The 143339-nt window shown below is 38.3% G+C and overlaps 7 protein-coding genes and 4 long non-coding RNA genes across 17 annotated transcripts in view; 4 read left to right on the top strand and 7 right to left on the bottom strand.

Annotated features, from left to right (window-relative positions):
- Positions 1-2461: 2461 nt before the first annotated feature.
- LOC121736385 lies at positions 2462-32211 on the top strand. Of its 6 annotated transcripts, none has more exons than XR_006037003.1 (7): positions 2462-2627; positions 4715-4871; positions 10432-10543; positions 11036-11170; positions 11966-12179; positions 13611-14096; positions 32183-32211. XR_006037003.1 is itself a non-coding variant. In XM_042127557.1 (6 exons), exons 1-6 carry the CDS (start codon positions 2465-2467, stop codon positions 31410-31412), a joined length of 936 nt encoding a protein of 311 aa, XP_041983491.1. In that variant the 5' UTR covers positions 2462-2464; the 3' UTR covers positions 31413-31515. The 6 variants fall into 6 exon arrangements, 4 of the variants coding, with proteins under 4 accessions (XP_041983491.1, XP_041983490.1, XP_041983489.1 ...); XR_006037002.1 differs by lacking the exon at positions 32183-32211 and adding an exon at positions 31423-31446; XM_042127557.1 differs by lacking the exons at positions 11036-11170; positions 11966-12179; positions 13611-14096; positions 32183-32211 and adding exons at positions 29574-29708; positions 30932-31145; positions 31258-31515.
- Positions 32212-34768: 2557 nt separating this feature from the next.
- On the bottom strand, positions 34769-52622 carry LOC121736383. The gene is made up of 6 exons (XM_042127550.1): positions 52357-52622; positions 43968-44124; positions 39838-39952; positions 37232-37369; positions 36531-36744; positions 34769-34988 (listed from the first exon to the last, which is right to left on the bottom strand). The coding sequence occupies exons 1-6, from the start codon at positions 52517-52519 to the stop codon at positions 34837-34839; spliced, it is 939 nt and encodes a 312-aa protein (XP_041983484.1). The 5' UTR covers positions 52520-52622; the 3' UTR covers positions 34769-34836.
- A 6129-nt stretch (positions 52623-58751) lies between these two features.
- Positions 58752-62863, bottom strand: LOC121736721. The gene is made up of 6 exons (XM_042128105.1): positions 62707-62863; positions 61044-61200; positions 60629-60740; positions 59967-60101; positions 59440-59653; positions 58752-58906 (listed from the first exon to the last, which is right to left on the bottom strand). The coding sequence occupies exons 1-6, from the start codon at positions 62861-62863 to the stop codon at positions 58752-58754; spliced, it is 930 nt and encodes a 309-aa protein (XP_041984039.1).
- Positions 62864-67154: 4291 nt separating this feature from the next.
- Positions 67155-79775, bottom strand: LOC121736387. Its single transcript, XM_042127558.1, has 6 exons — positions 79605-79775; positions 73073-73229; positions 72034-72151; positions 69044-69178; positions 67996-68209; positions 67155-67326 (listed from the first exon to the last, which is right to left on the bottom strand). The coding sequence occupies exons 1-6, from the start codon at positions 79765-79767 to the stop codon at positions 67181-67183; spliced, it is 933 nt and encodes a 310-aa protein (XP_041983492.1). The 5' UTR covers positions 79768-79775; the 3' UTR covers positions 67155-67180.
- Positions 77063-95948, top strand: LOC121736396. The gene is made up of 3 exons (XR_006037007.1): positions 77063-77073; positions 88989-88994; positions 95873-95948. It is a non-coding gene; the product is annotated as an uncharacterized LOC121736396 (long non-coding RNA).
- On the bottom strand, positions 89524-103790 carry LOC121736397. The gene is made up of 3 exons (XR_006037008.1): positions 103776-103790; positions 95297-95303; positions 89524-89700 (listed from the first exon to the last, which is right to left on the bottom strand). It is a non-coding gene; the product is annotated as an uncharacterized LOC121736397 (long non-coding RNA).
- On the bottom strand, positions 89721-97255 carry LOC121736388 (alpha-tocopherol transfer protein-like). Of its 2 annotated transcripts, XM_042127560.1 has the most exons (8): positions 97242-97255; positions 94559-94762; positions 93664-93820; positions 92344-92458; positions 91571-91705; positions 90732-90945; positions 90156-90330; positions 89721-89835 (listed from the first exon to the last, which is right to left on the bottom strand). In XM_042127560.1, the coding sequence occupies exons 2-7, from the start codon at positions 94719-94721 to the stop codon at positions 90182-90184; spliced, it is 933 nt and encodes a 310-aa protein (XP_041983494.1). In that variant the 5' UTR covers positions 94722-94762; positions 97242-97255; the 3' UTR covers positions 89721-89835; positions 90156-90181. The 2 variants fall into 2 exon arrangements, with proteins under 2 accessions (XP_041983494.1, XP_041983493.1); XM_042127559.1 differs by lacking the exon at positions 97242-97255 and having other exon boundaries at positions 89721-89839; positions 90160-90330; positions 94559-94783.
- On the top strand, positions 101679-104666 carry LOC121736393. The gene is made up of 2 exons (XR_006037004.1): positions 101679-102132; positions 104522-104666. It is a non-coding gene; the product is annotated as an uncharacterized LOC121736393 (long non-coding RNA).
- Positions 104667-107121: 2455 nt separating this feature from the next.
- LOC121736382 lies at positions 107122-136013 on the bottom strand. The gene is made up of 7 exons (XM_042127548.1): positions 135969-136013; positions 124833-125029; positions 120394-120550; positions 110239-110356; positions 109653-109787; positions 108144-108357; positions 107122-107427 (listed from the first exon to the last, which is right to left on the bottom strand). The coding sequence occupies exons 2-7, from the start codon at positions 124993-124995 to the stop codon at positions 107273-107275; spliced, it is 942 nt and encodes a 313-aa protein (XP_041983482.1). The 5' UTR covers positions 124996-125029; positions 135969-136013; the 3' UTR covers positions 107122-107272.
- Positions 114631-117773, top strand: LOC121736394. Its single transcript, XR_006037005.1, has 2 exons — positions 114631-115045; positions 117588-117773. It is a non-coding gene; the product is annotated as an uncharacterized LOC121736394 (long non-coding RNA).
- Positions 136014-141451: 5438 nt separating the features above from the next.
- LOC121736390 (alpha-tocopherol transfer protein-like) overlaps positions 141452-143339 on the bottom strand; it is a 5434-nt gene continuing 3546 nt past the window's right edge. The window contains exons 4-6 of the mRNA XM_042127563.1: positions 142967-143101; positions 142135-142348; positions 141452-141738 (exon numbers count right to left, since the gene is read on the bottom strand). Coding sequence (XP_041983497.1) covers positions 141587-141738; positions 142135-142348; positions 142967-143101 — 501 coding nt within the window. The 3' untranslated portion in view covers positions 141452-141586. The remainder of the gene's footprint in view (positions 141739-142134; positions 142349-142966; positions 143102-143339) is intronic.

The raw sequence follows: 143339 nt of genomic DNA, 5'->3' as shown, positions 1-143339 counted from the left end.
CTGCCTAGACGTTTCGATGAAAACGGTCACCGAAAGTGGTGTAGGCGCAATTACTTCTCCGCCGCTAGACCATTTATAAATTTTCAAGACTAGACGGCACCCGCAACTCCGCTGCGCCAAAATTCGTTTACTGCGCGGGAACCGTACATTTTTAGGGATGCAAAGTATCCTATGTCCTTTCTCGGGACTCAAAGAATTTTTATGGCAAACAGCAAAATCGGTTTAGTGGTTCCGATCGTATTTCTCGCCCTAGCAGACAGACTGACCATGATTATGGATTACTTTGGCCCGAGTTAAATATATGGACTTAGACAGCATGAGGTTTCATAAGACGGCACCACAAGCCACACATCACACGTTATAATCGATTTATTGAAGAGCAAGTTTGATGAGCGTGTTATCTCAAAATATGGACCAGTCGATTAACCGCCTCTTTCGTGCGATTTAACGCCTCTAGATTTTTTTAGGGGCTGCGTGCGACTCCTTATTATTAGCAACACTCCGGTGACGGTAGCGAAACGGCAAAGCCAATAGCCATACATACTGCAGGTAGGTAAGTAGAATTTTTTTAAGTTAGGCCTTGTGGATTCAGAAGCTTGGCTCTACATGAGATCTCATATAATCTTTTTCGCATATTATGTGGTCGTCTCGGCAACATTTTACATGAAATATTTGGTGGGATTATTAAATCCATAACTGGAATTGGATAAATTAATATGCCGCTAGCCAGTGTGAACCAGTACCAGACTCATGGCATTTCTGGTTTTAACAGCTATTCGAATACGAGATAGAACTCATTAAGATTTTATTATGTAATTAAAATTTTTACATATAGTTATTTAGACAGGGTGTAACAACACTAAGTGATAGTACTTTAGGTTTTATGGGTATATAGTAGGTATATACACCAAGTATCAGGCGCGGTCGTAGCCTGAAATTTTGGGGGGGGGGGGGTCACTCAATAGTCACTACACTATTTTTTTACTCGGATGGTTCTGGGTTGCCAGCTGGTCGTACGCAGTGGTGGTTAGGGGATAGATAGAAATTTCCTTTTATTATTTGGCAAGATTTTGAGATTTTTCAATTTGACTTTAGATTTTGGGGGGGGGGGGGGGGGTCATGTCCTCTGTGACCCTTCGGACCGCGCCTGCCAGGTATATATATTCGCTGTAAAAGTAGCAATTCTGAAAGTTCCTTTTTTTCATCTTGGTATGGAAAAATTCATGACGCGGGGGCTTGCCCATACAAATCACAAAAAAAATTAGCTCTTTCAGCGCTGCTACTCTCATAGCGAACGACACATTCACACCCTACAGTATTATCACTTAGTTTTGATCATAAAGTTTATATACCTAGCGGAATAGGGAAACAAAGGCCTGAGCAAGAGAGATGTCACTATCAGTAACACTGCGTGGTAAAAAGAGACGTGTGATATATGACAGCAGCACTCTTTTTTTGACGTCCAGTCGGCACGTGCCGCACGTTGACAATTTAATCTCATAGAATTTATGTTCAATCATGCTTGTGTAAGTGTATACGTACACATATTTTACACACAGATGAAACCAATTTCGGTTTCGTTTGACAGCTCGAGATTGTTGATCTATTCCGCTAGGTAGGTATATTAACTTTATGGTTTTGTACATTATAATGGTAGGTTATTGGAGTATTCTATGTATCCTTATCCCCACTTATCAGTATCTATACTTATATTATAAACGAGGTTTAGCCCGCGGCTTCGCTATTTGAACCCCTTGGGGTTGGAATTTATCAAAATCCTTTCTTAGCGGATGCCTTTTTTTTTAATGAAATAAGGGGGAAAATGAGCAAACGGGTCACCTGATGGAAAGCAACTTCCGTCGCCCATGGACACTCGCAGCATCAGAAGAGCTGCAGGTGCTTTGCCAGCCTTTTAAGAGGGAATAGGGTAATAGGGGAAGGTAGGGATGGAAAGGGAACGCAATAAGGGAGGATAGAGAAGGGAATAGGGTAGGGGATTGGGCCTCCGGTAAACTCACTCACTCGGCGAAACACAGCGCAAGCGCTGTTTCACGCCGGTTTTCTGTGAGGACGTGGTATTTCTCCGGTCGAGCCGGCCCATTCGTGCCGCAGCATGGCTCTCCCACGGATAAAGGTGACCTTGAGCGTATATTTATTTTAGTTTAAAGTTATCAAGATTGTTGGCTACAACTAGTTTATTTGGCATTTGCATAAAAGAGGTTGAATTAATTTACAATCTGTTATAGTACATTCGCTGACTTTTGACGAGATCACACATTCGAATTTTAATCTCCAAAAAAAATTGAAAATAATAATTATATACATCATTGCTACATCGCTGAAATAAAAAAAAAAACAAACGTCAAACATTTAAACTTCAATATTTTCAAAAAAGTTCCACATAAAAATTTGAATTCGAATTTGATTTTTTTGAAATAGTTCCTAAGTACATTTTTTTTTAATAATGGAGTATTTGCCAACGGAGAGCGTGCTGAAGATCCGTTCGTCAGCCATAGAGGCTGTGAGGAAGGAGGTGAACCTGCACAGACCTGGAGAGATGGAGGAAGCAGTCAGGATCCTGGACGAGTGGATACACCAGCAGCCGCATTATATTTATAAGGAAATACGTGAGTTTTTTTAGTAACTTGTTGTTTCCAACTTCATTGCATGAGAAGCGTACCTACATTTTTTTGGGATTCAAATGTACATTATATATATTCCAGGACTCACAGTAGCCTAATAATAAATTTGATCAAATTAAATGAAAATTGTAAACAGAATTGGTTGAGGTTTAATCGAATTTCGAAAAAGGCGCTAATGAAGAATAAGAATTAAGTATTTCATACTTTTTAGATCATATTTTTAAGAATATTGTTTTTACCTTGGAAGTCGGTTTAAATTTGTTACAAAGTAATAATGCTGGAATATCCTCAACAATCCATACATAATATTACAAATGCGAAAGTGTGTCTGTCTGTCCGTCTGTCTGTTACTTCATCACGCCCAAACCAAGAATGAACGGCTCCTGTGCGATAAGGGAATTTTGGCGCAACTGAGTTGTGCGCGTCATCTAGTAAACTTATACTTAACTCTGAGGAGCTGCGAACAGTCCGCGCGGAACTAGTTGGCCGCGCCTTAGGTATGTGAGCGGTGGGACGGAGAGACGGGGGCGCTTGATTTTGACAGTTCTGGCTAGTTTAGACCACGGTTTCTCAAAGTGGGGTACGCGAACCCCTAGGGGTTCGCCATTCGACGGCAGGGAGTTCGCGACAAGATTTATTTATTTATTTATTTATTTATTTATTTATTTATTTATTTAGGACCAAAAACAGTTTTGCATGAATTACAACATTAGGTTTAGACATTAAAAATACACGCTACATACAATAACTAATTACAATTGGTCACAGCATGCAATTACATTAAAAAGTAAACGGTAAACACAAATAGAAATAAAAATAAGATACATAAAAACATCTATAAATATGCTTTTACAATAAAATACAGATTTAAAATTAAGAAAAAATAAAATAATGATACAATTCATTAACTTACAATAATTCATTAAATAAAGTTAAAATTACAATGAAAAGGGTTTAATTCAATTGTAAAATAAATTATAAAACGTTTTTTAAATATAAGTTATGTAAAAATTTAAGTTAAAATGGTTATTAAAATACAGATTTGAAATAAAATAATAAAAAATACAATTCATTGACATACAATTCATTAAAATAATAATAAAGATTTATGTAATGGTGGCTTAATAACTGGCAGGAAAAGATGGCTGGATTCGTAACCCGTTTACGGTCACTAACGAGAGCATAATTTCTAGTTTGAGTATCAAGCAACAAGAGTCATTATTAGAAATGTCCGTAGATGAAACTCTTTAAGCTGATTTCAAAAGGAATGTCTTTGACAGATTTTTGGGCAGCCAGACAGGCAGAGTATTTTGAACTCTCACGCAAAGCGGTGAATATCCTTTTACCCTTTGCTACAACATACCTATGTGAGAGTTTTCGCACAGAAATCGACTTGATACCGAGTCAGAATAAAGGTGAAAATTGTCCAAAATTTCTCCTAGCATTGATTCCATTTCGACAAGAAACAAGCACAGTGCACACCCGTCCCATTAATTTAGAACACATTTCTTTTGAACCTTATTTTCTTCAAAAGTAAATTGGGGGGGGGGGGGATTTAATTAGTTAGCAAGGGGTTCGCTGTCACCTGGAAATTTTAACAGGGGTGGAGCCGAAAGTTTGAGAAACCCGGGTTTAGACAAAACGCACAAGAGATTACAATAGCAAGATGAGTCCGCCGATAAGAAGACAATCTAAGGAAATGACGGTTTTGTTCGCCAGCTCCTCAAGTTCGAACTAAAAATTCGAATTGAAAAGAAAAACAAATTGAGTTCAAGAGATGCGCGTTACTATAATATTATTGTCGAAATGGCCATAAATCATAATACTTTCGTATATACAACAACATTCGTTCGTGTATGCGCCACGCCGGCTTGTCTTGAAACGTACACGTGCGGAATTCCTTCCGTTTCGGAAAAAAACGAACGTGTGCGCCAGTTAATGTATTTTTTACTGATTCTATGCATTTGAATTTCCAAATACGGAAAACTGAGTGTTTGGTGTCTGGTGTCGTCGTGTATACTTACTATAAGCCACTAACCCATTTCCACTCCACCTAAACCGTCCTTTTCCAGCGAAGCCCTACCTGGAGTCCACGATCGTCACCAACAAGGGTTCGGTGGAGAAGTCGAAGGCTATGATCGACAAGCTGTGCACGCTGCGGACCCTCATGCCGGACCAGTTCCAACCGCTGGACGCGGAGAAGGCCCTTAAGGCTGTTAGAGACATCGCGTAAGTATCATAGAGAGCTTAGCAAGAAGAATTAGGGGTTTCTATTTTACTAGATAACTCCCGCGACTCCGTTGCGCCTAAATTCATTTATCGTGCGGGAACCGTACATTTTTCCGGAATAAAAACTATCCTATGTCCTTTCTCGAGACTTAAAGTCCATGAAAATTTTCAGCAAAATCGGTTCAGCTGTTGTGAAGAGATAACAGACAGACAGATAGACAGACACACTTTCATGTTTAGAAAGGGGCTGGTGGCAAATATCGAAAAACCTCATTGACGGCTCTGAGAACGACAGCATGAGAGCACTAGAACTGACATGAACAGACTGTCTTGTCCTGAAATATAATATGGATTTGTAATTCAGTTTTATAACGTTGGAACTACTCTTTATCTTATTGTCTGCCAATTCCATGTGTGCCTGTCGATTCGTACACACGTACCACAACCACGCGACAACCACAACCACAACTATTATACTACTCACACCTACCACATTTTGCAGCGGTTGTCTACCACTTGTGTGATACCGACCACATTGCAACCACAAGCGAAGTAGTGGCCGACCACATCGCAACCACAACGTTGCGTTGATGCAACGACAGTGCGCGCACAACGCCCGCGCTCTTCCCTCTTTCCGTTTTATTGACTTTCGTACGTAACCATATCGCAAATACAGGCGACAACGCAACCACGTCGACATTTTGTCGGTTCCACAACGCAACTACAAAAAGCTGCAGCGACACCATTAACACGTAATTACCAGTATACGTGGGAGAGCCATGCTTCGGCACGAATGGCCCGGCTCGACCGGAGAAATCCACGTTCTCACAGAAAACCGGCGTGAAACAGCGCTTGCGTTGTGTTTCGCCGAGTTTTTTTTTTAAACGGGCTTTGGCCCACCACACATTCCCACCACTGTATCTCCTGTGTCGCCAGGCCGACAGCGGCATTCAACCACGAAAACCCTTTGATATGATCTCAGGGAGCCCGAGGGACATGCTAAAGCTGTCTTGGGACCCGCAACGAAATTAATCAGAAGAAAATAGGAGGAGTAGGAAGAATTCCAGATTCCCTCCCCAATATAAAGCGGGAGACAGCACAAAGTTGCAGTGACCGAAAGTCAAAGAACTGAAGGGGAGAAGCACCACGGGAATTAACGTTAATAATAATAGTGACTACTATGCTAGAGCTAAATTAATTTATTGTGTTAGACTGTTGCCAATAGTAATTGTGACAACAACGCTTGAAGGCACGGAAGTTCCTAGCGCTGTCCACGAGATCACCGTAGTATGCGACACCAGATGTGCAGAGTAGGTTGTTTAGCATTGTAGTTCTTTCGTCCTGCCAGAAACTGCACTCCCAGAGAACATGATGAGCTGTTTGTTCAAACATGTTGCCTTCGGTCGAGCACTCGCATATGGGTGATGCTACCAGATTAAATCCGTAGAGTTTGGCCTTAAAATTTCCATGACCGGTCAGGAATTGAGAAACGCAGTGATCAATATCCATCCAATGTTTGGATAGTCGTTCACGAATATTAGGGAAAAAATTATAAAGATGTCGCCCCTTGGTGGAACAGTCCCAACGCGTCTGCCATTCGGAGATTAGGCTTTGCAAAGAGTTTTCTAAAGGTTCAAACAATCTTGCTATTTTATTTCTATCGCGAGCGCTTAAAAAGAACGGGTTGTCAATGTTTTTGTTATGACAGTACATTGTCGCACGACGCTGAATCTCAAGGTCAACGGGTAAAACTCCGGCTAACACGGGCAAGGCTTCGGTGCTTGTGGTTCTGTAAGCTTTGCACAAGAATATAAGAGCAAGACGTTGGCTTTGTAGCAACTTGTGACGAGCCGCGCCGATAGTTGCTCTGTTGGCCCACAAATGCTACCAAGGTAAGTAGCAGTGTAAATTAATTTTAGGGTTTTGAATGAGAGGCCCCATGTCGACGTAGATATTTTGGTAAAGGAGTAAAAGTTGCGTTTCGCTTTCTCACCGGTTTGAATTATATGTTCTAAAAATGTGAATTTATTTTCTAAGTAAAAACCAAGATAACAGAGTGACTGTTTGCATTCAACGTTAATATTGTCAAGTTTAATGCTAGGGGAAGATATAAGAGAACCTTTTAAAAGAATTTGGTAAGTTTTTTGCGCGGCGAATTTCAGACGATTACGCTTACACCAGTGAGATAATAAATTAAGACTACTGTTGGCTTTAGACTCAATTTCGGAACGCGAGTTTGCTTGAACGATAAGAAACCCGTCATCGGCATAACCAACTAGTATACAAAGCGGTGGAAGTGGAAGACTTAACAAATCGTCGAATCCGATGTTCCATAATTTAGGCGAAATTACCGATCCTTGAGGGCAGCCGCATGTTAAATCTTTGACATGTGTACAATGTCCTAGACGAAGCTTAGTTTGACCGTTAGAAAAGTAAGAATGTATTATAGAATAAATATTGCAGTAACACCCTCGATTTTTTAGTTTTAATAGCACCATCGGCCACCAGGCATGGTCGAAAGCCCCGGAAATATCTAATGAAATAGCGACCACGTATTTAGTTTCCGACAAATTAACTATTCTTCTTACTTCTAACGCCGCGTCCACAGTCGATTTCCCGGCGGTGAAACCGAACTGGTGGCTATGGAATTTAGGGCCACCGGGTAGCAGGCGAGGTACGATGAGACGTTCTAGTAATTTACCTAAGCAAGGCAGTAACGTTATCGGACGGTAAGATTCTGGGTCGTCAGGAAGTTTGTTTCCCGCTTTAGGTATTAATTTTATGCAACCGGAACGCCAAATTTTTGGAAATATACCTTCTGCGATACATCTGTTGTAAACATATAGAAACGATGAATTGGCCGCTAAACACGCTTGCTTTATCATAATATTCGATATTTTATCCTCGTGTTTCGCCGAGTGAGTGAGTTCACCGGAGACCCAATCCCCTACCCTATTCCCTTCCCTACCCTCCCCTATTCCCCTTCCTTGCCATCCCTACACTTCCATATTACCCTACTAGCTGTTGCCCGCGACTTCGTCCGCGTGGACTTCAGTTTATAGCGCGCGATGTCAACAAAATTGGTGTCAAAAGCTATTATAAAAAATACCCTGGTACCCCTTAAATCAAAACAGCTGTGCAGTGTGTACATAATATTTCATTTTTTTTAAATTAAACTTTATATATTATGCCAAATTTTAAAGCTTATTTAGCCCCCCAATTACACAACTTTACCCATAAACTATTTATCATTGATAGGTTTAAGGTTACGTCACCCTATGTAATATAATGTAAAATATATAAGGCTTATTAAATAACGCAAAGAAATAACAATCGAAAAAAAACGAAATTTAAGAGTATGATGTTACCACCTCTTATAGAAAGATGTTGGGCAAGCGTTAGCGCGATGTAAAAGACGCACGGCGCCATCTAGTATGAATTTTTGGAACTAACTTAATTTAAACAAATTTTCGTATTTTCACCCCCTTACAACCCTTTTTTCCAGTAAAAAAGTAGCCTATGTCCTTTCTCAGGCTTTAGACTATCTGTATACAAAATTTCATTACAATCGGTTCGGTAGTTTTGGCGTGAAAGCGAGACAGACAGACAGACAGAGATACTTTCGCATTTATAATATTAGTATAGATTAGTATAGAACGTGTATAACGTGGGAGAGCCATGCTTCGGCACGAACGGGCCGGCTCGACCGGAGAAATACCACGTTCTCACAGAAAACCGGCGTGAAACAGCGCTTGCGCTGTGTTTCGCCGAGTGAGTGAGTTTACCGGAGGCCCAATCCCCTACCCTATTTCCTTCCCTACCCTCCCATATTCCCTTCCCTTCCCATCCCTACCCTCCCCTATTACCTTATTTCCTCTTAAAAGGCCGGCAACGCACCTGCAGCTCTTCTGGTGCTGCGAGTGTCCATGGGCGACGGAAGTTGCTTTCCATCAGGTGACCCGTTTGCTCGTTTGCCCTCTTATTTCATATAAAAAAAAATAACAATCGAAAGAATCGAAAACCCATGTTTAACATGGTACAACCTCTTATAGAAATACGCATGAGCAAGCAATAGCGCGATCTAGGGGACTCTTGGCGCCATCTATTTTGAGTTTTTGGAACTAACTTAATTTGACCAAATTTACGCATTTTCACCCCCTTACAACCCCCTTTTCCAGTTAAAAAGTAGCCTATGTCCTTTCTCAGGCTTTAGACTATCTGTGTACAAAATTTCATTACAATCGGTTCAGTAGTTTTGGCGTGAAAGCGAGACAGACAGACAGACAGACAGAGATACTTTCGCATTTATAATATTAGTATAGATAAGATTCTAACGTATTAAAAACTATAAACAAAAACATACTAACTAATAAGTATGATTAGTTCTATGTTACAATAAAGTAAAAAATAAAACGCCATCTGTTGAATCGTATTAGAACTAAAATGTTCATTCCATCGATATATTTCTGGATTTTTTATAATATTATACATAAAATATGTTTAAGATTTTTGAAATTTTATTTTAACACACATCCAAGACCCAGGAACATTGAAAACTTTTTGTTCCGCCTGCGGGACTCGAACCCAGGACTCCCGGGATGAGCGCTGGCCACGCGCAATGCGAATTCATTTTCATCGAAATTTTCATGGAAATAAGATATTTTCCCACATCAAAATGTAGCCTATGTCCTTTCTCAGACTCTAGAATAACTGTATACAAAATTGCATTGCAATCGGTTCAGTAGTTTTGGCGTGAAAGCAAGACAGACAGACAGACAGACAGACAGAGATACTTTCGCATTTATAATATTAGTATGGAAGTATGGATAAAATATATTTAAGTAAAAAATAAAACGCCATCTGTTGAATCGTATTAGAACTAAAATAAAATAAAACGCCATCTGTTGAATCGTATTAGAACTAAATTGCATCGATATATTTCTGGATTTTTTATAATATTATACATAAAATATATTTAAGATTTTTGAAATATTATTTTAATACACATCCAAGACCCAGGAACATTGAAAACTTGTTCCGCCTGCGGGACTCGAACCCAGGACCCCCGGGATGAGCGCTGGCCTGCGCAATGCGAATAAATTTTCATCGATATTTTCATGGAAATAAGATATTTTCCCACATCAAAATGTAGCCTATGTCCTTTCTCAGACTCTAGAATAACTGTGTACAAAATTTCATTGCAATCGGTTCAGTAGTTTTGGCGTGAAAGCAAGACAGACAGACAGACAGACAGACAGACAGACAGACAGAGATACTTTCGCATTTATAATATTAGTATGGATTCCCTCTTAAAATGCCGGCAACGCACCTTCAGCTCTTCTGATGCTGCGAGTGTCCATGGGCGACGGAACTTGCTTTCAGGCGACCCGTTCGCTCGTTTGCCCCCTTATTTCATAAAAAAAAATACTGCTTGACGGCATTTTGTCGTGACGTGGTGTGGTTGTGGTACGTGTGCGTTGGCCCTTAGACTTAAGTCTATATTTCAATCCGCTGTTCATACATGTTGAAGTTATATTCATAAGATATCTTCACATTCCAGATACATGTGTTTCCTCCCGCAGCAGACGGAGGACTACCACAGGCTGATCGTCATCAAGACCACGGTCTACACCAAGGAGCTCCTGCATCTGTTTTACAAGGCCAGCTACATGGTGAGAACTAATTCCCTTAGCGATGCAGGAATGTTAGGCGAATCGCGGGTACCACTACCGCCACAATACCTTTATCGAGAAGAATGGCATTTGGCAGCGCGTGGCGTAAGAAACATGCACAAGCGAAAAGATGGAAAAATTATTTTAAATAATAAATCATCCAAGTGGATCAGGAGCTGTCATATTTCATGACTGACAATGAGATTATTGATAATGCAAATGGAGTAATTTGGCCTTCTTAGTTTGTAATAAGCTAGTATTTGCAGACAGGCATCATCTCCTACTCCTCCTACCTTTCTTCTGATTAATTTCGTTGCGGGTCCCAAGACATATTTAGCTTGTCCCTCGGGCATCCCTGCGATCATGTCAAAGGGTTTTTTGTGGTTGATTGCCACTGTTGATCCTGGCGCACAGGAGTTACAGACTGTGTGTCACTGCTTCTGCAATGCTTCTGATGTAACTTGTTTCTGACTATTACCATCAACGTTCCAGATAGTGGACTACGTGCGGCTGTACGACTACCACGCGGGCGTTGACGTCATCTACGACCTGACTGACAGCGACGTCAAGGAGGCGCTCTCGGTCATCAACTTCATGGAGTTCAAAGACTGCTATGAGATCATCAATGTGAGTTGAGACTTGAATCAGAGGGCTTTTCAGTCAGTTTCTAGGTAATTGGGACTAAAGGCCACACTCAGATAATAATTATTTAATTTTAACTTTAATAATTGAGAGCGTCCGTGGCCTAATAAGGTGCAGGTTCGATCCCGCGTGGAGGCGTGTACCAATGAGACATTTTCTGATCTCAAGTACATAATACGGACGCTCGTACGGTGAAGGAATACGAGAAAACCAGCACATGGTTGGTTCCAGACGTATTGACCTGTTCTTTCTTCTGGACTAGGTTGACTATGACTATTTGAAATCTTGTCCCAGGCTTTACAGTATTTAATGAGGTTACTTAGCTCTGAAAATACTGTATAAATCATCCATAACGGATTCAGAGGCCTAGTTTAATTATTGGCACGAATCTGGCAACAACTGTATGAAGTTATCTGAACATTCATTATTTTAAAGTCAATCATTAAATCCCTGAATGCGATCATCAGTTAAAATAGAAGTCTTTGAATGCGATACGTTAGAGCTTGGCTCGTGAGGTCGTGGTTTTGATTCAAGGAAGTCAAGTTTATATCGATCAATGTATCGGATGGGCATATAAGAAGTCCGTCCTGCGCTTGATCTCTTGCCAATCATGTCGGTTGTCTATCCCACTGGGTTATGAGAGTATCCAAAGAGGAAGTGCTTCTCAGTTCAAGTCGACCTGAACTCAATAATCTAACTCAAAGTTAAAATGAGTCACATAGGTCTCACTATCTGACTAAAATCATTGTTGACTTAACAATTTTTCTTCCAAACCCACAGCACAGCTACTCGCTACGGGTGAGGCGATACATAGTGATAACCCCATCAAAATGGGTCGAGCCGCTAGTGAACGTGTTCAAGACATTCATGAAGAAGAAGATCGCTGACCGCATAATGGTGCTGAAGGACCACACTGAGCTGTATCAGTTCTACACCAAGGATATACTGCCGAAGGAGTATGGGGGGGATGAGAGATCTCTGAAGGAGTTGCAAGGTTGGTTAAATTGAATTTAAATATAATACGTACACTCCGTGCCCGAGCTACGAGATATTTTACGTGGGAGAGCCATGCTTCGGTACGAATGGGCCGGCTTGACCAGAGAAATACCACGTTTTCAAACGTTCAAAACCGGCGTGAAACAGCGCTTGCGCTGTGTTTTGCCGAGTCAGTGAGTTTACCGGAGGCCCAATCCCCTGCCCTATTCCCTTTTCTACCCTCTCCTATTACCCTATTCCCTCTTAAAAGGCCGGCAACGCACCTGCTGCTCTTCTGATGCTGTGAGTGTCCATGGGCGACGGATGTTGCTTTCCATCAGGTGACCCGTTTGCTCGTTTGCCCCCTCATTTCATTAAAAAAAATATTGAATGCTATGGGCTGTTTACATTCAGCCCGAAAGTGGGAAGGAGAGTGAGAGGGAAAGTGGCAGCGCGACTCGCGAGAATGTGATAATCACTGCGCTGCCACTCATCATGCCGATGCCGCTGCCCGACGCGGCAGTAGAGGGCTGAGTGACGCTCACTCGCGTCGCCGCAGGGCAGTATTGCCGGCAGCTCACTGACCTCCATTATACAAGTACGCTGGACTTATGATACCCTTTGAAATGACAGCTATTTTTTGTGCCTATTTGAAGCGGGATCAGCGCCCCCAATGCGGGCGAAGAGAACTAAATCTGACGTAAATTGCAAATGGCCGCTTAATCGTTATTGGTTGTCACATGGTTGTCATCACTAGTATTAGTTCCAAGTACTCTCACTACTGCTATCAGCGCCAATATGGCGACTTTCAAACGTCATTTTTACGTCAGATTTAGTTCTCTTCCGCATTGGTCACTAATTCCACTTCAAATAGGCACAAAAGCAGGTGGGTATCATAAGTCCAGCGTACTTGTATAATGGAGGTCAGTGCGGCAGCGGGAAAGCAGCGGCAGTGGTAGATTGTATACGGTCCATAAAAATAGGAGTCCGTTCGACGTTCGCCAACGTACCTGTAATATTTTTTAATAGAACGTGTGCAGCATGTTGGATTTTGGTTGGCTTATTTACTGCACTTTTTTTTTTTATGAAATAAGGGGGCAAACGAGTAAACGGGTCACCTGATGGAAAGCAACTTCCGTCGCCCATGGACACTCGCAGCATCAGAAGAGCTGCAGGTGCGTTGCCGGCCCTTTAAGAGGGAATAGGGTAATAGGGGAGGGTAGGGGTGGGAAGGGAAGGGAATTGGGGAGGACAAGGAAGGGAATTGGGCCTCCGGTAAACTCACTCACTCGGCGAAACACAGCGCAAGCGCTGTTTCACGCCGGTTTTCTGTGAGAACGTGGTATTTCTCCGGTCGAGCCGACCCATTCGTGCCAAAGCATGGCTCTCCCACGTATAAAGCATTCTTATCAGTTCTGGTGATACATAAAATGCTATACCAATATTCCAGACGAGCTGTTCGGGCACGCAGCATCACCCAAGCACCGGGAGTTCAGGGAGAAGCTGTTTGAAGCTCGGACGGACGAGACCAAGCGCTCGCCGGACGCGTTCAGCGAGCTATATGCCGGCACTACCGGCACCTTTCGAGCGCTTACCCTGGACTAGGAGTTGGCAGATGTTGGCACATTCCGAGGGCTTAGCCCGGACTAGGAGTTTGCAGATGCTGATGCTGGCACCTTCCGAGCGCTTACTCTAGACTAGGAGTTGGCAGATGCTGGCACCTTCTGAGCGCTTACTCTGGACTAGGAGTTGGCAGATGCTGGCACCTTCTGAGCGCTTACTCTGGACTAGGAGTTGGCAGATGTTGGCACCTTCCGAGCGCTTACTCAGGACCATGGGTTGGCAGATCCTGGCACCTTCCGATCGCTTACCCTGGACTAGGAGTTGGCAGATGCTGGCACCTTCCAAGCGCTTACCCTGGACTAGGAGTTGGGAGGTGCTGAGGTGTTTAAAGGAATATTTTGAAGATGCTGCCATTTTCTGGACACTTACCTCTCTAAGTTTTAAGAAATTAGTCAATATTGGCACTTTAACTGTAGCTGTAAGCTACGTAATAATTATTTAGTAATCTATGATTTAACTGCCGCACCCAGAGAAGTTACGTAATATGATTGGTTAGCTTTAATTTAATAAAAAAATTTACACACACAAACAACATGCATTTTCTGTCAGGCTCTTCATTAAATTAAAATTAAGTTATCATTAAAAGGCCGCAGCAAAAAATAGTGACCGCATCTTGCAGTCGTCGACACCGGCTGCAAGATGCGGTTCCCGCACGGCGATCTGCAGTTTCCATACTAAATTCATTCCGGCATACACGGACCGCTCGAGCAGTTCTTGAGCGGTCGGAGCATACGCTCCACGCGACCGCTCTAGAGCAGTCGCTCCCGACTGCAACTTGTGGTCCGTCTATGGTCAGTCTAAGAGCAGCGAGAAAATAGAGAAATTGACATGCTGATACTTTTCAAGCGACAAGCACTTATATCCTGGACTAAGTTTAGAGTTCGCCTCCGTGGTCTAGTGGTATAGAGCGCGGCTCTTGACTCGGAGGTCGTGGTTTCGATTCCCGCATTGGAGACATGATATTTCCAAGTTTGGTTAGGACAATGCAGGGTGATCTCCTAATTGTCTGACAAGTAAGATAATCCATGCGTCGGATGGCCAGGTCGGGCAATAACTTCTATTTTTGATGTCGGGTCGGTCCTGCGCCTTATCTCTCGCCAGTCGTATCGGTCTTCCGTCCCACTGAGTTATGAGAGTAAAGGAATAGATACTGCTCTTGTGTACTGCGCACACACACGGGCACTATAAATGACAGTGTTAGTTTTTAAGTATATATAAAATATGTATGTTAGTTTTAAGGTATTTATTATATAATTATATGTATGTTAGATTTAAGGTATTTGTTATATGGGCCTCTGATGCCCGAATTAAATGATTTGATTTGATTTGATTTGATTTGAAATTACTTCTGCGTAGCTGGCCTAGTTTTAATGAAATTGGTGTGGGAGCTATTATTATAAGCTTAGAGTTATTTTAGGTTCGTCAAATTTTATAAGCGTGATCTGTGCGAGTTTAAATTACAAATTACAAAAAAAAAAGGAAACTAAATTCCAACAATTTGAGTAGGTTCCATTACAAGAAAAGTATTGTAAATAATATATAAATAAATAATAGTCTATACATTTTTCATGAAATATTTCACGTCATCATCTTATCAGCAAATTGTCAACGTGCGGCACGTGCCGACTGGGCGTCAAAAAAAGAGTGTTGCTGTCATGTATCACACGTCTCTTTTTACCACGCAGTGTTACTGATAGTGACATCTCTCTTGCTCAGACCTTTGTTTCTCTATTCCGCTAGGTATATTAACGTTATGATAAGTATCATATTTTTGACAGGGAGTCAATGACCGCTACCGCCAAGTTACGCCGAGTGAACCTTAGGTTTTACTACTGTCTACTGGTAAATGTTGGTTTGGCTTAGAGCGTGGCTCTTCACTCGGAGGTCGTGGGTTCGATTCCCGCTTTGGAAACATCTTATTTCTAAGTTTGCTTAGGACAGTGCAGGCTGATCACCTGATTGTCTGACAAGTAAGATGATCCATGCGTCGGATGGGCATGTAAAAAGTCGGTCCTGCGCCTGATCTCTCGCCGGTCGTGTCGGTCTTCCGTCCCACTGGGTTATGAGAGTAAAAGGAATAGAGAGTGCTCTTGTGTACTGCGCACACACTTGAACACTATAAAATTACTTCTGCGTAACTGGCCTAGTCACCAAAACCAGTGTCGGAGTTATTATTATATAATATATAGCTAAGAACACTCGTACAAAAAACTAGATCAAAATGGGTAAACGAGCACACTTTTGAATGCTAGGATGCTACATAACACACAAACAGAGAGAAAGAGAGAGAAAGAATGACAGATAGCAGACAGAGACATCAAAATTTTTAACACCTGTCATTTTGTCGGGGATTAAAAAGAGTTTTCGTAGTGCCTTGTAGTAAAAGATTTCAAAGCGCGTGTTGCTTCTTTTATTATGTTCGTACTTTCCTAACCCCTGAACCTAACTTGACTACATACTTAAACCTAGATCTCAAAATCTGTTAGGTCTAGAAAACTGTTTTTTTTACATAAGTAACTTCAGCTCATGAAGATTAAATAGTCAAGACGAAAAAACGATTACTGAAAAAATGTTCAATAGTTTTTTTTTTTTACAAAAAAAACTTGTTTTAGACACATTTTTGCTTAGATCTTCGAAGTTTGCTGTCTTTTCTTTAATATTTTTTAATATCTAAAAAGGCATTGATAAAACCTAAATTTGCTTAAAATACTTTTTTCATAATCATTAAAGTTTGTCTTTTATTCAAGTAAAACTAACTTGGCGATGAATCCGCGTCTTCCTTTTTCACCTGGCATATGTTATTTTGACTCGATTTAATTGATGTATAAAATAACGACGATCAGAAAACTATAAAATTGCAGGCGCAAAGGTTCGGCTAGTACGCTTTCAGTCACACACTTTGCGGCTGCAATTTTATAGTTTTTTGATCGTCGTTTTTTTATACATCAATTTACATCAAATCAAAACGAAACGCCCTAGATATATTCTTTGTCTTTAATTCAGTTCAAAAATTATCTGACAATTCCAAATAATTTGGACATAGTATGGCAATTTCGTTCAAAGAAGAGGTAGCTTTGGGATTTTTTTCTATCGAGTGAAGTTCATGATATTGGTGATGGAATATAAATTCCACTGTGTTAGATCCTTAACTAACACATATATTTTTTCAGAATTTCAATTACTATATTTTTATGTCTCCTGTCACTTTTAAATCTTGAATATCGTCCGTTTTTGGGAATACAGGGCCGCGGAATACACAACCGCGACCCTGCCAGATCAATAGAGGCTTTACCTCAGGTCCTAAAGATTACGTTCATGGGGCGGCGGAAATGAAGTGGCCTACTCTCATAAAAAATATAAATCTATAAGTAAGTACTAATATAATTGTAAAGCGGAAGAGTTTGTTTGTTTATAATTATGAACGCGCCAGGAACCACTGGCCCGATTTGAAAAATTCTTTCGTGTTAGATAGCTCATTTATCGAGGAAGGCTATAGACTATAATATATAATCTATATATTATCACGCTAAGCCTAATAGGAGCGAAGAAACACAGGAAAATATGGAAAAAAACGGGGAAAATTATTTGAAAGGGCTTATCTCGCGAACTACTGGAACAATTATAATTGTCATGTTATTTGGTACAGATAAAAAGTCGACCACGTGAAGGATCATATTGGTTATTTTCTAGTTCGGCAATGCGTAAAGTAATAATAATTAGGTGGTGGAATAGTTCTAAAATATTAAAAATATATAATATATAATAGTATAATTTTTTAACAATAACTTAATTGTTGCATAAAAAAGAGACAGTGAAATCGGTTCAGCTGATCACGAGTTTCGATGAGACTAACAAAAATTTCAATTAATTTTTATTTAAATACATAAAACACTGTCACACCAACATTTTAAAGGCAAAAGTTTGTGATTGCTTTAGTTTGTTTGTTCTAAATATGCAAAAAACTACTGAACTTTTGATTAAATATGGCAGTAACCTACCTACCTACCTACCGACTTTTTATGGCCAAAAAGTATTAAGTGTAAGTATCCTGATGGTACACTGTAATATATTATTATAAAAATCATTAACAACTATATAGGTTATAATTTATAACCTATAACATAGTTGTTTACATGGGCGTACCCAGGTTCTGGGCCAGGAGAGGGGCAAATTACCCAGGTTCTGGTGCCAGGGGAGGGGGGCAAATCAGATTTTTCATAAGCTAGATGTTTATAAAGAATAAAAAATTAATATTTTTTAGTTAAAATATTGTATTGCAAACAAATGGTATAGATAAAAGTACTAGATAATATACTTAGTAGGGACGTCAACATGATCCAGGGGGGGCAGCTGCCCCCCCCCCTGCCCCCCCCCCTCGGTACGCCTATGAACCGTTTATGATTTTCTGACAAGATGGTTCCTAGCACGTAGAGTATAGCAATTTTAATACCACACGTAAGTGCAAAAGTCAATATAATATTGTTAATAAGTAAGTAATATGATTTATTTTACACTATAAATTGATTATATTTTATTTTTATTTATTTATTTAAATCGGGCATCTTGGCCCATATTACTTATATATACTTTATAGACTAACATACTTAACATTTATACTAAAACTAACACTAAGCACTAAACACGTATTGTCTGCGACGTGGGGCGCGACTCCAATCGGATAGAACTCCTCCTTCTCGAAGGTCGGTAGATGATGCGTCGGGACCCTCACCACAAAGGAGCTAAAATTCACTTTGTGGCCGGACTCCAAGCTCTCGACCCTCAAGACGAAGTGGGTCTTGCTCCTGATGTAGTCCACGACCTGCTCGGCCGTCGTGGACCAGTGCAGCCTGGACACATATATTTATGGACGCATCACACCACGTCAGTCTGGCCCCGTGCTAAGTACCTAAAGGACTTGTGTTACAGGTACCAGACAACGGAAATATATTTAATACTTTTATATTATACATATATTTAAGATTTTTATTATATCATACACATATTTATTATACATCCAGACCCGGGAACATTGAAAACTTTTTGTTCCGTCGGCGGGATTCGAACCCGCGACCTCCGGCTTGAGCTACCGACGCGCTCACCACTGAGCCACAGAGGTCGTCAAACATACAGCGGCGTCGCTGGAGTCTCACTAATATTATAAATGCGAAAGTCTTTCTCTCTGTACCTGTTTCTCTGCCTGCTTGACTTAGACAGCTCTTCTGATGCTGCGAGTGTCCATGGGCGATGGAAGTTGCTTTCCATCAGGTGACCCGTTTGCTCGTTTTTATTTCATAAAAAAAAAGAAAGATTCTAATTTCTGGTGTACCTCCAAAAAAATTATTTTTTCTAGATGTAAGTAGGTACCTTATTAAACACAAAAAGTTCGCGAAACACTGGTCTAGTAACATACAAGTCCGCAACGACCTAGACCTTGGTCGATTTCGAGAATTGTTCACCAGACACGAAACATACATACATCATTAAATATAATTCTCGTGTTACAGTGTTTGTTATTCCGAAACGGCTTGACTTATTTTAGTGAAGTTTTCAAATTGTAAGTATACTTAAATCAAATGAAATCAAATACTTAATTAGTTAATTTTTTAACAATTTCTTTTTTAAGTTGCAATTAAGATACCCACAACTGGTTCGGGAATATGGAATGAATATTCATTCTATCTATCGCACTATCTATATAGATATGAGAATAACAATTATTGCAATGTACTAAAATATTAAGACGTGGCTTAGACAAAATTATGCAATGATTTCCCAAAAAAATCTTAATAAAACAAAAAGTTACATCGTTTAAAGATAGGCAACGAAAATGTGAGGCCTATCAGTTAACTGTGATAATAGACCATAGTCATTAGTCTATAATTATTAATAATAATCTTCAATAAAGGCAGGGTTGGTTACAACTTACAGGGTTAAAGTACAATAATCATAATAGTAATAGGTCTACCAGAATCTGATGGCAGATGGCAGATTTTCAAAAGATGTCCTTGATTATTGGATAAATTTATATATTTGCATGTTTTACTCACAGAATCAGCCGCTTTAAGGGAAAAAAGGATCAAAATGTTTTATTCCATAATTATTGCAAATACAGGGGTAATCCCCTGTATTGCTAGAGACAATTAATTTTCTCATTTTTTGCCATCAGATTTTGGTAGACCTATATTATTGCTTACTCAATTTAATATTAATTTTAGTTAAAAGTTATTAACGGGTACAATTGTTGGCTACAACTAGTTTATTTGTATAAAACAGGTTGAATTAATTTACAATCTGTTAGGTACATTCGATAACTGACTTTTGACGAGAGCGCACTTAATCTTCAAAATATAAATCATTGCTTTAATAAAAAAAAAAAAACAAACGTCAACAGTTTTCTAAATTCAAGAAGTTCCACATACAATTTAAATTCGATTTTTTTTAAATAGTTCCATAGATAACAAAGTTTTTTTAATAATGGAGTATTTGCCAACGGAGAGCGTGCTGAAGATCCGTTCGTCAGCCGTAGAGGCTGTGAGGAAGGAGGTGAACCTGCACAGACCTGGAGAGATGGAGGAAGCAGTCAGGATCCTGGATGAGTGGATACACCAGCAGCCGCACTATATTTATAAGGAAATACGTAAGTTTTTTATGAACTTATTGTCTCCAACTTTGTTGTGTGAGAAGCATACATTTTTCGGGATAAAAACAATCCTACATTTTTTTTAATGAAATAAGAGCAAATTGTAGTATGGTGTCATAATATAATAACTGAAAGGAAAAAAATATTCGTGAAATTTAGTTTCTATGATGTATCTTTGTAATTTTTTTCTGTTGTGAATATGATATTATTGTGTTTTCGCTTATTTACGGACCCTCGGAAATATAATGTAGTATAATAATAATAATAATAAAAGCTTTTATTCACTGACCACTTAAATTTTACAGGGTATACTTAACATTAAAAGTACAGTTGTTACTTGTTACATAACTTAATTTGAACTAAAACTTAGACTAATCAGCAACCAATTTGTTGGTTGTTCCTTTGACATATTATATTCTTCCAATCTTCTCTATTACGAGCTAGCCTTCTCCATCCTTTTGGTAGATCGTCCTTCCATTGTTTGATTTGGCGCCCTTTCCGCGTGGTGTGAAGCGTCCATAGATATTATTATTATTATTATCTATTATTATATACCTAGCGGAATAGAGAAACAAAGGCCTGAGCAAGAGAGATGTCACTGTCAGTAACACTGCGTGGTAAAAAGAGACGTGTGATACATGACAGCAGCACTCTTTTTTTGACGTCCAGTTGGCACGTGTCGCTCGTTGACAATTTAATCTCATAGAATTAATGTTCAATTATGCTTGTGTAGGTAAGTGTATACGTACACATATTTTTCACACAGATGAAAACAAATGAAATGAAGTCAAAATAATGTCAAAATTACAGTAATAAATTCAAATATAATTCATATATTCTTGGATACTATAAACTAACTTATTTATTTTTTTAAGTGTCTACATGTTGCCATTAAAGATTACGAGCCAAAAATACCAAAAAAATCACGTTTGTCGCATATGGGATTTTAACTTTCAATATTAACTTTATTTTGTTTTTAGTATTTTTTGTTATAGCAGCACCAGAAATACATAATCTGTGAAAAGTCTAGCTATTGCGGTTCTTGAGATACAGCCTGGAGACAGACAGACGGACTGACAGACATATCAAAGTCTCAGTAATAGGGTCCCATTTTTACCCTTTGGGTACGAAACCCTGAAAAGAAACAATTCGTAGATTATTATCAAGTATAATGTGAATTATCTATACTAATATTATAAATGCGAAAGTATCTCTGTCTGTCTGTCTGTCTGTCTCGCTTTCATGCCAAAACTACTGAACCGATTGTAATGAAATTTTGTACACAGATAGTTTAAAGCCTGAGAAAGGACATAGGCTACTTCTTACTGGAAAAAGGGGTTGTAAGGGGGTGTTTATGCGTAAATTTGTTCAAATTAAGTTAGTTCCAAAAACTGGAACAAATGGCGCCAAGAGTCGCCTAGATCGCGTTATCGCTTGCTCATATGTATTTCTATAAGAGGTGGTATCATGTTGAGTTAATATTTGCGATTCTTTCGATTGTTAAACATGTTATTAAATAACTCATCTACCAACATAGATATCAGAAACAGTCTACCAATAATAAATAGTTTATGGGCATTGGGCAAAGCTAAGGTTGTGTAATGCATTATGCAGCTAAGTTGTGTAACGCTAAATAAGCTTTAAAATTTGGTATAAAAAAGTTTAATTAAGTAAAAAAAAAACATATTATGTGCACACTACACGGCTGTTTTGGGTATTTTGATTTAAGAGGTACCAGGGTTTTAAAAAGCTTTTGACACCAATTTTGTTGACACCGCGCGCTATAAACTGAAGTCCACGCGGACGAAGTCGTGGGCAACAGCTAGTATAGCTATAAATTTAAAAATCATCAATTTTGCTTTAGTCGCCTCCTTAATGCGGTCGTAAGTTAAGTTTTTTTTTACCAACATAAATGACGTACAGACGGAAATAATTACTATATATTATACAAAACATACAATGTAGATTGCGATCTGGCCTTTTCATAAAAATAAAAAAAACTCGTAAGTATATATTTTTTGTCGTCCTCCCCGAAATGCTATTTTCCACCCAATTAGTGTTGAAATAAATTAGAATTTAAACAATTGCGCGCAATAATAAGTATTTTTCCTCATTGTTATAATAATCATTAATCCTATAATATTTGAATTTTAAAACCATATGTCATAATTGGCGTTTGAAAAAATATCTCGATTGAAATATTATGACTGTAAATATTAAGCCATATACCGGAGTTCGGAGAGGTCCACCTGTGCAGGTATCCGCATGTAGACCGGCGCAAAATCGAAAATCAATAAAATTTTCTTTCGAGTAAGAGTAGGTTAACACGGCACAATCCTGCACTTTTTTTGCGGTATACGTCTTAACAATTATATAAGACGACTAGCTGTTGCCCGCGACTTCATCCGCGTTAACATAGTATAATAACAAAGATAGATAGTTTTCTCCTTTTTATTTTTGTGGTTCTTTATACAAAGGGTAAAAACGGAGGGTCCGTTTTTACCCTGTTAAGCAAACGTCAAACGCAAACGTCAATAAACTTTCATGTGTCCAACTCAAGAAATGACGGACTTTCATTGAAATTTTCTACCCCAATTTCACCCCCTTGGTGGTAGAATTACCAGAAACACTTAAATACGTATCCATTCATTTTTAATCAGTAGCACAAAAATAAAGTTTCATGTTTCTAACTCAAGAAATGAGGGACTTTCATTCAAACTTTCAACTCCAATTTCACCCCCTTGGGGGTAAAATTTCTAAAAACGCTTAAATACCTATCCATTCATTTTTAATCAGCAGTCCAAAAATAAACTTTCATGTTTCTAACTTAAGAAATGACGGACGTTTTAAACTTTCAACCCCTATTTCACCCCCTTGGGGGTAGAATTTTCAGAAACGCTTAAACACGTATCCAATCATTTTTAATCAGTAACCCAAACATAAGCCAACAGCTCAGCGGATTGCGCTGATCTCACCAGCAAAATCCAGCTTCGCGTTCCAGCAGCCTCGAGAAGAAAGCGTGACCTACTGCATATTCAACACTATTGTACTAATTATCGCCAAAATTCTTATATGATCAGGGCTAGTAGAATGTTTAATGAAATATCTCGAATAATTGATGTGGATCTATTCTTTACCAATGTAACAACTTTTAAGAAATAATTTAATAATTTGTATTTTAATTGTAACCTGCGCAATTCTATTACTTAATACGTTATTACAATAATTCTTGTTCTGTTTTTCTAATTTTTTTCTAAAATTCTAAATAATTGTGACCATTGTCTATCGCTGCTTTGTTTTTATTAGCATTTTTCTATCTGTGGAAACTTTTAATTGGCCTTCTTGTATTGTATATTTAGATTCTATGTGTATGTTAGCTGTAAGTTTTCCAAAAATCAATAAAATAAAATAAAATTTCATGTTTCTAACTCAAGAAATAACGGAGTTTCATTCAAACTTTCAACCCCAATTTCACCCCCTTGGGGGTAGAATTTCCAAAAACGCTTAAATAAGTATCCATTCATTTTTAATCAGTAGCACAAAAATAAAGTTTCATGTTTCTAACTCAAGAAATGACGGACTTTCATTAAAACTTTCAACCCTTATTTCACCCCCTTCGGGGTAAAATTTTCAAAGTTCCTTCCTTAATGGGTGTCTACTTAATAAAACAAACCTACTCACCAAATTTCGTGGCTGTAACTTTTACAGTTTTTGCTCAGCGATGATGAATCAGTCAGTCAGTCAGTCAGTCAGTCAGGACATGTAATTTTATAAGTATAGATGAATTGTACTGCAACAAATCGACATCGAATCACAATCGAGGTGTGAATGGTTCTAAAGAATTCAAATTTAAATATTTTATTTGCCAGAATATGGTACAAAACGATGTTAATAATATTATATAATAGCGGCTGCGTTTCAGATGACGTTAATTTTGACCAAAACGTTCAAAACGTACCCTTCTGCCGTTCCATTTGGCGACCGGGTCACCGGGGTCGATTTGATCGCGGCTATGACGTCAATCACGACGTCATCATTTTCGCTCAAAACGACCCTTGACGAAGATGGGTCAAAGGAGGCGTCCTAGTTTTTTTTTAATTTTAACGTAACTATATCGCGAAAGCCGTGTTCGGAAAGTTTTCAGGAGAGATTAGAGACAAAGAAACTTTATATTATTTCATTACAAATAATATTTTAATTACTTAAATAAATTAAATAACATTTAATGAAATATTTTGATTGGATAATAAATTGTTTGATAAATTAAATACATTAAATAACATTTTATAAATTCATTTATAACATTTTATAGATTGAATAATTACATTTTATAACTTCTATCTACATAAGCGCCTCTATTTATTCGTTAAGACGTATAGGTACTGCAAAAAACGTACAGGAAACGTGCAGGGTTGTGCCGTGTGAACCTGGCCTAACACCTGCGCAGGCATACGGCCTGTACGAATTACGTACGCACTAAGCCCTGGAAAAAATTTGGCAGGAAGGTTTAATTGCACCCTGTATAATAATTATTATAATATATACTCGTAAACGTGTGTATGCAGCCAGCCTCCGTATGCACAGTATTAACAAAAACACACTACTATATACAATACAAAGTTACTTAAGGACGTGAAGTCGGATGCCGATACAGCTTAAAATTAAGCTAACCCATATCCACCCACTTAAACCCTCCTTTTTAACCGACTAAAAAAAGAGGATGTCAAATCGACCCGTGTGTATGTGTGTAATATTTTCAGTACTGCTTTATTTTAGTTGTCGTTTAGGTTAGTCTATATCAGCGTCTGAACAAATGTGCCAAATTTCAAAAGAGTATAATTTATTGTACTAAGTAGAATTATGTTTTTATGTTTGAATTAGTTCGCATATCTCCGGAACTACAAGTCTTTCTTTTGTCATACTAGGTATTGTTCAACTTAGGGAATACTGTGGAATACTGCAAGTTCCATTAAAATCGGTTCAATAGTTTCTGGAATAGGTAATTTTAAATCTCTATACTTTAAATTACCTATTCCAAAATTCCAAAACCGAGTTCTTTGCACGTAATTATTACTCGGTTTTATCTATTTAAAATATTTTCCAGCGAGGCCCTACCTGGAGTCCACGATCGTGACCAACAAGGGTTCGGTGGAGAAGTCGAAGGCCATGATCGACAAGCTGTGCACGCTGCGGACCCTCATGCCGGACCAGTTCCAACCGATGGACGCGGAGAAGGCCCTGAAGGCTGTTAGAGACATCGCGTAAGTATCATAGAGAGCTTAGCAAGGGCTTTCCTTAATGTCACGAAGAGTACGTAGCTGTTTCCGCTTACGTGTGGGTGATCTAGAGCCTTAAAAAGTTCTTAGGAATTGTTGATTCGAGGTGTTCATTGAACTATGCGAGGCGTCATGATGCATATTTCTAAATGAGCCATTCAGCAAAAAATAAACTACTACTTAACCGTAACTCCGTTGCACGAAAATTCGTTTACCGCGCGGGAACCGTATATTTTAACAGAATAAAAACTGTTCTATGTCCTTTCTCGGGACTCAAAGTATCTCCGTACGAAATTCCAGCTAAATTGTAATTGCCTTTTTTGTTATCTATATTTTAAGCTCAATATAATATTGTTAGCTGTAAGCCACCCAAATAAAATAAATCGGTTCAGCTGTTTGGGCGTGAAGAACCCAAATAAAATAAAATAAAGGGTTTGGGCGTGAAGAGGTAACAGACAGACAGACAGACACACTTTCGCATTTATAGTATGGATAACAAAGACGCGCTTCGAAGACTTTAATGGCGCCATAGAAGATTTTGGCTCTAATTGCGGCCCACTACAAAATTTTAAGATAGCTGTCTGCAGCTGGACTGCTATAATAGTAGTGTAGTGCTGAAGTTCATAATATATCTTCACATTACAGGTACATGTGTTTCCTGCCAAAGCAGACGGAGGACTACTACAGGCTGGTCGTCATCAAGACCACGATCTACACCAAGGAGATCCTGCATCTCTTCTACAAAGCCTGCTACATGGTGAGACCTGAATTTGTAATTGTTTAGAACCTTTTAAATAGTTCATCTCGAACTAGTTCTAAATATTAAAATACGAGTAAAAGATAAATTTATGTGGGAGAGCCATGCTTCGGCACGAATGGGTCGGCTCGACCGGAGAAATACCACGTTCTTACAGAAAACCGGCGTGAAACAGCGCTAGCACTGTGTTTCGCCGAGTGAGTGAGTTTACCGGAGGCCCAATCCCCTATCCTATTCCCTTCCCTACCCTCCCCAATTCCCTTCCCATCCCTACCCTCCCCTATTACCCTATTCCCTCTTAAAAGGCCGGCAACGCACCTGCAGCTCTTCTGATGCTGTGAGTATCCATGGGCGACGGAAGTTGCTTTCCATCAGGTGACCCGTTTGCTCGTTTGCCCCCTTATTTCATAAAAAATAATAATAATGACGTTTTTTCGCCGTGCTGTTGTGCAGTGTGTGGTCTAGCGTTGTCCTGAAGCAGCAGTGGCCTAGAGCGATTGACCAGCCTTGGTTGTTTAGCAGCTATTTCTTCCATCATGGTTTGCAGTTGCTGACAATAGATATCTGCCGTAACCGTTTGGCTAGATTTTAGAAAGCTGTAGTGAACTGCACCGGCACCAGTCCACCAAACACTCACAAGTAACTTTTTCTGAGTCAATTTTCGCTTAGGGCAAGATTTGGCTGATTCTCCAGGGGACAGCCATTGCGACGAACGCTTCCGATTATCGTAAAGGATCCATTTTTCATCACAAGTGTCGGTTGAGCAATGTAACGCAGCAGTCGATGCGTGTTTTCTGTTTGGCATCACTATTGAGTGAAACTTGAAAGGTGGGTACCTCATGAATTGTCATGAGGTACCCACCTTTCAAGTTTTTTTTACCTTCCCAATTTGCTTCAAGTGGATTAAACCAGTTTTATCACTTACACCGAAGCCTGCTGCTAACTCTGAAGTGGTTTGCAATGGACCCGCTTCCACAATAGCCTTTAATTCTTCATTATTAATTTTGGTCTCGGGTCGTCTACGGGGCTTGTTCTGAACCGTGGTTTACCTCACGTCATGCTTTTTTCACATAAACTCAAAATTTATGTGAAAAAAAAAAAAAAATTTTTTTTTCACGAAATTCGGTGAAAACTTACCTTTTTATATAAGAAATATTTACGTTTTCACCTTATTATGAATTTATATCGAAAAAATATCCTAATTTTCAATCGAAAATTCACCCGTCAAAATATCAGTTTTTATAAATTAGAATCTATTAAGTAGTTGAAATCTCTACTTCCGATTCCGATTCAGAAAATTAAAAAAACCGGGCCAAGTGCGAGTTGAACTCGCCCATGAAGGGTTACGCAGCAGCAATAATGTTTATTTCTATGAAATTAACAGGTTTTTGATTTAATTTTATATTTCAGTTGATTTAAATGAATGTTAAATTAAGGTTTACCATTTATGACGTATAAAAAAAACTACTTGCTAGATCTCGTTCAAACCAATTTTCGTTGGTAGTTTTTATAGTAATGTATATCACATATTTTTTTTTAGAATTATCATGATACTTTAAAAGTTAGAGGGGGACACACATTTTACCACTTTGGAAGAGTCTTTCTCGCAAACTATTCAGGTTAGAATAAAATTATATTAGAAACCTCAATATGATTTTTTAAGATCTATCCATAAGTTAACCCCACACGCATAGGTTAAGATGAAAAAAAATTTTTTTTGTTTCAGGTACCTATGGGGACCCCCAAAAATTTTTAATATTTTTTCCATTTTTGTATCAAAATCTTATAACGGTTCACAGACTACACTACTTACCAAGTGTCAATAGTATAGCTTTTATAGTTTCGGAGAAAAGTGGCTGTGACATACGGACGGACGGACAGACAGACATGACGAATCTATAAGGGTTCCGTTTTTTTCCATTTGGCTACGGAACCCTAAAAATAAAAAAAAACTCAAATTAAAAAATTCTTTATTAATCATTATAAACAATAAAATCTATACTTACTTATAAAATAACATGTCCTGACTGACTGACTGATCCATCATCGCTGAGCAAAAACTGTTAAAGTTACAGCCACATTTTATTTATGTAATGCACAAAAACTATTAAACTATGCTTAAAAGAACGAATATTAAGTAAATTGAAAACGATATTTTAGTTTTAATTCTTAGTACAAAAACTTAAATGTTTACATTACAATAATTCTTCATCACCGAAATAAAACTAAGTAGGTACCTTGTACATAATTAATTACAGCAACTAAACATAATATAAATATAAGATAATATCTTTAAACGAGCAATTCTTGTATATATATAATTGGAATCTCGGAATCGGCTTCATGAAATTTAGTAAATAGGGTGTTTCGGGGGCGATAAATCGATCTAGCTAGGAATCATTTTTAGAAAATGTCATTTTATTCCTGTTTCATCGAATACCGAGCAAAGCTCGGTCAAATTGCTAGTATTAATTATATCCTCAACATTTTGTAGGTTTTATCCAAAATTACGTCCACTTAAAAATTGACAAAACGACGACTTGGCTTGAATACAAATGTGCCCCTTTTTGCTTAAACTAAATTAATTCGTCCAACCGCATTGTATTAATAATTATTATGATGACCAAAAATGATTCAATTCTAAGTACGAAAAATAAATGCATTTGGAAACAATAAATTCTAATAATATACTAGCCGCCCCGACACATGTTTTTCTGTCGCGAATATTTTGAACGCAATAAAATAATTATTCTCTTGCCTTTCCTAAAGTGATATTATTTTAACACAAAATTTATTAAATTTATGGATCCAGCATTACCTACAGAATGAATACACTCCAGAATATAAGCAAATTGGACTGAATGAAAATATTTCATGCTAAAACGCTTTTAAAGCTTGTTTTGACCAAAACCTATTATAAGATATAAATAAATGTTTTCTTAATTGGTTAAAAACACTGAGAAGAAGCGGCGTAAGAAACTTATACGAGTAAAAAGATGAGAAAATTGTTTTGTTTTGTAATGTTCTTTTTTTAATGATCAAAAATCACTGCATCTGCTTCTGTTGTTTCCTCATCCTTGATCCTTCTCCCACCGACGAGTGCCATTGACGTTCCAGTTGGTGGACTACGTGCGGCTGTACGACTACCACGCGGGCGTTGACGTCATCTACGACCTGACTGACAGCGACGTCAAGCAGGCGCTCTCGGTCATCAACTTCATGGAGTTCAAGGACTGCTATGAGATCGTCAATGTAAGTTTGCCTTCTGCGTTCGAGCGGTCAGTCACACGAGGAATTTTGGAGCGGTCCTCCTGTGTGAGTATCTAGGCTTGTCGAATAAATATCGATACTCAGAGTATCTTTAATTATAAGGTAATATAAAACAGAGAATGCAAAACTGACCCCTTGAAATGAGCGCTTAACCGCTTGACTGCTCGCTGTCTGATTCCACCCTTAGAGTACCTAAATTTAATAATTCCTTATCTTTTAATTATTGGCACGAATCTGGCAATAATTGTTTAAAGTTATCAGCTCAAAGTTCAATCACCAATCATTCAATCACAAAGGTTAGGTTAGCTCTTACATAGAGTTCGTGGTTTTTATTCAAGTAAGATGATCCATGCGTCGGATAGGCATGTAAGAAGTCCGTCCTGCGCCTGATCTCTCTCCAGCCGTGTCGGTCTTCCGTCCCACTGGGTTATGACTTATGAGAGTATCTTAAGGACGCTATCACAAAAATTATAACAAAAATTAGTAGGTCAGTACGAATATCGATGTTAAGGACATTAAAATAACATTAAATATCAGCGCGCCTTGTACAGTGGCGGTTACGACGCTCGCCGCGTTCTTGATAGGGCGAAAATGTATGAAGAAATCTTTGTTTTTCTTATCTATGGAAATGTTATTTATTTTTATATACATTTAGCTATATATTTAGCTTATATAGCTATTCGTACAGGGGACTAAATAAGCAACAATTTTTTTGTATATTTAATTTACTTAGTTCAGTGTATTTAGCTATAATGGTACCTAATCAAACCCCATTTTTTTATATTTTTCGATTATTGTGATGGTTAAAACGTAATTTATGTGAAAATTTTATATGTGGCTATAAAATTTTTATGATGTAGACGTGGAGATAAATATATTATCTTTTATTTGAAACCAAAATATCCTCGCAGTGTGACTCCTAATTCTTTAAAATGGTACCGGAAAATCCGCTGATATTTGTGAAAAAAATGTGATAGCGTCCTTAAGTGTTTCTCAGTTCAACTCGACCTGAACTCAAAATTCGGACTCAAAGTTAAAATTAGTCACATAGGTGACTAAAACCACTACCTGACTAAAACCACTGTTGGAAAAGGAAGGAAAGGAAGGAAGGAAGAAAGGAAAACCCGACTTATTTTTATATATTAGATTAAACACATCATACTTGAATCACTGTTGACTTAACAATTTTTCTTCCAAACCCACAGCACAGCTACTCGCTACGGGTGAGGCGATACATAGTGATAACCCCATCGAAATGGGTCGAGCCGCTAGTGAACGTGTTCAAGACATTCATGAAAAAGAAGATCGCTGACCGCATAATGGTGCTGAAGGACTACACTGAGCTGCACCAGTTCTACACCAAGGATATCCTGCCGAAGGAGTATGAAGGGGATGAGAAATCTCTGAAGGAGTTGCAAGGTTGGTTAACTTGTTATAATTATTGTTCATAAAGGAATGGATGAAATAAAACCTCTAACCCTTCCTTTTTTACCATAGTCTGGTAACCAAATCTGGTCTGCTAACATTTCAGACGAGCTGTTCGGGCACGCAGCATCGCCCAAGCACCGGGAGTTCAGGGAGAAGCTGTTTGAAGCCCGGACGGACGAGACCAAGCGCTCGCCGGACGCGTTCAACGAGCTATATGCCGGCACCACTGGCACCTTTCGAGCGCTTACCCTGGACTAGGAGTTAGGAGATGCTGGCACGTTCCGAGAGCTTACCCCGGACTAGGTTTAGAGTAGATAGCAGACACTTTCCGAGCACTTGCCCTGCCGGGCTAGCTAGTAGAAATGCGAAAGTATAGACAAACTGTGGAGATAAACTTAAGGTGAAGTTCCGAGATCTTTTTTCGTGCTGAAAAATTCAATTAAAATGCCACTTTATGACAGACTATAGTCCTAAAAATACAAATAATGTATCCTACTCTATGACATATACTATAGTCTGTCATAAAGTGGCATTTAAATTGAATTTTTGTCGGTCGCGATTAGCCGCGGTAAATATCGGAACGGACCTTAAGTTTATGTCCAGAGTTTGTCCATACTTTCGCATTTCTACTAGTGGCCGTGCTAGCCCGGCTGGACTAGGTACAGAGGAGTTGGCAGACACTTTCCGAGCGCTTACTTTGGACTAGGAGTTTGCAAAAGCAAGCATGTATAACTATAGGTACTAGTATCTTCCGACCAGTACTATCTTAGACTAAGGGCCTGTTTCACCACTTCCTGATAAGGCTATCTACCAATTAACTTGACAGATCAAGTATGGAGAATCTGTCAAAAATGTTGTGAATAGCCTATTAGGCACTTTATCAGAAAGTGGTGAAACAGGCCCTAAATGCTATTTGAGAAGTAGCCAGATGCTAGCACCTTTAGAGGACTTACCCTGGACTAGGATAAGAAGAATTGGCAAAAATTTAGAGCGTTTTATTACAGGATTATGTTTAAAAGAATTTGAAGATGCTGGCACTTTCTGAACACTTACCCTGAGTTAAGTTTAATGTTAAGAGACTTTATTTTAGATTCCTGAATAGTAAATCTTTATGAGCGTGATTTGCGCCGTGAGCGAGATTGGAACTTAGGGCCTTATCGCACTGGCGATTAGCGAGCGATTTGAAAGCGACGCGATTGCGTAGCGCACACGCCGCGATGACGCCGCGATTGCGTGGCGTGCACGCAGCTTGCCTTCGGCGTTTTGGACACTCAGCAGCAAAATGGATTCTGACGTCACTCCCTAGACGAGTCTACTATATATAATAATAATCTGTGTAGACGAGTGTACAAAATGGCGTCCACGCCACGCCGCGACGACGCTGCGCTGTCGCGACGTGCACGGTGCGCAATCGCGTCGCTTTCAAATCGCTCGCTAATCGCCAGTGTGATAAGGCACTTAGGTTCCATTATTAGAAAATAATTGTAAATAATAAAAATAATAGAGATAATTTTCGTGAAATATTCTCATCATCATCTCATCAGCAAAATATGGATCACAAATCATGATAACATCATGACGTAGTAACGTGTTATCTGACTAAGGGAGTATAAAGGAGGGTGTCAAAATAAGAAAGTGATGATATTTTAGGGTGTGTATGTGTAAGAGACACATACAGAGTCTATTTAAAGGTATTTTTTGTGATTTGTATGGGCAAGCGCCTCAGCGTCCTGGATTTGCCCATACAAAATTAATAAAAGTAACTCTTTCAGTTCACAGTGAACTCTATACAAAGGGCTCATACACACCCGAAAGTATTGGCACTATGTTTTGTTATACCCTATGTAATAGGTATAAATCGATTATTATTACTGTTTTTGATCAGTTTTTGTATTCACGGAGTGCAGACTGTTTTAAATACTTTATTGTTATTTTATAACTATTTTTATTAAAAATAAATTCTTAGGTAAGTAGGTAACAATAATGTTGGTTATTTTTTATATATTTTTTTCTTTCCCTTATAAAATATCTGTCTATATTATATATTCTGTCTGTCTGTCTGTCTCGCTTTCACGCCAAAACTACCGAACCGATAGTAATGAAATTTTGTATACAGATAGTCTAAAGCCTGAGAAAGGACATAGGCTACTTTTTTACTGGAAAAAAGCGTTGTAAGGGGGTGAAAATGCGTAAATTTGTTCAAATTAAGTTAGTTCCAAAAATGCATAATAGATGGCGCCGTACGTCTCTAACATCGCGCTAACGCTTGCCCAAAAGTCTTTCTATAAGAGGTGGTGTTATCTTACATTCAATTTACGATTTTTTTATTGTTATTTCTTTTATTTCCTTTATTACATTATTTAATTTAATAAATCAGTACTTTATCTATGCAGTGAGCCAGTGACATATCCTTAAACCTATCAATGATAAATAGTTTATGGGTAAAGTTGTGTAATTGCGGGGCTAAATAAGATTAAAAAGTTTGGCATGAAATATGAAGTTTAATTAAAAAAAATTGAAATATTATGTGCACACTGTTTTGATTAAAGGGGTAAGTACCAGGGTTTTTTTATAAAAGCTTTTGACACCAATTTTGTTGACATCGCGCGCTATAAACTGAAGTCCACGCGGACGAAGTCGCGGGCAACGGCTAGTTAATATTTATAATTTATACGCTACCATGTCCTTAATCCTTTTTAAATACAATTGGAAAAGTCAAACCATGGTAAGGACTATTCACTATAGCTTATTCAATGTGTAACATTTTTTATTAGTAAGTGTTAATACCCCTTGTATTACAAGGTCCACATGACCCTAACCTAGGGTTGCCAACCTCAAATAAAAAGAACGGGTTTGATATTGAAATAATCGGCGTGCGAGTCGGACTCGCGCACGAAGGGTTCCGTACCGTTATGGAGGAAAAATAGGCCAAAAATTGTTTTTTCGTAATGAGAGATTCAGGCCCCCCTTAATTTTTTATTTTATTTAAATATTATTATTAATTATTAAAGTAGACATATAACTAAGGCGTTTGTGTAAATTTCAAGTGCCTAGCTGTTGTCATTATTGATTACGAGCAAAAAAACGCCAAAAAATAACGTTTCTTGTATGGGAGCCCCCCTTAAATATTTATTTTATTTTATTTTTAGTATTTGTTATTATAGCAGCAACAGAAATACACAATCTGTGAAAATTTCAGAGGTCTAGCTATAGCGGTTATTGAGTTACAGCCTGGAGACAGACAGACAGACGAACAGACAGGCGGACAGACATCGAAGTCTCAGTAATAGGGTTCCGTACCCAAAGGGTCAAACGGGACCCCGTTTGACCCTTTGGGTACGGAACCCTAAAAACCAGGACAATTTTCTATAAAAACAGGACAAACAGACTTAAAATAGTAAACTTAATACTAAGAGAAAAGAGGTACACTACAATTCAAGTAATAAAAATATGATTTAATGTTTTAAGAAGAGTACAATGGTATTTCAATCAAATATTACGAGCTTAGACTAGTCAGTAGTCAGTACCTACTATTAAAACAAACACTTTAGTGACAATCAAAATACTAAACCGAGGACGCTTCATAAAAACTAAAGGGCGTCTCAGGACAAAAACTAGGACACGCCCTAGGAAAACAGGACGGTTGGCAACCCTAGTCTAACCCAACCGCATCCTGGCATCATCAGTCAATATTAAGGGTCCGGAAGGTGCCGCTGACTCCGTCCACCTCGTTGAGCTGTTTGCTGGGGTCCAGCGCGGGGTCCAGGCGGCAGGCGGACATCAGTCGCATGTGGGCCAGGTGCGACTCCCCAGATATCGCCTTATGTCCAATCACTGGAATGGAATGATGATGATTATTTTTTATAAAATAAGGGGGCAAACGGGTCACCTGATGGAAAGCAACTACCATCGCCCATAGACGCTCGCAGAAGAGCTACAGGTGCGTTGCCGGCCTTTTAAGAGATACGATTCTCTTCTTTAAGAGGAATCCACACCGCCGTTTTTCCATACAAACGTTGTACCCTCTTTACTCCCTGGATAATGCAGGTAGAGTTATGATTTTATCCTGAATATCTATGGCCTATATTATCATGTCCCTATGTTTTCTTTTTTTCATAATTTTATTGAATTAAAAAAGATTTTAAGAACGTCCAAAAACACAAAAAAAATGACCAGATTTTCCTCTGTGTTCAAACACCCAGAAAACAAAACTGGCTAAAATATACAAAAAAATAAAACATAGGAACACAGCTCAAGCCTTCCTTTAATTCTTAATGAAAAAAGTACTTAAATCGGTTAAGTTTTGGAGAAGGAATCAGCGGACAATTTACTGTTCTTTTATTAGAACTTTTGTCGTGTTGTTTCTATCGCGCTCTGCGGTGGGAGACTTGAGATTGGTGAGACAGCAATACATTTTCAAATACCTATTTTCAATTTCTCTCGCCCTTGGTGTATTCTCTTAAGGTTTGTAGGTTTGTCCGGAAATACTGCTGTTCGTTCCAGAGTTTCACAGTACAAAATTAGATGCATCTTTGTGATCGAGAAAATTTTAAGATATCGTGTTTTTGCTAGGTCTGATTCTCGGAAATATAATATAGTATCTATGTCTACAAAATGAAACAATTCGGGGCTTTATTTTCAAGTATAAAAATGAATTATAAAATCGTCAATTTAGGGTTAGTCGCCCCCATAAGATAGTGATAGTACCCTATTAGAGCGAGTGAGAGAAATGCGTAGCTCGATTTTTATTCGGCGGTATCCGCTTTTCTGACATTTCACTAGATTTAGTTTAGTGAAATGACATATCACTAGATTTGTTTAGTAAGAAGACGTAAGAAACAAGAATATTCGGTATCTACCGCGATTTCGTGATATCCCTAGGGATTTCAGGACATCCCTGATATCTTCTTTTCCCTGCGACAGCTGGACGGATTGGGCTAATTTTAGTCTTAAAATATTCGTAGAAGTCCAGGGAAGGTTTTAAAGTGACACGAAGTTCACCGGGACAGCTAGTAATATATATTTATAATTGGAATCTCGGAATTGGCTCCAACGATTTTCATGTAATTTAGTTTATAGGGGGTTTCGGGGGTGATAAATCGATCTAGCTAGGAATTATTTTTTGAAAATGTCTTTTTATTCGTGTTTTGTCGATAATCGATAAACTGAAAAATATGACTCTTCCTGACATCTATTGGCGAATAATAATACTATTTTGTGAGCAACTAATTGCTTTAACGACACAACAACAGCTAAAGCTATTCCAGCAGATGGCATTGTTCAGTAACACGAAGTCAATGAGTGTTTGCTATACCGAGCAAAGCTCGGTCATCCAGGTACAAATATATTATGTAACAAAATATATTTAGAACTCACATTCCAAATCGTCCAAGTTCTTCTCATCACCACCGAAGTCCTGCGGCAGGACGGCTCTGGGGTAGAACTGTAGCAGCTCCTGGGGCTGCTCGTGCACCATGATGCGGTCGAAGATCTTCTTGCTGAAGTGCGACTTGAAGAAGCTCATGATGCCGTGCACCAGCTTGGAGGAGGAGATCATGTGGATGCGCTTGAGACGCATTCCGTAAGCGTTCTGGAACATAAGGAAATTATAATATTGTAGATTGGTGCCGAGAACAGTATCTTTTGAGATAAAAACTGTTCTATAGGAATTACAGTATCTCTTTACTATACTAGTTGTCATGACATTTGAGTTACTCATGCCAAATGTCATCAAAATCCGTTTAGCGAATCGACTCCAACGATTTTCATGAAATTTAGTATATAGGGGGTTTCGGGGGCGATAAATCGATCTAGCTAGGAATCATTTTTAGAAAATGTAATTTTATTCGTGTTTTATCGAATACCGAGCAAAGCTCGGTCAAACAGCTAGTAATTATTATTTTACCAATTTATACAAATTTCAGGCTTTAAAATATCAGAATAGTAGTGAAATTAGTCTAACTGGCGATTGCGCATTAGAGCATACAGGCGTTTGTTACTTCTGAGTTCTGACTTTCTGAGTTCCTATGGCCGCCTATGGGTTATTCTGTAAGAGTATTATACTATAAGAGTTGTACCAGGAAGGTGAGCAAGGCGTTCTTGATGTCGAGCAGCATGGAGATGTCGCGCAGCATGGCGTTGAGGTCCAGCGCGCGGATGTCGAACACCACCACGATGCCGCAGACGTAGTCTCTGCTCTTGATGTAGTCCAGACACTGGAGACAACCATCATATATAATAATAGCTCCCACACCGGTTTCGATAACGGTGGCCGGTTTCATTGAAACTAGGCCAGCTACGCAGGGGTAATTTTATAGTGACCAAGTGTGTGCGCAGTGCACAAGAGCACTCTTTATTCCTTTACTCTCATAATCCAGTATGACGGAAGACACTCGACGGAGATCAGGCGCAGGACCGACTTTTTACATGCCCATCCGACGCATGGATCATCTTGCTTGTCAGACAATCAGGTGATCAGCCTGCATTGTCCTAACCAAACTTGGAAATAACACGTTTCCAACGCGGGAATCGAACCCACGACCTTCGAGTCAAGAGCCGCGCTCTATACCACTAGACCACGAAAGTCTTCAACCGTATAACCTGTAACCGTGACAGTCACACCAGGGGCCATACAATGAAACGGTTTTGAGACTCAAACGAACGAATCGAAATGCCGCGTCCTACGAATAATGAAAACTAAGGAAAAGTAACTCCGTCAAAAAACATGCTCCAACAATACTTGTCAAAAAAGTGTACCTTAGGTACGGTACACATTTACATACATTTGCAATATTTAGATTTTTTTTTTTAATTAAATAAGGGGGCAAACGAGCAAACGGGTCACCTGATGGTAAGCAACTACCGTCGCCCATGGACACTCGCAACATCAGAAGAGCTGCAGGTGCGTTGCCGGCCTTTTAAGAGGGAATACGCTCTTTTCTTGAAGGTTTGCAGGTCGTATCGGTCCGGAAATACTGCTGGTGACAGTTCATTCCAAAGTTTTACAGTGCGCGGCAGAAAGTTACGCGAAAAACGCACTGTGGTAGACTGCCACTCATCAAGGTGATGAGGATGGTATGTTTTTCGCGTGGGACGATAGCGAAAAGTTGCAGGTGGTATGATTCCGAACAATTCCTCAGAGCACTCCCCGTGATACAACAGATAGAGGATGCAGAGTGAAGCTACATCTCGGCGTAATTCCAGGGGGTCCAAGCTGTTTGAAACACTATGGCAGTCAACAATTCGAGCAGCCCTTCGTTGGATACGATCCAGAGGGAGCAGTTGGTATTTTGGCGCCCCTGCCCAGAGATGAGAACAATATTCCATATGAGGCCGAACCTGCGCCTTGTAGAGTTGTAGGCGTTGGTCCGGACTGAAGTACTGTCTCGCTCTGTTAAGAACGCCAAGCTTCTTCGAGGCTAATTTGGCCTTACCCTCAAGATGATATCGGAACTGGACTTCGCTCGATATGTTGACGCCAAGTATCTCAATGCTAGGGGAGATGGTTAAAGATGTGCCCTCGAAACGAGGATAAACGACCATTGATGACTTTTTAGTGGTGAACGCGCAGACTTGTGTCTTGACGGGGTTGAATTGGACTAAGTTACGTCTACCCCATTCAGAGACCTTCTCCAATGAATTCTCCACCTTAGACACAAGTTCGTTTCGACTCTCAGTGACATTTTGCCGAGAAGTATTAGGGGAGCCGGTATATACAGCATCACCTTTACTATCATCCGCATAGCAATGAATGCCGTTGGTTTGTAACATGTCATTGATATGCAGTATGAATAGAGTAGGCGATAGCACACAGCCCTGAGGGACACCAGCATTAACAGACTGAGTTTCCGAGCATTCGCCGTCAACTACGATCTTTATGCTTCTGTCTGCTAAGAAACTAGTGACCCACTTACATAATTTTTCGGGCAGCCCGTATGATGGAAGCTTTGATAGCAGCGCTTTATGCCAAACCCGATCAAAGGCCTTCGCAATGTCCAAACTAACAGCCAATGCCTCTCCCTTCGACTCAATTGCCTGAGCCCAACGATGAGTCAGGTATGCCAAAAGATCACCAGCCGAGCGACCTTTACGGAACCCGTATTGTTTGTCGCTTAGCAATCCCTGGCCGTCCAAGTATCGAAGAAGCTGGCTATTGATAATGGATTCCATTATCTTCGAGAAGAGAGAGGTTATAGCAATTGGTCTGTAGTTGGAAGGATTTGAGCGATCACCTTTTTTGGGGATCGGGTGTACCAAGGCTGTCTTCCAGGAAGCCGGGACACTGCCAGTGGAATAGGAGAGCCGAAAAAGACGCGTCAAGACCGGAGCCAACTCTGGAGCATACTTTTTCAACACAATAGGCGGGATTCCGTCATGTCCACTTGACTTTTGGATATCAAGGGAACAGAGGGCTTTTCGCACTGAGCGCTGATGAAACCGTATATCCGACATGATGCTCGTGCATCGCGGTAGAAGATATTATTAGAGAACGCCCGCAATTCCGTTGCGCCGAAATTCTCTAATCACGCGGAAACCGTACATTTTTCCGGGATAAAAAGTATCCTATGTCTTTTCCTGGGACTCAATGTATCTCCATACCATGGCAAAATCGGTTCGGCGGTTTGGGCGTGAAGATGCAACAGAAAGATAGACAGACGCATTGATAATATATGGATAAACTTACGCTAAAGCTGAATTTTATCAAGGCCTCCAGTCCCTTTCTTGTCAGCCTGCCCTTGTGTTTGGTGACCTGCATTCTGTAGTACTCCGATGTCAATTTAGGAAGCGCGGTCGCACATCTGAAATGTTGTAAAAAAAAATTGTTGTCAAAAAACTCTCTTTGTGTCGCCGGATGCCGACGTCATATTTTGCGCCTAGAACTTGCTGAGATAAAGATGCATGAAACGCCTTCGCAGAAGTGTGGAAAAGGCTTAAGGCAAGGCTGTCCCTGAATTATCAGGTCGATGTCTGTCAGTACGAATATCGACGTTAAGGATATTAAAATAACATTCATATCGTCAAGTTGCGTCAAGTTATCAAATGTGTTTTTTGTATACAAAACACACATTTGACAACTTGACGCTCCGCTTCGCAGTCGCCTAGTCGCGTAGGTTTGCCCTAAGCTTTACGCTATTTGTCATTAATTTCAATATTGTACTGCTTTTATGCAGCGTATTCGTTAGACCACAGTTTTTTAGGGTTCCGTACCCAAAGGGTAAAAACTAAAAACGGGACTCTTTTACTAAGACTGTAACTCAAGATCCGCTATAGCTAGACTTCTGAAATTTTCACAGATTGTGGATTTCTGTTGCCGCTGTAACAACAAATACTTACTTATTAAAAAAATACAAAATAAAATAAATTATATTTATTATCCCATACAACAAACTTGATTTTTTTGGCCTTTTTTAGGGTTCCGTACCCAAAGGGTAAAAACAGGACCCTATTACTGAGACTTCGATGTCTGTCCGTCTGTCCATCTGTCTGAAAGTCTCCAGGCTGTATCTCAGTAACCGCTATAGCTAGACTTCGGAAATTTTCACAGATTGTGTATTTCTGTTGCCACTATAACAACAAATATTAAAAACGCAATAAAATTAATATTTAGGAGGGGCTCCCATACAATAAACGTGTTTTTTTTTTAGGTTTTTTTCGTTCGTAATCAATAATGGTAACAGCTAGGCACTTGAAATTTTCACAAAATCCTTAATTATATTTGTACTTTAATAATTAGTACCTGGATGACCGAGCTTTGCTCGGTATAGCAAACACTCATTGACTTCGTGTTACTTAATAACGCCATCTGCTGGTCGTTAAAACAATTAGTTGCTAACAAAATAGTATTATTATTCGCCAATAGATGTCAGGAAGAGTCATATTTTTCAGTTTATTGATTATCGATAAAACACGAATAAAAAGACATTTTATGAAAATGATTCCTAGCTAGATCAATCTGTCGCCCCCGAAACCCCTATATATACTAAATTTCATGAAAATCGTTGGAGCCGATCCCGAGATTTCAATTATATATATAACGGCGTGCGCGATTAATTTGTCTATTGGCAACATAAGTTTCATTATGTACGGTATGTTATCTGTTGGAGCGGCCAGTACCGGATGGGGTTTTGAGTGACGCTGTCTATCTGACGATGGACATTTTGATAGGTGACAACCCTCATCTGAAAAATGCCCAGATTGTTAAGAATGTCGGGAAGTATGGTGGATGCTCCCGAATCCATCGGCTCCAAATTAGCAATTGATGACTACAGTTGTAGTACAGAAAAACGCAATTTACAGTTACTTACTATTTTACGTTAGTTTATAACCAATGCATTTTAAATAATGGTAATATTACGGTTGAAAGAGATTTGAGAGATGAAAATGTTATGAGAATCTTGGGTACAAAAAGACACTCGAACAAACCTACTCTGTCTATTGGTAAATGCTGCAGATAATTACGTCAGGAAGCTTACAAACAATAATTGTTGTATTTTCTGTAAGCTCTTGAAGTCTTACTCTGGAAAAGATAAACCTGAATTGAAACTGATCCCCAAAGTAAGGATTGGGAATTTTAGTGGCATTAGGCATGCGATATGACAAAGATTACGGTTTTTTGTTATTGTTTATTATCGATTCTTTCACCCTTTATCACACTGTGATATAGTGACGCAGTTAATTAAAATAGAGCTTTTCTATGTTTGAGGCATGCAATCAGAGTTTTGATGTGTGATGTAACCTTAGAACAGGGAAATAAGGAGAAGTGTTATGTAGCGCCGTTTATATGGAAACCTATGTCGCCGACTTCAATTACACTATATTGTCAGAATAGTGTCAACGGTACACGGTCTAGTGATGTCTGGTCTATCTACGGTGTCGATTAATTATTATTACGACGATATCGATGTATTTTGGTAGGTATTTAAATACTATTAAAAGAATGAAAGTGATAAATAATTAATATTACAGAGTCTAACAAAAATAACTTAAAGGCCGAAAGGGGTTGAAATCATCCATGATTACGAAAAACTTTTACTATCGGACCAACTCAATTCGGCAAAATAATCTGTTCTGGCAAAATCGTAACTAGGCAAATAGATAAACATTTATAATATTATATAACCAGATGTTAAGTTGGAAAAAGTCAAATATGTCTGTGAAAACCGCATTCAAATCAGATCAGTAGTTTTCGTGTGATGCTGGAACAAACATACAGACAGACAGATACGAAAAACTAGCCACAGCTTTGGCTTCTATAATAGCGATGTAGTAACATCCCCCGCTTATTATTTTTTGAATATCTTTAAGAAGGAAAAAAAGGGACCCTATTCCTGAGACTTCGATGTCTTATTGTCTGTCTCGGCTGTATATCTCAATAACCGCTACTCTTCTGAAATTTTCACAGATTGTGTATGTCTGATACCGATAAAATAACAGATACTAAAACAAATTAAATTTAATATTTAACAAACGTGATTTTTTTGCTATTTTTTGCTTTACGTTCGTGCCGAATTACAGCTTTGTAGGTAAGTGCTAAAATCTCTGAGAAAAACCGCGGATAGACAGACGGACAGACGGACAGACGGACAGACGGACAGACGGACATACGGACAGACGGACAGACGGACAGACGGACAGACGGACGGACAGACGGACAAACAGACAGTCGGACTGACAGACCGAAACTATTAGGGTTCCTTGTTGACTACGGAACCCTAAAAAAGTAATTACTATTCTTATAATGATTACACTTATTTTAATAATATTTTATTTCAAATGTGATACTATTTATGAATGTATTTTAATAATTATTAGACCCAAGTATTTTGTTTAATGAAAAGGAAAAAAATGTAAAGTTACTTAAAAGTTAAAACTAGTTTGCAATTTAAGTCAAGTAACTGGAATATTAGCATGGCAGTTATTCCGGAAATACTTACTTGTTCCGTATCGCATTTTTTAAAATTTAATCACGATCACTGACAAAAATATTCAACCGTTTCATCCATTTGATTTTACTAAAAAGTAGTAAGTAAGGGCAGTGTGTTAGGGCCGATCTACACCGAAATGGCAGAAGCGAGGCGAGCAGTTTCAGCGTCATGTGATTTTAAACTTTATCTTCATTATTGTAATACATAGTATCGCTTGAGAAATACGGCCGCCCGTGGCCGCTCGTGGCCTCTGGCGGCCGCCGGCGGCGGCGATTTCTCAAGCGATACTATGTATTACAATAATGAAGATAAAGTTAAAATCATAATTATGACACTGAAACAGCTCGCATCGCCTCTGCCATTCCGGTGTGTTTTGAGCCTTACTCTTTTAAACATGCGCTTACACGTGAGCAATAATTGCTCGGCGACACGAATGGACCGATCTGGAACAATTATTAGTGGAGCAATATGGAGCAATTTCAATAAATTGCGGCAATTATTTCGGTGATATTGCTTCTAATTATTGCTCCAGATATTTCGTATCGCTCAATGTCGCACATACGAATTGACGAATATCCGATGGTCTTGGAAATTCTAGGCAATTGTATTGCGCAATATTGCTGCTTGTTGCAAATTGCTTAATGTAGTCGTGACGTCATAGCTTAAAGAATTGACTGGAATTGAGAAATTTTAGTTGCCCGTATAAGCGCACCGCGCGCTGCTACTTTTACATCGAACTCTATACAATAGGCACCCACCAAGTCACACATACGTGTTTCAGGGTGTTAAAGCATTAATATTACACAATAATAATTATTTAAGTTACACTTTTATACATCTTTTCGAACTGCATACAAATTATCTAATTCTTAATTTAGGGTCAGCTTACACTTCGTCCTTGAACGTCTCGTAATAGGTGTAAGGGTCAGCAGCCTCGAAGTAGTCTGGGCGGTCGGTGCGCGCCGCGTACATGTTCTCCAGCACGCGCTTGGCCTTCTCCAGCGAACCCTTGGACATCACTATCGTCATCTCCAGGTAGTGCGGAGCTGGAAATGAAAGGTCGTTAGTATCGTCATCTCCAGGTGGTGAGGGGCTGGAAATGAAAGGTCGTTAGTATCGTCATCTCCAGGTAGTGCGGAGCTGGAAATGAAAGGTCGTTAGTATCGTCATCTCCAGGCTGTGAAGGGCTGGAAATGAAAGGTCGTTAGTATCGTCATCTCCAGGTGGTGAGGGGCTGGAAATAAAAGGTCGTTAGTATCGTCATCTCCAGGTGGTGAGGGGCTGGAATCTCCCTGGTATAGAGGGGCTGGAAATGAAAGGTCGTTAGTGGATGGATGGATGGCAGAAGCAGATACCGGTATCAACACAATATTTTGAGACCAATTATGTTGCTCCATTTCTAGAGGTATATTACTTTTTAAAGTGGGAATTAAATATTAATCGTAGGAGAATCAGAATTACGAATGAATAGTTAAAGATTTAGGCGTGTTGCATACACACGTTTCACGTATTTGATTTTCAAATTCGTTTTCCGTATTCTGACACCCGAATGCATGCGATCAGTATTTTCCTGTTCTGAGGGATCAGTAGAAGATACATTGACGCACACGTACGCTTTTTCCCGAACGGAACGAATACTGCACAGTGCACACGGTATGTTTCGACTTTCGAGTGCAATCCGGTTCGCGAGTGAAGAAAAACGAACGTTTGCACTAGTCTCACGGAATTCTAATTCGAAATTCCACATTAGGAAATCGAATACGGATAAAGTGTGTATGCGGCCTGCCTTCGTTCAGTAGGGTTTATTTGGTCGAAAGTGGCTGAAGCTTAAAAATAATTATAGAAATCTTAAAATAATAATATTAATACTTTTTGGCAAGCGCCTATTAGCGCCTATTAGTAAGAGCTCTCGTTTCGTTTACATAAAAATAGACATGTTAATTTATAATAATCATAAATGTAAATTATAATATGCACGTGAACGTTTCACGCTTGACCGCGTTTTGTAATTATTAATAATAATAATGCAATATTTAAAGGAAGTTAATTTGATATTTATATCGTGGCCTTGCACCGGGTAAACCAGCATTACTCATTTCGTATTTTAAAAATAAACACTTAAGTATACAAATTGAGCTGACGTAGGTATTTATCGAATAAAAAATTCGCGGAAAATGAGCTTTCAAAATCTGTTTACTTTATAATAACCGTCACACACAACCATTGAAATGTTACATGAGCTTTGCATTTATTAGAGGACGCAATTTTATTTTTTGGGATATGTTGGGGGGGTCAATAGAAGCTTAACGTCAAGTTTGTGGGGTCGCCACCCTTGTCCCCCGGCCGCCATCTTGAAAAAAAGGGTCGCAACACTATTTTGACGATATCTCGGAAACTAAATGTCTTATAAAAAAATTACAAAATCAAAATTTCTTGCAAATTGTTTTGCCTACAAATAGGTTTATATTATGAATTTTTACCCTAAATTAAAAATTAAAAAAATTAAAAGCAAAAAATTGGATATTTTATTAAAAGTTTTTTTTTATTGCTCTTTAATTTTGTTTAGTAGTTTAGTCTTTGTTTTTTGTTTGCATCTGCAGAAAATTAGTTTCATGAGATCGGGGGCGATCGGGGATCTTTTTCTGAATAGATCATGTACTATCAGAGAAGTTGATTCCTAGGTCCGGCAAACCCGGCAGACAGATCACAGCTAACATTGAATTGACATAAGCCGACTGACGTAGGTCCGTCAACTGCTTAGGAATCAATTTCCTCGATGGTATAACCTAAGTCGGACGTATTTTTTTAAATATATTAAACAAAGTCAAAGAGTAATAAGAAAACTTATATCATATATAGATTATAACTTTTCAATTTTTAATAAAAAACATAATATTTGTAGTAAAAATAATTTGCGTCTTCTAATCAATGCAATATTCGGTCCTTAAATTGTAACATTTCAATGGACTAGTTATGGTTGAGTCAATGTTAAAATACAGTTTAAAAAAAAAATACCTATCATAAATTTACTTTTTTGTTTCGGAGGAAGGACATGAAAGTAAAACTAAAAGCTAAACCAAATAGCTGCTCAGGCTGTTTGGTTTAAAAAAAACATCTTAGGCAAAACCTATAACAGGGAAATGTTGTAATTCGATAGTCGTACTTCCTAGGTCGTAAAATTGGTCTCTGTATTAATAATCAGGGCGAGGCGAGCGAAGCGATACTGTATCCCACAATTTGAGCACTTTTGTGGCACACTTTACTGAAAAACTATCACGCCTATTGATTTGTGTTTTAACATAGTAATTTTTAGGGCTCCCTAGCCAAATGGCAAAAAACGGAACCCTTATAGATTCGTCATACAGTCTGTCTGTCTGTCCGTCCGTATGTCACAGCCACTTTTCTCCAAAACTATAAGAGCTACATACTATTGAAACTTGGTAAGTAGATGTAGTCTGTGAACCGCATCAAGACTTTGATACAAAAATGGAAAAATAATAAAAAAATTTAGGGATCCCCATCTACTACTGAAACAAAACAAAATCATCAGCTAACGTATACATGTAGGGTATCTATGGATAGGTCTTCAAAAATCACATTGAGGTTTCTAATATGATTTTTTTCTAACCTGAATAGTTTGCGAGAGAGACTCTTTCAAAGTGGTAAAATATGTGCCCCCCCCCCCCCTCTAAAATATTAAGTATTATATAAGTCAAAAAAAATATAATATGATGTACATCTACTACTAGCAACGAAAATTGGTTTGAACGAGGTTTAGCAAGTGGTTTTTTATACGTTATAAATGGCAAACCTTAATTTAACTTTCATTAAATGAACTAAAACATAAATCAAAAACCTTTTGATTTCATAAAAATAAACCTTATTACTGCTGCGGAAGCCTTCATGGGCCAGTCTAACTCGCACTTGGCCGATTTTTATTTATAATATGTTGATGTGTTATCAATATCATCAGTCAGTCAAGGTGTGACGACGCGAGCCCTCACAAAGCTCGGCTTTTAGCTAGTTTGCAATACTCAGCAGTCGTTAATTCTCCCTGTACTATAACTTGTAAGATGTCCATAACTTTGACTTGTTTGGTTGGACCATCGATCAATTTACCGAAATAACCGTGTGTAGCAGTTATAACAGACAGGAAAAAACAAAACCTCAAACATGTCTGACCTTAAGACACCAAAAGTTGCTCTTGCTTTTATATTTTGTTGGCCCCAAAATGTAACTGACCTTAAAGTTTGGGACCAAATTAATCACATAATACGCATTGACGCAAACTTTTAAGGAAAATCATTACTTCCTTAATTTAGGTTAACGTAACGTAAAATGCACGTCTTTTTCTTCTCTTTCTCCGTTTTTAAAAAGAGCAAAAGCAGAATACGTTTTGTGCGGTCCACATCTAGATCAGTAGTGAAGAATGTAGCAGTTTTACAAGGCATGGCGATTGGCGACGTATAATGTTGCTATATCGTGAAGGGCAATTTACGTTATGTTAACGTAAATTTGCACGTCACGTCAACGTACCGTGCCATCTTACCGCACCGTTCCACGTTGACGACGTCGTGATGTGGACAGGCCCTAGCATGAACAGTAAACAAAAAGTTTTCTTTGACGTTTAACAACGTTTCTGTCAATATTCTGATATGACGTGTGCTATCTACAAGTAGGGTTTTGGTCGGATTATTATTAATTACTGTTTGTGCCACTGACCTCCATTATACAAGTACGCTGGACTTATGATACCCTTTGAAATGACAGCTATTTTTTGTGCCTATTTGAAGCGGAATCAGTGCCCCCAATTCGGGGGAAGAGAACTAAATCTGCCTAATAAATGACGTTTGAAAGTCACCATACTGGCGCTGATAGCAGTAGTGGGAGTACTTGGAACTAATACTAGTGATGACAACCAATAACGATTAAGCGGCCATTTGTAATTTACGTCAGATTTAGTTCTCTTTCCCCACGTTGGGGGCGCTGATTCCGCTTCAAATAGGCACAAAAGCAGGTGGTTATCATAAGTCCAGCGTACTTGTATAATGGAGGTCAGTGGTTTGTGCTCATTGAACTATTATAGTTATAATAGTTCAATGTTTTTTTTTAATTATTAAATAAGGGGGCAAACGAGCAAGCGGGTCACCTGATGGTAAGCAACTGCCGTCGCCCATGGACACTCGCAACATCAGAAGAGCTGCAGGTGCGTTGCCGGCCTTTTAAGAGGGAATACGTTCTTTTCTTGAAGGTGTGCAGGTCGTATAGGTCCGGAAATACTGCCGGTGACAGTTCGTTCCAGAGTTTTACAGTGCGCGGCAGAAAGTTACGCGAAAAACGCACTGTGGAAGACTGCCACTCATCAAGGTGATGAGGATGGTATGTTTTTCGCGTGGGACGATGGCGAAAAGTTGCAGGTGGTATGTTTGTGCTAGAAGCGCCCTCTGCTCCGTCCTTTGCGTATTCCCTATTACTAAATATTATGTTTCTATAATTTCTGTCTCCAACGGATCATTGTTGTTGAAAGCTCTAACTTTTTCTGTCACCTTCTGCAATAACTATTATTATCGCCGTATGATTTTTCACAATACGTAGCTAAACTTAGCTAAGGAGTGTGAAATCTATTTTAAGGTAAGATTTTGTGCATAAGTCATGGCTAGAACCCAAAGTGCAGCTCTACGCCTAGATTTAACCAGTTTTATCTAAGTAAGTAAAACGCAAAACTTTTAATTAAATCTAAGTATGAGCTGATTGTTTTAGGATAGAATTAGTTTAGCTGTTTTCAGTTGTCACTCTATCAATAGGGAATATTACGCAAAGGCGTGGGAGAGCCATGCTTCGGCACGAATGGGCCGGCTCGACCGGAGAAATACCACGTTCCCACAGAAAACCGGCGTGAAACAGCGCTTGCGCTGTGTTTCGCCGAGTGAGTGAGTTTACCGGAGGCCCAATCCCCTACCCTATACCCTTCCCTTCCCACCCCTACCCTTCCCTATTACCCTTTTCCCTCTTAAAAGGCCTGCAACGCACCTGCAGCTCTTCTGATGCTGCGAGTGTCCATGGGTGACGGAAGTTGCTTTCCATCAGGTGACCCGTTTGCTCGTTTGCCCCCTTATTTCATAAAAAAGGCGGCAAAGGTTCGAAGAAGAGGGCTCTACTAGCACAGACAGTAAATAATCCTACATGTTGCACGTCACGTCATTTCAGAACATTGACAGAAACGTTAATGTCAAACGTCGAACCAAACTTTTTTTTAGTCTGTACTGGTTTTGCACTCTAGCATGAAAACATTGCAGTAATATATTATACTTTGCTTTTCCTGAAAAAAATCGACGGTTGCGGTTATCATCTAGTAACTAACACGACAATAAAAACATGGCACATCTACAATAATAATTATGTAACCATAATTCATAGAGACTGTAGAAACTTAACTAGTACCTAATTAACTACAATAATAATAATCATACCATAATTCATCGAGACTAGAATACAGTCTAACTTCTGACGTAGATTCATTAGTACGTAATTAGTAGTTATCACTAGTTGACAAGTACTTGTTATATTTTATACAATGTAAAAAAAATCGGTCAAGTGCGAGTCGGAGTCGCGCACGAAGGGTTCCGTACCGTTATAGAGCGAAAGTTGGCAAAAAATTGTGTTTTTTGTATGGGAGCGCCCCTTAATTTTTTAATTAATTATTTAAGTTAGAAATATAATTAAGAATGTAGTGAGTATTTAAAGGGCCTACCTGCTACCATTAATGATTACGAGCAAAAAAAGCCAAAAGAATCACGTTTGTTGTATGGGCGTTTTTTTAATTTTGTTTTTAGTATTTCTTGTTATAGTGGCAACAGAAATACACAATCTGTGAAAATTTTAGAAGTCTAGCTATAGCGGTTCTTGAGTTACAGCCTGGAGACACACAGACAGACAGACGGACAGACATCGAAGTCTCAGTGATAGAGTCCCGTTTTTACCCTTTGGGTCCGGAACCCTAAAATGCCAGGGTAATAGGGAATATTACGCAAAAGGCATATACCTAAAAGTCACAACCAAATCGAGGTCGGAGTAGGGGCGCTAGTAGCATATTCAGTAAATAATCCGACCAAAATCCGACATGTGGCACACGCCATATCAGAATATTGACAGAAACGTTGTCAAACGTCGGACAAAACTTTTTGTTTACTGTCTGTGTTCGTTCTGCCTCTAGCGTGAAAACATTGCAGTAATATCCTTATATATTATAAAATTCTCGTGTCACAATGTTAGGCCGCGTACTCCTCCGAAACGGCTTTACTGATTTTAACCAAATTTTATATGCATATTCAGTGGGTCTGAGAATCGGCTACTGCCTACTGGGTACTTTTTATATTGATAAGTGCATTTGTTGAATAAATAATAGTAAATTATTACAACTCGTGACTGACGGCGACCATTGTTTGTGCGACGGGATAGCGATGGACGTTGCCATGGTAACATACTTATTTAGTCACTTCAATAAAATAATATGGGTGAAATACTTGATTTATATTATGGCAAAGCAACGTTTGCCGGGACAGCTAGTATGATAGGTTATTATATCCTAAGATCCGACCGTAAAATCCTGCATGAATCGTTTTTTTCGATCAAATATATTTTAAAATAATATTTAGAACGTATAGAATGGATTAATGTTGGGTTGCCTTGTTAAAAGTAGCCGCAAGTACCTCTAATTGTGTAAAATGAAAGCCCGTAATACATACTTGCGTGTATTCAATAGAAAAATAAGAACTAAGAAGGAATGACATTGAGGAATGACAGGACACTACGCATAAAAACAAAAACGCCTGTGAAATAAAAATAGCAATCTTGCGCCTTCTCGACGTCCTCAAATTCTGCCAGGCATAATAATTGTAGGCCTGAACATTTGTCTTAAACAAAAGTGATGACAACCCCAGTTTGCGGCTATCGTGCAACTGGCAACCATGGATATTCATGCACAAAATGCATAAAACTTTAATTTTGTATCAAAATTATTTAAAAAATCGATTCTTCAATTTTGATGAAGAACTATGTCTGTTTATGGGCTGGCAACCCTAGGTTGCGGCCGACTTAGAGCTGGCAACCATTTATACCTTATTTTGTCTCCTCATTTTCTTTCAAATGATGTAAAATTTACTGAAAAAATATTCATACAAATTATGCATTTATCTCATGAATGAACATTAAACTTAATTAGAGGTACTTGCGGCTACTTTTGACAAGGCAACCCAACATTAATCCATTCTATACGTTCTAAAGATTATTTTAAAATATATTTGATCGAAAAAAACGATTCATGCAGGATTTTACGGTCGGATCCAATATTTGACTATTTCGACAGTATACTTAGTTAAAAATCAAAGCTGAAATTTGACACAACGCGTCGCTATAACGCTGGCCGCATACGCACGTTTCCCGTATTCGATTTCATAATGTGGAATTACGATTTGGATCGTCTTTTTGCAATTGTTGTATGTGCGGAATTCGTTCCGTTCGTAAAAAAGCGAACGTGTGTATTTTCTACTGATTCAATGCGTTCGGATTTCCGAAGTCGGAAATCGATTTCGGCAAATGTGCGGCCCGCCTTTGTGACATGTGCTTTCGATGCTTTATTACCAAATCTTATTATACATTTTTATTTACAACTTCGGCTCCTAAATTATATCAAGCAGGTTTTGGATCAATAAATAAGTAATCACGAATTTAGGTGCATGAATATTAATTTAAAACAAACTGTACGTCAGCCGATTTAAATAACCACCGGTCGTTAGCTTTAAAACGTGAAATGCACAGAAATATCCATTTCTGTGGTAAAATGGCACTAAAAGCCGGTTTAGAAGCTATGCATAGGCATCTAAATAATTATTATAGTATTTATCCTTGTTTATGCAGGCAATTAAGGACTCTGTATTAGGTGTAAGTTGTAACAAGATAAAGTTATAATACTACTAGTATCCTTTACAACTACAGAGTTTTTTTTTGTGATTTGTACGGACAAAGGCCCAAGCATGATGCATTTGCCCATAAAAAAATAATCTTTCAGCGCTGCTTCGTTACACCCATACACAGTAAAGTATTATTACTTTATTTTGATGCACCCTGTATACATAATATATAGGCCCCGGACTGCTGACAACTAAACTTTGTTTGAATCTTCACTTTGACTTGGGACTTGAAAATATGACCTTTTTGTGCCTTTTACCGAATTTTTGGCAGTCTATTTTTGTCACAATCGGACTTAAAAAGCTACTCACGTATATCCTTCATGATAAAATGTGGCTGCTGGTGCACCCATTCGTCCAGGATCCTGACGGCCTCCTTCATCTCCCCGGGCTTCCCCATGCCGATGTCGTCTCTCACCACCTGCAGGGTGTCTGGAGGTACCTTCAGGTATGGTGTTTCGGGGATGAACTCCATCTTCACAAATGGCTAAACCACAAAAAACTTAAGGTATCGTGGCTTTTCGTTGGCTTACGGAATTTTGTGGTAATTTTTTATAACCTCGTGTGAGCGCGACCGCTCTGCGAGTATGTTAATGTCAAATGATTCAGAAATTATGGCCATATTGAATATTGATACGTATATTTATGCGATAAGTTCGCTGTCCAATGATATTATTCAATTTTTTGTCATTCTTAACCACTTACTCGACTAGACTAGACTAGACTAGACTAGAGGAAATATAAAAATATTGATATTTCCTCTCTATAACAATGATATTTAGGTACGTCGTGTATAAACTATTCAAGGTTCTCTTACAAACCTCCTTTTTTGAAGTCGGTTAAAAATACATTTTTGTTAGAAAAAGCGGCTTTCATAAAAAAAAAAGTAAAAAGTAGCCTATGTGTTAATCTAGGGTATCAACTAACTCTATACCTAATTTTATGGCTTTTCTGATTGCCACAAGGCTCTCTTTTTCGCTATTTGGTCTTTCTGTGATTGCCTCAACGCGTCGTGCACGCTTTCATTGGCCACATCACGAATTTCGCGTTGTGGATCGCGAAGTGAGCTATTTTTTTCACAGAGTGTTTCGGTCTTTGAGCGTTGTTACTTAAGAGGGTACACCAGGAGCTAGAGAAATTAATAAAAAAGTACGTGTAATATCTATAGCTGTCTCCCTTACCTCAAGCCTATACCGCAGAACGCGATAGAGACAACTGCAGAAAATCCAGAAAATCAACGATTCGTTGTCCCCTGATTCCTTCTCCAAAACTTAACCGATTTAAGTACTTTTTTCATTAAAGATTAAAAAAAGGCTTGAGCTGTGTTCCTATGTTTTGCTTTTTTTGTATAATCTATCCAAATCTGTTTTCTGGACGTTTGAACACAGCGGAAAATCTGGCCATTTTTTTGGGTTTTTGAACGTTCATATCTTATTTAATAATTAAGTTATGAAAAAAAAGAAAACATAGGGACATTGTATTAGTGGCCGTAGATATTCAGGAAAAAAATTATAACTCTACTAGCATTATCCAGGGAGGAAACAGGGGACAACGTTTGTATGGAAAAAGTGGCGGTGTGGAATCCTCTTAAGAGGATACACCAGCGGCTAGAGAAATTAAAAAAAAGTACGTGTAATATCTTAGATAGCTGTCTCCCTTACCTCAAGCCTATACCGCAGAACGCGATAGAGACAACTGCAGAAAATCAACGATTCGTTGTCCCCTGATTCCTTCTCCAAAACTTAAACGATTTAAGTACTTTTTTCATTAAAGATTAAAGATAGGCTCGAGCTGTGTTCCTATGTTTTTTTTTAATCTAGCCAAATCTGTTTTCTGGATGTTTGGACAAAGCGGAAAATCTGGCCATTGTTTTTGGTTTTTGAACGTTCATATCATATTTAATAATTAAATTATGAAAAAAAAGAAAACATAGGGACATTGTATTAGTGGCCGTAGATATTCAGGAAAAAAATATAACTCTACTAGCATTATCCAGGGAGGAAACAGGGGACAACGTTTGTATGGAAAAACGGCGGTGTGGACTCCTCTTAATATTTTACACCACAGGCCTTCCTGTGGTGTAAAATATTAAGAGGAGTCCGTGGACACGAGAACTCAGGACATGGCAGCCCATGTCCTGAGTCTTTTCATTATTTTAAGCGCACAAAGTTTTCACTGTTTGAAAATGCTATTTTAGGACTTTAAAAATAGGCATTCATAAATTAAAACAAAAATATAATTAATTTAATCGAGTGAAATTGAAAATTATCTTGGAAAACTGGATATTTTTTTTTATTCAATCGAAAACTAGTACTTACATAAGTAATTATTTGTGGTAAAAAATCATTTATGTTTAAAATACCATAATGATTATTATTATTTGTAAGTTGTTATAATAAATTAATGAGCAGAAAATTATATTTACAAAATAGACCGGTGTACCAATTACAAAAGTATTATTTTTTTGCAGTAAGTAATCATTTTGTGTCTTTATGAAACAAAAAAATAGTTCCTAGGATTTTTTAATTATACCATTATTTTTCTTCAGTTTACATACACATAGGGAATATCACGCTACGTAGATACGCAGGGGGCGCTATTAGCACATACAGTAAATAATCCGACCAAAATCCGACATGGCATCCTACTTTTTAATATTATAAAGGCGAAAGTTTGTTTGGATGTATGGATGTGTGGATGTATGGATATTTGTTACTCTTTTACGCAAAAACTACTGAACGGATTTTAATGAAACTTAACAATAATATAGCTTATCTATACATCAGAATAACACGTAGGCTACAATTTTAACCGACTTTCGAAACTCCGCCGTTTGTGAACCGAATTTCAAAATTTTTCTTTTGGTGTATAGGTTATCATTCCAATTTGGTACCATTTGGTACCATATTCATAAAAGTGGTGACCTGATGAAGAGATCTAACTTCTAAGTATAAGTTATAGTATAAGTATAATATTGTTACGGTACACGGTATACGGACATGTAGTGCCATCTAGCGGCAAACCAGCGAAACTGATCAGGGGACACACTACACATAAATCCCCTACTCGAAACTAGATGGCGCTAGGTGGTACATGCTCGAGCCTCCTAGAAAGTTCCACTTGTTTACTTGTTTACGTGAATCGGGAACTTTCTGGAATTCGTCTCGCCATATAAAAAGCCGCAGGTAGACGGCCCGAAAGTTCAGTTCGTTTCGAGCTATCATCAAGGCGATTTCGGAGTGACAACAAGTGATCAATAGTCAGTGAACCAGTGAAACCTGCGACTTGGCTACGACCTAGGACAGTGATAATACTTAGTAATTGGACCTTTTTTTTTTACATGGGAAATGCGTTACGCATCCCCGGCGGATTGGAGACATCGGCGGGGTATGTGGGACTCTCCGAGGAACTACCCACTAAAACCCCATGGTGCTCCACTCACCGCTTAGGCAAAGTTACGGGCACGATCAACCCACCGCAACTTTACCAACGGTTGTCTGTGCCAGACTCATCAAAACATGCAGGCTTTTCTAGGTCGCCTCGCGAGGTAGTGATTGGACCTAGTGATTAGTGTTTGGACTTAGTGCTAAGTGTTGTGACCTAGTGTGTGCTTGTGTGATCTAGACTTAGTGAATAAAGTCTTCAAGAGAGTCACCAGGTCTTTCTCTCCAAATCCTCGAACCCTAGCACGTAACAATATAGTATACTTAAGTATAATCGAGGGAACTCATCAAAATTTATAAGAAAATATGTGATGACTTCGGTTTCGTGAGCAGTATTCCAAGCATATATGCTACCAACAAGTAAGATTTTGCACCGAGGTATACCTGGTGTACCGTGGTTCGGAAGGTGCAGAGAGAACTTCTGATTCTTTATAGATACAAGTTTGGGACTTTCGACGTTGTTTTAAGAGCGGAAAGCATATGCTACTATGCAAATTACCTTCATTCACTACCATAAACCGTTATATTATGTAGAACCATGTGTCATCCCGTTTTGACCCTATTATTGGTACTTTTCATAGTCTTTTATGATATATCACTTAAACCGCGGGTAATACCGCGGGGCACAGCTAGTAATAAATAATTATCAGAATATATATATATATATATATATATATATATATATATATATATATATATATATATATATATATATATATATATATATATATATATATCTTGATTTAATTGAGAGATTTAATTCTCTCCCCCCGCATTGGAGGCGCTGATTCCGCTTCAAATAGGCACAAAAAATAGCTGTCATTTCAAAGGGTATCATAAGTCCAGCTCACTTGTATAATGGAGGTCAGTGATCTAGCATGAATATTGAATATTGACCGAAACATTGTCAAACGTCGAACACAATGATGTTTTATTAAAGATAGCGTATGCTCATAGAAAGCGGTCCTCAGAATTTGTTCCTGTACGACATATACATACCTGCCTCTGGTATATCTATAAATTACAACAATGAATGCGACAGATAATACGTTACGAATGATATAGAAAAGGATTGCTATAGCAAATGTGCAACTCAAAGTATATATATATACTTTGAGTTGCACATCGTCACGCATGCGCGATTAAAATGTCACACGATTATCTGTCCTTATCACGCTGCAGTTGTCGTCCGTATTGTCTATCCTTTTTTAGTTAAATTTTTTGCATTAAATTATTTGTCGATAATGTTGGAAAATATCTAAATAAAAATTAATTACTAGATGTTTTCATGTACTTACTTGTGGTACGTAACTTTTTCATCCTTTTTTACCTTAAACTTAACTATAATTTTTGCATTTTCTAAAAACGCAGTTTGGCATTTTAAGTCAAAAACGTGACACAATGTTATTCTAACGTGACTCCTCGTCGCTCACTCGCTGCCAACATGCAACTAATTCAAAAGAAGGGACTTACCTTCATTTCGACGTATCAGCCTGTACGCGCTAGTGCGATATCTACCTTTTTTTATAATAGAATATCATAGGTTGAACATTATCTGTTTTTATTCAATACCAAGACGTCATCTAGAAACGTGGACGGGTCAAAAACTGCATCTTGACTTAAAATATTATGAGTGGGTTGCACCAGAGGCGTGGTTATAGTTACAGTTATGGTCAAAGTTATGGTTATAGTTAAGGCTAACTCAACTTTAACCTTAACTTTGACCACAGAATTTGACAGATGTCTGTTGCGTTTATTTTTTTATTAAAGCTACAGTTATATTGAGAGTATAAAAATTGAATTATCCGTAAAAATGGACAGGAAAAATATTTGTTATACTTAACAACATTTAAGCCATATAAAATTTTCACGAAAAAATTTCGATACAAGTATTAGCGGTTATGTGGTTATCGTATTAAATGGCGTCCTTAACCAAAGATTTGACATTTTGCACTGCAGTTATAGCTAAAATTATTGTTAAAGTAACAGTTATAGTTAAAGTAAGTTTGACGACCTCTGTGGCTCAGTGGATGGGCTGTCGGTAGCTCAAGCCGGGGGTCGCGGGTTCGAATCCGTCCGACGGAACAAAAAGTTTTCAAAATTCCTGGGTCATGGATGTGTATTAAATATGTGTATTATATAATAAAAATCTTAAATATATGTATAGTATAAAAGTATTAAATATATTTCCGTTGTCTGGTACCCGTAACACAAGTCCTTCAGGTACTTAGCAGGTACTTAGCACTGACGTGGTGTGAAGCGTCCATAGATATTATAAAGATATTATAAAAAGTTGGTACAACCCACCCTTAATATTTCAAATCACAAACAAACGTAATATTTCAATATTATGCACATAATTATTGGCATGCTTATCTCGAAAAGCATTTAATAATTGCGTATAAATGATCATAATTGGATGTAAATTTAAAATTTAAAAATGGAACTGACAATTGCAGTTAAATATAATACAAGGCTGATTCGTATAAAATATTTAATAATGTATTTAATACAGAAAAAAAAAATATTTCGACAGGAAAAATGATTATTTTTGTAGTCACTAGCCACTGGTACCTAACTACTTAGGCTTTAATTGTGGTACTAAAGGATTTAAAGCAAATAACACTTAATTGGTGTTTTAAATTTTATTGCTGTCAAGTACGTAGACATAAATATCTTATTATACTAGATTCTTAACTTCTTATAATCAGTTCGGGACTTGGAATTTCCCTCATTATCATGTCATTTTCAACATCAGTCTAAGCATAAGTCACCATCAAAATAGGTTTAATAATTATATCTCCATGCTCGAACTAGTATTATAATTTGCCTCAACGTCATCAGTATACGATCAGGGCTCAGAAACTAAGCTATCCTTTGATAACTAATTTTTAAAACTCGTCGTTCGGGCTCAGAAACTCCTCTATCCACTCATATTCCTTATGATGAGTCTCCACACAAATCGAACTCCTCTATTTTTTCTCCCATCACCCATGCTTCGAAACCAAAATTCCCATGGTAATTCTCATTACACTCAGAAGTCAGAGCCCGCCATCTTTATCAGTTATCACCAACATTCATTAATTATCCCATTGCTATCAATCGTTCAAGGATCTCCTCAAAACCTGTCATAATTTCATCTTTAGAGCCTGCTTAATTTGGTGACACCTGCTCTAGGCTTTATATCGTAATATCCACCATCAGAAACGTCAGCAATTCCATCCTCAGAGCCCCGAAACTTCTCACTACTGCTCCTCCTCATCATCAGTCCACACTCAGTGCTCTGAAGGTCCCCGCCATGCCAGCGTACATCTCGCTGAAATCCCCTGCTGGGCGCAGGACCTCATCAGTTCGCCTCTCGTACATCTGCTCCATGAATTCCACAGCTTCCTTCGACGACAACTCGTCCAGAACATCCTCTGAAAGACCAAACGTGATGTTTATGTTAGTATTAATATTATTATGATTATAAAATGAGCAACACATAGGCTAACGATTGCTCTCAGATTGCGCATTGTTAAATGAATGTAATTTAAGGGATAACACACAAATTGCTATTACGCTAAAGCAGGCTGATTGTATGACTGATTAGTATGAGCAGGCTCGCTGACTGTCGGAACCGAAAATATGTATGGGATATGTATGGGACCGCTAAGCGTTATTCAAATACGATTACTAGAATTTTATACATCTACCACCGCCGATGGTACGCGTGTGGTCGGCGGAAAACTAAACAAAGCCTTAAATAATGATGAGTACATTATTTATGACTGTACTTTAGTAACCACTAACGGCCGTTCCCAATATTTGATCTATCTCTGGTTTTGCCCTACTAGAGATAGGAATAGCTCACATTAGACATTAGTCTAATGTCAATTGTGAGCTATTCCTATCTCTAGTAAGGCAAAACCAGAGATAAATCAAATATTGGGAATGGCCGTAAGCCATTAACCTTGAATTTCGTCCAGTGACTTATCATAACCACCGTAGTCCTTCGGCAGGATGTCTTTAGGGTAGTAATGGTGGAGCTCTTCTATGCTCCGGTTGATGACGATCTTGTCCGCGATCTTCTTCCGCATGAAGGACCTAACCAGCGTCAGGAACGTCTCTACCAGCCGCGAAGAGGTCACCAGATGCATCCTCTTGATTCTGATGGCGAATGATTCCTGAATTTGAAAGATTATTAATAGTATGTAGAGCATGTTAGGTACGACTAAAACTTACTAGCGCAAAATTACATGATCCCTAAAGTCCGCTCCAGTATGGTCAAGAGTAAAGTCGGACATTGAATTTATTATTAATAAACAGCATGGTAATTTTGTATTTTGCAACAGGAATGGAAGGGGCCAAAATTTACCACTATATTATTTTACTATTTTTGTTTGTTGCATTGCTATTACAAGATACGGGATTTATTCTACCAAACTTGTCTTTCCAAAAATTGCTGCCAAATGTAATTCAACATTCATCAACACTCACAATAACCACACAATACGTGTTCCTAAGGTCGAGGACGTTGACGCTGGCCATGAGTTCCCCCAGCTCGCCCTCCGACACGTCGAACACAAACACCGTGCTGCTCCAGTACCCGCGCAGCCGGCCCCAGTCCAGCAGCTGGAACAGAATGTTGAGAAACGTCCTGATGATGATGCTGCATGGACGTTAAATCATGGAAGTTAGGCTGCCTTCACATTAAGTCGCGAGTAGTGCGGCAGCCGCGCGACTGCTATATTGTGAATATTATGTCCCTTATATTATAGAGTTCACTGTGATAGTAGCAGCACTGAAAAAGGTACTTTTGACATCTATGAGGATAATTCTTCTAGGTAAAATCTAAGTAAAATATCTTTTATAGCCATTATGTGTGCCAGATATGAATATTTTTTGCGCCTGTCGAAGAGATAGCCAGCCCCACTAGACAAGTGGCAAGCGATTATCGTAAACGCTAACAAAATGTATGCGATTTGACATAAGTCATCGCTTCGCTAACGAATACTAATGTCAAATCGCATACATTTTGTTGGCGTTCACGATAATCGCTTGCCACTTGTCTAGTAGGGCTTCTATAGGTCGAAGGCAATCCTGCATAAAATTGTAAGATGATAATAATATAGCTTCATTGGTGATATTATGTTACGCACCGTAAAAGAGAACTTGTACATGGTCCTCATGATTTTAGGCTTCATTTTCTTGACCTTGACGATGCCGATCCTCTCATGCTCCTCCGTCAGCTGCGGCAGGACCAGCAGGTGGCTGCAACAAGTATTTACCAGTAAGAATGGATCCACCATAACAATATTACTAGTGGCCATTGATGTTGCTCGGACATAGTGCATCGGAACGTGTTCCTTGTGTTCACCAAACATTTTCTGACGTTATTCCTACTTTTTTTAAACGGGCAAAAGGCCCACCACATATTCCCACCCCAACTCCTGTGTCGCCAGGATCAACAGTGGTAGCCAACCACTCAAACCCTTTGATATGATCTCAGGGATGCCCGAGGGACAAGCTAAATCTGTCTTGGGACCCGCAACGACTTTCGTTATTCCTACTTACACATGGTCGCGTATGGTGGTGAACTCTTCTCTGACGCTGTAGGGTGCGAAGGCGTCGGGCATGAGCGACCTGACGGTGGCCACTCGGTCCAGCACCGCCTTCGTCCGCTCCACCGAACCCTTGCAGTCCACCAGCGTACACTCCAGGTATTCTGGAGCTGGAATGACATGAGCAGGGCTAATACAACTACAGTTTTTTTCGGGACTACTGCTGTAGATATTTGTTCTAAATTATTTTCCTTTTCTGGTCATTGCGACTTTTGGCTCTTGACTAAGAGTTCGTGGGTTAGATTTGTATTCATATTATTCATATCATTTACATAATATTTCGATGAAATTGTTTATAATGCTGTTTTTATCTACTGGCAATATAATTCAATTTATATTTCCAAGTTTGATTAGTATACAGTCTGATTACATTATTGAAAAGAAGAAGTTGAATGAGCATGTAAAGTCGGTGTCGATAATCCGACTTAGTGAGTTATGAGAATAAAGGAGGAGAAAGTGCCCTTAAGTACTATCAGAGAAGTTGATTCCTATGCAAATCGGGGACCTAAGTAGTTTGGTCGCGTTACGTCAAACCCAGCTGACAGATCACAATTAACACTGAATTGACATATTCGACCAAATAACGTTGGTCTGTCAATTGCATAGGAATCAACTTCCTCGGTTGCTTCCTGGATGGTACCTACTGTGTACAACGCGCTCGCTCTTCAGAATTATAAAAATACCCCTGCGGAGCTGGCCTGGGTTCAACGAAACCTGTTACAGTCACCAAAACCGGTGTGGGAGGCATTAAATTACCAGACAATAAGGCGAATGATAAATCTGTCCGACGTCAAGGTCTTTAGGCATAAAATTCGCAAGAAAAGACAAAAACCAGTGAGGAACAGTTTTAAAAGGAAAAGGAAGTGAAGTAAAGTAAAAAAAAAGTCTCATTGTTTAATAATAAAATAAAATAGAAAGCATTCAACAATTATTTCTGCGAATCCCTTTTTGTGTGATTCAGAGGAATTACAAATAATTCATTTCCCACAAAATTTTTATAATATAAGTACTTACTATATCAGTGTTTTTCAATCTTTTTTATTTCGCGACCCCTTTACAGATTTAAATATACTGGCGACCCCCTCGTGTCATAGAAAGCCAAAGAAATAATTTTATTAAAAAGGCTTTATAGTTTATATTAAACCTAAGTTAGGTAAGTAATGATTTTTTTCTAGTTTGGTATATATTTATCTATTATACGTCAGCTTTTTGTTTCTGTCGGCGACCCCCTGAGTAAGGCTTCGCGACCCCCGTAGGGGTCGCGACCCACAGATTGAAAAACACTAGTACTAGTACTAGTACTATATCATACATTTACAATACTATAATAGTGGATACCGTGGCGCAAGAATGTGTTTATCGCGCTGGAACCGTACATTTTTCCAGGATAAAAGTATTCTATGTCCTTTCCCGAGACTCAAAGTATCTCCATACCAAATTTCAGCAAATTTCAGAGGTAACAGACAGACAGACAGACAGACACACTTTCACATTTGTAATATTAGTATGGATGGAAGTATGAATACACCAGTTTGATGTTCAAATCCCCGCACTAGGCGAAGTCACATGGGGCAACTAGTTTACTTTTCGTGGGAAGTAAGATTAAAGAGACTTACGAAAATCCTTTCTTCTGAAATGACTCTGCTTCTCTATCCAATCCTGCAGGATGCGAACCGCGTTCTCAATGTCCCCCGGCCGGTGCAGGTCCACATTCTCTCTGACCCTCTGTACCGTGTCTGCGCGAATTTGGAATATTTTCGACCGAGAGTGCATTTTCGATGAAGGTTTGTTGTGTTGTGTGACTGCCCTTTATATGATAATCTGATGTACTTTTTCTTAAACGAGTTTAATGCGGCGTTCACACCGTCCTACTTGCAACGATGGATGTAAAAATTTTTCGATATTTAGTTTTAGAATCTAGGACTAAGCCCTGGACTATTCTAAAACTTGCGCGCTGCCAAATCGCTCTGTTTCGCGGACGCATATAAATCGAAGACAAAAAGAATAGGTAACACAGACAGAACGAGTTGCAAAACAGATTATAAGTGCTATTTTACGAATTTTAGTGTATGAAATATTCGACAGGTTGCTCAAAAACGCATAATTAATAATAGCATTTCTACCTGTCAATTCTGAGAGCCATCTGCGAAGATATTTTAGTGGGTTCTCAGCTCTACAATATTGCGGTCTTGTACCTGCTCAGCGATGCGTGTTGCTATCAGAGTATGCTAACGAAATTTTGCGAATTAAACAGAAAACATTTTTCATTTTCACGTACAGCTGGATGCTAGTTATACTGTCGCTGCTGTATCAGCATATTTTACAAGCAAAAAAGTTGGATCATGGTTGGATGAAATCGTATCGTGCAAAAGCAGCTCGAGCGGCCTGCTGTTTCAGTATTTGCAGTGTGCTCTATTCATGTAAAAATAATTTTGAACAAGACCTTTTTATGTATTGTATATTTATTTATAATAATATATTAATAATTACGTCGCTTATAAAATTTACTAACGCAATAAATATTTACAAAGCAAAGGAAATTATCAGCGTGTAGGTAGTATTTTTTTTTTGTTTTTATATTTTAAAATCATTTTTAAACCTGCGTGTTATTTTGTAAAGTAAATTTGTTTTGTTTTAGTAAATAAACCATTTAAACTGCGTTTATTGACCTCCTAGGGACCGGTTCACAATTATTTGACTCGGAATTCGACAATATTCATGGGCGATGCTTTGGAGAAGTTAGGTTAGGTTAGGTTAGGTCATTATATTTGTATTATGTATTTACTAAAACTCGCTCGCGACTTAAGGGGGCGACTAACCCAAAATTTACGATTTTATAATTCATTTTCATACTTGAAAATAAGCCCCGAATTCTTTGATAGCTGAAATCAATGAGTTTCTAAAATACTAGAGTAGCAATGTCTTACAAAAGATTCTCAGAAATGCGTAACCACTTTTTTGTTCAAAAGACAATGTCAAGTCATATATTCGTTATGTCATTATGTATGTGAGATATGCCTGCAGGCATCTTCGAAGTGGCAACGCGTTGCTACCGTAAACTTCCAATCTACTTACGTTAGTAACATAGAATATCATTGGCTGAAATTATATGCATGATAAAGATGACAATAAACATAAGTAGGTAGGCGGGGCAGCATTTTTCAGTTTTTGGCCCGCCTAAAAAAAAATTTAAGATCCGGGGCATAATAAGACCGCCTGAAACGTTCTCGAGAGCAAGGTTTTAAAATGAAAATAATACATTGCTGTGTATTTTTCTTATATTTAAATACGATCTACTGTAAAAATAATTTAATATGACCCAGACGCCGAAGCAATTTAACCCTCAATTCACGAGGAGAAATTTACTAACGTTAATACCTTCTATGAGTCCCTGGGACTCACATATTTTAAATGTATGTTTTTATGAAATAAAACAAATTTCATCAATATTTTGTTCAGTAATCTTTTAAAGTACTTAGTCAATTATAAAAATAAATAACAAAACTAACCAAACTTCTAAGATCCTCTTGAAAATTAAAGAAAAGGCACTTAACAGTCTTTTAAAACCATGATATTTTTAAGGTTTCTCTAAAGTAGCAAATATTCTAAAAATTAAAAAGAACTTAACGTTTTTAAACCAATAAAGGTACACAAAATAAAATAAAATAAACTTTAATGTATGCTTCTATACAAAGAAAAAAAAAACGTGCAGTGGGTTCATAATATCTTTTTTGAGCAAGTAAAACATATCGACATTTTGTGCACAGATGATTAGTTTTTGATCTCTTATTGTAGTGGCATAAATAGAAATACTTTCCCTCCTAGTTTTAAACGAAAAACGGCTCTGAGACATCTTTTTTCAAGAAAATCGGTTTAGCCGATTGGGCGTGAAGAGGTAACAGACAGATAGATAGATGGACAGGCAGACAGTCAGACACACTTTCGCATTTATAATATTAAAAGCATAAATGTAAGTATGAATATGGATAAAAAAATTAAATATATTATTATCTATAGGCTAATAGGTAAGTATTAATGTTAAATTATTAAATGTTTAAACTAGACGAAACAAATTTAAAGTAAAATGTTTAAAAAAACAACATTTTTTTGTAATAAGTATTAAATTGTTACGTAATGTAACAATTTAATACTTGCTTGTCGTTTTCTTTATTATTTGATTGTTTGAGACAATTAGAAATCATAGTACTTATCTTGGTTTTAATTTTTCTGAAAGAACTGTAATAGCTAGAGAGTTGAAATTTTTACAGATTGTGTATATTATCCTTTGCCAACAATTAATACTAAAAACAAAATAAAATTAATAATATCTAATGGGGGCTCCCATACAACAAACGTGATTATTTGGTCTTTTTGCTCTATATCAATAATGGCAACAGGTATCTAGGTACTTGACTTTTATGTAATATGTGTAATATGTTATACTTAGGTGTACTTTATTATAATATTTAATATTAATTACTTAAATTGAAATAAAATTAAAAATTAATCTCCCATACTGCAAAAAACACAATGTTTGACCTAATCCGGGAGTTGACAACTTTTTAAAAATAGTTTTAAGCGCTTCAGTTGTTTACAATAATACCTGTAAATTAATATTTTATTCATTATTATGCCCTAGAATGAGTTAAAAATTATTTTAAAGACTGAATTCAAAATATGTCACAAAAACGCGGCATTATGGTCACGTGATCACGTGTGACAAATTCCCCGCGTTCCATTTGATGTTAAAAACGATCGAAACGCTAAAAATACGAGGCATTTTGAGCGTTTTGATCGTTTTTAATTTTTTTTTTCATCGTTCATGAAACATAACAAGCGTAGACAGAGCAAAAGTGAGTAAGTGTTTAACCCATAAGTATAATAAATTATAAGTTTATGGTTTAACCTAACAACTGTCAATTTTGTTTGACACTGAACGATGACGTCACTGCTTCGATTGGCGTTTCCAATCACTTGACTTACAGTTAATAAATCCAATTTTTTTCTATGTAAAATAAAATAAATCAATACTTATTTTTTCGTTATTTGTATTGTTTTAGAGTTTTTATCAATAAAATATCTATTAAATTTAATAATTATTTTAAAAATTTAAACATACTGTCAACTCCCGGATTTTACTCTATAATGGTACGGAACCCTTGGCCGATTATTTTTTGTTCTCTTTTGTCTAAGGTAGATAAATTAGATATTATTTACGTAGAAGCAATCAACATATTTTCTAAATAAGTAGTTATTTTATTATAATTTACATTCAAGATTATGCTATTTACAATTTGACAACATCATAAATTATCACCTACATCTTATATAAAATATATGCGCATGCTAAAGTGTAAGAGAAACACCAAGGCACAGAATTTCATATTTTGGAATTTCAAGCTAATTTATGTGACTCGAATGTCCATTCGCCATTTGGACTTTGGACTTTAAAATTTTTTTAAATTATTATATATTTAATTAAAATATAAAAAAAATTAATTAAAATATAATTATTAAGGTCTTTTACACGTTCAATCTGACATCAGTCCAGTCCATCAATCTGAGATTGACGTCAGATTGATGGCTAAAAAGTACCATCGAGGAAGTTGATTCCTATGCAATTGACAGACCAACGTTATTTGGTCGAATATGTCAACTCAATGTTAATTGTGATCTGTCAGCTGGGTTTGACGTAACGCAACCAAACTACTTAGGTCCCCGATTTGCATAGGAATCAACTTCTCTGATAGTACATAATAAAAAAATATCCGTCCATCAATCCGTGGGTTGGACGTTCAGTTTCCATCAATCTTTACCAGATTGATGGATCAGATTGATAAGAAACTGATCGTGTAACCTCCGATATTGTCGATGGTTTCTGTGCGATTCTAGAATCTACTGCGTAGGATTCGATGCGGTCCTGACAACTGTAGAATCTATTAAAGTCAATATTGTTATATTAATTATTACAAAGCTTATTTTTAAGCCACGACATAAAATAAAGTGTTTCTTTTTTACTTCTATCAACTTCTGTCTTATAACTTATCAAGTAATCCTATATTCTTCTAGTTCTTAACTTCTAGTTATGTTCTAGTCTATGGTCAGGGCTCTGAAGGTGCCGCTGGAGATGACGTCATCGCTGGAGACAGGCCGGTGGGCTTCATCCACTCTCATCTCCGACAGCTCCTTGAGGTACGCCCGGTACTCCAGCGTCGTCAGTTGAGTGATGATGTCCTCTGGAATGGAAGAGATTCAAAGATTTTTATATTGACGCTCGCAAATTTTTTTTTTTGGTGAAATTCGGTTATCGTGCGGGGAAGTACATTTTTCGCAACAATAATTGTTTAAATGTTAATATACATAATGATAATGGAAATTAGACGTAAAATACACACAGGAGGACAGGAGGTGCTCCTGTCAGAATCTGAGTCAAATCATACTCGTAATACTGGTCTTTGGGCAGTTGGTGAAAATGGAAATTATAGTCCAGTGGTTCTTAACCGGTGGTCCGCGGACCACTGGTGGTCCCTGGAGACATTCTAAGTGGTCCGCGAAGTCCTTGAAAAATGTAATAATATGTGAGAATTCAGAAGTTAGTAAAGAGTATGCAGTCACAAAAATCACATTAAATTAAAATCTGTTATCTGTATCACAAAAATCACATTAAATTAAAATCATTAAAGTAAAACTTTTACATTTTTGCCAAACAAAAAAATTTGTGCTAATAATTATAAAGTTGTGCTGGTTTCTTTTTCAAACAACACCACCAGGTAAACCAAATTTTAACAAACATTAGGTAAACCAAATGAGTGGTCCCCGGCTAGACAAACATTTGGTAAAATGACTAAAAGGTTAAGAACCACTGTTATAGTCTCCAGTCATAAATTAATATAGGAGCTCCTTACCTTGTAATTCAGCTACAGATCGCTCAGTGCCACCGTAGTCCTTGGGCAGGACGTGTCTGGGGTAGTACTGCTGCAGGACCTCCCAGCTCTCGTGCACCATCAGACGGTCCACTATCTTCTTCTTCAGGAACTGCTTGAAGAAGTTAATCAGGGTGTATGCAATTTTAGACCCTATGATGAGATGGACTTTCTTGATTCTAAACCCGTAGATTTCCTGAAATGAAATGGTATTTCTGGAATTTGTTATCAGAAAAGAATTATCATAATATTACTGACCTGATTATTAAATAATGATAGCTTTTTGAATCACGTGTTACTTTGTGGAGGTCTATAGCATAAAATGAATGACGGCACGAATGGGCCGGCATCGACCGGAGAAATACCAAGTTCTCACAGAAAACCGGCGTGAAACAGCGCTTGCGTGAGTGAGTGAATTTACCGGAGGCCCAATCCCCTACCCTATTCTTTTCCCTACCCTCCCTTACCCTCCCCTATTCCCTTTCCTTCCCATCCCTACTCTCCCCTATTACCCTATTCCCTCTTAAAAGGCCGGCAACGCACCTGCAGCTCTTCTGATGCTGCGAGTGTCCATGGGCGACGGAAGTTGCTTTCCATCAGGTGACCCGTTTTCTCGTTTGCCCCATTATTTCATAAAAAAAAGATGTTAATAATAGATTTACAATTTCTTTTGTTGACCTGATTTTAATAAGACTGCAATCTTAGCATGGCCACCATAGAAGCGGTTTCTTTTTACGGAGGAATAGAGAAAGTGACAGTAACACAAAGGAAACCCGCCATTTTGTCACTAAACTCTGTCAGTATGTCCGTTGTTCATTCTACTGTTGTTATGACATTTGGTCGGCTTATGTCAATTCAATGTTAGCTGTGAATTGTGATCGGTCGGATGGGTTTGACTCAACGCGACCAAATTACTTAGTTTCGCCATCTGCCTAAGAATCAACTTCTCTGATAGTATTATCAGAAGCACTATCAGGTTCAGCAGTTCTTGAGTGCCATGAAGTTGACATCACCAGAAGCAGTTACTCACGAGCAGGTTGAGGTAGCAGTTCTTGAGTTCCATGAGGTTGACGTTGGCGATGACGTCCTTGAGGTCGCACCCCGACACGTCGTAGATGAGTTCCACGCCGGCGTGGTAGTCGTACCGCTTGACATAGTCCAAACACTGGTAGAAACAAAATAAATAATAGTTAAACAATAACAGTATTTTAAAAAGATAAAACCGACTTCAAAATTGTACGTAATAAAGAATTAAAATTCTGTATTTCAAAATCTACTGAACCGATTTTGGTGATACTTATGGTGTTTCCTAAGTTGAACAATACCTAGTACAACAAAAAAAGAATCACCAAAACGGACATGTAGTTCCGAAAATATGCGAACACAAACATAAAAACATAATTAATAATAATAGCTCGAATTATACATAATATAAGTAGATAGAATTAATTGGACTATAACTGGTCGCTGTTAAGCATTAGTGTCCTAACCCACAATTTTTTTTGTCGTTAAATTTTGAATGCAGTCTTGTTCTAAATCATGTAAAGAACATAATTGCATTCATAACTCAATACGTAATTTTTGTGTGGGTTAGTACACGAATGCTTAACAGTGTCCAATTTACTGGAGATAGGTAAAATCGTGCAAAGATTCCGTTACACACAGCCCAAGCTAATAAAATGTCCAATCACTGGTGAAAATATTGTGATCCAAATACTGGTTGTACTTAAATAAATTTTGTGGTCCAATCACTTATGTGTAATTGAACCTGGTAGGCTGGCTGACCCTGATATTGTAGAATGCTGTTAAAATACACTATTAATAAAGATTTGACTAGATGACTTTTAGCAAAATTTGTTTATAGTGTGGGAACCGTATATTTTCGGGGACTTAAAGTATCTCCGCAGCAAAATTCAGCCAACTCGGTTCATCGGTTTTACCCTGAAGAGGTGACAAACAGATAGACGCATACATTCAGTAATATAAGGATCAATTAGAAGCAGCTGACACATAGTAATTTATACAGTGTGTAACAAAAATAAGTAATAATACTTTAGGGTGTGTACGTGCTCCTTGTAGAGAGTTCACTGTGAAAGTAGCAGCGCTGAAAGACGAAAAAAATTTTTCACTTTTGTATGGGCAAGGGCCCGAGCAACACGAGTTTCCCCATACAAAAGTGAAAAAAAGATTTGGTCTTTCAGCGCTGCTACTTTCACAGTGAAATCTCTACAAGGAACACGTACACACCCTAAAGTATTATCACTTATTTTTGTTACACCTTGTAGAAATTAATTATTAGAACCGACCTTCGGTAGATGAATACGTAATGTCGTAATGAGACTAGCTGACCTAGGAAACCTAGTTGCCAATTAAAATAATGGTAACAAGGCTTGCAAGTTGGTGACATAAGAAACTGGATGACGCCTGCAACTCCGTTGCGCAAAAAATCGTTTACCACTCGGAAACTGTACATTTTTCCGGGATAAAATTATCCTATGTCCATTCCCGGGACTGAAAGTATCTCCGTACCCAGCAAAATCGGGGCGTGAAGAGGTAACAGACAGACACATTTGCGCGTTTATAATATTAGTATGGAAGTGGCTTTGGTTTATAATATTAGTAAGTAGTACGATGGAACAAACAAAATATATCGTTTTATTTATATAAATAGAGATCATATTTGTTTATACGAAATTCAAAAGTAATATTAAAGTTATACTGCTATAAGAGCTCATGGTAGGCCCCCTGACCGACCTGTAAAAATATTTTGTATCAGATGTATTGTTGTTTTCAATAAATTATTATTATTATTCTCATGCTAAGAGTCAGCTCGCATATTTCTTAAGGAAAATTTTCCATCATTCTAAGATGATCCTGTAGGCTGTGCGTTATGCGAGCTCCTCCACTGAGATCCTGTAGGCTGTGCGTTATGCGAGCTTCTCCACTGAGATCCTGTAGGCTGTGCGTTATGCGAGCTTCTCCACTGAGATCCTGTAGACTGTGCGTTATGCGAGCTTCTCCACTGAGATCCTGTAGGCTGTGCGTTATGCGAGCTTCTCCACTGAGATCCTGTAGGCTGTGCGTTATGCGAGCTTCTCCACTGAGATCCTGTAGGCTGTGCGTTATGCGAGCTTCTCCACTGAGATCCTGTAGGCTGTGCGTTATGCGAGCTTCTCCACTGAACAAACTTCCCAAGTTTTCCAAGTAGTGAACAAGCTAATGATGTTAACTAAGGGTTTAGAATATCCATACTGATATTATAAATTTCGCATTTATATTCTGTCTGTCTGTCGGTCGGTTACCTCCACATGCCCAAACCACTGAACCGATTTTGCTGAAATTTGTTGCTACTGCAAGTCCCGGGAAAGGACATATTATAGGCTACTTTTATCCCGGAAAATGTACGGTTCCCGCGCGATAAACGTATTTTGGCGCAACGGAGTTGCGGGCGTCATGCTGTTCCTAATAATACCAGCTTTCAAACAAAAAATTGGTCCACCGGCTGCAATGCCAAACACACATACAAAGACACGTCAAACTTATAATACCCCACTGTTTTCATTTTATATTATATAAAAGTTTTTCCTTGCTAGATTAACTACAACGGTTAAAAAGTTTTCCTCACGATACTTACGGAACGACTTGCGACGATGTCACGAGACCAGAGTAATGGCACACGATGACGTGGGAGAGCCATGCTTCGGTACGAATGGTCCGGCTTGACCGGAGAAATACCACAGGCTCACAGAATACCGGCGTGAAACAGAGCTTGCGCTGTGAGTGAGTTTACCGGAGGCCCAATCCCCTACCATTTTCCCTTCTCTACCCTCTCCTATTTCCTTCCCTACCCTCCCCTATTTCCTTCCCTACCCACCCCTATTACCCTATTCCCTCTTAAAAGGCCGGCAACGCACCTGCAGCTCTTCTGATGCTGCGAGTGTCCATGGGCGACGGAAGTTGCTTTCCATCAGGTGACCCGTTTGCTCGTTTGCCCCCTTATTTCATAAAAAAAATACTTACGGAATACAACACTTTGTAGATTGTCTCCATGGTCTTGGGGTCACCGAACTTGCCGATGAACTTGCCCAACACCACGCGGTTGTACTCCGCAGTCATCTTCGGCAGAGCTAGCATGAAGCTGGAAGAAAAGAGAAGAATTATAATGAAAATATAAATGGGAAGAGAAGAATTTAAGAAATATAACAGATTGGAGAAGTTTCAGATAGGCAGGAAGTAATAGGTCTGTGGATGTGTCCTTATTATTAAATCATACAAAATGTGTAAACTTAGTAGGAGTAGGCAGAAGTTTTTTTATTTACCTACTGGCTAACTTATTTCTACTAATTATGGTATCTACTATCTACGCCAGCCAAAATAAGAGCTTTGTAAATTTGAGCATTCCACATGGAGAGGCAGAACAGATAGCAGAGGCAAATGAGTTAGCAAAAAACTTTCAGCGTTGCTATTGTTACAGATACGGACACGTAGAGCCATCTAGCGCCAAACCAGCGCAACTTATTGAAGAAACGCAGACAGCGTACATCCGCTATTCCATACTAGATGGCATTAGGCTTCTAGAAATATTCCATACTTGTTTACGCGAATTTGTACATTCGGGAAAGGAATGTTCTCGTACAGTCCAGATCTCGTCTCGACCCATATAAATAGCCTTTCAGTTCGATACGAGTTATCATCAAGGCAACTTCGAAGTGAGAAACAAATGATTAATAGTGAGTGATTCTAGTTGAACCTACGACTTGGCTACGACCTCGGACAGTGATAGTGCTTAGTGTTTGGACCTAGTGCTTAGTGTTTGGACATAGTCCTTAGTGTTGGACTTAGTACTAGTGAATAATGTCTTCAAGAGAGTCAGCAGGTCTTTCTTTCCAAATCCTTCGAACCCTAGCACATAACACTACTTTCACAGTGAACTACGAAGGGCACAATACACGATACACACCCTAAAGTATTATTATCACTAATTTATGACACACCTTGTATTGGAAACGAAGAGAGTGGCAGCCCTAATATAGTACTTTAGGCAACAATTAAATCCCACCTGGTTCCCTTAATATACTGGAATTCCTTCTCAATGTCGAATGGCGCGAAGAACTGATACTGCTGGGTCCGCACGGTGCAGATCTTATCCAGCTTGACCTTGGCTCGCTCCAGGGATCCCTTGGACATCACTATGAGAGTCTCCAGGTAGACGGGGTCTGGAATTGATTGAAATGTGGTTGAATCCTTACTAATATTATAAATGTGAACGTGCATTTGTCTGTTTGTTAGCTCTTTATAGTTAAAATTCTGAACCCATTTGGTTAGTTTGGAGATGCTTTGAGAGACGGGCAAGGATATGGGATGGGTTTTGCTGCGGAAAAATATACGGTTCGCGATAAACCGTGTTACTCTATGGGTAAATCTTGAATAGATCTTTTTTGGCATTATTTTTCCTTCCTTTTTGATTTCATAATTGGAAATTAAGAAATCCATACAAATAAATCACACAAATGTGAAAGTGTGTCTGGCTTTCTGTCGGCCGTCTGTTACCTCCTCAGACTTCAAGCCCAAACCGCTGGACCAATTTCGCTGAAATTTGGTAAAATAATAAGAACTTTGGTTTCGGTGACGGTGGCCGGTTTCATTGAAGCCAGGCCAGTTACGCAGGAGTAATTTTATAATGCCCAAGTGTATGCGCAGTACACAAGAGCACTCTCTATTCCTTTACTCTCATAAGCCATAACCCAGTGGGGCGGAAGACCGACACGACTGGCAAGAGATCAGGCGCACCGCGCAGGAGTCCGACTTTTTACATGCCCATCTGACGCATGGATCATCTTACTTGTCAGACAATCAGGTGATCAGTCTGCATTGCCTAACCAAACTTGGAAATAACAAGTTTCCAACGCGGGAATCGAACCCACGACCTCCGAGTCAAGAGCCGCGCTCTAAACCACTGGACCGCGGAGGCGTAAATTTGGTATGAAGATACTTTGAGTCCCGGAAAAGGATATTGGATACTTTTTATCCCGGTAAATGTACAAAACGAATTGCAGCGTTAACTCCGTTGCGGTAGTATTTGATTATAATATTTATACTTGGCTAAATATTACTTAAAATAGCTTGCAATTTTGTGGAGGTGTAATTACCATTTTTATTAGTTTGGTAACATTAATTATTATTATTATTCTTATTTTGAAAAATAATGTCACAGACGTCATTATTTATACTTACGATACAGACAATATTATACTTACGATACAAACAATATTATACTATATATACGATGGGGATATTTTTTGTCAGTTATGTTTTCTTCCTTTCTTTTTTCCTTTTAAATTATAAATGCTTAAATATTAATTGTATATTCTGTTTGTTGGTCTGTCCATTACTCTTCATGCTTAGGTGACTAACCGCCGAACTCAGAGACATTTATTTACGATTAACCCTCGATATAATGCAGAGTTTGACAGATAATGGGGCTTAAGTCAAACATTTTGAATTAATTACATTTAACTTATTAATGTTCCACTCTGAGTGCGGCAGTTTACCAATTATGCGGGTCGAAACCTACTTAATATTATAAACTCGAAGGTTTGTCCGTCTTCGCGCTAAACCGCTGAACCGATTTTGCTGAAAAGACAATGAGCAAATATGGACTTAGGATACTTTTTATTCCAGAAAAGTGTAAAATTCCTGCGTGATAAACTACTTTTGGCGTAACGAATATGCGGGCAGCATCTAGTATTAAGATAAATATACCGTTATTAATAAATAATATTTATTACTTACCTATTAAAAGTTTAAAGTGCTAGAAACCTCTAAGTTATTATGTTCAGGTTGTAACTTTTTTTTCTTTTACAGAAAAATAATATTAATTATAATTAGGTAAGTACCTACTTATAAATGAGAATTTAAATCTGTCTGTTTATTTGTCTGTTCTCCTTTACCTTTTCAGACTGAAATCGCTGAAAAATAACATTAGGGTAGTTTTTTTTAATTCCTTACTAACAAAAATTTGTACTGTGCTTACCACAGATTTTAGAAGTTAGTAATTCTTATTTTCTCCGGTTCAGATGTTTACAGAAGTGACACTCATACTATGGCATACACTTGGCATACAACTGTATGAAGAATTTGATTCATATAGAGCAGCCTTTCCCAAAGTGGGCGATAAAGCCCCCTTGTGGGCGGTGAAGGTCTAAAGGCCGGTGTGAGACCCTGAAAAAAGGCTTGGGGGTGATTTATTTCATCTGGATGCATTTTAAATTGGAACAATGGGGGCGCTAAAACCAAAGACTTCTATTTAAACTTAAATAGAAGTCTTTGGCTAAAACATATTAATTTGGTCTTAAAGTGTGCAGGAGACAGAATAAGCTTGGGAACCCCTGATATATAGGTAGGCAGTTGTAATTGACGTACCTACAGTCTGTCAAGAAATTGAAGAAATTAAAAAGTGGCAACATCGTATTGTCATCCCTTTTTTCCAGTAAGTTAATATACCTACCTAGCGGAATAGAGCAACAATCTTGAGCTGTTACAAACGAAACCGAAATTGGTTTCATCTGTGTGTAAAGATATGTGTACTTATTAGGTGTATACGTACACAAGCATGATTGAAAATGATTTCTATGACCTCATTTTTTTCTTCATGCTAATCGCTTCATAATCATTCATTGTTACAAAAAAAGGTAATATTTTAATATTTTACACAGTAGAAACCCATAAAAATGTTATACGTGGGAGAGCCATGCTTCGGCACGAATGGGCCGGCTCGACCGGAGAAATACCATGTTCTCACAGAAAACCGGCGTGAAACAGCGCTTGCGTCGTGAAACAGCACAGCTTAAAAAATATTTTGTCATAGAACTCAGCATTCCTAGCTGGTACCGTCTTCAAAATAATGAAAATAATAAGCTCTCTTTATTGAACATTTTTTTATATGCTAAATGTACGCGTCTAAAAGTGCCCAAAAATTATAAAAGAATTATACAAGAAATTAGAAATCATTTGTAATGTTGAAAACTTTTGGAGAAAAGTTTTGGCTATTTCATTTCCCGTCTACAATAAATGGAGATAATATATAAAACTGATGTTTTATTTGAATTATTCAAGAAAATATATTTTACAAATGTTTCTAGGCTTATTTTTATTATTTATGTACAAATAAACTTACATATAACGAGCGCGATAAATAAAAGATATTAAATTACGAATAGAATGACGTCACATCCAATTCGGATGTACCGCAAAAGCGTTTTCGTCAGTACAAAACATATTTTCAAATCGACTTTATTTATCAATCATAAGCTTTTATTTGATGATAAGGGTGAAATAGGGTTTCCTAGGCCAAGTTCTACTAGAAATATGTATTTGTTCAATGAAATTGAATATAGGTCAAGTAGCCTATTGTCAACGTGCGGCACGTGCCTACTGGACCCCAAAAAAAGAGTGCTGCTGTCATGTATCACACGTCTCTTTTTACCACGCAGTGTTACTGATAGTGACATCTCTCTTGCTCAGGCCCTTGTTTCTCTATTCCGCTAGGTATATTAAATAAATAATAAATATAAATAAATCATTTATATCAGACTAAGTCCATACGGTAATTTGTTAGTAATTTACAATATTATAGTATAATTAGTACTTATAAACTATGTTAGTAGACATAATAATACAACTCCTTTAATTATTTAATTTAAGTATCTGTGTAGCCTGTTTGCTGCACTAGGTACGTGCACATGTATACGTACCCAATGGCGCATAAAGGGACAATCAAATTTGTCACTTATTATACTTTGTTGGTGCTGTCACGAACTCGGCTCATCAAGGAGGCAACCCGCTTTCTTATAACGGCCTGGAAGCCATCAGCGTGCGCTTGTGCGAACATGTTTGATGCACTGCAGAATCGTGGCAGCCCCAACATCACTCTCAGTGCGTAACTTACAACGCTCTCCGAATTCTATATAATATAGAATTCGGAGAGCGTTGTAAGCCCGCTGCGTGTAGTTGACCCACAGATTGCACGTGTACATACTTTGGCAAAAAGCTTTAAAAAGAGTTATTTTAACTTCTGCACTACACCGTGAAAATCTGCGGGCCAACATATTACATCGGTTTAAATTTAGTGCGAAAACAACTTCCACCTTTAAGTAAATGAGTGAGTGTACGCATAGGCATGCGTACAGCACCTCCCTCCTCCCACACTGCCTATGCGTACACTCGCATGCAAGAACTTGCAAACACCACCACCACACAAGCAATAATGTTGGCAAATCCGTGCAAGGCCCCTCACCACCATGCAGGTTGAAAACCTCGACGCGCGTTTCGTCCCAACACCGGAGCATCCTCAGGATGTGGACTCTACGAACAACGTCCGTTAAGTGACGTCCGTTAACGAAGTAACAACGAGTAGTTTTTAATTATCTCGAGAGTGAGATATCTCGTTGGCGTATGCTAGGCAGGCTGGTGTTGCAGACGACGCAAGGCATTACGGTAACCAGTTTCCATCAGATGGAACATACACTAATAATTGTTAGCCTGCTTAGTTTAATGTATAAAAAACATTCGGGAATGAGCTGGTCAGCTACATTTTTTCCTACAATTTGTAAACCTTCTGTAGTAAACCTTCAATATTGAAGTTTTGAAATAATTTTAATATTCATTGTAGCTTGTAGACAATTTTGAACAAAATTAATTACTGAGAGTCGAGAATAAGATTATAAACCTTCGGCTTCGGCTTCGGCCGAAGGTTGTGGTGATTGCCGATTAATCGGCTTCGGCTTCGGCCAAAAATAGACCTTCGGTCGGACACTACAAAGAAGTGAGCCCTAAACATATTAGCTATATCTTTAGGTTCACTGACACCATCGACACTTTATGCTTTTTTCTTAGATTGATTTGAAAGTGATGACACTACGATGTTGCCACTTTTTAATTTCTTCACATTCTTGACAGACTATACGTAATTGTTTGGTTGGTTTGTCAATGCATTGTTGGCCGTAATCTGTCGGATGGGTTTGATACTTATAACCAATGATATTCTATGTTAGTAACGTAACTAGATTGGAAGTTTACGGTAGCAACGCGTTGCCACTTCGAAGATGCCTGCAGGCTGCAGGCATATCTCACGTACATAATGACATAACGAATATATGACTTGACATTGTCTTTTGAACAAAAAAGTGGTTACGCATTTCTGAGAATCTTTTGTAAGACATTGCTACTCTAGTATTTTAGAAACTCATTGCTTATAACACGACCGAATTACGTAGGTCCGCCGTCCGGCATCTGCCACTAAATCAACTTCTCTGATAGTACTTATTTGCTGAAATAAATATTTTCTATCAGATAAGTCAGACACGACGACATTGACGAATCTATAATATTGGTTCCGTTTTTTGCCATTTGGTTACTTAACACTAAAAAACACTATTAACTGAATAGCGGAAGCAAATATTATCATAACTAATTTTATTGATTTGTTTCGTTGTTTATTATCATCGTTAAAGGTTCTGACGATGACGTCAACTCGTGGTATTTTGTCAGTTTTTGATGGACCACATAAGAATCCATAGTATCGATACTAATAATATACATGCGAAAGTTTGTCTGTCTGTCTGTTTGTCTGTATGCCTCTCTGTATGTTACCTCTTCACGCCCAAACTGCTGAACCGATTTTACTGGATAGGAACAACAAATACAAAAGCTTTGTCCACACTGTGCCTTTTTCTGTTCGTCAAGGGTATGCGTTATAGCGCAGTCAACAGCGAACGTGAGGCGTTCCCGTAACGCATGCCCTCTGACCGTATCCAAAACTTCAAAAATTACAATATTGGCGTTGCGTTCCTTGACACATTCAATGAATACGCCAATATGAAAGTTGATGACGAAAATTTAAGATGAAAGTGCACGGTGTGGACATAGCTAATTACAAATATTTATTGACCAAAAAACTAAAAACTATGAACATACTTTGAACCTACTGGGCCCCGGGAAAGGACATAGGATACTTTTATCCCGGAAAAATGTACGATTCCCGCGCGATATACGAATTTCGGTTAGAGGAGTTGCTTTAGCGCACTCGAAAGATAATCTTTATACGTAGGAGAGCCATGCTTCGGCACGAATGGGCCGGCTCGACCGGAGAAATACCACGTTCTCACAGAAAACCGGCTTGCGCTATGTTTCGCCGAGTGAGTGAGTTACCGGAGGCACAATCCCCCACCCTATTCCCTTCCCTACCCTCCCCTATTACCCTAATCCCTTTTAAAAGGCCGGCAACGCACCTGCAGCTCTTCTGATGCTGCGAGTGTCCGTGGGCGACGGAAGTTGCTTTCCATCAGGTGACCCGTTTGCTCCTTTGCCCCCTTATTTCTTTAAAAAAAAAACTAAATCTCCGTGGTACTTCTCGTGAACTAAGTAAAATTGATTAAAATTAAGGTAATAAATAAAAACCATTAGTTCAAATTTAGATAATGAATAAAGGCCTCGACTTTTAATGATATGTACGGAGCTCAGCACGTGTACCGACTAGAACTAAGCCACTGGCCAGTTTTTGTGTTTTCTTTCACCATCAAAATTTCACTCACCAATATCCTTTTTCAGGAAGTGTTCCTGCTGTTTGACCCAGTCGGCCAGGATCCTCACAGCATCAGCCATCTCCCCGGGCCGGTGCAGCCCGACCCCCCGCCGCACCACCTCCAGGGTGTCGCGGTGGAACTCCAGGTAACCATTCTTCGGGAGAGCCTCCATCGCGCGACCGCTCTAGGAGCTATCAGGGTCTAAACTGACCGAGTGCTGTGACGAGAGTCAGACAAGACTAAAAATTAATTGCCTGTTTTTCTATTTCAATTTACGATGCGAAGGAAACCTATATTTTATGTTGATACTTGGTTTTTTTATAATTTTAGTGCTATCGTTAACAGCTATCTATGTTATAAAATAAGTATTATATTATTTAATTTTTAAATGTTATTTGTAACTTCCACAAAGTGGGTTGAAGAGTTATTTTTGGCTGTAGCCTAGGTATCTATATACCAATTAATGTTATCCAAATTGGTTTTTAACCGACTACCAAAAAGGTGGAGGTTATATGTTCGGCTGTGGTTTTTTTTTTATAGTTTAAAAGCATGATGAGGTAGCAGATGCGCTTTCACTCATCCGCCTTCATAAATAATAATATAAAAAAAATTCTCGTGTCACAATGTTAGTTACCGTACTCCTCCGAAGCGGCTTCACTGATTTTTATCAAATTTTATATTATGCATATTCAGAAGGTCTGAGAATCGGAGAGCGTCCGTGGCCTAATGGGTAGACCTTTGGTTCGCACTTCTAGAGGGTGCAGGTTCGAACCCGGGTGGAGGCGTGTACCTATGAGACATTTTCTGATCTCAAGTACATACGGACGCTCGTACGGTGAAGGAAAACATCGTGAGGAAACCCGCACATAGTTGGTCCCAGACGTATTGACTAGTTCTTTCCTCTGGACTAGGCGGACTATGACGCGAGAATGGCGTATGCGCTTGGGCAACTATACGGACATTTAAAAATCTTGTCCCAGGCACTACAGTATTTGAGTGGTTACTTCGCTCTGAAAAATACTGTATAAATCATCCATAACGGATGTACCTAAAGGCCTAGTTTTTTTGAGAATCGCTACTTTTTATAGTGATAAGTGCATTTATTATTTTATAAAAATAATTTAGTAAGTAATTTATATAAAACTAGATGACGCCCGCAACTCCGTTGCGCCAAAATTCGTCTATCACGCGGGAACCGCACATTTTTCCAAGATAAAAAGTATCCTATGTCCATTTCCGGGACTCCAATTATCTCCATACCAGATTAAAAAAAAAAGGTCAGTGGCTTAGGCGTGAAGAGGTAACAAACAGACAGACACACTTCCGCATTTATATTAGTACTAGCTGCCCCGGCAAAGTTGTTTTGCTGTATATAAAGTATTTCGCCCATATTATTTTACTGAAGTGACTAAATAAGTATGGCACCATGGCAACGTCCATCGGTATCCCGTCGCACAACAATGGTCGCCGTCAGTCTCGAGTTGTAATATTTTAGTATTATTTATTCAACAAAATATGCACTTATTAATATAAAAAGTTAATGTCCGATTCTCAGCCCTAGCCGATGCTTGCTAAGATTGACGAAAATCGGTCAAGCCGTTTCAGAGAAGTTCAACCACGCACCCCGTGACACGAGAATTATACATATTAGATAATACTTACCTTTCTCGGGACTCAAAGTATCTCCATACTAAATTTCAGCAAAATCAGTTCAGCGGTTTGGCGTGAAAAGGTAACAAACATACGGACTTTCGCATTTATAATATTAGTAGGATTAATATTCAGATAAAACTAAGGAAAAGTAACTCCGTCAAAGAACATGCTCTACAATACTTGTCAAAAAAGTGTACCGGTACACATACCAGAGTAGACAGTTATGTCTATTGTGCACATACTATAATACCGGATAGAACTAGTTATTATTATTATTGTTCTAGAATCGGTACTCTGACAGGCTGAAATTGGTTTATTGCAGGAAACGGTTTTAAGTTCTCCGTTACCACAAACCTTATGGGATTCCGAGATGAACAAGCATCTTGGCGTACGTAGATCTTTGATTGCTTCAAGCATATTTACCGTCTTACAATGTTTGCTTGATGCTTGAGTCAAGCATTTTCGTGCTTGCTCCGCGCTTGATGTGATGACGTTATTTTTAGGGTTCCGTACCCAAAGGGTAAAAACGGGACCCTATTACTAAGACTTCGTTGTAAGCTGTCCGTCTGTCCCTCTGTCTATCTGTCTGTCTGTCTATCTGTCTGTCTGTCTGTCTCCAGGCTGTAACTGAAAAACGGTATTAGCTAGAGAGTTGAAACAAAATTTTCTCTAAATCAGCATTCATTTGGATTTTGGGCAATACCGTGGGATAGTACCAAGCAGGACCTGAATATAGATTTTAAAGTCATCAGCATACAATATGTTATGATAGGAAGAGGAGATTTTACGAGCAATAGAGAGATGGAAAACAGGAGAGGGGATAACACGCTGCCTTGAGACACACCGGCAGAGATATCACACCAAGATGACGATATGTTGTCCCTAAAGGAAATAAGTAAATAATGGCATTTTTGCAGATTTATCTTAAAATCGCCCACGCCCCACATTTACTGGCCGTGAGAAGTGTTTAAATGGTTTTAAAAATGATAATAATGCAGTAAAATATCAGCGAGGTATTATACAAAACACTTAACACTTAAAAACAGAAGAATAATAAAACTTAAAAATATTGAAAATTAAATAAATAATATATAGTTTTTGCTCGAGCTTTTAATGTTTTTCTCTTGCGTATGAGATACTTTAGCTAATTAGTTTTTTCCGTAAACTATTTTAAAAACGTGATTTTGTTTTTAATTAGTTTTTTTAAATGGATTTGTTCTGATGACGTCGTCCATGTATTAAATCCTTTATTTTTTAGGGTTCCGTACCCAATGGGTAAAAACGGGCCCCTATTACTAAGACTTCGATGTCTGTCTGTGAAGAAAACACCTAAAGGTCCTCTAAACATTTATTTAGATTATTATTGGACGAATCTCTACATAGCTCTTTTCAATATTTTCTCAATAGACAACTACTTCAAATATGACAAATACTACGTTCGACATTCTGCCCACCATGATACCTGCACAGTGTAGACTACACTGTACGTCATTACAATAACAATAAAATCGTTACACAAAGCTACCTAATTTACCTCGGTAACAAACAAAACTGAGACCCTTCTACATAGTACAATAATTGATATAAATTAAAACCTTAAGTGTATGAAACTTAACATTACTTATTGAACAACACAAAAATCCCGAACAATTATAATAATATTATACTAAAAATTAACAATTCAAAATTCGTATCAAAAGTACCTTCTACCTTCCCGAGCATATTGTTGTGTGTACTTAATTTTGGCTGGTACTCTACCCGACACAACCCAACCAAGTTTTGTATTCTGAGCGGTCAAATTGCCAGACGAATCACGAGTGATGCCATTTTGCAAAATAAGACCATACACATCGGCACCTAATACTAAATCTACATTAGTCTGTTTATCATAGTTGGGATTAGCTAAATCTAAAAATAATGAATCTGGCCAGCAACTCTTTTTAATTCTGTCAGTAGAGTTTGAGGATTGGGTTGCAGGTAAACTATTCAGAACACAGGCTTGGATTTTACAACAAAATTCTCTAGCAGTGGACTGTATCGTTAACTCGACCATGTGTTCGACTGACAACGTCTGTTCCTCTCCCCCCACTCCTGACAGGACTCTTTTTACAGGAATCTTGCGAAGTCCTAACAACTGGACAGCCTTCTCGGAAATAAGTGAGGCTTGCGATCCTTGGTCAAGTAATGTTCCAAGAGATGCACAAGCTTTCTTCGTCTCTACTCTTACTAACGCAGTAGGCAATATTACTTCTCCATCGTCTACGGGTGCGACAGAGTTCGAAAAGCTGTTAATATTCTTGCTACCGATCGATGGTTTTCCATTATTTATGTTCTTACTATAATAATAATAATTACGGTTTCGAATTTTAGAACTTGGCAAACTATTTTCCGCATGTAGCAACGTGTGATGTCGTCGATTACACCTCTGACAGGCATTGTGACGTCTACATTTTTTAGCCTTATGATAGGCACCAAAACAATTATAACAAAATTTCTTACTCCGTATAAAATCAACCCTATCAATATGTTCTTGATTAAAAAACTCAGGGCATTGATCTAGGACATGACTTCCTCCACAGTATGGACATTTCTTATTGGCAGTTACAGTAATATATTTTGTTGCAAAAACGTGTGTCCTTTGTGCTCGATCATCTTTAGATTTTTTTTCTCTTAGCTCTAAATATTCCAGAGACCTAAATCTAGCTTCTAAAAATTGTAAAAAATCTCCTAAACTTGGTAAATTATCTACAAAATCATAACTGATTTTCTGCTCCCATTGTTTTCTCGTTTCTTGATCGAGTTTCTCGGATACAACATGAATAATTATAATGTCCCACGTCGAGGTATCAACATCTAAATTAGACAAAGCATTTATACACTCGTTTGTCGTATCTAGTAACTGCTTTATTCCCTTGCTGTCTTCAAATTTTAAATTGACTTGGCCAAATAAACGATTCATTATATTATTAACTAAATACCGTTTATTACAATACCTTGCTTTCAATGAATTCCAACATTTCTCGTAGTTGTTGTCTGTGATAGCGATATGATTTAATAGCTGCTCGGCCTCTCCGGTAATTTTACTTTTAAGATAGTATAGCTTATGGATATTATTTAAATCAGAGTTGTTATGTATTAGTGTGTCAAACAAGTTGTGGAAGGTGGGCCATTCTGTGTATTTCCCAGAAAAGGCTGGTATTTCTATTGTTGGCAAATTAATAAACTTTGAATGATCAACCTTTCGTTTTTTAGCCAAACCATCTGTAGCAGCATTATCTTCCATTAATAAGAGAGCCTCCCATAATTCACTCTTGTATTCCATGAATACTTTCTCTACTTGATCAAAGACCATGCTCGTTAGATATTCACAGTCATCTCTAAACTCGTCCTCAATAACGCATAATGGTTTCTCTCAAACTGTGACCATGTATTATCTAAGCTTTCAAGTCTTACTTTGAACCAAGATCGCGTTAATGTACTCCTGGATAACCCATGAAAATTTGCATGATCCTTGACTATTGACTTCTGAATAAAATTCTGTATACGTAGTAGTCCCTCCATATCTTTAGGTTCAAAATATTTTATTCTCAACTTCTTGTTTATGTGTCGTCAAGGCAACTAGTCTGAATTTTCTTACCATTTATATCTAGCTTTATTTCTAGATTAAAGAACTCTTATTAACTGTAAATCCATAGCATCCAGTTCTAACTCTTCATCCGGCTAAAGAATGACCATGAAGAAAACACCTAAAGGTCCTCTAAACATTTATTTAGATTATTATTGCACGAATCTCTACATAGCTCTTTTCAATATTTTCTCAATAGACAACTACTTCAAATATGACAAATACTACGTTCGACAGTCTGTCCGTCTGTCTGTCTCCAGGCTGTAACTCAAGAACGGTTATAGCTAGAGAGATGAAATTTTCACAGATTATGTATTTCTGTTGCCGCTATGACAACAAATACAGTCTACTAAAATCAAAATACTTAAATTAAATAATTAAGGGGGGCTCCCATACAAAAACACTTTTTTTACTATTTTTGTTCTATAATGGTACGGAACCCTTCGTGCGCGAGTCCAACTCGCACTTGGCCGATTATCTTTAATCTAATTTGGATCAAACAGTACTTATCAAGAATAAAGTATAACAAAAATAATCGGTAATTTTAATTAATAAAAAAAATACATTTTGTCTAAATCTAACACCAACAATATTTACGCATAATATTAATATGAATAATAATTAATAATTATTATAATACAAAATAGTTAATAATACGAAAGTGTCTGTATTTAATCTAATATCTATGTATTATATAAAGAATTTCTATGTACCTATATTGTTTCTGTATGTAGAGGTAAATAGGCTATGGAGACTATGTTACCCCTTTTTTTAAGATACTAGATAACTCCGTTGCGCCAAAATTAGTTTATATCCCGGGAACTACCGCAGGCTGAAAAAGATTGGGAACCCCTGCCTTAGTTCTTTGCGTTACGAAACGCTTATTATTTAAAAAAAATTAAAACCGACTTCCAAGGTAATAACAATAATAACATCCTTTAAATACTCGTAAAACTAAAAAGTATTAAATAATTTTTCCTATCTAATAGTGCCTTTTTCCGAATTCGGCTAAACCTCAACTATACCAGATAGCTGAATCTTCAGTTCTCTGACAGAATAGGTATTTGAAACTTTTGGAACTGGCACCAAGTATGACTTCTCTCATAAAACCAAAATCAACATAATATGTTTCCATATAAATTTTGAGGAGTTCCCTCGATTACTCATGGATCCCATCATCAGATCACCACTTTTGTGAACATCGTACCATGTTGTATGTGTATATTAATAACAAAACAAAAATTTTGAAAATCGGTTCACAAACGGCGGAGTAATCGTTGAAAATACAAAAAAAAATCCACAGCCGAACATATAACCTCCTCCTTTTTGGAAGTCGGTTAAAAACTACTGTAGCTTCTGTTAAATAAAGAAATTAATGTACCTACACGTGGATTATTATTACAATAGTTTAATAAAAACATAATTAATTTAATAAACAAGACATAAGTTATGTTTAACTTCATCAGGGAGTCAAGAAAATATGTAAAAAGCATGTGATTAAAAGTTAATGTTAGTTAATAATGTATCATTAGCGTAGGATTGTGTACAAAATAATTATATCTAGTCAAAGTCAGTCATTCAATTAATCAAAAGCATCAAAAGTAGGTAAGTGGTTATAGACTGCATAACTAACATTAAAAAAAACTAGCTGTTTGACCGAGCTTTGCTCGGTATTCAATAAAACACGAATAAAATGACATTTTCTAAAAATGATTTCTAGCTAGATCGATTTATCGCCCCCGAAACCCCCTATAAACTAAATTTCATGAAAATCGTTGGAGCCGATTTCGAGATTCCAATTATATATTTATATACTAGAATTGCTCGTTTCAATATATAAGATAAGGGCAATTACTTTTTTAACACGCTTTTATTATATTGGGCTGTATGAATGTAACGGAATCTTTGTAGTAGGGGAGGGGAGGGTGCTATTTTTGTAGTCACTCGAGCGTCATGGAGACCTAGAAATAAGTAGGTTTTGTACATTAGGTAAAGCTGATAAAATAATAATCAGAGCGTTTTTTATTTTTCCGGTGGGTTCAGAAACTGCAGCCATTTTAAAGTTTTGAAAATAAAATATATTCAGAAAATTGCTTAAGTAAATTATAAATATATTTTAGACAACAAGGATTAAATCATATAGATAAAGTATCTGCGAAGCTTAGTTAAGAAAATATGAAGCTTTATTTTTTTATATTTTAAAATGTCCCTACAGGCATAAATAACCTTTGAATCGTCAGTGCTTTCTATGGAAGCTTCTTTGGGGTATACTAAACATCCCCTATCTTAATCTGACAGATCCGACGACATTTCAATATTTAAAAAAAAATTGGTTTCTGTACAGACTATACCATGATAACTAGACACATGTCGGAAGCCTATGCAAGCTTAATCTGACACGCTCGAGCTACTCCGAAATCCCCTCTTCCCCTCCCCAACTATTGAGCACTATTTTCACATGACGAGTTTAGTAAATTAACAATAAAAATGTAATAAAATCTTAAAACAACACATCCGTAATCAACGCACAGCCTAAACCACTAAACCGATCGGGCTGAAATTTGGCATGCAGGTAGCTGTTATGACGTAGGTATCCGCTAAGAAAGGATTTTGATCAATTCCACCCCCAAGGGGTTAAAATAGGGGATGAAAGTTTGTATATAATAATACTTCTTAACGCGAGCGAAGCCGCGGGCAAAAGCTCGTTAAATCATAAAAAGGGGAGAAAAAATATTAAAAATAATTATTATATTTTTATTTTTAATTTACAGTAAGTACTAACAAAATAAGCAATCATCCTGCCAAACCTCCATAAAAGATTTGCAAACTTTTATGTGAGGAATACTTTTTGTAGGGTTCCGTACCCAAAGGGTAAAAACGGGACCCTATTACTAAGACTTCGTTGTCTGTCCGTCTGTCTATCCGTCTGCCTGTCTCCAGGCTGTATCTCAAGAACCGCTAAAGCTAGACTTCTAAAATTTTCGCGGATTGCGTATTTCTGTTGCCGCTATAACAAAAAATACTATAGTTTATGCGTTTTAAGATGATATTGGTGACAGTTTTCATATTCCTTGCTAGGGTTTTTTTTTTACAAGAAAACAAAAAAATCAAAATCTAATAAATTATATTTCATCTACAAAAACAAATGTTTCTTATAATTGTAAATGAATAAAAATGAAAAGTTGCCAAATGCTAACTTATTAATATAAAATTATAAATATTAACTGTGAAATAGGAGTATAAAATTATTGTTACGAAAACATTTGAGAAATGTCAGATGCATGAAACGGAACTTATGTCAATAGAGATTGACTCTGTTGAATCGAAATCAAATCGATAAAAAAGGGCGGCCATCTTAAATCGCCGGCACCACTGAAATGTCAGTACGAAATCGATAAGTTCGATTGCAATATTCGATAATTTAAAAATATCGAATCCTTTACGAAGTGATTCGATATTTTTAAATTATCGATTAATTTTTGTTAGGTAAGTACTATTTTCAATTATAATGTGTCACGCATATCATCATAAAACGCAGAAACTATAAAAACAAAATAAAATTTAAATTTTAAGGGGGGCTCCCACACAAAAACCACAGCTTTTGGCCTATTTTTGCTCTACTAACAACGTACGGAACCCTTCGTGCGCGAGTCCGACTCGCACTTGGCCGATTATTATGCATTTTTTTTTTTACTTTATTTTATGTTGGTTAAAATCCATTGTAATATAGTAAGTACAAACGACTCTCTTTCTGTACTTACATCCATTGTGTTTTAAAAAAATGTCTATAAATTGTTATAATAATATGTGTGCACAATAAAGAGTATTTATCTTATTTTATCCATTTGCGTATCAAAATTCAAATACAGTTATTTGGCTATAAAATACGCTATACATATTAGGGGAAATACGGACAAAATGACAGGGTGTTTTGTTTTTAAATCATATTTTTTTATTAATTGACATTATAATTAGTCTCAACACTCTCAACCGATTAAAGTTATCTTAGGTTCATTGACTATCGGTAATATAAATACAGTCTTTTAATCAGTAGGAACTATAATAAAACATACAAAAATAAAAAATATGGACATAATGACATACACATTTTTAAGAACAAAGTTCACAATATTTAAATCGCCTGAGATTCTTCCTAGTCCTTTAGACTTTAGAGTTAGTATTCAAGGTTTTGTTCATATTGAGTGCATGTCTTCTAAGCGTCGCCTGAGAAAACAAACGTTTTTGCTGCCAATTCCCATCGCAATTTTTTCCTTCCATGCTTCAATAGCCATACTACCATGCCATGGCCATGGATGGACTCATGGATTCTTGGTTCCAAGAATACCGATTAGTTTTTCTTTCGTAGTTTCGCGACATATCCCCTTAACAAAATTATAAATGTTAACTATCAGAAACACTGTACATGGTATGTCATTTTATCCATTTTATTTTATGCCATTTTGTCCAAATGTAATTAAAAACAAATAAATATGAAAATTCCATCAAATATCTAATGATTGCAGTAAAGTTCATAAAAATCACTGGCATAGTTCATCGATTACAAATAATAACAAATGACAGCAAATAACTCGCCAGAAAACAGGAGAAAACCATTTATTCTGTTAAATAAACTTTTGAAGGCGGGAAACACGTGTGATCTGCTTACTGCGGCGCGATTTTCAGAATGGCGCTCAAAGTCTGGCAGGATTGTGAATATGACTGCCGTCACGTGATACAATCGCGGAAACGTATCTAAAACCCCCCCGTTTTGAAATAAGGGCACTATGTCATTTTGTCCATACGTGTCATTTTGTTCGTATTTCCCTTCTAACGATATTGATATCAATACGGTTACAATGGAAACAATGCTCAGAGTTAGATTACTTAACTTAACATAATTTCAATTGAATGTTTAGTTTAACAAAAATATTGTGTGGAATATTCTTAGTGCGGTCATCAAAGTATGGGCTCCCACACAAAACTGCGAAATCGCATCGCATCGCATCGCAATGTCATTTTTAACCTCCTTCCTTTTTGTAAGTCGAAAGACTTTAAAAGAATTAAAATTGGATGCAGAAGTAGTTGATGTTTAGTCGAATTTTGAAAAAGGCACTAATATAATAACGATAATAATTATTTCATACTTTTAAGATCATAATAATATTAAGAATATCGTTTTTACCTTGGAAGTCGGGTTCAATTTTTTGTTAAAAAATAATTAGTATGAGTTTTGTCGCAGATTTTGCGATGCGATGCGAATTCACGGTTTTGTGTGGGAGCCCTATGTTAGGACTCTGCTCATCTGGAGCTAGTCTATATTGAGGACTCTGAAGGTGCCGCTGGAGATGACGTCATCGGCGCTGGAGACAGGTCGGTGGGCTTCATCCACTCTCATCTCCGACAGCTCCTTGAGGTACTCCTGACATTCCGCGGACGACAGGCGAGAGAGAAAATCCTCTAGAATTGGATAAACACAGTCTGGTTTTAATAACTTTAATGACAATAATTGCAAGAACTGTTTAAGGTTTTATCAACTTTGATTTTGACAATTAATGGCCATTGATGGCTATTGGCCACACTTAAATACATTTTAATGATTTGAAAAATTATTTCTCTCAGTAGATTTCTGTAGAGGATCCTTTGCGACCAAATTCGTTTATTCCACGGGTAAAGTATTTTTTTGTCTAGGATTAAAAGTATTCCATGTATCCCGGGTCTCAGCGAAATTGTTTCAGCGGTTTGGGCGTGAAGAGGTAACAGACAAATAGACAGAAAAACTTTCGCATTTATAATAATTATTATGAGAGAACGCATGAATATTTTCAAAAAGATAAGTGATTTCAAATTGGAAAATATACCTCGCAATTCCTCCAAAGATCTTTCAGTGCCACCGTAGTCCTTAGGCAGGATGTGTCTGGGGTAGTACTGCTGCAGGACCTCCCAGCTCTCGTGCACCATCAGACGGTCCACTATCTTCTTGGTCAGGAACTGCTTGAAGAAGTTTATCACGGTGTAGACTAGTTTTGATGCTGTAATTATATGTATCCTCTTGATCCTAGCCCCGTAGCCTTCCTGAAAGAAGTGTTCGGTTAGTTTTGATCTCAAGACATCAGACGCTCTGAAATTCTAGCTTTTAGGCTAGGTCTGGAGTCTGAAGCTAAATTTTAGAGCATCTATTAAATAAATAAAAATGAATTTTGTCTTTTCGCTAAAACTCGAGAACAGCTGAACCGATTTGACTATTTTAATCTTAAGATATTCGTGAAAGTCCAGGGAAGTCGACTCTCAAGAATCAAAAACTTAGTTACATTATTATAGATCGTAGAGGCGTCTGTAGCCGCATAGAAATTGTTGTTCCCATGTTTGGTGAGGACATGCAGGCTGATAACCTGATTGTCTAACAAGTCCAAGCATTGGATAGACATGTCTTGCGTCCGTCTTGCGCCTGATCTCTCGTCAGTCGTTTAGGTCGTTCGTCCCACTGGGTTATGACTTATGAGACACATGCGTCGTAAGGGCAAATAAAATCGGTGCTGCACCTGATCTCTCGCAAGTACAGTCTTCTTGGTTATTCGTCCCACTGCCTTACGAGAGTGAATAAAAATTAAAATAACTGCTGTAGTGTACTTTCAAGAAAATCTCCTCTGCGTGGGCTTTTAATGAAACCGGCCACCGTCACCAGGTGAAAGTAACGTACTAATATGATCATATAGACGTTCTTGAGCTCGACGAGGTCGAGTGTGGTGATGATATGCCCCAGGTCTACCTGTGACAGGTCGTAGATGAGCACCCCGCCGGCGAAGTAGTCCCATCGCTTGTGGTACTCCAGACTCTGAAACATTGTCACATGGAATAATCCTACCCGGAATGTTGAAGAAAATTTAAGTTTCACGGTGCACCTTACAAGTTCTGAAAATGAATTCCTAGCTTGATTAAGTAAGAAGAATGGGATATGTTAGGAAGATGTAATACGTTAAGTAATAACAAAATCGATCACATTTTCAAAAGGAATAAGAAAGCTATGGACTAAGGAGGTTTTCCGTGTCACATTCATGTGCGCGGGTTGTCTGTATGACAGGAAAAACATGTATGAAATGATAGCGGGCAATTTTCATGCGGACCAGATCCGCTCGCGGGCGATGACACGCACGACAAAAACAATAGCCTAAGGGAAAAAATGTTGGAGACCACTGCCCTAAGTGATAGGTCCTAACGACTATCTACTTCATTTGATAGTGCCTCATTTAAATACATTATGAGACAAAGCTAGCTCTTTTCGACTTGGAAATTAAGAAGTTTTTTAAATATAAAGCCCCCAGTACACAATGGCCCACGATGGTCCACTGCAGGCCATCGTGAACTGTAGAACACGATCACCATCATAGACCTTTATCCCGTCTGCACAATGGCGATGGCTCGTAGTGGGCCAGCATGGACCATTGTGAAGAGACCTTTAGGATGTAGACTTACGCTGAAAACAAATTTGTAAACGCCTTCCACAATTCTCGGGGGAAATCTTCCGTTGAATTTCCACACCATCAGTCTGTAATACTCCTCGGTTAGCTTCGGAAGACTCAGGATAAAACTACGAAGAAAAACATAAGTCTCTTAAGAGGAGTCCACACCGCCTTTTTTTCCATACAAACGTTGTCCCCTGTTTCCTCCCTGGATAATGCTAGTAGAGTTATAATTTTTTTCCTGAATCTCTACGGCCACTTATACAATGTCTCTATGTTTTTTTTTTTCATAATTTAATTATTAAAGAAGTAGTAAAATATAGGTAAAACATAAAAAAAGTAAAAAAATATCCTCCTCCTTTTTGGAAGGCGGTTAAAAAGTAGCCTAAGTTACTCCTTATTACATCAGCTATCTGCCAATAAAAGTCCCGTCAATATCGGTCCAGCCGCTTCAGAGATTAGCCGGAACAAACACACAGACATACAGACAGAAAAAATGTAAAAATTGCTATTTGGGTATATGTACCGTATGTACATTCATATGCATGTAGTAAAAAACGGTTCTTTCAATATTACAAACAGACACTCCAATTTTATTTATATGTATAGATATGTATAGATATAATTATATAGAAGTGGCACAAGCTTTGTCATACCCTTGGACCTAGAAATTATGGTTGAATTTGAGCATACGTCTTGGTCGTTCAGAGTGATACTGCATAATATAATATTTTGGGCATTTTTTTTATGTAACACGAGCTTTCGCCCGCGGCTTCGCTCGCGTTAAGAAGTAGGTATTATTATATACAAACTTTCATCCCCTATTTTAACCCCTTGGGGTTGGAATTTATCAAAATCCTTTCTTAGCGTATGCCTTCGTCATTACATCTACCTGCATGCAAAATTTCAGCCCGATCCGTCCAGTGGTTTGGGGTGTGCGTTGAAAGATCACCATGTCAGTCAGTCACCTTTGAGTTTTATATATATAGATGACGTCACAATAGAGTGGGGTTCCTATAACTCCATTCCTACCAGCGACTCTTATCACTAATATTTTGAAGATCGTCAACCGAATCTTCGCAATATACCTTGAGGCTATGGCTTTTTTCTGAACAAGAACCGGCCTTCTTCACTGGGCCTGTAGACAAGTGGCAAAGCGCTAACGCTAACGCTAACGCTAACGCTACAAAATGTATGCGATTTGACATAAGTCATCGCTTCGCTAGCGAATACTAATGTCAAATCCATACATTTTGTAGCGCTAGCGTTAGCGTTAGCGTAAGCGTTTTGCCACTTGTCTACGGGGGCTGTTAGGTCACTTCAATACTCTTACCTTGTTCCCTTTATTATCTGGTACTCCTTCGCCACATCGTAAGGGTCGAAGTAGCGAGGCGCGAGGGTCCGTGCTGTGCACATCTTGTCCAGAACACACTTGGCACGCTCCAGAGAACCCTTGGACATCACTATCAGCGTCTCTAAGTAGACTGGATCTGAATTTCAAATAAAATGTCACTTTATGACATAGGCTAAAGGTTTCATTTTCTACCGAAATTGGCCTTGTGATGCCCGCCGCTGCTTTGTAGTGACTAGTGGCGTAGCGCAAAATGAAACCTACAGCCTAGGTCATAAAGTAGCATTTTATTTGAATTTTGTCGGTGACGTCCCAGTGAAGGCGGCGTTGGTAAAACTGCCTTAGGCTGCAGCCCTGCTACGGCCCTGACTCCAAATGAAACCTGTTTCCATGATATTAAATGCACGGCGTTGTAGTAACGTATAGTTATTTGGCTGCGCCCACAGATATCGATCAAGATAGATACCGCATGTGTATGTATTTCGCGTGCCATATCGTGTCCCCAAACGACGAGCAATGCTCGTCTTTCAAAAGTCTGTTCTTCAGTCTGCTATTTTTAAAATGCCTAAGTGCCTAAAAGTGCCGTATTGAGCTGTAGCAATTCAAATAGAATCGTTAGCCTTGATAATAGACACGTTTCTTATCATCGGTATGTCACAGTAGGTAGGAAAAAAGTGACACGCTCGTTTTCATACAAATGGAGCGACATGTGATATCTACATTGATATATGTCTGTGGCTGCAACCCATCATTTGGACTGATGGAAGGCTTGCCAATAGCCTTCAATGATGGCACTTGGCAGCTGTAGGTACTAGGTAGTGCTGTGTTACCCAAAAATATGTTGAAGAATTTGTAAACAGTTGAACAGTTGACTCACCAATATTCTTCTTCAGAAAGTGTTTTTGTTGTTTGACCCAGTCGTCGAGGATCCTCACAGCATCAGCCATCTCCCCGGGCCGGTGCAGCCCCACCTCCCGCCGCACCACCTCCAGGGTGTCGTGGTGGAACTCCAGGTACCCGTGATGAGGGAGAGCCTCCATCGCACGACCACTCCTCAGAATGCCTAAGTCTGAACTGACAACTCGCCGCTCTAGTGCTTGAATGGCCAATCGACCAGTGGGCAAAAATTTTACAGGAGACGTTTTTTTTAAATTACTTATGGATAATATTAGAAGTTTATTAAACTTTTGCTGAGTTAGAAAAATTTTGTATTCCTTTATATGTATAGAAATAGTAATTGAAAATAATAACTAAAGCACTCATTATATTTCATTTAATTATTGGAGATTGGCCATTCTTCCGACATAATTATGTATATGGAGATTGAGCACAACGACATGGAGATAGTTCTCTAAAATAACGTGCCAGTTTAGTGCTTGTTTGTCCAAAATACCACCATGTTCGCTATACAGTATATTTATTTTTGTATAAAATTATTCAAAAATGTATATGACCGTGTATATGTGTGTATGTATACTATGATGTTTGTTTGTCCACAATTATCGCTCGTTTGGCTGAATTGATTTTGATGCGGTACAGAATCGAAGTGCATCGAAGCGAATAACGAAAACTGAACATAGCATTTTCAACCTTAACTCCAGAGCATAATGCACACATTACTTCTGCGAGGCAAATCAGCGTTGGTCGGGCACATTCGCGCGAATTTGCGCGATTGCGCGAGCCTTTTCAAAATTCTCATAAGTAATGTGTGCGTTAACGCTTTGGAGTTAAGGTTGAATTTGCTAAGTTTAGTTTTGGTAATTCGCTTCGATTCTGCGCTAGTTTAAATTAACCGTAAATGTGACAAATATTGTTCTGAAAACCGCATCAGAATCGGTTCAGCCAAACGAGCGATAATTGCGGACAAACATACATCATACGTACATACACACATAGATGTCAACCTGAGAACCTACTTTTAAGTCGGTTTAAAATAGTAAGAACGGATCATGGCTTAGATGTGACAAGGTAATAAATTATTTATTAAGTACTTACAAATAATCACTCTGCATTTACCCTCAAGTGACTTCGAACACTAAAACAAAATTGAAACAAAAGAATATATCAAGAAACTGGCAACGTACCTTTCCAAATCAACTTCGCTCAATTTTAAATCCATTTTTTTCGTTGTTACAGACAATTTAAAGCATAATATAAAGTATTAAACTTGTCGAAGTAAGCAAATAATAAGTAATAAACAAACAAAATGGCGTCGCGTGACGTGCGCGTGACCTTCAAAACGCTTGACCGTGATTGGTCGGTCGATGAATATTGGACAAACAAAACCGGAGATGGATATTTGGATGCGTTCATTTGAGCAAAATGTGCAGTTATACTACTCAAGCACTTAAAACAGTTTTTAAATGGGAGATTGGATATTTTATTTATGCTAAAAAAGCAAGTTACATGCAAGCAAAATAAAAAATATTTATATTGTAAAGTGCGTAATCAGGGTTACTATTAGTTTGAAATAAAAAGTCATTTTGTAAAATTGGTCGGTTGGCCATTCAAGCACTAGGGCGGCGAACTGACAGAGATTTATGTTTTTGAGTAGTATGCAAGAATGTATATTTAATATTTATAGCATACTCTACAGCCTAGGTTCATTATAATAGACCAACTGTAAGTTATTTTGGCGTGTTGATAACATTAGCGTCTGGGAGTGGAATCAGCTCTCGGTCTAAATAACGACAGCGTTTAAACACCACACTTTTTCAAGGTCCGAAACATAGAGAAGGCGTGGCGTTAGAGGATAATTTAGGAGATTAATTCCCTGAATTCATTACATTGCTCTAAATAAGAAGTCCTTGAATGCAGTGTGGTCTAACCAGCTTTGTGTAATTTTCTTGGATGACATTGACAGGATGAGAGCTAGATTGCAACGACTACTGCAACCCAAGTGATATATCTTACTATTTACAATTTAATGGCAACAGAACTGGCAAAGTTAACTTCACTTCACCACACGCAAAAACACAAAAAGTTGAAAGTGTGTAAAAATTGATTCAAACAACAGCGTAGTGTCCACAAATTACATGATACCATGATGAAATGGACTAAAATATATTATGTAGTACAATTTTTTTGTAACAAAAAATTGCGTGAGATTTGCCGAGCCCCCTCCCCCGAACGTAAGATTAGATGAGATTTGACTTGACCCCCTCCGCCCATTAAACTCATCACGTAATTTGTGGACGCCCCCTTAGTCAAATAGCACTTTAGTCACTGTAATATACATATTGCCCGCAAAACGCAGTTTAAATCTAAGGTGACCTTCTGTTTTAAGTGACCTAAGGCCATGAAAATAAAATAACGTTAAATTATAACTTGGTGCACATCATAATACTTATTGTTTATTAGATTTCTATGCAAATTAAAAGAGTTTCAAATTAATTTATTTTCTTGATAAATATTCTTTTCAAGTTTGTTTTTGCAGATATATGATAGTTTTTTTCTTATCTGCAAAATATTTTTAAAGAAAGAAAGTAATAGTAAAAAAATGGTAAAACAAAATATGTACAATAAAATAAAATCAGGAACATTTTAATGTTATGTCTTACCAAACTGGCACCTACTCTGCATCTGTTCGCAACGCTGGTTTTCCGTAAGCGCCATTAAAACAATAAAAAATATTTATTACACATTATACTTGACTAGGTCTATAAAAACACAACAATTAAAAGTAAAAACTACATCTTTGTGTCAAAATCTTATATCTTTAAACGAGCAATTATTTATTTATTTAACTCAGGCATCTTGGCACATATTATAAATACCATATAGACTAACATACATACCTACAATTATACCAAAAACTAACACTAACCACGTATTGTCTGCGACGTGGCGCGCGACGTGTTCGGAAGTCGTCCTCGGAACCTCCTGTAGACGACTCCAATCGGCCAGAACTCCTCCTTTTCGAAGGTCGGTAGATGGAGCGTCGGGACTCTCACCACAAAGGAGCTAAAATTCACTTTGTGGCCGGACTCCAAGCGCTCGACCCTCAAGACGAAGTGGGTCTTGCTCCTGATGTAGTCCACGACCTGCTCGACCGTCGTGGACCAGTGCAGCCTGGACACGTACAGCGGCGCCGCGGGAGTCTCACGCCGCAACAGCTGCTCGAGTCCTTCGGGTGCGGTGCTGCGATGGTTGCGGACGACGGGTTTCTTCTTCTTCCTCTCCTCTTATAAACCCGTCATCATCGCACTTTCGGTCCTTTTCGGAGGGAGGACACTCGACCTTTGCAGGGGCCTCCTTTTTCCCTTTGTTTTTGGAACGCGGGGGAGGAGGCTGGGGGCAAGTGGCAACACTTGCGTAGTTCGGCTGCGGCTCCGTTGCAGGCGGGGAGCGGGCGGCGGGGGCAGCGGCGAAGGCGGCGATGACGTACTCGTGCGTTGACCCGTCTGAAAGTGCTGACGGGCTGAACGTGATCGCTTGCGCACCACGTCGGCGGGTGACGAACGCGGCATCAGGTGACCTACATATCGAATTACCACTCTTTAATTGTGATAATTCATTACGTAGATCGCTGATCGTAGACTCTGATGCCTGCTGCAGTCTACCTCGAACTTCGACCAACTCTTCTTTTAGGAACCTGATATATATAATTGTAATCTCGGAATGGGCTCCAACGATTTTCATTATTAAATTAAATAATTGAAGATTCTTACAAAGCATTATTTAGTTAACTTTACACCGCATTGTTTATTCTTCAAAATGTTGCATGATGAAAGCAATCAAAAGCCATATAAAGATTACAAAAAGTGCAATTACCCATGTGATGGCCATCTGATAGATATTAACTGCATTTTCTTTAGCAATTAAGATGTAACTGCCGGGTTGTATAGATAATAAGCTACATTGTATTTGCTGTGTTAACTGTTAACACAATTAAATGGTTAAATAAAAATAACTAGATGACGCCCACAACTCCGTTGCGCCAAAATCAGTTTATTACGAAGGAACTGCAATAACCCTTTGTCCTTTGGGACTCAAAATAATTTCCATACCAAACAGCAAAATCGGTTCTGCGGTTTGGGCGTGAAGAGGTATCAGATAGACAGATTGACACACTTTTGCATTTATAATAATATCTAGTATGGATAATAATTAATTACAACATATTTTAGGGCCTCTTTCACCACTTCCTTATAAGGCTATCCACCAATGGGCATTGTCCAAAAAAAATCACATGTAAGTACTTTTTATATTTTTTTTCGTTTAAATAGGGTATTTTAAGAATATAAATTAAATAATTTTGAAATTCATTGGCTAGTTTTTTCTCAATAAATTTTTTAAGTTTCGCTCTGACGTCATCATCGGCGGCCAATAATTGACCTCTGCAGAATGTTTTTTTCCTTTCAATCTTATTTATAATGGCTGGTTCGTCAAATGCAAGTTCTCATTATGTGAAAGCTGATACGAGAAGCTTACCAAAAGTTCGAAACGTAATGTTGGTCGAATTTATTGCTAATTTAACGCCATTGAAGGTCAAACAAAGGTTAAACATATTTGTTCAAAAATATAAGTAACTAATGGGTATTTTTTTTGTTTATACACAGAAAACGATCACTGACCTTATTCCTCGAAATGTTTTTGTAATGAGCAAAATTAAAAAAAAATGAACTATCCCCATTAACTTGACAGATCAAGTATGGAGAATATGTCAAAAAAGTTGTGAATAGCCTATTAGGCACTTTATCACAAAGTGGTGAAACAGGCCCTAATTAGCTTAAATGAAAGCTAAAATTGTTCATAAGACGACCTCTGTGGCTCAATTGGTGGGTACCAACAGCCCACCTCAAGCCAAAAGCTCAAGCCGGGGGTCGCGGTTTCGAATCCCGCCGACGGAACACAAAGTTTCCAAAGTTCCTGGGTCATGGATGCGTATTAAATATTATGTGTATCATATAATAAAAATCTTAAATATAATGTATAGTATAAAATATTAAATATATTTCCGTTGTCTGGTACCTGTAACACAAGTCTTCAGGTACTTCAGCACGGGACCAGACTGACGTGGTGTGAAGCGACCATAGATATTATTATTATAAGATAATAATAATTATAGTTTTAAATAACATTAAAATGTATAAGCAAAAGTATTATCTCGTAAGCAGTTGCTTTTACAAGAAACAAGGCGTTTTAATGTAATTCAAAGTAAAGCACTTACTGCTAAATAAAACCACGATGAATTTATAAAACTTCATAATGTACACAAATTTGTGGCTAACGTCATGGTGTAGTGTAGACAGTTAAACAGTTGTGGGAATAATGCGCGGAGGCCAAAGGAAGATCTTCCGACCGAGCGAGGTGTTATGCTCGGTCAGGCCGGAGCCCACGTGACACATCTCAGCTGTCGTATATATACCGACGCGCTCAGAAAACTTCGATAGCGCGATGCAGGAATGTTAGGCGAATTGTGGGTACCGCCACATCACTCCCCCCCGAAGACCGGAGGTCGAATCTTGAAGTCTTGTCGCTTGAGTCGCCAGTGCCAGTGAGTTCCAGTGAGTCGGAACTGTTGCAGTGAGTCCCAGTGAGTCGGAACTGTAAGCTGCTGCACGGAATCCAGTGAGTCGGATAAGCTGCCGTGCGGGGCCGTTGCTACGTGCTGACCAGGAGAGATGTGCTCTGCTTGCTGACCGGTCGGTGTAGTGAGAAAGCCCGATGATGCCGATGCGGAGTCGCCCAGGCCGCGGTACATTGCGGCTAGTGGACGAGGTACCCGATGAGGCGATGCTGGCTGGCGCGGTGCGGAGGGGCGGGGAGTGATGATAATGAAGGAGGCGTGTTCTGTCGAGGGTCACCAATGTGGGAATAATGCGCGGAGGCCAAAGGAAGATCTTCCGACCGAGCGAGGTGTTATGCTCGGTCAGGCCGGAGCCCACGTGATACATCTCAGCTGTCGTATATATACCGACGCGCTCAGAAAACTTCGATAGCGCGATGCAGGAATGTTAGGCGAATTGTGGGTACCGCCACACAGTTAAAAATAATAAAAAATAATAATGAATAAAATAAAACATGTCAACACAATGATACCAGACGAACGCGAAACACGGTACGGTTTTCGTTGCAACGTTTTCGTTCTGGAAATTTCAACCTTCAGAACAAGCCCCGTGGGCCGTGGACGACCCGAGACCAAACTGAATAATGAAGAATTAAAGGCTATTGAGGGAAGCGCATCCATCGCAAACCACTTCAGTGTTAGCAGCAGGCTTCGGTGTAAAACTGATGGCGTGACCTGCAGTGGGCCATCGTAGGCCATTGTCTTCTGGCTTCTTAACATTTCGAATCGACGTCGCATTACATTTTGAATATTTATACGTGGGAGAGCCATGCTTCGGCACGAATGGGCCGGCTCGACCGGAGAAATACCACGTTCTCACAGAAAACCGGCGTGAAACAGCGCTTGCGCTGTGTATCGCCGAGTGAGTGAGTTTACCGGAGGCCCAATTCCCTACCCTCCCCTATTACCCTATTCCCTCTTAAAAGGCCAGCAACGCACCTGCAGCTCTTCTGATGCTGTGAGTGTCCATGGGCGACCGAAGTTGCTTTCCATTAGGTGACCCGTATGCTCGTTTGCCTAAGCTACTTCTTGGAATGTATCATGGAAGAAATGGATTGATAGGCAGTTGACGGATCTATATTGTTATTTGGTCGGATTATGTGTGGGGAGTCGTTGGATCGTTTTTTTATGAAACTTGGAAATAACATGTTTCCAACGCGGGATTCGAACCCACGACCTCCAGAGTCGAGAGCGACGTTCTAACCACTGACCACGGAGGCGGATCAAAAATTAGTGGTACTACGGAACCCTATATTACGCGTGGCCCGACACGCACTTGGCCGGTTTTTTAAGAACAGCGAAACGAAGTTTGTGTTAGTTAGTGTTCAATATATTGAACACTAGCTATAATTAAAATTTCACACGTAAAGTGTGAACAAATTATTAATTATACTTTAATGACTTTTTAATGAAAAAATTACCTTATCGAGTTTCTGTTAGCGACATTAAATAATGACAGAATATTTCACACCATATAAATAGCACACGAAAAGATTATGGCGTCCATTAGTAGTAGTGTGAAATTGTTGGCAAAAATATGACGAAATTATTGCAACGCATTTTGGTCATATTTCTACTTTTCGCTGCTGTTAATGGAGGTGTTACAGCGAAAGTCGAAAATTTGGAATACAATCATTTGAAAGACTACAAAAAAATTCCTGTCAAAAATGACGTAGAAAATGGAGTATCCAACGTGAAACATCAGGGTGAAAACGGAGATGGAACATTATTATTACTAAATACGTTGAGAAGAAGAATGAAAGCTAAGAACTACGATGAAAAAATGAAGGGCTATGCGTTGATGTATGATAGAGAAAGCGGCCGTCCCGTAGCGAGAATTGCTTTTACATCAATCATGGGTTTCGTAGGAGCGTTATCAAGTAAGATTTTAATATCAATTTATAATTGTACTAGATGTCCCGGTGAACTTCGTATCACTTTGGACTTCCACGATCATTTTAAGACAAAAATTATCCAAATCGGTCCAGCCGTTATCGAGTTATAGCGTTACTAACACAATTGAAAATCCATTTTATCGTTTCGGTCTGTCTGGCCGTCTGTCTGTCTGTCTGTCTGTCTGTCTGTCTGTCTGTCTGTCTGTCCATCTTTCCGTCTGTCTGTCCGCGGTTTTGCTCAGAGACTAAAGGACCTACTAAGCTGTAATTTGTCATGAATATTAATGATGCCGACAATATGGGACCTACTTAAACCTTAAAAAAATATTTTTTATGGTACCTGCCCTACACATCAAGCGGGGATGAATTTTTTTTCGCGCCCATCCCATCGTGTGGGGTGTCGCTGGATAGGTTTTTTAAAAATATTATGAGTAATCATAGATCATTTTCCGATTTAGGGATCCATTTGTGAAATATTAAGTTTTAAAGTGGAAAAAAACGTTCATGTGTCCTTCTACCAGCTAAGCGGTTGCTTCTGGAAAAGTGAAAAAATTCAAGGGAGTAGGAAATATGCTGAATTTAAAAGGAAAACTATCACGGCTAAGAAGACTTCATAAGTTATTAAGTAATAGTCGATCAACTAAAAAAAATGTATTCGGCGAAGTATAAAGAAACTTTTCGTTCAAATTCCTTTGAAAGTAACTGAGATGATGTTGTTACTAGGTATTGTAAAACACGTTTTAAATGTACGTTCATTGACCATACCAGCTTGAGCTACCAACAGCTCACCAACTGAGCCACAGAGGTCGTCAAATTCTATGGTATCTAAAATAGCCAGGACGGCGGGCAGGACGAATTGGGCCTCCACCCCATCTCGACAGCTGGAACAGTCTCTCAGTGAATTACCTGCAGTCATGGCCATGCCATCATATGCCATGATCAAGGTGCATAGCTTTTCGAAGCAATACCAGGTTTTTATACCTTCCAGGGAGGACTGGGAAGGGGTAATCCCAATCGATGTCCGTCCGACCGATATAGTTTGGTTCACGGATGGATCAAAGAAAGACAACCTTGTGGGAGCCGGATTCTACGGAGGCAGGCCACCAAAAGGGAAATACTCGTGTTTGGGGGAGTTTGCGACCGTGTTTCACTAGAAAACCTGGAGATGGCCCTAGTTAGTAAAAATGTTTTTATCTTCTCCGATAGTCAAGCTGCACTTAAAGCACTGACTGCCGCAGAAGTCTCGTCCAAATTGGTACTGGAATGCATTGAGACGTTGAACATGCTGGGAAGGAACAACAACATCCACCTAGTGTGGGTCCCGGGCCACAGTAACGTCCCCGGCAATGAAACCGCTGACGAACTGGCTAGGCTTGGGGCCGACAGTCTCATAATATATGGCCCAGAACCGGTCTGTGGTATATCTCCCAGTACCACAAAGCAAGTGATTAAGGAATGGGGTCACAGACTAAGCAGGAAGCAATGGGCTGAGACCCCTGGCCTTGAACACTCCAAGGCACTAATCCCTGACTTCAACAAGAAACAATCAGAATTAGTGCTCACCTTGGGTAGGAACCAATTAAGAATCCTTACCAGAAGCCTAACTGGGCACTGCAAGCTCAACTAACACCTAAACAGAATGGGTATTTGTAGCTTAACGACTTGCAGATTCTGTGAGGAGGAGGATGAAACACCTATTCACCTTCTCGAGGGACTGTCCTGCTCTACTATGTAGTAGTAGGCAGGGATTAGTGCCTTGGAGTGTGGACGAGTATTCGTGGCGACCAAGGTGCCTGTTCCTGCTATGTAGCAGGCCTGTTCCTGCCTGTTCCTGATATGTAGCAGGCCTGTTCCTGCCTGTTCCTGATATGTAGCAGGAAGTTCGTATACTGAAGATTATTGGTGTATTTTTATTATAATTTTGTAGCCTTCAAATTATGAGTTATAAGGCTCATAAAAGAACGGTAAATTACGGCATCTCCGTAAGGGAAGCTTATGTATTTTCTACTGATTCCATGAATTCGGCTTTCCGAATAACGTGAAACGTGTGTATGCGGCGAGCGGGCTGTCAAATGCTGTGTTTTCTAATAAGTGTTACGCCCGGAAGACGATTGACTCAATTGAAATTGAGATTTGTATATTTATCTGATATTTGGCTAACCGATAACACGATTCACTTATTTTTACTCGATAGTTTTATTTTTCGTTCGGGACGTTTTGACAGTAGGCTCTCAACCTTGCAGCTTTTAAGATGATTAATAATTACCTAGTTTATCGTTATGTAGCACGAGTCACGACCATAGGCACGACAACTATGTTAACTGATAAATTGATAGACCTCAGTGATAATAATACAAAGTTATATTTTTTTCAGGCATATTCAGTATAGCCAAAGGCGCAGCGCAAAAACGTAAAGGCTAATATTATAGCTATTCCTGATCAACACTAAACTGCTGCTTAGTAATTTGCGTTCCACTATCAACGACAGGACCTTTCAATCCATGCCCAACAAAAAAGAAAAAGAAAAAAAAGTAATGAAATAATAAACAAATTAAGTACAAATAAAAGCTTAGAAATCTTTTATTTCCAAATTTAGTATTTTTTTTAATGAAATAAGGAGGCAAACGAGCAAATGGGTCACCTGATGGAAAGCAACTTCCGTCGCCCATGGAGCTGCAGGTGCGTTGCCGGCCTTTTAAGAGGGAATAGGGTAATAGGGGAGGGTAGGGAAGGGAATAGGGGAGGGTAGGGAAGGGAAAAGTGTAGGGGATTGGGCCTCCGGTAAACTCACTCACTCGGCGAAACACAGCGCAAGCGCTGTTTCACGCCGGTTTTTTTGTGAGCCCGTGGTATTTGTCCGGTCGAGCCGGCCCATTCGTGCCGAAGCATGGCGCTCCCACGTCAAGAACAAGATTAGTAGGTTTTTTTACTAAACTAGATGACCCGGTGAACTTCGTATCACTTCTCTTCTGATATGAACCTTCCCCTCTACATTCGCGTATATTTCAAGGCTAAAATGAGATAGATTGGTTAAGCCGTTCTCGAGTTTTAGCGAGACAATCAAAATTAAAAATGAATAAGAAGTAGTATATTTTTATGAGCGAACCTATTATTATTAGAAAACAGATTTTTAGTTTAAGCGAACTATAATACAGTTCCACAAGGCTTTAAATGAATATGTCAATGATGTCAATGTGCGCTGCTGGTAAAGGAGAACTGTCAAAAATGACGTTTTTGTATGATAGAAGCGTTAGTTCCTTTTTAACCGACTTCCAAAAAGGAGGAGGTTATATGTTCGGCTGTGGATATTTTTTTTTTATTCTCGATAATATCACTTCTCGATTCTCTCAATAATATAATATATAACTTCTCGATTCTCTCAATAATAAAATAAAATATCTTTTTATTCAAAATGGGTATCATGATTCATGATACACTTTTTTAAAGTCTTAGAAAGAACGAAGTAACTGCGATGCCTACCACCGGTTCGGGAACTACCCCGCCGAGAAGAACCGGCGTAAGAAACTCGCACGGGGCCATCTTTTACTAAACATAATATGGAAAATTATATTTTTAAAATAAAATAATATACATAACAATGTTATAGCTTACAGCTATGTAACAAAAATAAAACAAAAGTAACCTGCATGGAGCCATCCTATTCCCAAGGTGTGCTGTCCTCGATGAAATCATTGACTTTATAATACGCTTTAGCACACAAATGTTCTTAACTGCTTTATAAAAATTTGTTTAAAGGTAGATTTTGAACATTTTCTGGGATTTTATTGTATAGGCGTATACATTGGCCTTTAAAGGATCTGCCTACTTTGACTAGTCTGAACATTGGTATTGCTGACTTGTTCTTATTTCTAGTATTTACATTAAGATTATCGCTTTTCTTTTTGAACAAATTTATGTTCTTTCTAACATAATTAAGAGATTTTCTTAAATGTATTGAGATGCGACGGTCAGAATTTTTATTTCCTTAAATTTTTCTCTTAGAGATTCCAATGACGACATCTTTTAAATAGAACGAATAGCTCGCTTCTGCAGCACAAATATTGTATTAATTTAAATTATTGATGCCGTAAGACATTATGCTACGAAAGTAGCTAAAGTAAACTAATCGTGCGGTCTCTACATCAGTGATTTCACGAATTTTTTTAACAGCATATGCTGCAGAACTAAGCTTATCTGACAGTTTTACAAAATGTGGACCCCATTGTAGCTTACAATCCAGTGTTATGCCAAGAAATACGGTGTTGTCCACTAAATTCATTTTCTCATCATTCAATATTACATTGGTTTGGACTTGCCTTGTTAGGCAAGTACAAACCAATGTACAAATGTACCAATGTAAAATGTTTGAAATTTAGTTTGCCAAGAACACTTGGCAAACTAAATTTAAAACATTTTGTTTTATTAGAATTCAAGAGTAAATTATTAGCATTAAACCAATGTACTATTTTTGAGAGAGCACTTTTCACCTCGTCATAATTAAATTGTAGCCGGCTCACATTAAAAATAAGTTAAGTGTCATCAGCAAAAAGCACTATCTTGTGCTTATCTTTAACAAGACAAGGTAAGTCATTTATATAAATGAGAAAAAGAAAATGACTTAAAATGGACCCTTGTGGCACGCCTAGTTTTATTTTGGTTCCATCAGACCTTTTGGAATTAACTTCTACCCTCCGTTATATTTGTAAGGTAAGAGTTCAGAAGTTTAAGTGCCGTGAACCTAATACCATAATGGTTTAATTTTCTTATAAGTGTATCATGCTCCACACAATCAAATGCTTTAGAGAGATCGCAGAAGATACCAAGTGCATCCTGCGATGCACTTGGTATCTTCTGGTATCCCATGCTTCAAAAATACTACACAGAAGACCACCAGAAGACTGTTTATAACTGCTTTATAAGTTAAAAAAATATAAATATTTATTAATAATAATAATGATAATGAAAATACTTGGAATGGTTATATAACTTTCTGTACTAGAACTCTTCAATTATCTTTAGTCTACACTAACAAATATTATTGTCAATTTCCAATTATAATTGTATATTTCACCTCATCTGTATGACCAGTGACCACGCATTACTTTAAACTGATCCGATTTTTATGTTAATCTATCGTTAGCGAGCGTATGCTGCCGTATGTCCCGGCGTATTTGTCGTTGTAGTCGGCCGAGGGTCGCAGGTTCTCGTCCACCAGCGCGGTGGACATGCTCCTAACATGCGCCTGGTACTCATCAGACGATAGGAACGACGCTAGGAGATCTGGAAATAACGTTGTTATAGTTGGTTGCTGTTAAGCATTAGTGTCCTAACCAACAATGTTTTGGGTCGTCAAATTTTGAATGCAGTCTTGTTCTAAATCATCTAAAGAACATAACTGCATTCATAACTCAATACACAATTTTTATGTGGGTTAGTACACGAATGCTTAACAGCGTCCAGTTATAAGTTGGAAATTATTGAGACGTCCGGATATTTGTGGCTTAGCACGTAGAATATGTTATTTCTTTGACCAGACAAATTGAAAGATATGTATTCATTTTCCCTTAATTGTGTTATAATCTTGGGCATTTCTAATGCAACCATGCTAAGCAATAAGCTGAAAACAGCTAACAAGCTGGATAACATTGCTCCAACTGAATGGATTGAAGCATACAGATTACAGCTTCTGATTGCTACAAGTTTTTCCACTGTTCTAGTCCCGGAATGCATTGATGCAGAACGTATTATCATAACAGATTTATATCCATACACATAATACAAATAGGAAAGTATGTCTGTCTTTGTGTTACAATTTCTAGTCTACACCGCCAAACCGATGAAATTTGGTAAAGTAATACTTTGAAAGTTGGGACCCTTGTTATTTATATTAAAGGTTCAGTTTTTTAACCCGAAGAAATGGAAGGTTCCCATGCTTTAAACAAAGTGGGGCAACAAAGCCGCAGGCAATAAATCTTTCTATCACAAATCAAACAAACCTTGAAGCTCCTGCAGCGATTTCCCCGTACCGCCGTACTCCTTCGGCAGCATATCCAGGGGGTAGTGGTCACGGAGACTGTCCATGCTCTTGTGGATGGAGATCCTGTCGATGATCTTCCTCTTCAGCACCTGCTTGAAGAATGACAGCAGCGTGTCCATCAGCTTCGAGGATGTGATGATGTGAATCTTCTTCACTCTGAGACCGTGGCACTCCTGAAACGTAAAAATTTATAGTTAAGTCAGATTAAGTAAGAATCTCTGTGGTAAGAATGAAGGTAGCATAGTACGGCCTTTTTGTAGTACGAACATGTGTTTAGCTTAGTAGTGTAGCTTCAGACGCCTCCGTGGTCTAGTGGTATAGAGCCCGGCTCTTGACTCGGAGGTCGTGGGTTCGATTCCCGCGTTGGAAACATGTTATTTCCAAGTTTGGTTAGGACAATGCAGGCTGATCACCTAATTGTCTGACAAGTAAGATGATCCATGCGTCGGATGGGCATGTAAAAAGTCGTCGGTCCTGCGCCTGATCTCTCGCCAGTCGTGTCGGTCGTCCGTCCCACTGGGCTATGAGAGTAAAGGAATAGAGAGTGCTCTTGTGTACTGCGCTCATACTTGGGCACTATAAAATTACTCCTGCGTAGCTGGCCTGGTTTCAATGAAACCGGCCACCGTCACCGAAACCGGTGTGGGAGCTATTATTATTATTATAGTGTAGCTTAGTTTGCCTTACACAAAATATGAAAAATCCATGAAAAATCGTATTCAGAAGCATAATAGACTTACGAATGTCAACATTATAATTATTTTCATCTATGGCGTAAAGGTGAGGAGTTGTTGTAGTAGTAATAACTATAATAATGTTCATTATTAGGATAATGATACCGAAGGTCTGTGTTATCAGAGCTTTAATAACGAAGCTGAAGAAGATAAAATGGCAAGGATGTATGGACGACATTGCCATGGAGGAGTGGAGGCCAAACTGTCATTCAAAACGACACAAGCGATTCTTTCACCACCGTATGTATACAAAATGATGACTAAAATTGACAGCGAAACAACTATTCTATCACAAGATGCCGTTACGGCGCTTTTCCTGTCAATAATTATGTCATCGCCAGCCCATGGTTCTGGTCCGCATGAGAGTTGCCTGCATTCTATCATTTCATAGATGTTTTCCTGTCATGCGGGCAACACGCGCGAAGCCAGGAGTATGTTGTCACCCGCATGCGGACCAGATCCACAACGCGTGTGTTAACACGCATGACATGAAAAACACCTTTAGCATCCTACTCGTAGTCACCCTAATACACTTGGGCTCCATGAGGTCGACGTGAGTTCCAATGTGCCATCATAAGATGGCGTCATCCTTGTAAGCCTGACTCACCATGAGGCTAATGTAGATGTTTTTGAGATCCATGAGGTTGACGTGAGTTCACCAGCAGTGCGTCCTGTGCCATCACACAGTGACAAGGATCACGCCATCTTGCGTGATCCTTGTCACCCTGACTCACCATGAGGCTGATGTAGATGTTCTTGAGCTCCATGAGGTCGACGTGTGTGAGCAGGGTGCGTATGTCGGCATTTGTCAGGTCGTACACCAGCTCGATCCCGCTGTTGTAGTCAAACGCCTTCATATAGTCCACTATCTGAAAGTACATAGAATATACATTAGTTACGACATGATGCAGTTGCTATATTGCAAATGATATTAATTAATATAGAGTAAAAGCCAGCGACAGCCGGACTTTTGTAATTTTATAAGAGCTGAAAGATAATTATGACCTTTGTATTACTTAGTTTCTGTGGTTAGTTAGGAGACCTATCCAGTATCCAGTTCTGAAGGTCCGCCTGATCTTCGATAAAGAGTAAAGCCCAATTTTATATCTTAATATAATAAATATATTCTTTGGGATTTTTGACTGTTGATTTCCACTGTCAGACACCCTGACTTTGAGGTAGTCCTAAATAGATTGAAGACAAATATGCTTCTCAATTGACACGTTCGTAATCCATCATCCATCCATCATGAGCCAACATGGAGCATTGCAATATACATACAAACTACAGGCTCCATGATCGCACTTTAGAACTACTCACCGAAAAGTAGACCCTGTAGGAGTAGTCAATGAGGTTCTTGTCGTCCAGCCCCTCCCCGAACTTGGCGATAATGAACCGGTGGTGCTCCTTCGTCAGCTGCGGCGATATCACGATATTTCTGCCGATAAAGAAAATATAAAATAATTATTACGACTACCCCTTTGGTTTAATTTTTACTACCCTGGATTTTAAAGAATAAAAATATTTATTGCCATTAGGGCACTGACCTCTATTATACAATGGACAGGCGATCGCTATTAAAATGTTCCTATTTGACAGTCGCCATATTGGCGCTGATTGCTATGTGACAGCAGTAGTGAGTGTACTTGGAACTACTATTTTGCAAATGGCGTTGTCATTTTCTATATAAATTAGTTCTCAGTACGCTCACCGCGGCGCTTCGAATCGGCACAAAAAATAGCTGTCATTTTGTACGGCATAGCCTGTCCAGTGTATTATAGAGGTCAGTGCCTCCATTATACAAGTACGCTGGACTTATGATACCCACCTGTATAAAATTTGCACGCCACCCAAAGGCAAAATAAGAGAGCTTGAACACCTAACTATAACATAATAATATTGTACCTTATTTCTGCAAATAAAATATGATTTCTATTCTTTTTCTATTTTTTGTGCCTATTTGTAGCGGAATCAGCGCCCCCAATGCGGAGGAAGAGAACTAAATCTGACGTAAAAATGACGTTTGAAAGTCGCCATATTGGCACTGATAGCAGTAGTGAGAGTACTTGGAACTAATACTAGTGATAACAACTGTTTTTATTTGTTGTGGTTACGTCAGATTTAGTTCCCTTCCCCCTCATTGGGGGCGCTGATTCCGCTTCAAATAGGCACAAAAAACAGCAGTCATTTCAAAGGGTATCATAAGTCCAGCGTACTTGTATAATGGAGTTCAGTGCATTATGGCTTGTCTAACTTAAAATGGCGTGCCCCTTCCTCGTATTCACTGTACAAAATGTGTCATATTTAAAATCAACTAGCGAAGTGGTGGGGCCCGCCGCGCGTCATTTCGAATTAGGCATACTATCTTCTGTTAATTTTTTGACTACCCTCAAAATCACTTTTACAATCGGTTATACAGATCGTAATCATGTTTTATACTAATGCTGAATTGAAACAATGAAAATGAAAAAAAAGAATTACATTTCAAATCTGCTTCTACAGTTCGACAAGGCTTTAATTGAAGGTGTCAATGTCAGTCAATGTGCGCTGCTGGTAAAGGAGAACTGTCAAAAATGACGTTTTTGTATGATAGAAGCGTTAGTTCCTTTTCTCGCCACGTTCATAAACAGCCTTGTCGAACTCTATGTTACGTCTTGGAATTACAAGTTTTTATGACATGATAAATGCACTACAGATGATATGTTTTTAATTATTTTACACAACCAATTGTTTAAGTTTTTTGCGATATTGCATTACCATTAATAAACACTTCAGACAGCTTAATTATGTCGATTATCGTGTCAAACAAGATTTCTGCAAACCATCGCCTTTTTATGATTGTCTTCAGAAATCAATACAAAGCAACAAATCCGTACGCTGCGTACGCTCCGATTCCGATCCAGTGGACGCGCAGCTTAATACAATATTCCATTCTTCTAGAGCAGTGTTTCCCAACCTTTTTCAGCCACGGACTCCCAGGAAGTCAAGCACGGTTTTCACGGACCCCCTTAATAAAAAAAAACAACAAAAAAAATCGGATTACGTATGGTCCAGCGATGACACTGCGGACCCCCAGGGGTCGTGAAAAATATTTCGTGGCTGCTCTGAGGCGCCAAGCGCCAGGAATTTTAATGGCTGCTCTCGAGCGCCACCCGCAATGAATCGTAATTTATCGCTGTTTCGTCTGTTTCCAATTGTTTTTCTTTCAGTAGCGACCCAACATCGAACGACTAGCTGTCTCGGCAAACGTTGTTTTGCCATAAAATGATTTTCTCTTGATTTTTCGGATTATTTTTTACAGACCTCACGGAGCCCGAGACCATTACAACGAAAGCAAAACCGTGGAAATCGGTTCGTGCGTTCTGCAGTTATAGCGTCAGGAAGGAAAACCCGACTTATGTTTATATAATAGATTATTTACGTGTACAATTAATAGAAATGGAAGGTAACTTTTTTTATCAGTGTTGTAAACCTTTGGCTATATTGGTCCATTTTTTTTTTATTGTAGAACGAGAAATTACATCCTAGTCATGTACCTATAACGAAAATGTTCATGTATGTTGATGTGAGATTTTGCTGGTTTTGGCGTTATATATACCTATTTTATAAAATAATTCGGTGGCCATATTAATCACCAATTGAAAATGTTTAAGACTCCTGAAGTGTAAGTTTTTATGCAATATCCTAAAACTAACACGGTACAGGTAAAATACGTGACAAATAAAGCCACTTTCACTGAGGGGAAATCTCGGAAAAATGTAATTTTATCATAGTTTTACAGGTAAACATTTTGGCTCCTCTCGGGCGCCACGCGCCATACAGAAAAGATACCCATGGCGCCTCTTTATTTTTTTATTTTATTTTATTGGAAAAGCACAATACACATTACACAGTACAATCATAACAATATAAAGCTGTTGTTTACATTATTATCTAAGCTGGATTGCAACGTAAAACTATGTGCATGCAACTAATCTACATATTTTATTAACAGGTTAGCTCCTCTAATATAACTATAACATGATATTGTGTTGTTTTATTATTATAAAATTGTTGTTACACTTCAAATATGTTAGAAATAAAAAAGTTATGGGGGATGTCTTTCAGACTTTTTGAAAATGAATTAAAGTTTTTATTAAAAATGTTCAATTATGAGTAATCTCTAGCGAAATCATTGTATTGCCTGGCCATGCGTGTCAGTGTCAGTGGGTTAAAGTAGGAGATGTTGTTCTTATATACGTCTTGTAGAGCAAAAACATTAGTGCGTTTAGCCCTGCGAGCGCTATATTTAGTATTTAAGTGAATGTTTGAGAGCAGATCCGGTGATTAAATAATATAGTGAATAATTTTGTGAAAGTGTGCTTAATCAAAATAAATGCGTCAGCTTTCAAGGGCCTGTATTTTGAATTCTAAAAGTCTGTCGTGGTATTTTGATTTTGAGCGGCCCGGGCTATACCGGTAGCTATGGAGTTTGAGAAATTTTCTTTGAACACGCTCAATGTTATTTATATGTGTATGGTAATTTGACAACCATACAGGGCTCCCAATTCAGGGGCCGGGCAGGACTCTAAGATTGTTCTCACTAGGGCTGAATATAAATATAGAGCACTTCTAGGTTCTCTGAAATCCTTAGTTGTTCTTAGAACAAATCCCTGTATTTGATTTGCTTTGTTTATTATGTGGCTATAATGAGCTCGAAATGAAAGTTTTTCATCAAAGAAGATGCCAAGGTCTTTTATTGATTGCACGCGGTTGAGTGTTTGCCCATTGATATTATAGTTCCATATAACTTTGTAATGTTTTTGAGTGAAAGTTGTTACTGAACACTTGCTAATGTTCAAATACATGCGATTAGCTTGGCACCATTTAGATATTTTATCAATATCTTGTTGGAGCGCTTGACAATCTTCTATGTTTGCTATGAATTTAAAGATTTTCAGATCGTCGGCGTATAAAAGGCATTTGCAAGTTAATTTTGAGATAAGGTCGTTGATGAAAACAACAAAAAGGAGGGGTCCTATATGTGAACCTTGAGGAACTCCCGATCCAACTGCAGTAGGTGAGGAGACATAGCCCTTTATTGCGACTAACTGAGTTCTGTTCTTAAGGTACTATCACTAAGGTATATCCACCTGTACAGGTTTCCGTGTATACCATATGATGCTAGTTTTTTACAAAGCAGGCAATGATTTACTTTGTCAAAGGCCTTAGAAAAATCAGTGTATATTGAGTCCACTTGACCACTGACAGAAAAGACCTGACATAGATAATTTTTATATTCTAGTAGATTTGTCACGCCTCTGCGGCGCCATCGCACGGAATCGGTTAACAAATATTTTAGATGATAGGGCAGTTTGGTTGAAACTCAAAACATCACGACGGCGGTGGCTACCGCGAATGTGTGTAATATTTTCCAAGTCGAACGACCGGCTACCGATCTCATCGAGATCTTTTAAATACACTGGAGACATGAAAAGGACTGACTGCTTTGCATGCCCTGTTTACGCATGGAGCGACTTTTTTAAGAACAGCGAAACGAAATTGCCGGGGTCAGCTAGTCTTCAATATATTGAACACAAGCTATAATTAAAGTTTCACACGTAAAGTGTGAACAAATTATTAATTATACTTATATGACTTTTTAATGAAAAAATTACCTTATCGAGTTTTAATTAGCGACAGTAAATGATAGAATATTTCCCACCGTATAAATAGCACACGGAAAATTATGGCTCCCATTAGTAGTAGTGTGAAATTGTTGGAAATATGACGAAATTATTGCAACGCATTTTAGTTATATTTCTACTTTCCGCTGCTGTTAATGGCGTTACAGCGAAAGTCGAAAATTTGGAATACAATCATTTGAAAGACTACAAAACAGTTGACGATGACGCTGTACAAATTCCTGTCAAAAATGACGTAGAAAATGGAGTATCCAACGTGAAAAATCAGGGCAAAAACGAAGATGGAACACTATTATTATTAAATACGTTGAGAAGTAGAATGGAAGCCAATAACTACGACGAAAAAATGAAGGGCCATGCGTTGATATATGATAGAGAAAGCGGCCGTCCCGTAGGAAGAATTAGGTTTTCATCAATCATGGGTTTCGTAAAAACAATGACAAGTAAGACTTTATTATTTATTTATAATTACCTACATTGCAAACGTGCTACTGTGTTTATTTCTATGTCTGTCTGTTACATCTAAGGCTAAGGCTAAACCGACTTTGATGCAATTTGGTAGGGAGATAGGTACTTTTATTTTTTTGGTACCGGGGGGTCGCATCATTAAAGGTTGTAAGGCACTGTTCTAGAGTGACATATTTTTACAACATGATGGCACGTGCACGGTGCATCAAAGCTCGCTTAGCAAAACAAAATGAAAAGGATTTCTTTCTATGGTACCTAAATAATAATAATAACAGCTCCCACACCGGTTTCGGTGACGGTGGCCGATTTAATTGAAACCAGGCCAGCTACGCAGGAGTAATTTTATAGTGCCCAAGTGTGTGCGCAGTACATAAGAGCACTCTCTATTCCTTTACTCTCATAACCCAGTGGGATTTAAGACCGACACGCCCGGCGAGAGATCAGGCGCACGACCGACTTTTTACATGCCCATCCGACCCATGGATCATCTCACTTATCAGACAATCAGGTGATCAGCCTGCATTGTCCTAACCAAACTTGGAAATAACATGTTTCCAACGCGGGAACCGAACCCACGACCTCCGAGTCAAGAGCTGCGCTCTATACCACTAGACCACGGAGGCGTATGGTACCTAAATTAGACTAAGTGACTGATAGATAAAGGAAATGTGTCAGTTTAAGGGTGGGTTGCACCAGAGGCGTGGTTAAAGTTAAAGTTATGGTCAAAGTTATGGTTATAGTTAAGGGTAATTTAACTTTAACCTTAACTTTAACCACAGAATTTGATAGAAGACGTTGCTGGTGCGACAAGGCTTGAAATGAAACGCTTCTGGTAAAAAAGAACTGTCAAAAATGGAGTTTTTGTATATGGCGTCCATTTTTGACTTTAACCAAAGATTTGACATTTTTCGTTGTAGTTAAAGTTATAGTTAAAGTTACAGTTATAGTTAAAGTAAGTTGGTGCAACCCACCCTAAGTCTGTCAGTGCTTGTTTTATTTCGTATGTAGTCATGCTTAGGCATCCACACGTTATGCGGCCACGTTTTCTGTATTCGAATTCTTAACCGTTTCCGTGCGGATGTCACCGATAGGCATCATGGATAGCTTTTCTGTATGGCGGGTGACGCCCGAGAGGGGATAAAATGTTTACCTGTAAAACTATGATGAAATTACATTTTTCAGAGGTTTCCCCTCAATGAAAGTGGCTTTATTTGTCACGTATTTTACGTGTACAGTGTTAGTTTTAGGATATTGCATAAAAACTTACACTTCAGGAGTCCTAAACATTTTATAAATATATAACGCCAACACCAGCAAAATCTCACATCAACATAATTTATTCTTATAACTAACTAGCAGCCTGCCCCTGCTTCGCACGGGTATGAAACAAACATTTCTAAAGTTGGTGGTGTTATTAACCCGGCGAGAGTGTGGTGAAAAAATGTAACAAGGAGTATGTGGCATGGTATGACATACCCGCTTACAATATTTGCTGTAAAACTGGATTTTTAAGAAAGAGCGCTAAATTCATTATCTTTTATTATAATAAGACTATATTTTAACATATTGGAAATAAAAAAATTGCGTGAATTTTTTTGACGCAGTTACTCTTTCTTAGTTTTATGATTCGTAGAATACATCATTTCCTTTTTTGATTTGATTTGTTGAATTCAGATATTTCATTCAAAAACTACCACTTAATAACATTTATTTGTTTATAAAATGCTATAAAAAGTAGATACATTTTTTGGCGTTATACATGACTAGCATGTAATACAATAAAACGAAAATAAATTGATCAATATAGCCAAAGGTTTACAACACCTGATAAAAATAAGTTCCATTTCTTCCTTCCATTTCTGTTGTTGTTTTTCATGGTGGCGCCCGAGAGGAGATATCAAAGTTCCTGGCGGTAGGCGCCTCAGAGGAGATACGAAATATTTGTTCGCAGCCAGGCGCGTGAAATTGCCAAAAATGACATCGCACTGACTCGGTTAATGTAGAATTTCGATTTGGAATTTCGTGAGACTAACGCAAATGTTCGTTTTTTTCAAGCGCGAACGCGCCGGCTTTCATTTGAAACGTACGTGCGGAATTCGTTACGTTCGGAAAAAGCGAACGTGTGCGTCAGTTAATGTATTTTCTACTGATCCCATGAATTCGGCTTTCCGAATACGGCAAACCTGTACGCGGCCAGCCTTAAACTTGCAGCTTTTATGATGATTAATAATTGGACGCTGTTAAGCATTCGTGTACTAACCCACACAAAATTACGTATTGAGTTATGAATGCAGTTATGTTCTTTAGATGATTTAGAACAAGACTGCATTCAAAATTTAACAACAAAAAAAATTGTGGGTTAGGACACTAATGCTTAACAGCGACCAACAATAACAACGTTATTTCCAGATCTCCTAGCGTCGTCCCTATCGTCTGATGAGTACCAGACACGACAACTTTGTTAACAGCTAATTGATAAACCTCAGTGATAGTAACACAAAGTTATATTTTTTTCAGACTTATTCCATATAACCAAAGACGCAATACATAAAAAACGTCAAGGCTAATATAGCTATCCCTGATCAACAAAAAACTGCTGCTTAGTAATTTGCGTTCCACTATCAACGACAGGACCTTTCAATCCATGCCCAACAAAAAGGGAGAAAAGAAATAAATTGAAAGAATAAACAAATTATGTAAAAAAAGCTTAGAAATCTTTTCTTTGCACATTTAGTTAGCAAGTATTTTATACTAAACTAGATGACCCGGTGAACTTCGTATCACTTCTCTTCATATTATATAAACCTTCCCTGGACTATACAGAGTGCAATTAAACTTTCGTGCCGACAATTTTCCAGGGCTTAAGTAGCTCATTAGGAGAGTCCATTCAACCAAAAAATTCCGGTGTTATTTTTTTCAATGGCATATTTTATCCCATTTAAAATCGTTGCAGAACGGTCACTCGCGGCGCGGGGGAATGACCGGAGGGGACGCATCGTGTCCATTAATTGCAGTGTTTTTTAGGATAACTATCGCAAGCTATTTCTCAACATTTTAGTACTGAGTGATTATAAAAGAAAAAATACGTGTATTTTTATTGTTAACAAGGATCAATATATCAAAATTTGGCAGGAAGGTTTAATAGCACCTTGTGTACTCGTGTATATATTTTCAATACTAAAATTACTTAAATCGGTTAAGCCGTTTTCGAGTTATGCGAGACTAGCAACATTTAAAATGAATTAGGAGTATTATTTTATGAGCGAACCCTATTATTAGAAATCTCTCCATTTATAAACCTACCCATTCATGTATATTTCAAGGCTAAAAATTAGCTGAATCGATTAAGCCGTTCTCGAATTTTAGCGAGACTAGCTAAATTGAAAATGATTAAGAAGTATTATTTTATTAGCGAACCTTATTATTAGAAAACTGATTTTTAGTTTTTGTGAAATATAATAATAATATATTATACCCCGTATTAGGTCCCGGACAGCCAACGGAAAGCTACTTTCCTTATATAGTGATTAAAAATTACTTCACCTACAATTTCAAAACCTAACTGTGGGATCTTGCTAATATCTTTAGACACGCAAGCTTCATATTTTACTGTTCTAGCATTTGTTACAACACATTTTGCAACATTGTTTATCTTCCTAGTAGGGAAAATAATCTACACAAGAAAATACACGCTAATGAGTCGTAATCGTTGTGTCTTGTTGTGATCTGACCTTTAAAATTAATAATAATAATTATTATTCTCAATTCATGTAATAGCTTGGTCTCTTCCTTCCTCTTACCTTCCTATCATAATACCATTAGGTAAATTATTATTATGAATAATAATAGTAGGTACTTATGTAATAGTAATAATATGTTTTTCATACAAAGGTACGAAAAAAGGTTATCTTTCAGCACTGCTACTTTCACAGCGAACTCTATATAAGGAACCCATACACACCCTAAAGCAGGGGTTCCCAAACTTATTTTGTCTACCGCCCACTTTGAAAAACAAAAAATTTTGGCGCCCCCTTTGTTTCACCTTCTTTTAAATTAAAGCCTCTACACTACTCCCCCATTTTTTTTCTGGGTCCCACACCGCCCCCCTCTAGGCCTTCAGCGCCCGCAAGGGGGCGTTATCGCCCACTTTTGGAAAGGCTGCCCTAAAGTATTATCGCTTAGTTTTGTTACAGCCTGCCCCCGTAGACAAGTGGCAAAACGCTTACGCTAACGTTAACGCTAGCGCTACAAAATGTATGGATTTGACATTAGTATTCGCTAGCGAAGCGATGACTTATGTCAAATCGCATACATTTTGTAGCGCTAGCGTTAGCGTTAGCGTTAGCGCTTTGCCACTTGTCTACAGGCCCTGTAGAATTAGCATTTTAGCATTAGCAGCAAGTCTGCTGATTACAGCGGTGATCTGTGGATGTTGGTAGATCGCCTGCTTGATTTTAAACAAAAATAACTTAAAAGTTGTGCGCGTCTTATAGGAAAAACAATTATTATTGCAACAAATAACTGCCACGGTCCACGCACAATAAAACTACGGAATTAACTGCAAACCTTCAAGAAAATATTATTACCTCTTAAAGGCCAGCAACGCACCTACAACTCTTCTGATGTTGAGAGTGTCCATGGGCGTACTTGCTTTCCATCAGGTGATCCATTTACTCCCTAATTAAAAAAAAACTAGATGACGCTTGCAACATCGTTGCGCCAAAATACGTTTATCGCGACTTAAGTACATTTTTCCGGGATAAAAAGTATTGTTGCGTGCTAGGGTTCAGAGGATTTGGAGAGAAAGACTGCTGACTCTCTTGAAGACTTTATTCACTAGCACTAGGTCCAACACTAAGCACTCGCGATGACCTAGGTCGTAGCCAAGTCGTAGGTTTCACTTGTTCACTCACCATTGATCATCGCTCGTCGACGATCGCTCGAACTGAACTGAATCAATGGCCCAGCTTCCTGCGGCTATTTATATGGGCGGAGACGAGTCCTAGACTGTACCAGAACATTCCTTTCTAGTGTACCCTATTCGCGTAAACAAGTGTGGAATATTTCTGGAAGCCTAACGCCATCTAGTATCGAGTAGGAGTTTTATGTTGTTTTAATTCCCCGAGTGGTTCCACAAGTTGACGCTAGCTGATGGTATACGTATCCGTAACAGTATCATATTATGTCCTTTCCCGGGACTCAATGTAGCTCCATACCGAATTTCATTAAAATCAGTTCAGCGGTTTGGACGTGAAGAGGTAACAAACAGACAGACAGACACACTTTCGCATTTATAATATTAGTATGGATACTCAGTACTCACGTCCTGTCCCTGTACGTAGCCACGTCCTTCCTAATGTCCGTCGGCTGGAAGTACTTGGGCAGGTGTGTGCGCATCGTCACGATCTTGTCCAGATTGCTCTTCGCCCGCTCCAGGGATCCCTTGGACGTCACGATGGTGTTCTCCAGGAAGATCGGAGCTGGAAAATAGGACTTGATAATTGATATACAGGGTGTGACAAAACAACGTGGTGTGACAAAACAACGTCATCTAGTTGTTTAGAGCGTGTCTCTTGACTCGGAGGTCGTGGGTTCGATTCCCGCGTTGGAAACATGTTATTTTCAAGTTTGGTTAGGACAATGCAGGTCTAGTAGTTAATAATTTTTCAGATATCAAAATATTTTGTATTTAATATTTATTTTTATGATACAATTATAAATTACAAGTGTACTTAAAAAATAAAACGTTTTTTCCAGTTCGTTTCATTTGTACTCATTTATATAGTAGCTTTTTGCATTTTATTGTTACTTATAGTGTTGTTAATTTTATTGTTTACTAGCTGTGCCGCCTCGGTGTTACCCGCCGTTGATTAGTGAAAAATTGTGATATTTTCCCGCAGTTAAAAGAAGCAATGTCTTATTCCAGGGTGTCAACTAACTCCCTACCTATTTTTTTTTCATTTTCGCTAGCCGCTTAGACGTGAATAGCTTTGTCCACACTGTGCCTTTTTCTGTTCGTCAAGGGCATGCGTTATAGCGCAGTCAACAGCGAACGTGAGGCATACCCGTGACGCATGCCCTCTGACCGTATCCAAAAAACAAAAATGACAATGTTGGCGTTGCGTTCGTTGACGCATTCAATTATTGAATGCGCCAAAACGAAAGTTGAATGAGAGAAGATGATGAAAATTGAAGACGAAAGCGCATAGTGTGGACATAGCTGGCACATACGTGGTAGAGCCATGCTTCGGCACGAATGGGCCGGCTCGACAGAAGAAATACCACGGGCTCACAGAAAACCGGCGTGAAACATCGCTTGCGCAGTGTTTCGCCGAGTGAGTGAGTTTACCGGAGGCCCAATCCCCTACCCTATTCCCTTTACTACCCTTCCCTATTCCCTCCCTTACCCTACCCTATTCCCTTCCCTTCCCATCCCTACCCTTCCCTATTACCCTATTCCCTCTCAAAAGGCCGGCAACGCACCTGCAGCTCTTCTGATGTTACGAGTGTCCATGGGCGACGGAAGTTGTTTTCCATCAGGTGACCTGTTTGCTCGTTTACAACAAATAACAAAGGTACAAACTCACAAACTTTGGCCTTTATAATATTAGTGTGATAAATATTTTTATAACTACACTAGTTACACCTTAATGTTTGTTACTACAAAATAATTTATAGTATACAGTCATGAAAACATCATGAATATATAATTATTATATTCAAACATTTATAATTTAAAGATAACATGTGACTTTAGAATAATACCTTTTAGGGAGATCGCAGACACACTCTTTCACAGTGTACAGAGGAGACGAAAAATCGGAAATTTTCTAGTTTCTTCAATTTTGAATAGGCATTAATATTATGAATGCAGCGAGCTACCAAAGTTTAGCGTTTTTTTGCGGCCCGGAAGGGAAAAATCCATATTTCTCCAAAACTTTTACGTAATAAATAAAATTTTGTATTCCACCTGAAATCCTATTAAATAAGGTATATTTCAAGCTTTTTTCCTGATTCGCCGTGTCAATATTTTACATTCAATAAAATAATTTTCATTTTTTAGGTTTTTATTTTTTTTATCCAAAACCAAACAAAAGATGCAATCGAAAATATCAACAAATTAAAGGTATACATACAAGCATTCTATACGCACAAAAAAAAATCACCCGTGAGATCCGTTTAAGTACTGGAGACGGATTGATCGTGAAATCCTACGCTAGGGCTGCCACCATACGTCTTTCAATGGATGGCTGTCAATAATGCAATAGAAATAGTCACTATATACAAAGGCCGAAAAAAATCACAAAATTTTGGTAGCTCGTAGAATAAAAACTATTGCGTATTGACACGGGGGTGCATTCATTCCAAATTCAAGGAAATAGAAAATTTCCGACTTTTCGTCTCCTCCGTACACTGTATGGGCGCCGCAGACTCGATCACACAAAATGTGTGTCGTCTGCGATCTCCCTTAACGTGACTGTTAACATGTAGTATTAAATGTGAGTGGTTGACGAAAAAGGGACCTCAAGGTAAATAATATTTTGATTTCAAGTAAATCGCGTTTCGTGTAGAAACAAGTTGTGGAACTGCCTCGGTTCACAAAAAAATAACTTAAAAAACTACGGCACCTAAAATATTCTGTTTAGACCAAAACAAAGCTAAAAGTTTGTTTAAAAAAAAAACAAAAAACCCGTTTCCAATCCCTTCGTCCCTTTTTTGTCAACCACTCACAAATAATAAAACATTAAATTACGGAGCGGATCTTTACTTTGAAGGAGGCTGAATCTAAGTCTTCGGTCTGGAAATCAGCGGGCAGCCGGGCTGTGCCGCGGTACAAATGTCCTTTTTTTATCATAATATCGGTGAACTTTTTTACTTATACATATTTTATATACTTTTCAGGTTTTATGTTTTCTTTAGGATACAAAATGTTCCCAAATTTAAAATCATTAACGTATCATTTAAGACTAAGGAGAAAATTCAATTTGAATTCTGTAGGCCTACTACGAAACAGTTTTGAGACTCAAACAATCGGACGAGAATGCCGCGTCCTGCTCTAACAACTTTCTCGTTTGTTACAGTAGGACACAACATTCTCGTACGATTGTTTGAGTCTCAAAATGGTTTCGTGGTACGGCTACCTGGTTTCCACCGATAATATGATAAACCGGCACCGATTTTTTTTTATGATAGAAGGGGACAAACGAGCAAACGGGTCACCTGTTGGAAAGCAACTTCCATCGCCCATGGACACTCGCAGCATCAGAAGAGCTGCAGGTGCGCCGGCCTTTTAAGAGGAAATGGGTTAATAGGGGAGAGTAGGGATGGGAAGGGAAGGGAATAGGGGAAGATAGGGAAGGGAATTGGGCCTCTGGTACTCACTCACTCACTCACTCGGCGAAACACAGCGCAAGCGCCGAGTCACGCCGGTTTTCTGTGAGAACGTGGTATTTCTCCGGTCGAGCCGGCCCATTCGTGCTGAAGCATGGCTCTCCCACGTATAAACACGTATTTTACTTCTGTGCACCGATGTGATAAGTTTAACCGCCGAAATGACATTGTTTTATCAAAGTATACAAAAAAATTACAATAAATGCGCATCATAGTCAGCCTAGTCCAGAGGAAAGAACTAGTCAATACGTCTGGCATCAACCGTGTGCGGGTTTCCTCACGATGTTTTCCTTCACCGTACGAGCGTCCGTATTGTGTACTTGAGATCAGAAAATGTCTCATTGATACAAGCCTCCACCCGGGATCGAACCTGCGTCCTGCTACTCCTGCATCCTCTGGTCTCTGCGAGTGCGAACTTTGGTTCGGTCTACCCATATTAATTAGGCCACGGACGCTCAGGGTATTATAAAACAAAGTAACAATATAATATATACGTGAGCGTGTATATAATATACGAGGAGCTGGCGAACAAAACCGGACAGGTCCACCAGAGTGCGAATGTATTTTTTTTTCGAATCGTCTTTTCTTGACCCATCTGCGTCAATTCCTGTTAATATTTTTAATCAAAACCCGTTAAAAAGCTCTAAAAGTCAATTTTCAAACAAAACCGGATTAGTTCAGTAGTAGTTGTTGACACTACTTTTTTAATCCGGTTCTGTTCGCCAGCTCCTCAATTATAATATGTTCCCTGTATAGAGTTCACTGTGAAAATAAAGCTGAAAAAGTTATTTTTAGGGTTCCGTACCCAAAGGGTAAAAATGGGACCCTATTACTGAGACTTCGATGTCTGTCCGTCTGTCTCCAGGCTGTAACTCAAGAACCGCTATAGCTAGAATTCTGAAATTTTCACAGATTACTAAATTAGTATTAAATAGTAAAAACAAAATAAAATTAATATTTAAGGGGGGCTCCCACACAACAAACGTGATTTTTTTGGCCTTTTTTGCTCTATATCAATAATGGCAACAGGTAGGTACTTGATTTTTTCTCAAAGTCTATAAATATATGTGTACTTTAATATTTTGTAATAATATTAAAATAAAATAAAAAATTAAAGGGGGCTCCCATACAAAAACACAATTTTGGGCCTAATTTTGCTCTATAATGGTACGGAATCCTACGTCCGACTCGCACTTAGCCAATTATTTAAATATTGTACAGGAAAAATCTCTGACCTCGTGGTATTTCTCATAGAAAATTTCCTCTTTTATTCATAAGATATAACTCTACTTTCTCTACCATCGTTCCATAATATTCAGGAGTTGTCATAATCTACCAACAATTTTAATGAAACTCTTCAAAGGAACTTACAGAAATCCTTCTTCAGGAAGTGTTTCTGCTGTTTGACCCAGTCGTCCAGGATCCTCACAGCATCAGCCATCTCCCCGGGCCGGTGCAGCCCCACCTCGCGCCGCACCACCTCCAGGGTGTCGCGGTGGAAGTCCAGGTAACCATTCTTTGGGAGAGCCTCCATCGCGCGACCGTTTGACTGACGAGCCTGACCACAACTGTTCAACGATAATAGTTATCTATAAGTATATAAGTACTATGTCATGCAAATACAAATGCTAATATTTGTCCGACCGTCTGTCTGTTCCTCATAAAACGCTGAACATTTTCAGGTTGGCGCTCTCCACGCCCCTGAATATAACATAAAGGATAGTTTTTCACAAGTTTAACCAAATTGGGGTTTCAGAGCATTATAACTGGCCTGGTGGTGCGCACCTTCATACTGCTTATAATATTACATCTTCGCACAATTTTTTTTTACGAAATAAGGGGGCAAACGAGCAAACGGGTCACCTGATGGAAAGCAACTTCCGTCGCCCATTGACACTCGCAGTATCGGAAGAGCTGCAGGTGCGTTGCCGGCCTTTCAAGAGGGAATAGGGTAATAGAGGAGGGTAGGGAAGGGAAGGGAATAGCGGAGGGTAGGGAAAGGAATATGGTAGGGGATTGGGACTCCGGTTAAGCTTTTGATCAAACTATCCGACTGAAAGTCTGCAGTCTACGGGCTCTAAATAATCCGACCAAAATCCGGCATGTTGCACACGTGACGTCTTATCAGAATATTAACAGAAACGTTGTCAAACGTCAAACAAAACTTTGTTTAGTGTAGCGTTAAAAATGTTGCAGTAATCTTTAAATATATAAAATTCTCGTGTCACAATGTAAGTCACCGTACTCCTCGAAAAGGCTTTACTGATTTAACCAAATTTTATATGCATATTCAGTGGGTCTGAGAATCGGCTACTGGGTACTTATTATATTGATAAGTGCATTTGTTGAATAAATAATAGTAAATTATTACAACTCGAGACTGACGGCGACTATTGTTTGTGCGACGGGATAGCGATGGACGTTGCCATGGTGCTATAATTAGTCACTTCAATAAAATAATACGGGCGAAATACTTTACATATTTCGTTTGCCGGGACAGCTAGTAATATTATATTATTTGAGAAAGTTTGCCCTGGTTAGTTACCAAAAACTATAAAGATCGAGTTGATTAGATTTTCGATTTAAAACGTATGAACCGATATCCGCTATCGGGCCGGACAGTATGAAAGACAGGTATCAGAGAAGTTGATTCCTATGCAAATCGGGGACCTAAGTAGTTTGGTTGCGTTACGTCAAACCCAGCTGACAGATCACAATTAACATTGAATCGACATATTCGACCAAATAACGTTGGTCTGTCAATTGCATAGGAATCAAATTTTTTTTTATGAAATAAGGGGCAAACGAGCAAACGGGTCACCTGATGGAAAGCAACTTCCGTCGCCCATGGACACTCGCAGCATCAGAAGAGCTGCGGGTGCGTTGCCGGCCTTTTAAGAGGGAATAGGGTAATAGGGGAGGGTAGGGATGGGAAGGGGAGGGAATAGGGGAGGGTAGGGAAGGAAATAGGGTAGGGGATTGGGCCTCCGGTAAACTCACTCACTCGGCGAAACACAGCGCAAGCGCTGTTTCACGCCGGTTTTCTGTGAGAACGTGGTATTTCTCCGGTCGAGCCGGCCCATTCGTGCCGAAGCATGGCTCTCCCACTTCCTCGATGGTACATTATTTCATACATTTTACATACCCCGATATCGTATCGGCGTCCGACACCGATATCGGATCGGATAATGTGACAACGCTCGGGTCATCTGCTCATTTTCTGAGAATTATATTATAATTTTTGCTTGTTATCACTATCAACATCGGCATACTATGTCTGACATTTATTACTCATAAATTTTTATTTATTTAAATATATTTTATTGAATGGCTCTCGTGAATTTTTTGTAGACGAATCCTAGTCACATAAACAAAAATAATCGCCAAGTTGCTACTATTGATATGGAGCAAAAAAGGCCAAAAAAATTACGTTTGTTGTATGGGAGCCCCGGAAAAATCAGCTTAGTCGTTTGGACGTGAAGAGGTAACTGAGTACTGACACTAGACAGACAGACATTCGCTTTTTTAAAAGTAGTATGGATTAGTATATTAAGCGCTTATTCCACTTGTCCTATTTAGGAAGTCCTAGCTAGGATCCTAAAAAATTTAGTCAAGTGGAATAACATTTAGAAAGCTAGGATCCTAAATCGGAAAAAATGTGACTCCTGAATGACTAAATCAGTGTTGCCAGATGGTTTCAACCTTTTATCTGTAGTGGGAACTGCTAAATCAGCGGGGTGATTCACTAAGCGATTCCGCGCGGAATCTTCCCGATTGCGGAAACTATTTCACTTTCAAGCAAATGACAACTGAATTCTTTCCGATTTTTCTGTCATTTTGACAGTAGTGACATTTCTTTTGTATGAGTGAAATAGTTTCCGCCACGGATTCGAGAATATTTCACTGCGGATGGGAGTTTGACATCCGACGGCGGAAAATTATCCGAGGATTAGAGTCGTTTCCGCGGAATGTTTTCGCCACCTCCGAGACTCGTGAAATCTTTTCACTTCGAGAACCGTGTGATAGCGGATATTGTTAGATGAAATTATTTAATGATAAGTTAATTCTTATCATTAAAAACAAAGCAATTATTAATACTCAGTCGTGTCTTGTTTAATATATTAAATAAATGTCGTACTGTAATAATTATGTGTTAAATCTTTAGGAAGTGTTCATTGAACAATAAATATTTTTTATTTATAAATGCAGTATTTGTATTAATATTTGGTACTTAAAGATTTAGAAATAAGTATAATATTTTTAAATTTTGTATTAATATGTACTTACTTATGTACATTATTATGTTAAAACATTATTGTGCTTTTACAATAATTTTAATAACTATTTAAAATTATTGTAAAAGCACAATAATGTTTTATGTAAATATCATTATAATTCCAAGTTCATACTCGCCACCCGGGAATTTCCATAGTATCTAATAATATGAACTTATATTAGATAAAAAACGAAACAAAAAAAAACTAATATTTTTTGAAGTATTTAAAGTAATAAAGTTTGTTTTACATATAAATAAAAAGTATTCTCACACAACAATATTATTTACCGATATAACATTTAAATTGTAATATACTCTGTGATTTACCGCATAGTAGGTACCTATATTATATTCTCTTTGTTTACCGGAGCCATACCGGAGCACAACACACACAGATTACTAGTATACAGGGTGTAACAAAAATAAGTGATAATACTTTAGGGTGTGTACGTGTTCCTTATAGAGAGTACACTGTAAAAGTAGCAGCGCTGAAAGATAAAAAAAAAATTTCACTTTTGTATGGGGAACCTCGAGACGCTCGGGCCCTTGCCCATACAAAAGTGAAAAAAAATTTTCGTCTTTCAGCGCTGCTACTTTCACAGTGAACTCTCTACAAGGAACACGTACACACCCTAAAGTATTATCACTTATTTTTGTTACACCCTGTATATTACAACACACAAGTTACAGATTTGACAGATTGTCATTGTCACTCGGCAGTCGAAAAATATTACAATATAGTCTGTGGGCGATTAGTAACTTTTCGGATTTTCAATATTGTGCGTTATTTAATATATAAACTTTTGCTATATAACTTATACTTTTTTCGAAGTTTTTACTGGATTTCTCGAATGTAAGTAGTGTTTTGTATTAATTTTTTTAATGAGTAGCAAATTTTTAATATTCAATGAAATACTCAAAATCATTCGTTGATTAAAATGCAGCTGAAATATATTTTTTTGTATGGTAAGACTAATCTTAGTTTTTTAAAATTTTATTCATTAAATTAAGAGGTGCAGGGGAGACAATTATTTTCCCATCTTTTATCTTGATACTGACAGCGATGAATAACCAAGGCTATATATACCGTAGCACTTATTGCCAAAAAAAAAACTAGTGTCAATTATTCTCTTTGGTTTCGGATTCATTTCCGTGACGGAAAGTTTGTGAATCGCTGTGATACTGACAGAATAATGAGATCTTTTCACGTGAGATCTTTCCGACGATCGTGCATCGGGGGGCAGAAGTCGTGTTCGTTTCGTTTTTCAATGTACATTGCGCATGCGCAAAGTTAAAAATTAGTGTCAGTGTGAGTGTCATGTTCTATAATCTGACAGAAATTGTTAGAACATGACACTCCATTATGAAGTTGACAGTCAGCTGCCAAACTGCGAAAAAATGAAGTGAACACGGCTTGTATTATAGTCAGTTTATATTATGTTATAAGATCTGGAATCCATTCGTAGGTAATTTCTTAAGTCTGCTGGTTCCAAGTAGTTCAGAAAGTTCATAATTTATAATTTTATGTGGAGCTAAAATTCTTCCAACCATCTTTTTCGCCTTTTATTTATTTTTATTTTCAATGAGCCAACAGCTAAACCTATGAGAAGACCAATTTTTTGTTGCTTTGATAGAACTGGAGCCATTAAGAAGACGTCTGACCAAAATGACAACTGATTTAGTCACTAAATTAGGACAAGTGGAATAAGAAGCGAACTAATTAGTCTCCTATGTAGGATCCTAGCTAGGACTTCTAAATAGGACAAGTGGAATAAGCGCTTTATATAGTATGTATATGTTCAAGATCGAAAACGCTCATTGAGCGGAAAAATAGCTCATTAGTCACAACGCGTTGTGGTCACAGTAAAATGTCCACAACGCGAAATTCGTGTTGTGGCTCTAATAATAACGGCCACGACGCGTTCTGGCAATCACAGAAAGACCAAGTATAGCGAAATTCGTGTCGTGAGTCGTGGCTGACATGCTCTTCGATCTCAACTCGTTGTGGCAATGAAAAAAAAAGCAATGACGCGTTTAGAATATCATTTGATTACGATTTACGACGCAAGCTATTTTCCGATATGGATCCTACTAGATCTAGGCTGCAAACGTTTTGGTAGATGTCCTTAGCAAATACATATTTCTTATTTTATAAAATCACTGCATAACGTGTTTGTCATTATCTATATATTAATACGTGAGCCAAAAACTTTGTAACCCTTTTGACAAAAAATGGGGAAACGTAGGTGAATGAAATTTTGTACAGTTATAGTTTATATGGTGAAGGAGTGCATCGAGCTTATATTATTTTGAAATTATGCTTTTATCATACATTTTTTTAACAAATAAAACATGACACACACTACAACACACACAATAGGAAAAATAACAGATTTTTGAGTGACAAGCCTATACATACGAATTATACTCTTTTATTCATGGTTGCAGTCTGTTGACAACAAGGTGACAAATTGAAAATATATTATAATTTTTTTTTATTGAATCTTAGATACTATGAGACAATGCTTACACGGCCAGTCTGAGATCAGCTGAGTCCCAGAGATAAGGGTTGAAAAAAATATGATAACGTCAATATTTTTTTACAAAATATAGGTAGCAGTCCTAACTCCTAATGCCGTTGAAACTAAGGTCGAATTTCGACCATTGGGCGATCTCTAGTTTTATAAAATATATAAATTAAAACAGAAGTATATATTTTGGTAAGTATTTAGGTATTTTGCATGTCAGCCACGACACGAATTTCGCTATTGGTCTTTCTGAAATTGTCACAACGCGTCGTGGCCGTTTTCATTAGGGGCAACAACACGAATTTCGCGATGTGGATGTCGCAGCCAACTGGTTAAAATAGCCGTTCAATCAAACAACCAGCCCTTTGACTGAACAACGCCATTCAATCACACGTCTAGCTTTTTAATTGAATATTTCAGTCGCTCGAAACGTTCAACACTACAGCTGATTCAAAAGCAGCCGTTTGATTGAATTAGTTTAGCGTTCACCACCGCGGCGCTAGGTGCATTTTATTTACAATATGGCGTCAACTAGCCGGTATTTTGTGATTGTATTAAGATAATATTTTTCGTAAATATACGTTACAAGTGTTATTAAAGTGACTGAAATTATGGAGGCACATACGAGTGAATCAAAATTTAAACAAATATTCGAGGAGAAATTACGGGATTATGAAATGCATCACCAAGGTATTTATTGCAATTATGTTCAAAATGAGTTAGAATACAATTTATTCTACATGTTATCATTACGCTTGTGTAATAATAACACTAAACTAATGGTTACCTTAGTTGATTTGCCATTTAACTAGTTAGCTAAGCGTCTTCTAGCTGTAGTGTTGAACGTTGCAGTCGACAAGTCGGCTAAACGACGTGTAGCCGTGTGATTGAATGGCGTTGTTCAGTCAAAGGGCTAGCTGTTTGATTGAACGGCTATTTTAATCAGTGGACTGCAACATGGACATTTTACTGTGACCACAACGCGTTGTGAGCTATTTTTCCGCTCAATGAGCGTTTTTGATCTTTGAGCGTAACACATTAAAACAGATATTCAATATTTAATTTCATTTTTCATTTATTGTTGTTTGTGGTAATTTGAAAGACTTGGTGAGTCTGACTGTATAAAAATATATTTTATTATTATTCTTAGGGCCGACTTTTCAATCGTCATATTTTTTATTTCCATAATTAGTTTAAATAATCTATATACTTATATAAAACTCAAAGGTGACTGACTGATTGACATAGTGATATCTATCAACGCACAGCCCAAACCACTGGACGGATCGGGCTGAAATTTGGCATGCAGGTAAATGTTATAACGTAGGCATCCGCTAAGAAAGGATTTTGATAAATTCCAACCCCAAGGGGTTCAAATAGGGGATAAAAGTTTGTATACTTTTTAACGCGAGCGAAGCCGCGGGCAAAAGCTCGTAATAAAATAATTGTATATTTAGTAATATGATATAATGATTCCAATAATTTAAGTTAGCTTTTATAGGTAGGTATTATATTATTTTAATTAAAATATGAGGTCTTCATTTCCTTCAATTATGTAGTTTGATAAAAATAATTTAATTAAACTTAACATAATTAATAATTAAGGGCAATCAAAATCACGTCCAGAGATTTTTTTAATTGCCTGTTTTATATCTGACAAGTGACTTTTATGAACTATTTTCGGGACAAATTAATAAGTGAAAATTTTTAGTGATGAATCCGAAACCGAGACAGTCGTCTCAGCCCGCCGCCCAGCAGGGGCCAGCGCAGGCCACGCCGGAGTTTAGTGACATGTCGGCAATTTCCGTCACTAATCGTATTCCCGAATTTTGGACTGACCAGCCGAGAGTATGGTTCATCAGAGCGGAAGCTGTATTGGGTCCTCAAAAGGTTGCTAACGAAACTAAGTTCCAGATAGTCGTATCAAAGCTGGGTAAAGAAGCTATCCAGCAGGTAACCGATTTGTTAATTAAGCCCCCTGACATCAAATATGAAGCACTTAAAAGTAGACTTCTGGCCATTTATGAGGAGTCGGAGAATCGCCAGATACAAAAACTTATTGGCGAAATGGAGTTGGGGACCAAAAGCCGTCGCAACTCCTTCACCACATGCATCGAACATAGATATAATATAACGACACATGATCACATCGATATACAATATATTGTGTCCCCACAATAATATTATTAGGAAGTATGTTAAATGAATAACTACTTAACTACATTTGGCTCTGATCAACCTATTTACTACAAGGAGAACTCCGTTGCGCCAAATTTAGATAATTATTGCGCCCGCGCAACTACAGCATAAAAAAGTAGCCAATGTCCTTTCTCGGGACTCAATAATTCAATTTGTGGTTTTGGCGTATGAGGTAACAGACAGACAGGCAAACTTTAGCATTTATAATATTATTATTAGTATGGATAAAAGTATGGACTGTCAAAAAGGGTCAGTTCACATTGTTAGATGACGCGTGGATAGATTTCTAAACGAGGTATTCAAAACTCAACTTTATTTACCGCAAAAGAAGATTTACATTGAATTGACAAACTTGCCGCTAGTAAACTATAAAAACTGTAAAATTTTAAAGAAAATATGCATATATTATCTTTATTTCAGTTATGGAGTAATATAAATATAAAAATAGTAAAATATTTTATTATTTTTTTTATTTATATCGTTGTTTATATTCCTAAAAAAAATAAGTTAAAAATATATATATACTTACTTACTTAATTTAAATTTGAAAATTAACATTTTTGCATCTATACTCCTCTCGGGCTAACTTGTCGCTAGCGGTCATTGACTCCCTGTCAAAAACTTGTCATTTTCCATATAAAACCACGATTGACAATATCTGACATTTTATTGTCAATCGCGGTTTATTTGGAAAGTGGCAGATTTTTGACAGGCGGTCAATGACCGCTGGCGACAAGTTAGCCCGAGTGGAGTTTAGGTGAGCATACCTCAAAATAAACTTGTATGCCTCGGCAGTAAATTCCTGATAAATGGTGCTCCTTTTTTTTTTTTGGTTTTAAATAGGAAGTTTAAAATTATTTCTTAGGCTTGACACAGCCTTCTATTTATTAATGCGTATAACTTTTTAGCTCTTACTTTATTAAATTTTCCGAAAATGAAGCACAAACTTTTCACGTATATATTTCGAACAAAATCAGTATTTTAAATAAATTAGGTTAACGACTGATATTTTGTCCATTGAAATGTTACATTTGCTTTGCATTTATTAGAGGACGCAATTTTATTTTTGGGATATGTTGAGGGGGTCAATAGAAGCTTAACCTCAAGTTTGTGGGGTCGCCACCCTTGTCCCCCGGCCGCCATCTTGAAAAAAAGGGTCACAACACTATTTTCACGATATCTCGGAAACTGAATGTCTTACAAAAAATTTGTAAAAAAATAATTTGTTGCAAATTATTTTGCATACAAATATTATGTTTGTATATCTTTAACCTAAATTAAAAAAATTAAAGTTATAAGCAAAAAAGTGAGCATTGCGGGCGTAATCATGCTGAATATTTCCGCCGCGTAACTTCGGCCTAGTGTGTTTAGACACTTAGATATGAATACTGACACGGCAAATCTGCCACATAAATTATTTTTAGTATCAATATTAAAAGTAGTTAAAAAGGTATTCTCAGGCCTAACGAATTTACATAAGCTCTAGATTATTAAAATCGGTTGAGCCGTTTTAGAGGAGTTCGGGCACAAACACTGTGACACAAGATTTATAATAATTAATAATATAATATTATGTATGTGTTACGTTCAAAGACCGAAATCGCTCAGTGTGCGAAAAAATAGCTCACAACGCGTTGAAAAAATAGCTCACAACGCGTTGTGAGCTATTTTTGCGCTCACTGAGCGATTTCGTTCTTTGAATTTAACATATTAAGTAATATATTTATATTAGAAAAATGAATTTTCAATTTTCCTAGTCTTGTTTATAACTCAAGGACGGCTGAATCGATTGGGCTAATTTTAGTCTTCAAATATTTGTTTAAGTCTAGGAAAGGTTTGTATGTTGAGAAAATATGAAAAATTGCGAGTAAAATACTAAAAACATGAATTTTTATTTTCCGAAGTGATACGAATTTGATCAGACAAACAGCTAGTATGGTAAATAAAAATTCAGTTTTTTTTTTGCCCCGCGTCGCGGCTCTATGTAATCTGACCCCTACGAGCACAGCCATGTAAAAAGTGGTACATGGTCCTCACTACGGTCAATGTCAGTTCTCAATATCACCTTTATTGCATACGCTTAATAAATAATAATTATCCGGCAAAACATAATATTACATCTACGAATAATAATAACTATATTACATCTACTATACATGACATTAAATTAAATTATAAATGCGAAGATGTCTCTTAAGGGTCCGGGTGCCATCGCAGTTCTTATACAAACGTAATACCAAGATCATTTCCCACACGAGAATATTAACCATATTTGAGTTATTATTCAGCTTAAAATAGTAATTACCTAGGTTTCTGTACAAAGATTCACTCCAAAATATTTACATATCAAAAATATGAACGATTACAATTCAGTATGTAAATAATAAATATTGTAATCGTTCATATTTTTAGGAAGTATGCAAATATTAAATATGGTAAATATTCTTGTATGGGAAATGATCTTGGTATGACGTTTGTATGAGAATAGCGATGGCACCCGGACTCTTAAGTCTTCTTACATTTTCACGTTTATATACAGGGTGCAATTAAACCTTCCTGCCAATTTTTTTCCAGGGGTTAGATATCATTAGGAGAGTCCATTTATTTTAATTTTTTTATTTTATTCTTTTGTTGTATGTGGACTATAATATTTATTAATAATATAAAAATAAAATAAAAATGTAAGGGGGGCTCCCATACAAAAACACACACTTTTTAGCCTCTTTTTGCTCTGTATCGGTACGGAACCCTTCGTGCGCGAGTCCGACTCGAACTTGGCTGAAACTCTATACAGGGTGTAACAAAACTAAGTGATAATACTTCAGGGTGTGCATGTGTTCCTTATAAAGAGTTCACTGTAAAAGTAGCAGCGCTGAAAGACAAACATTTTTCATCAATTTTGTATGGGGAAATTCGTGACGCTGGGGCGCTTGCCCATACAAATCTGAAAAAAAGTTGGTCTTTCAGCGCTGCTACTTTCACAGTGAACTCTTAACAAGGAACACATGGACACCCTGAAGTATTATCACTTAGTTTTGTTACTGTATATTTAAGTAGTAGTTAAATTAATAAACCCGTAAATTTAGCTGAAATTTACTGCTGTTTTGATTGTAATTTATGTAGTTGTATGTTAAGACGATAAGAAATAAAATATTATCTAAAGATTATAAAATCTAAAATAATAATAATATTATGCTGAATAGAAATTTATCAATAAGTTATCCGAAATAAATAATGGACGACATAGATTGAGGATTTCTTAGATGTGGGACGTCTGTTACTGGCCATAGATCACAGATGAAATCAAAGTGCAAGAAAATGGTTAAAATTCTAAAATTATATATCTTTATAATTATATATCTTATCTAAAAAAAAAGTATTTCAAAGACTAGGGATTATATTTTGTTACCTTGATAGGCATGTTAAAACATCTCTTATAAAATATTTACAGTCAGAATCTCCTCCTTTTTTTAAATTCAGTCAAAAGGGCATTAAAAGGTTTACCTGTAAGGTCTGGATCAGCAAGGAACAACCAGCCGCTGAGAGAAATACGCCGCGAATACACAAAAAAATATGTTGCCGGCAGTGTTGTCATTACAGATCAATGTTTGGGGAGCTTCACACTAGAAACGGTGTGCGACGTGACGAGTACGGCGTTGCAACAACGTATTTTAAATTAAAAAAAATAAACGATTTTTTTTTATGAAATAAGGGGGCAAACGAGCAAACGGGTCACCTGATGGAAAGCAAATTCCGTCGCCCATGGACACTCGCAGCATCAGAAGAGCTGCAGGTTCTGTTGGCGTTAAATGTACACTGTTTCGAGCCTATGCCCAAATAAAATAATTATCACTCGCATTTTACTAACATAGTCATAAGAAATATTGTACTTTTACTAACTCTATATGGATCAGTTCTATGGTCTGAAATAAACTGATTATTATTATTATAGCGTTTTCGGCATCTGAACTGCCCCGGGGCAGGGTGGAACGGAAACATCCGAAGTTTAAATCTATACATACATTTTTTTTTATAAATAAAATTGGAGTGTCTGTTTGTAATATTAAAAGAACCGTTTTTTACTAAATGCATATGAATGTATATAGGGTACAGACACCAAAACAACATTTTTTACAATTTTTGTCTGTATGTTTGTTCCGGCTAATCTCTGAAATGGCTGGAGCGATCTTGACGGGACTCTTTTAGGTACATAGCTGATGTAGTAAGGAATAACTTAGGCTACTTTTTAACCGACTTCCGAAGAGGAGGAGGATATACCTATTTCACTTTTTTTATAAAGGAACCTTAAAAGGTGATTTTTTTTTCTCTTTTTTATTATCTTTGTTATCACATTTTTCTGACGCGGACGTAGTCGCGGGCAACAGCTAGTTAAGAATATAAACTACATATTGCAAAGTACTAGTGCAATACGTAGTTTATGTTCTTAATTTAAACTTCGGATGTTTCCGTATCCTGTCGGCCCACCCTGCCCCGGGGCAGTCAGATGCCGAAAACGCTATCAGTAAAAAAAGTTTTGTTCGACGTTTGACAACGTTTCTGTCAATATTCTGATATTACGTATGCGACATGTCGGATTTTGGTCGGATTCATAAAGTTTAATATACCTAGCGGAATAGAGCAACAATCTCGAACTGTCAAACGTAACCAAAGTTGGTTTTCATCTGTGTGAAAAATATGTGTACTTATACACTTACATAAGCATGATTGAACATGAATTCTATGAGATTAAATTGTTAACGTGCGGCACGTGCCGACTGGACGTCAAAAAAGAGTGCTGCTGTTATGTATCACACGTCTCTTTTTACCACGCAGTGTTACTGATAGTGACATTTCTCTTGCTCAGGCCTTTGTTTCTCTATTCCGCTAGGTATATCAACTTTATGGTCGGATTATTTACTGTTTGTGCTAATAGTGCCCTCTGCTCCGAATTTTGCGTAATGTTCCCTATTAACAAAGTAGACGAGCGACGTATTTATGTACTGCTCTATCACCACAAAGGTCAGTGACGGATTAGCCCTTAATCAAATTAAGCAATTGCCTAGGGCATCACGTCTGACCAGAAGAGTAAAGGTTCAAAGACCGATTCTAGTTGAGATACGGATAGGGAGGCCCACTGGCATGGATTGCTTAGGGCATCAAGTAGTCTTAATCCGTCACTGAGAAAGGTGCGTTTCCACCGGAGCTGACTAAGCTGCGTTGCTAGGAATGAGTTTTTGAGAACCAACAGCTTCGCTTTATTTGCCTGATCTCGCTCAGCGCAGTAATTCTATTGGATTTTAGTAACACATACGTGGGAGAGCCATGCTTCGGCATGAATGGGCGGGTTCGACCGAAGAAATACCACAGAATTTCGTTCTCACAGAAAACCGGCATGAAATAGCGCTTGCGCTGTGTTTCGCCGAGTGAGTGAGTTTACCTGAGGCCCAATCCCCTACCCTATTCCCTTCCCTACCCTCCCCTTCTCTTCTTTACCCTCTCCTATTACCCTATTCCCTCTTAAAAGGCCGGCAACGCACCTGCAGCTCTTCTAATGCTGCGAGTGTCCATGGGCGACGGAAGTTGCTTTCCATCAGGTGACCCGTTTGCTCGTTTTTATTTCATAAAATTACGCCCTTATTTCATAAAAAAACACACATTCCTCGCAGATTAGCTTAGCTCCGGAAACGCACCCTTTTGCGTTGAGTTGTCGCGCGTCACCGCAGCAATGTATGCATACTCCGCTTTGAAGATGCAATGCACCGCAACGCAATTTTAAGTATAACAGTATGTTCTCACCCTTAGGGTTCATTCAGACAGCAACGCGACGCGTAGATGCATTTCTAAATTAGTATGGATTTGACAGATTTCAAGTGCGTCAGACGTCTTGCGAATCTGTCAAATCCATACTAATTTAGAAATGCATCTACGCGTCGCGTTGCTGTCTGAATTGACCCTTACAGGTAATACTTTCCGGTCGAACAAGGTCGCTTGTTTACCCCACATTTAAACCAAACAAAAACAACTCTAAATAATAACGCATAAAACTCGCAAAAATGCGTTTAAGCTGGGACACGCGTTAAAATTCCGAAATTTCGGTAAAATATCTATGGGGAAATAACTCTGCGTTGGGACAATAGAGTTGAAATTTGAATAAAATAATAAAAAATAAAATAAAAATTGTTTTATTTCTGAATAGATTTTAAGAAAATACTTTCAGAACGTTGATATACTAGGTGCCTACCACCGGTTCGGGAACTAACCCGGCGAGAAGAACCGGCTGCGAGAAGCCGGAAGAATAGACTCTTTTCGAAAGTTGGCGTTCTTCTTACTCCTCCTATCTTCTTGACTTATTTTGTTGTAGGTCCCAAAGTATATTGAGCTTGTCCTATGGGCTCCCTGATATCAGACCAATGGCTTTTAGTTTGTTTGCCGCTGTCCTATTGCAGTATTGCAGTGTAGAGGAGTGTGTGGGCTCATTGAAAAAAGTTCGATATAATTTACGTGGGAGAGCCATGCTTCGGCACGAATGGGCCGGCTCGACCGGAGAAATACCAAGTTCTCACAGAAAACCGGCGTGAAACAGCGCTTACGCTGTGTTTCGCCGAGTGAGTGAGTTTACCGGAGGCCCAATCCCCTACCCTATTCCCTTCCCTACCCTCCCATATCCCTTTCCCTTCCCTTCCCATCCCTACCCTCCCCTATTACCCTATTCCCTCTTAAAAGGCCGGCAACGCACCTGCAGCTCTTCTGATGCTGCGAGTGTCCCAGAAGAGCCGCAAGTGCGCTGCCGGCCCTCCAAGAGGGAACAGGGTAATAGGGGAGGGTAGGGAAGGGAATAGTTGAGGGTAGGGAAGGGAATAGGGTAGGGGTTAGGGCATTGGGCCTCCGGTAAACTCACTCACTCGGCGAAACACAGCGCAAGCGCTGTTTCACGCCGGTTTTCTGTGAGAACGTGGTATTTATCCGGTCGAGCCGGCCCATTCGTGCCGAAGCATGGCTCTCCCATGACAGCAGCTTTCTTTTTTTGACGTCCAGTCGGCACGTGCCGCACGTTGACAATTCAGTCTCATAGAATTCATGTTCAATCATGCTTGTGTAAGTGTATACGTACACATATTTTTCACACAGATGAAAACCATTGCTCTATTCCGCTAGGTATATTAACTTTATGGTAAGAATATGAATTTCCGATTATGAAATTCCGGCTGTGTGAGGCCAGCCTTATGGTCTCACTAGTCACTAGATTTCGCCCGCAACTCCGTTGCGCCAAAATTCGTTTATTGTGCTGGAACCGTACATTTTTCCGGGATAAAACCTATCATATGTTCTTTCCCGGGACTCAAAGTATCTCGATGCCTTTCAGCAAAACCGGTTCAGCGGTTTGAGCGTGAAGAGGTAACAGACAGGCAGACGGACACACTTTCGAATTTTTTAATTTTAAGCATGGATGTATGGATTAAAAATCAAATTTTATACGAAACAGTTCGGTTAGGTATTTGAAGTCATAATTCGTCAGCTTCGCTGCATTTTTCAGCTCGCAGGCGCCGGCGACTGGGATTTGACGATGTCGGCGTGACTCCTTTGGAATTGGTAATAAACTGATAGCAATGACAGTAACTAATAACCAGCTTCAAGGAATATATTCTTAACTTTATCAATAAAATTATCATTTATCAATATTACTTACCAATAAAAATGATATCGGCATTCACATTATGGTTAGTAAAATAATTTTATTTTTACTCAAGAATTCATTAACAAGCAAATAATTAAGTTTTTATTTTTCGTTCTTTTTATTCTGGCCACAAAAAATTTAAACTGCAATATTTCAAAATCTACTCTATTTAGATTTTACTTTAAGTAGAAGTATGTTATTTGACCTTTATATTTTATAAAACATGTTAGTAGGTATGTATTGCAGACAAAAAAATTAATTTAAAATTGATCAGGATAGTGAGAAGAAGAAAAAAGGTATTATTAGTGGTTTTTCGCAGAAACATCCATATAATATTATGGTCCCTAGTCCATTATATGGAGCGCCCTAAAGGTGTCAATGACGTGTCCGCAGTGACGGATTAAGACTATCAAGTAGGTTAGCCCTAAGGAATCAATGCCTGTGGGCCGCCCTGCTGGTCTTTTAGCTCCTCTGGTACCCCTCATACGTGTTGTCCTTAGGCAATTGCTTAATTTGATTAAAGGTTAATCCGCCACTGTGTGTTCGAAGTTGGCGGCGTGCGTGGCGGCGCGACATTACCACCAAATAGCCACTGTTTCGGCGGGATGAGAGCACACCCGCTATCCACTGAGGGAGATAGACATGAAACTTCTGCAAGCGATGTGTCACAGCATCACTGGTTTTTATGATCTTCCTCAATCCTCAACAACGTAGCTTTAAGCATTTATTTATTAATTATTTAAACATTTATTACTATTATATATTACAAGACATGGGCGTACCCGAGGGGGGAGGGGGGCAGGGGGGGGCAGCTGCCCCCTGGATCATGTTGACGTCCCTACTAAGTATATTATCTAGTACTTTCATCTATAAAAATAACGATTGTTTGCCATTTGTTTGCAATACAACTAAAAATTATAAATTTTTTATTCTTTATAAACACCTAGCTTATAAAATATCTGATTTGCCCCCCCCCCCCTGGCCCAGAATCTGCGTAATTTGCCCCCCCTGGCCCAGAACCTGGGTAATTTGCCCCCCCTGGCCCAGAACCTGGGTAATTTGCCCCCCCCTGGCCCAGAACCTGGGTACGCCCATGTTACAAGAGACTGCTTACATAAAAAATGACACAAAGGAATTGCTTATTTCTAAAGAAATTTCTTACAGCAGCCCTACCTTATGAATTACCTATTTAGGTAAATAATTATAATAAATTATATTATATAATATTACTATAATAAATTAACTAGGAACCATGAAAAATCTGATTATTCATAAGGTATGAATGATCAAATTTTTCATGGTTCCTAGTTAACTTCTTGTTCACTGAGTTGAAAGCAGCTCTATTGTTGACTCTGTCAGAGGATATCATTGAGCTGCAAGCGATATGTCACAGCGTCACTTCTGCTTGTTAAAGACTTCGTGAATATTGAGCTACCCCGAGGTATCTCTAGTCAATATGGAGGGTCCTGAAGGTTCCAGCGACGTGGTCTATGTTGGCGGCGTGCGTGGCGGGGCAGAGCACCGCATCGACGGCGGCGCGCGACATCACCTCCATGTGGGCGCGGTGTTGGGGGGATGACAGCAGATCCACTATCCACTCTGAAAGCCGATTGAATGTTGTGATGCATTTTTCGTGCATGAGTGAGTCATTGTTATGTTAATAGTGGTCACTATTGGTCAGCTTTGCGTCATTACAACTGCGGCGGTACTCACAATTCGCCTAACATTCCTGCATCGCGCTATCGAAGTTTCGGAGAACGGCAAGATATATACAACGTCTGAAATGACGTCAGTGGGTTTCGGCCTGACCGAGCATGCTATCTCGCTCGGTCGGAAGATCTTCCTTTTCGGCCGCCACTAACAACGTTAAACAACTATTAAATATCATCCAACTGAGCGGTGAGCCCTTATGACAGTAGTTCTGTCCAATGGAAACTAATCGTAGAACTAGATATTGTAATAAGTAGGTACTCTCGCGCAGTCGATAAAACTCACCCTGCAATTCCTCTACACTTTTGTCACTGCCCCCGTATTCTTTCGGCAGATATTCCGCGGCGTAGTACTGCAGCAGCTCCTCCGGCGCCTGGTGGAAGACCAGTCGCTCCACGATCTTCTGGCTGAAGAAGGGCTTCAATATGGCCACCACCTGGTGGATGACCTTTGATCTGGTGATCACGTGGATCCGCTTCACACGGAGACCATAGCAGTCCTGAGATGGTGGAAAAGTTTTAGCACGAACCATTTTAGGACACAGGATAGTTTATATCCTAGTAAAAGTATCTCCATACCAAATTTCACGGTTAAGTGGATTTAAGCGTGAAGAGATAAACAGACGGTCAGATAAACTTTCGCATGTTTATTATAAGTATGGATATATATCTATATATTCACAGACAGACATTGTCCATCACGTCGTTTGCTAAAGCGTCATGTCCGAATTTAGTATCTCAACTAGACGTTCCGCGTGGCTTCGTCCGCGTAAATTAGATATTTCACAGAAAAATAATTAGTCCACAAAAAAAGCCTATGATCCTTCACGCGGTCTACTTATCTGATCCAAATAACAGACAAAATGCTCTTGTAGTTCGTGAGGTAAGCCGTTTCAAATAATTTCCTCATTTTTCCATATTTTCCTCTATTTCTTCGGTCCTGTTAGTCTTAGCATGGTAAAATATAGCCTACAACCATCCTCGATAACTGGGCTATGTAACACTGAAATAATTTTTCAAATCGGACCAGTAGTTCCTGAGATTAGCGCGTTCAAACAAACAAACTAACAAAACTCTTCCGCTTTATAATATTAAAAGAATAGATTTGGGAGTCTAACCAAAAAGATCATCATGGCGTTTTTGAGCGCGACGAAGTTGGTGTGTGTGAGTATGTACGGCAGGTCGGCGTCCACCAGGTCGAAAACTGACACCATACCGCTGTGGTAGTCGTGAATCTTGAGGTAGTCCATCACCTGCAATTTATTGATAAAAGTTGCTCGATGAAAGGGATTATAGCTCAGTCAACAAAGTATTTGTAGAATTCGTGAGCGGGAACCTAAGCAATTTATGCAGGAACTTATTCGGGGGTGGTTAAGGACAAAACATACTAAAAGTCCTGAGGTCTAGGAGGTGAGCCGGAGGGAGGGGGAGACGACAAAGGTCTCAATTTTTGGTTTTTCGCCAATAACTTAAAAACGATGCGTTGTAGCA

This window comes from Aricia agestis, chromosome 19 (genome assembly GCF_905147365.1).
Source record: "Aricia agestis chromosome 19, ilAriAges1.1, whole genome shotgun sequence".
Classification (NCBI taxonomy): Eukaryota; Metazoa; Arthropoda; class Insecta; order Lepidoptera; family Lycaenidae; genus Aricia; species Aricia agestis.
Note: the sequence above shows the minus strand (reverse complement) of the source record. Positions and strands in the feature narration are given on the sequence as shown.

Bases quoted from the DNA above. Each gene is read 5' to 3' on its own strand.
- LOC121736382 (XM_042127548.1), bottom strand. From the start codon at position 124,995: ATGGAGGCTCTCCCAAAGAATGGTTACCTGGACTTCCACCGCGACACC. The intron at 120,551-124,832 runs GTAAGTTCCTTT...CCTATTTTCCAG, and splicing joins CTTCCTGAAGAAGGATTTCT to CTCCGATCTTCCTGGAGAAC. The intron at 109,788-110,238 runs GTGAGTAGTTCT...ATGTACTTTCAG, and splicing joins CCTACAGGGTCTACTTTTCG to ATAGTGGACTATATGAAGGC.
- LOC121736721 (XM_042128105.1), bottom strand. From the start codon at position 62,863: ATGCACTCTCGGTCGAAAATATTCCAAATTCGCGCAGACACGGTACAG. The intron at 60,102-60,628 runs GTGCGTAACATA...ATTCTGTTCCAG, and splicing joins TGTACAAGTTCTCTTTTACG to CTGCTGGACTGGGGCCGGCT. The intron at 58,907-59,439 runs GTTAATGGCTTA...TTGGTCTTTCAG, and splicing joins GTCACTGGACGAAATTCAAG to AGGATGTTCTGGACGAGTTG.
- LOC121736387 (XM_042127558.1), bottom strand. From the start codon at position 79,767: ATGGAGGCTCTCCCGAAGAATGGTTACCTGGAGTTCCACCGCGACACC. The intron at 73,230-79,604 runs GTGAGTGAAATT...AATCAATTCCAG, and splicing joins CTTCCTGAAAAAGGATATTG to ACCCCGTCTACCTGGAGACT. The intron at 67,327-67,995 runs GTAAGGAGCTCC...CTTCCATTCCAG, and splicing joins ATCTGTAGCTGAATTACAAG to AGGACATCATCACTCAACTG.
- LOC121736383 (XM_042127550.1), bottom strand. From the start codon at position 52,519: ATGGAGTTCATCCCCGAAACACCATACCTGAAGGTACCTCCAGACACC. The intron at 39,953-43,967 runs GTAAGCTGACCC...ACAACATTTCAG, and splicing joins GAGACGTTCAAGGACGAAGT to ATGTGCGACCGCGCTTCCTA. The intron at 36,745-37,231 runs GTACAACTCTTA...CTTATGTTCCAG, and splicing joins ACGCCTTGCTCACCTTCCTG to AACGCTTACGGAATGCGTCT.
- LOC121736388 (XM_042127560.1), bottom strand. From the start codon at position 94,721: ATGGAGGCTCTCCCTCATCACGGGTACCTGGAGTTCCACCACGACACC. The intron at 92,459-93,663 runs GTAAGAGTATTG...TTTTCTTCGTAG, and splicing joins CAGATAATAAAGGGAACAAG to TTTTATCCTGAGTCTTCCGA. The intron at 90,946-91,570 runs GTACGTTACTTT...CACTTCTTTCAG, and splicing joins ACGTCTATATGATCATATTA to GAAGGCTACGGGGCTAGGAT.
- LOC121736385 (XM_042127557.1), top strand. From the start codon at position 2,465: ATGGAGTATTTGCCAACGGAGAGCGTGCTGAAGATCCGTTCGTCAGCC. The intron at 4,872-10,431 runs GTAAGTATCATA...TTCACATTCCAG, and splicing joins AAGGCTGTTAGAGACATCGC to ATACATGTGTTTCCTCCCGC. The intron at 29,709-30,931 runs GTAAGTTTGCCT...CCAAACCCACAG, and splicing joins ACTGCTATGAGATCGTCAAT to CACAGCTACTCGCTACGGGT.